Genomic DNA, 144,179 nt, shown 5'->3' with positions numbered 1-144,179 from the left:
AAATGCTGGTTTTAGGCAGCACTAAAGGGTTTGGAGTATTTGTTGCAGTGTGTAATACAGTGTAGCCTAGCTTGTTTTACACCATCCCAGCAGGGCAAAGGACTCGGGGCTGAGACAAAATCATTAGGGGCTAAAGCCCCGAAAGCCCGGGACTGGTGACTTCAATGCAGAGTGAAGTAGATCCAATTTACAATAACTGTTCTGTAAAAAGTAACATTTATTAGACATAAAAATACCTAGTGTTGGACATTCTTTTTACAGTGTAGAGCATGGTGCTTGCAACGCCGGGATAGTGGGTTCGACCCATACTTAAAATGTATGCACGCATGACTGTAAGTCGCTTTGGATAAAAGCGTCCGCTAAATGGCATATACTGAGTATACAAAACATTAAGAGTATCTGCTCTACAACCTAAAATGTTTTATAATAATAATAATACAAAATAATACCTGCTCTTTCCATGACATATCCAGGTGAAAGCTATGATCCCTTATTGATGTCACTTGTTAAATCCACCTCAATCAGTGTAGATGAATGGGAGGAGACAGGTTAAAGGAGGATTTTTAAGCCTTGAGACATGGCTTGTGTATGTGTGCCATTCAGCGGATTAACGCGCAAGACAAAACATTGAAGTGCCTTTGAATGGGGGTATAGAATTAGGTGCCAGGCCACATATTCTAAGTCAGAACCGTCCAGAGTAGTGATGCTAGTTGGGCGAGCGGGTGCGGGCAGCAGTCGGTTGAAGAGCATGCATTTAGTTTTACTAGCATTTAAAAGCAGTTGGAGGCCACGGAAGGAGTGTTGTATGGTATTGAAGCACGTTTGGAGGTTTGTTAACACAGTGTCCAAAGAAGGGCCAGATGTATAAAGAATGGTGTCGTCTGCGTAGAGGTGGATCAGAGCAAGAGTGACATCATTGATATATACAGAGAAAAGAGTCAGCCTGAGAATTGAAACCTGTGGCACCCCCATAGAGACTGTCGAGGTCCGGACAACAGGCCCTCCAATTTGACACACTGAACTCTGTCTGAGAAGTAGTTGGTGAACCAGGCGAGGCAGTCATTTGAGAAACCAAGGCTATTGAGTCTGCCGATAAGAATGCGGTGATTGACAGAGTTGAAAGCCTTGGCCAGGTCGATGAAGACGGCTGCACAGTAATGTATTTTATCAGTGGCGGTTATGATATCGTTTAGGACCTTGAGCGTGGCTGAGGTGCACCCATGACCAGCTCGGAAACCAGATTGCATACTGGAGAAGGTATGGTGGGATTCTAAATAGTTGGTGATCTGTTTGTTAACTTGGCTTTCGAAGATTTTAGAAAGGCAGGGCAGGATGGATATAGGTCTATAATGTAGTGATCTGCAACATATCATTGGCTAAACGAACATGCATGATACTCCCGATGAAAAAGAAAAATTGTATTTTCAATGACATCAGCATATCATCCTTCAGGTGCACGTGCTGCATACCTTTTCCCTTCGAATAATGTTTTTCGGCTCCTTTATTTTGTCTTCTCCCTGTTTCCAATGGTTACCTCTTTTTCTCATTTCATTGCTCTGGACTGTCTGGCCTATATAAGCTTGGGAGCGCAGCTGAGACTTTTATTGGTCCTGCTCACTTAGGGGGCTGTCAGTGGTGATGGGTGGGGAGTCTGGTGTTTGATCAGATCACACTCCGATCACATTGACTGTCTCTGTCAGTCAGTCTGTCTGTCTGACTGAACGTTTAAAGTAGGCCCAAGGCTGGGAGGCAGCACAGCACAGCTCCTCTTATAGCTAGTCAGCCAGCCAGCCAACCAGGCATAGCGTTGCAGAGCAGTGTTGGTAACGTAGCAGAGCAGTGTTGGTCCGATAGTAAATTTGGCCTTGTGGCCTAAACAGAATGGCGTACGGCCAGAGGACCCCATGCTCTGATGGAAGGCTGCCTGGCTGGCTGACTCACTGGAGGATCTCTAACACAAACTGGGGATCTCTCTCTTTCTCTGTGTCCATGATAACGGCCAAAGCAAGCAGACCCATATTAGTAATAGTCAAAGCATCCCTCTCGAATTTCATGACTTCCTGAATAGTGCTGTACACCCAATCCTGTACTCCTGATCACAATGTACCTCTGAAAGATTATAGTGTGAGTCATTACTCACTTCTAATTTAGTAGAATTACTGTTTTGTACAAACACGTCTGCCAAAAACCCTTTCATTACACAAAAATTGTCTGTAGTGTACTGACCATTGACTATGAATTATCCAACTTAATTGTATGATTCATATATTTTAATATATTTTTCTGGTAAATGATGAGAGTCCCATTACAATTATGAATAATAATCCCATTATGCAATATTCTAGGGCATTGTGTTACTCAGACACCTGAGAACTAATAAAGCTCTCTCAGCTAGTACATGAAGGAGGTCAATCTAACTCGACCAAAAACAATGGAATTGCCATGGAAACACTTGGTGGAAAGGGCCATGGGGGAAAGAATCCGAGTCGCCTCAATGCTCCCCAGCAAAATTAGCCTTCATTTAAGCTACTGTCTACATATGTATTTCACTCCATGTTGAGGTAAAAATCAGAGCATAATGCTTGTATAGATGTCATCGTTACCAATCACCTGCATTACAGTTAAAGAAAGACTTTGACTACCACCACTAATTTCTGTATGCTAGCTATGCTAACCATCTCATATGAACGGGAGTTAGCATATGGCGGTCACTTTTTCTTAACCTGAAAAGGAAAAACTTCTACATGTTATGTAGCGAAACAGCCAAATATTTCCAAATTGGACTTAAGTAACGACATTGTGGGCCCGTTACAATACATAAATCATAACGGATTTGACAAATATCCACTTTGTTAGAGCAGATTTGTTGAATGTGCACCAATCTGCTCAATGGAACATCTGCGTTCCATTGACTCCTTTACCGCATCTATGACGTTCTGAGAACCATATGTTTTTTAGAGCTTGATGATAGCGTTGTTGTCCTATGGTTATTTTGCATACATCCTTCCCACAACTTTCTGAGAATGGTGCAGGATAATTACTTGGCTTTGGAACTTTCTCAGCACATTTAAGGAACTTGGTGAAAAACAATATATATATAATAAACTGGTTTGACATTGCAAATGTCCTCAAATAGTTCAGAGAATGTGAAGAAACAACGTTCTTCTGTGGGAATTTCAGTACTTCAGCATAACATTTCCTACAGGTTTCCTCATGGTTCTAATTAAAGTCATGTTCTGAAATTGTTCCAAGAACATTAAGAAACAATTTTCTTTGGGAATTTCAGTACTTCAGCATAACATTTCCTACAGGTTTCCTCATGGTTCTAATTAAAGTCATGTTCTGAAATTGTTCCAAGAACATTAAGAAACAATTTTCTTTGTGAATTTCAGTACTTCAGCTTAACGTTTCCTAAAGGCTTCCTTATGGTTCTATTTAAAGTCATGGTTTCAAATTGTTCTGAGAATGTTAAAACTTTCCACAAAAACACAAGAAAAGTTTAGTAACATTCAGAGAATGTTATTTAAAAACATATACATTCCGCTCTCAGCATCAACAAAACTCTCTCTTTTCTCAAGTGTGTTCAGGTGTGTTGGCCGTGCCCACTAATTGGCCACACCTGATCTTAATGAGTACTAGTTTCCTTTGAAATGGGGTCTGTTTGAATAGACAAAAATGAACAACTTTGTATGCATAAGAAACATGACATGCTTGCTCCATCCTAGTGGCGCAGTGGACTAATTCTGTGGTTAGAGACAGAAGAGTATACCATGTAAGTTTGAATCTCACTGATGCCGTGTCAGAATGAAATATTAATGTGTTTGCATAATTAATGCTTTTCTGTGCTTGAACTTCAAAAAAGTTAACGCATAATAAGCTAGTAGTGTTTTCAAAAGTCTTAATGAAACATAAAGTGAAACGTTACCGGAACTTTACTTCTGTTCTCAGAACGTTTAAAACATGTTACGTTTTACCGGTCAGGAAATATATGGCTTCATTCCCACAACCAATGTGAAACAAAAAACATACGTTCCCACAACTTCCAAGGAACCAAATGTGCTAGCTGGGCTGCCTTTCAAACTAGCATATTTGACATATATGGGAAACATGGTTTACAGATAGTGTTTTAAATGTGCGTGTGTGTAAGCCTAGGGAAGGTGGGTCAGACAGAATAGGAAAACACAACAGGTGTTGTGCTCTGAACTTGACAGCCAAGTAAAATAATCACTATTGTACCAACAAATCACCTCTGCCTGTTCTAACAGTTCTGTTCAAAACATACAGCACAGTATATCATGGCTTTTTTTGGCACTATTGGTGTATTGGCTGATGCAATGGCCCTAGAACAATGAATCTAGCTGGGCCCTGCTGAGTATCTGCCAAAGACAGTCATCATCAGAGTAAAAAAAAAACACCACAATGAAATAATCCCCATTTTTCTTTATTAAGGCACAAAGAAATGGGACATTTTGTGAAGGGGAAAGTCACTGTTAAATGTCTGAGCACTTTCTACAAAAGACAGCTACTTGAGTCTCCACCAAAAAGTAGTTAACTCTTGTGAATAGAGAAGGAAATTAGGGAGAGTGGGGCGGAGACCGTTCTGCCTTTATGGGTTTCTAGTCTGGAAACAGGAAAAGACATCACCTTGTCATAGTGCACAGGGCTGTGAGTGGGGCTGTGAGCACTGAGTAGGTCTGGAGCTGAAACCACCACACCAGGAGAGAGAGAGAGGGCTACCTTCAGGGGAAGTCATAAGGACTAGTTCTGACCCAACTCTGAATCACGCAAGAAGCCTTCAATTATTCTGTATTTCCCCCATTGTTAATCCGATCTGGGGGAGAGAGCGATAATTAGCTGGCCGTGCGGGGCCTAAGTGAAAACAGAAGGGGAAATACTGTACGGATCCATAGCTATTTCTCCTATCCTAATCCAAGCTATTGTGGAAAGGAAAGCCAGTGGGGGGGAAGGGAAGGGAACAGGGAGGTGAATGAAACTGAAGACATCTGCTGAAACCTGGACGGACCCTCAGTCAGTCATACCGGTGAAATACTTCAATGATGGCGCGCTAATCTGGACCACATGGGTGCGAGAGGGAGATTTTATAGATGGGTAGGCAAACATGACAGACTCAAGGGATACTATGAGCAGTAAGTGCTTGATGTCTACCTTTTTAGTACCGTGTTCCACGACATAAATGGAACTGGAATCAGCTAGTGTGGGGTTGGGAGTTGGACTGTAACACCATGACTGTCACCATCACTCCGTGGCCCAGCTCCAGCTCATCTTGGCCTGCATACAGGAACACAAGTGGCACCCAAGGGGCACCCTTGTTCATTGTACTGTATTTGCTGTGTTGCACAGAGATGTTGGCAGCACTTGAGCTCCTTAAACCCCATCAAACTTAACCATGAAACCAGAAACATCTTACATATTCATCCTGTCATGGACCTCTTCCAGTGCTGTAAGTTCACATTACAGAGCCCATTCCCTTGCATTACCTATACAGCGTGCAGCAACTTTGAAGGGATATGTTTGCAGAGGAAAAGCTGGAAGGGTGCAACAATGTCAACGGGATGTCTCTTAGTCCCTGGTTGTTTTTCATGCTTTGAGAACTGTGAGAACAGTACAGTAGGAGGCGGTCGTTAAAGCTCTTATCATGGGCTCTAGAAAGAGGAATGGGTCAATAAAACAACAGAATAAACTGTGCTGAGGAAGCAGCTCAGACCCATAAAACATCTCAGACCCTGTGACCTGAGCAGGGAGGACGTGTCCGCTGGTTAACAGTTTGCTCCTGATGACAACGACATCTCCAAACAAATCGTCAGTATTGTAGTAATCCCAGTCCGCAACAATCTGTCTGTCGGCTGAAACACACCACTTTCTCCTTGTAATCGGTATAACAAACTTCTAGAATGGATGCGGCAGACATGTAACTGAGCCGTCCCAGGGGATGATAGAAATTTCCTCCCAGCTAAGGAATGGCCAGGGAAAGACCCAGTCTGCTGAAGAGAAAATTACCTTCTCCACTGGGAGTCTCTGGTGTCTCATGAAGTCCTCACCTATCAGTTAACACTAATATAACGTTACCTACTTCTGAAGGCCAGTGGAACATTTACACAAATAGTATTATTGCAGAAGGATGCACGCCGGTGTCCCTTTTTTGATGAAGGGAAAAATAGTTGCCTCCATTAACGATTTGCCTCCATTCATTCTGATTGGTCAAGGGACCTTCAACACAAACATTCTATCGACAACTGGTATTAGAAGTACAGTTACACAAATTGAAATTCCACTACTCTTAAATGCATAGGAATGCTGGGGAAATTGAGAGTGAAAAGTGATGGATTTTGATGGATGGAGGAAGGTAGAGTGAAAACTGATGCTCCACTGTGGAATAGTTTCTGTTTCTCTCCTCAGCTGGTAGCTGGTGCTAGCTGAGGGTCTGCAGTATCGATAAATTATTAACTACCACACCAGAACATGTCTGCCCCATCAGGCATTGGAGATATGGCAAAACAGATCTTTATAGTATGCAGTCCATGAATGTATTGTAGCGACCCTGGTTTATAAGTGCTGATATCGACTCTACCACTTGAGCATCCAACATCTTAAGGATCCAACCCTTTTTTTCAATTTTCGCCTAAAATGACATACCCAAATCTAACTACCTGTAGCTCAGGACCTGAAGCAAGGATATGCATATTCTTGATACCATTTCAATGGAAACACTTTGAAGTTTGTGGAAATGTGAAATCAGTGTAGGAGAATAAAACACATTAGATCTGGTAAAAGATAATACAAAGGAAAAAAACGTTTTTTCCTTCTTTTTTTGAACCATCCTCTTTGAAATGTAAGAGAAAGGCCATAAAGTATTATTCCAGCCCAGGCGCAATTTAGATTTTGGCCACTAGATGGCAGCAGTGTATGTGAAAAGTTTTAGACTGATCCAATGAACCATTGCATATCTGTTCAAAATGTTGTATTAAGACTGCCCAAATATGCCTAATTTGTTAATTTATACATTTTCAAGTTCATAATTGTGACGTGTACTCCATCTCCGGCCTCTAGGTCTCCAGGCTGCTCATTATGGCGCACAACTGTCACCATCGTCACGCGCACCTGCGCGTCGTCAGACTCACCTGGACTCCATCACTTCCCTGATTACGTTCCCTATATGTGACTCCCTTTGGTTCCATCCCACGGCGTCATTGTTTCTGTTTCATGTCTGTGCGTTGTTCGTGTTTTCTTAATTTGTATTATGTTACGTTTATTTATTAAAACACTCACTCCCTGAACTTGCTTCCCGACTCTCAGCTCACTCGTTACAATAATTGTGCACTCTCCTCAAACAATAGCATGGCATTCTTTCACTGTAATAGCTAATGTAACTTGGACAGAGCAGTTAGATTAACAAGAATGTCCTGGGATTCTTTTTTTTAACAACCTCATGCTAATCACATTAGCCTACGTTAACTACGGGATTGGGGGGACACCGATCCCGTAGAGGTTAAATATTTTTTCCACGTTGACAGTCGATATCCGTGTACTGCAGAGATAGCCTGCAGAGTTCTGTCCTACTATCCAGGTCTGTACCAAAGCAATTTGAACTTCTACTTTTAAAAATCCACCACTCTAAAAACAAGTCTCTCACCGTTGCCGCCTGCTATAGAACACCCTCTGCCCCCAGCTGTGCTCTGGACACCATATGTGAACTGATTGCCCCCCATCTATCTTCAGAGCTCGTGCTGCTAGGTGACCTAAACCGGGACATGCTTAACACCCCAGCCATCCTACAATCTAAGCTTGATGCCCTCAATCTCACACAAATTATCAATGAACCTACCAGGTACCACCCCAAAGCCGTAAACACGGTCACCCTCATAGATATCATCCTAACCAACTTGCCCTCTAAATACACCTCTGCTGTTTTCAACCAAGATCTCAGCAATCACTGCCTCATTGCCTGCATCCGTAATGGGTCAGCGGTCAAACGACCTCCACGCATCACTGTCAAACGCTCCCTGAAACACTTCAGCGACAGGCCTTTCTAATCGACCTGGCCCGGGTATCCTTGAAGGATATTGACCTCATCTCGTCAGTAGAGGATGCCTGGTTATTTTTTTAAATGCCTTCCTCACCATCTTAAATAAGCATGCCCCATTCAAGAAATTTAGAACCAGGAACAGATATAGCCCTTGGTTCTCTCCAGACCTGACTGCCCTTAACCAACACAAAAACATATTGTGGCGTTCTGCATTAGCATCAAACAGCCCCCGTGATATGCAACTCTTCAGGGAAGTTAGAAACCAATATAAACCATGCTTTCTACCTGGCTACCCTACCGCGGTCAACAGCACTGCACCCCCCACAGCAACTCGCCCAAGCCTTCCCCATTTCTCCTTCTCCCAAATCCAGTCAGCTGATGTTCTGAAAGAGCTGCAAAATCTGGACCCTTACAAATCAGCCGTGCTAGACAATCTGGACACTTTTTTTCTAGAATTATCTGCCGAAATTGTTGCATCCCCAATTACTAGCCTGTTCAACCTCTCTTTCATGTCGTCTGAGATTCCCAAAGATTGGGAAGCAGCTGCGGTCATCCACCTCTTCAAAGGGGGGGGGGACACTCTTGACCCAAACTGCTACAGACCTATATCTATCCTACCTTGCATTTCTAAGGTCTTTGAAAGTCAAGTCAACAAACAGATTACTGACCATTTCGAATTCCACCGCACCTTCTCCGCTATGCTATCTGGTTTCAGAGCTGGTCATGGGTGCACCTCAGCCACGCTCAAGGTCCTAAACGATATCTTAACCACCATCGATAAGAAACAATACTGTGCAGCCGTATTCATCGACCTGGCCAAGGCTTTCGACTCTGTCAATCACCACATCCTCATCGGCAGACTCAATAGACTTGGTTTCTCAAATGATTGCCTCGCCTGGTTCACCAACTACTTCTCTGATAGAGTTCAGTGTGTCAAATCGGAGGGCCTGTTGTCCGGACCTGTGGCAGTCTCTATGGGGGTGCCACAGGTTTCAATTCTTGGGCCGACTCTTTTCTCTGTATGCATCAATGATGTTGCTCTTGCTGCTGGTGAGTCTCTGATCCACCTCTACGCAGATGACACCATTCTGTATACTTCTGGCCCTTCTTTGGACACTGTGTTAACAACCCTCCAGACGAGCTTCAATGCCATACAACTCTCCTTCCGTGGCCTCCAACTGCTCTTAAATACAAGTAAAACTAAATGCATGCTCTTCAACCGATCACTGCCTGCACCTGCCCGCCCGTCCAGCATCACTACACTGGATGGTTCTGACTTAGAATATGTGGACAACTACAAATACCTAGGTGTCTGGTTAGACTGTAAACTCTCCTTCCAGACTCACATCAAACATCTCCAATCCAAAGTTAAATCTAGAATTGGCTTCCTATTTCGCAACAAAGCATCCTTCACTCATGCTGCCAAACATACCCTCGTAAAACTGACCATCCTACCGATCCTCGACTCCGGCGATGTCATTTACAAAATAGCCTCCAATACCCTACTCAATAAATTGGATGCAGTCTATCACAGTGCCATCTGTTTTGTCACCAAAGAACCATATACTACCCACCACTGCGACCTGTACGCTCTCGTTGGCTGGCCCTCACTTCATACTCGTCGCCAAACCCACTGGCTCCAGGTCATCTACAAGACCCTGCTAGGTAAAGTCCCCCCTAATCTCAGCTCGCTGGTCACCATAGCAGCACCCACCTGTAGCATGGGCTCCAGCAGGTATATCTCACTGGTCACCCCCAAAGCCAATTCCTCCTTCGGCCGCCTCTCCTTCCAGTTCTCTGCTGCCAATGACTGGAACGAACTACAAAAATCTCTGAAACTGGAAACACTTATCTCCCTCACTAGCTTTAAGCACCAGCTGTCAGAGCAGCTCACAGATCACTGCACCTGTACATAGCCCATCTATAATTTAGCCCAAACAACTACCTCTTCCCCTACTGTATTTAATTATTTTGCTCCTTTGCACCCCATTATTTCTATTTCTACTTTGCACTTTCTTCCACTGCAAATCTACCATTCCAGTGTTTTACCTCGCCACCATGGCCTTTTTTTGCCTTTACCTCCCTTATCTCACCTCATTTGCTCACATTGTATATAGACTTATTATTCTACTGTATTATTGACTGTATGTTTGTTTTACTCCATGTGTAACTCTGTGTTGTTGTATGTGTCAAACTGCTTTGCTTTATCTTGGCCAGGTCGCAATTGTAAATGAGAACTTGTTCTCAACATGCCTACCTGGTTAAATAAAGGTGAAATAAATAAATAAATAAATAAAAATATACCAGGGTAGCTACAGTATATTACTGCTATTCATCAAATCACATGCACAACTGGCTTTCAATTGCTTATCATACCCTAAGTATTGAATTTCATGTCACTTACAAGGAACTGTGGCCAGTCTCTCACGTCTATACTTTAGGAAACAATACCTGTGGTCACTTATGCCCAGAGATGTGGACTCAAGTCATTTGAGACTTGACTTGGCAAAAAGAAAAACACTTGCCACTCAACCTAAGCTTCTATGACTTGTGACTTAACTTGGAATTGAGCTATATTACTCAAGAGACTTGATTTGTCATCTCGCACACAATGTAGGCTTATCTGTTTTTCAGTGCCGATTTGAGCACGTAAATCTTGGTGGTGCAAACTCCCCATTTTTTTTTTTTTTAGCTGCATGCCAGCAAAGCCACAACACAACACTAAACAATACATGAATTGCACTATAACGGTGACAAACAGTGCCCACAAACTGTTAGAGCCTACATAAAGCTGCCCCAACCGCAGAGTCCTAACAGCAGTCCCAACACCTTACACCTGCTACACCTGGCTATCAGCGCAGTCTGGCAGCAAAACAGTTCATTCAGCCTCATTTACTGCCTTTTAAAAAAGTTGATAGTTGATATGGCTGACTTGTGTAAACAAATGTGGTTTCTACTGATAATTGATATGTACAAACTATGGCATAAGTGGACTACGAGTGGATGAAAGGCAATTAGTATTTTCGATTAGGACATTATTGAGCGAGCTAGGACGGACGTAGTCAATATAACTATTTGTTTAGCACTTTTGAAACAACGACAGAATTCAGAACATCTTACAATTTTCTCCCTGTACACCAGGTCAGAACCGTAGGATAAATAAAGGGGTCATATAAGCAGACAATGTAAGCTCTTACAATATTCAATGATTACATTTCTCTAAAACAGGCTATAGGCTACATGTGCACCACCAAGTCAGAACAGTAGACAAAATTATGAAAAGTGGAAAAGTGACCAAAGGCACATACTGTAGGCTACTAACAGCTTACTGCACAACATACACTTAGTATTACTTTCTTAGCTACAGACAGTATACTTATCTCCCTGGTATATTACATAATTTATGCAGCAGCATACAATACATTTTGGACACCTTGTTGTGATGTGCTCACTTGAACAGGAAGGTGGCGTGGCAGTCCTTCATGGGCACATTTTGTCATCAAACTTTGTCATCAAAGTCTGGCATTCTCTGGATTTATGGTGCTTTTAAGACAACTGGTAACTCGGAAAAAACAAGGTTGAATCATGATGATGTCAGTGATGTAGAAAGAGTCCAGAGTTCCTGACTTGCAATTCCAAGTTGGATGACCGTGAGCCGCTGATTCCTTCCAAACCACTCATTGTTGAATTTGCGATTTCCAACTTGTTGTGGAATGTTTATGTCCAATGGCCGATGAGCACCGATACATTTTATCTATAATTTCTCTTCACTATTTCTCTTCATATGACAAGGATTGAAAAGGATTTGCCAGAAGATGGTCAACTTGATTCATGATGATGACTTCTAGTTTGCTAGCTAAGATTTTGAAAGTATGATGTTGACAATCCAATCAAAGCTACTGTAGATATAATGGGACTTGATGTCATTTTGTCTGTGGCTAATGACCTTGAGCCTTCTTGGATGGGCACATCTAATGTAACTCTATGGTAGCACCCAAGGGGTGTCCCCATGAGTGACAGAACACTGAGCCAATCACAGCACAACGAGAGAACATTACCAACCCCTGTGATCCGTATTTTCCGCTGGCTGTCCCATCACCACAGAAAGCACTGAGCTAGGCTGAAACACCTGCATTTTGGAGCTGCTTTACTCAAGAAAGCAAAAAAAAGACCATGTTTGTATGCGGCTTTATTAACTCAATGATTTTATTTATTTTTTACATTGTTTGCAAACTGATATGTGACACGTATTAATGCCAAAATAACATGCAAAACAGGCACACAAAAAAAGACATGTGGGGCTTCAAGCAGGTGGGGCTCTGCCCTGAATGCCGGGTCGCCACTGTTGTTTTTTTTATTTCGGAGTGCTGCAGGTTCTATGCGTTCTGTGTCTTGACCAATCAGATTCACGGAAATCACAGGTTGTGCAGGCTGGGCACAATGCATGTCACCTAGCAAAGCGATCTGCTCCACTGTCCTCCGGTATTTATTTAGCAAATGTGATAACACATCACTCCGTAAAGACACAAGCAAGAACTCTTCACAGAAATTTTGCAGCAGCCTACACTTAAACTGTATAGGAAGAAAAAGGGCCAGCCCGCTCATTAGGCAGGATTAGGTGGCCGCCTGTGGCGGCAGATTGACGATGGCAGCATTTTCTGAGCTAAACCATCTCCAACAACAACACCTAAAACCTCACAGAATTCTCCCCCAAAACAATGACAATTTCTCAGGTAGCCTAGTGATTAAGAGAGTTGGGCCAGTAACCAAAGGTTGATGGTTTGAATCCCAGAGCCGACTAGGTGAAAAAGCTTTTGGTGTGCCCTTGAGCAAGACACATAATCCTAATTGCTCCTGTAAATCACTCTGGATAAGAGTGTCTGCTAAATGACTAAAATGTACATCTGGTCTCATTGCCCATATAAAAAGCTTTTTACATCTAATGAATCGCTGTCAGACCCTATAGAGTTAGGAAAACCTCCGGGCCCCAGGGATTATTTTTTTTTTGCCCCACAACTCTGGTTGTTGATCACTGCTAGACAACCCAAAAATATTTGAGTTTGGTTTCAAGGACTACCGTATGTGGTAGTGGGGGAAAAAAAGGATGCAGTTTATAAAACATGTGGGTCCAAAATCACTGAATCATTGCAATTGCAATGAAATTGGCATAAAACACTGACTTGAGGACTCGAAACCTCGAAATTAGGGACGTGTGGCTTGACTCATTTTTTTACATTTACATTTTAGTCATTTAGCAGACGCTCTTATCCAGAGCGACTTACAGTAGTGAATGCATACATTTCATTTTTTTTATTTCATACATTTGTTTTTTTTCTTCGTACTTGGCCCCCCGTGGGAATCGAACCCACAACCCTGGCGTTGCAAACACCATGCTCTACCAACTGAGCTACAGGGAAGGCCGTATGAGCTGGGGAACTTGAGACTTGCCCATTATTACTTGGGACTTGACTCGAGACTCGAAGGTTGAGACTTGCTTAGGACTTGCAAAATTGTAACTTGGTCCCATCTCTGCTAATGTCAAATGCTAAATTTAACAGCAAGGCAATTGCACAGTTACTAAAGCCTTGCTGTAGACACTGATGCATTGTCTGCTTTTATGTGCCTTGTCAAACCATTTCTGCCACCCAACCCCACATGGTCTGACACTGTTTTGTCAATGTAATTACTGACAGCATGCCTGATCTCCATAGTTTACATGCTTGCCCGTTCGGGCTAAGCCCAGTAACGGCTACAAAATGTCAGTGACTCAGTGTGAAAGGAGGTTTGAGTGCTGCCACTTCAACAAACTCTGAGCGGTTGTTTTGGGCCATGAACAGGGCCCGGCAAGTACAGAACGTGACATATCATTTGAATGCTACAACCATTATGTTTTTGGAAATTGAACTCAAATCTTACTGCTGGCACTGTCATAAGACTCTCCCCCCCACCGCCATAAATCAGGCGCTATAGTCATATAGAGTATGCAATGTCGGTCAAGTTACCAAAAGTGATAAGTATTCAACCCCCTTAGTCAATACATGTTAGAATCACCTTTGGCAGCGATTACAGCTGTGAGTCTTTCTGGGTAAATCTCTAAGAGCGTCCACACCTGGATTGTGCAACACTTGCCCATTATTCTTTTCAAAATTCTTCAAGCTCTGTCAAATTGGTTGTTGATCACTGCTAGACATTCATTTTCAGGTCTTACCATAAATTTTCAAGCAGATATAAGTCAAGACTGTAACTCAGCCACTCGGGGACATTCACTGCTGGGTGGATTCGTCTCCCAGTGTCTGTTGGAAAGCAGACTGAACCAGGTTTTCCTCTAGGATTTTTCCTGTGCTTAGCTGCACTAAGTATCTTTTCATCCTGAGAAACTCTGCAGTCCTTAACGACGACAAGTATACCCATAATAATGAAGTTGAGTTGTGTTGGACATAATGCTTTGTTTTCAGGATATAAAGTAATTTTCTTTGCAATTTTTTTGCAGTTTTACTTTAGTGTCTTATTGCAAACAGGATGCATTTTTTTTAAATATTTTCTATTCTGTACAGGTTTCCTTGTTTTCACTCTGTCAATTAGGTTAGTATTGGGGAGTAACTACAATGTTGTTGATTCATCCTCAGTTTTCTACTATCACAGCCAAACTCTGTGACTGTTTTAAAGTCACCATTGGCCTCATGGTGAAATCCCTGAGTGTTTTCCTTCCTCTCCGGCAAATGAATTTACCCATCTACCAATAGGTGCCCTTCTTTGCGAGGCATTGGAAAACCTCCCTGCTCTTTATGGTTGAATCTGTGTTTGTAATTCACTGCTCAACTGAGGGACCTTACAGATAGTTGTATGTGTGGGATACAGAGAAGAGGTAGTCATTCAAAAATCATGTTAAGCCCTATTATTGCACACAGTGAGTCCCTGCAACTTATTATGTAACTTGTTCATTTGAAGATTTTTTTGTTTTGTAAAACATACAGTAATTCCACTTGGACATTATGTGTAGGCCAGTAGGCCCATAGGCCAGTGACACAACATCTCTATTTAATCCCTTTAAAATTCAGGCTGTAACCCAACAACATGTGTAAAAAGTCAAGGGGTGTGAATACACAGTATATCATTCCTGTAAAACGAAAAATGAAGGCATGACACATTGCACAAGCCCTGAGCTTTTAAAATGGCTGTCTTCCAATGGGAATTTGCATATGTTTAGAGTGCCACCATAAGGTCTTAATAAAAAAACTAAAAACATTTTGGAAGAGTATTTGGTGACTTATTTTATTTCGAACCAAAACTTTCAAATATCTTATTCCCCGACATGGGGACAATTGGGGGAACCCAATGACTGTCTATCAGCTGTCTTCTCTGGGTAAATGTTGCAGAACGTTACAACTTCTATCGAGTGCCACAAACTTTCCTTTATCACTCCTGTTGAAACCAATATGTGGAGAGATGATTAGACCATTTTGTTTAGCTCCACTGTTAAACTTAGGAAGAAATGTTTTATCGACTTTGCCATGGCTAGACAGTAGACACTCAATCCGCTTTTCCCCTAATATGATATGAGGCCCTTTTCAATCAATCCCAGGAAATGTCAGAAACAACACTTATGACGCAATGTCTGGCTATTTAAGGTAATATTCAGTTGGTTTACTTTTGGTATCATAAACATTTTTTTGCAGAGTACATGAATCCAAACAGACATGCGGAAGAAGACAAATGTTTGTAATTTATTTCGGAAACCTGGTCAAATACCCTAGAGCTGAAATATGTCCTGGCCTTCATTAGTTACAGTTAGTAACAGGCTTAAGGTCTGAATCCAATGTATCAACATTCATTTCAGGAGAAAATGCATTACAACACATGACACTCACACATGTAGAGCCAAATACAACACTACAGGATATACGGTACTACACCGTATATAATATACTGCCACTATGTTTGTTAATTAAAAAAAATATCTTAACAATTTCTTCACCAACAGCAATTCTTCAATCAAACCGAAATGTTAATTTGCTGTAAACATAACAATGGACCACTTTAGATGTCATGAAGTTATTGTTTATGTGCAATAAATAGCATGACTAGTTTATATTTGATCCTCTTTGATCTCAGCGTGAAGACTGGTGCTGTATTCGGAGGCTGCACGGCATACAGAGTCTCACGTGTACAGTTCTCTGGCTTACATTAAAGCAAACGTGCTGAAATGTTCTCAATCACCCTCAAATGCAAAACAGGACCATCACTTCTGTGGCGCTCCATGTGTTGCCCATACACATTACTACAGTAGGAGACAAGGTTTCTGAGGGAGGGGACATAACAGTTCTTTGAGAAATGGTTTCTCTCAAGGGGTTATCACATTAGGCTGTAGCATGGGACCTGCACAGTGTACACTAACCAAAACAGATATCTGTGAAGATCATCAATGATAAAAACGGGGATTATTAAAGTCCATAATCATCCCTTTGGAATATCCCACCCACACATGATATGTTATACAACATGGTCATATTGTGAGTGTCATATTATTTATTTATTATGAGGACAACTTTGTTCACACATACAGCTCATATAAACAGCCATATAAGTATAATCTATGGAACCACACATACCAGCCATCGCACCATAATATCTATTATGAAATGCATGCTGGGAACTGCATGAGACATACTACCTTGTATTTTGGGAAATTCCCTAAGGTGGGACACACTGGTAGACAGTATAACATCCCATCTCTGCCACATAATAGGATTCCACATAACTGGCTACTTTATGGCAGTGAGTGAAAGACCAAATGGTGGAACCTAACCTTGATATATGTTCCGTAACCTAAAACCTACATATGTTCAATGGGGACGTTTGGTGACGATGTCAGTGTAAAAACTGTAAGGGTTATGAGGGTGTTCGTGCCTTCAAGCCGTGCTCTCACCATAAAATAGTGACTGGCTCGCATTACCTCTAGGACAAGAGGAATTTAAGCATGAAAAGGCCCTAGAATGACTAGCAAGGGACACATGTAACTGTTTTCTACACATGTTCACATTGGCAGTAGAGTACATGTTCTTAGAAAAACAATGTGAGGTCTCATTTGACAATCATGTCTATTATCTAATTAATTCACAGTTTGCTAATCAAAATATATGCATATCACATTCTATTTTGGAGATACAAAATACAGATAATTTTATACCAAAAACAAACACAATTCCACTCCTCTCATTCACTCCATGTGAGCATGTTTATTGCATCCTAAATCTTGAAATCTTATTTACATCCACCCACGTCTTCATCTGGGAAAACTCACTATTTCTTTGGCAAAGAATGAATGAAAACACCACACAACATTCTTCATCATGACCAGTCCTCGCTTTCCATTGAACAACAGCAGGTGTTTCTAATCAGCCGGCCCATAAGCCCCACACTGCCTCCCCCTCACCCAGACAAACACTCATGGGAGCTTTGTAATCATGGTTCTCTTCCTCTGTTGGGGGTTTCCCCCTGCTTACCACATCCCAATGGTCCCAGGACATGATGACCAACAGTCTACCAGCTGCTCAGAACTAGATGCCTATCATGGAGAACTGAGAAAGGATTTTGACACAAGACAATAGTATTCTGTAAAAAAGATTTGTCACATATTTCGTAAACAACAGATGCAGACTAACAGTGAAATGCTTACTTGCGTGCCCTTCTCAACAATGCAGAGAGAAAGAAAATAGAGAAATAATAGAAAAGTAATAACACAGGGAATGAATACCCAGTGAGTAACGATAACTTGGCTATATACAATGGGTTGCAGTCGATGTGCAGTGATACAAGGTAATTGAGGTAGATATGTACATACACTGAATACCTTCCTAATATTGAGTTGCACCCTATTTTGTCCTTTGAACAGCCTCAATTCGTGGGCATGGACTCCACGGGATGCTGGCCCATGTTGACTCCAATGCTTCCCACAGTTGTGTCAAGTTGGCTGGATGTCCTTTGGGTGGTGGACCATTCTTGATACACACAGGAAACTGTTGAGAGTGAAAAACCCAGCACTCAAACTGGTACACATAGCACCTACCCCGTTCAAAGGCACTTACATATTTTGTCTTGCCGATTCACCTTTTGAATGGCACACATGCACAATCCATGCCTCAGTTGTCTCAAGGCTTAAAAATCCTTCTTTAACCTGTCTCCTCCCACTCATCTACACTGATTGAAGTGACATCAATAAGAGATCATAGCTTTCAGCTGAATTCACCTGGTCAGTCTATGTCATGTAAAGACCAGGTGTTCCTAATGTTTTGTACACAGTAGGTATGGATTAAGTGACTAGGCAACAGGATAGATCATAAACAGTAGCAGCAGCGTGTGTGATGTGTCAAAAGAGTGCAAAAAGGGTCAATGCAGATAGTCCGGTGTAAGGGCCGACGCCGGACAGGAGAAGCAGGTAAGGGGAGTCAGACATTTATTCGGGAACAGACAAGGAAACAAGACCGGAACAGCGTCAGACCACTGGTAACACGGACAAGAGACAATTAATCCCGAAGCAGGGAACAGAGCTTGGGGACAGACAGATATAGGGAAGGTAATGACACAAGTAATTGAGTCCAATGATCGCTGATGCGCGTGACAGGGGGAAGGCAGGTGTGCGTACTGATGGTGCTTGAGTGCGTAATGCTGGGGATCCTGGCGCCCCCGAGCGCAAGGGGGAAGAAGAGCGGGAGCAGGCGTGAGAGTCCGGGTAGCTATTGGTTAACTATTTAATTAACTATTTAGCAATCTTATGGCTTGGGGGTAAGCTGTTCAGGGTGTGTTGGTTCAAGACTGTAGTCCTCATTGTGCTCTAGAGAGAGGCATTTTAACTCATTTGGCCAGACATAAACTTTCCAGGGCCCCTCACCACCACACACACTAAGCTCAGCTAAATGAGCACAGTTTGAAATGACCAACTGAAATGTTCTCCCTTAGTCCCAGAATGGTGCCAGTGCAAATATTACAGTAACTTGCAAAAGTATTCATCCCCCTTGGCGTTTTTCCTATTTTGTTGCATTGCAACCTGTAATTTAAATGGATTTTTATTTGGATTTCATGCAATGGACATACACAAAATAGTTCAAATTGGTGAAGTGAAATGAAAAAAATTACTTGTTTAAAAAAATTGAAAATAAATTCTAAACGTAAAAGTGGTGCGTGCATATGTATTCACCCCCTTTGCTATGAAGCCCCCAAATCAGATCTGGTGCGACCAATTACCTTCAGAGGTCACATAATTAGTTAAATAAAGTCCTCCTGTGTGCAATCTAAGGGTCAAATGATCTGTCACATGATCTCAGTATATATACGCCTGTTCTGAAAGGCCCCAGAGTGTGCAACGCCACTAAGCAAGGGGCACCACGGAGCAAGCGGCACCATGAAGACCAAGGAGCTCTCCAAACAAGTCATGGACAAAGTTGTGGAATAAGTACAGATCAGGGTTGGGTTATAAAAAATATCTGAAACTTTGAACATCCCACGGAGCACCGTTAAATCCATTATTAAAAAATGGAAAGAATATGGCACCACAACAAACCTGCCAAGAGAGGGCCGCCCACCAAAAGGGCCGCCCTCAAGGACCAGGCAAGGAGGGCATTAACAAGAGAGGCAACAAAGAGAACAAAGATAACCCTGAAGGAGCTGCAAAGCTCCACAGCGGAGATTGGAGTATCTGTCCATAGGACCACTTTAAGCCATACACTCCACAGAGCTGGGCATTACAGAAGAGTGAACAGAAAAAAGCCATTGCTTAAAGAACAAAATAAGTAAACACGTTTGGTGTTTGCCAAAAGGCATGTGGGAGACTTCCCAAACATATGGAAGAAGGTACACTGGTCAGATGAGACTAAAATTGAGCTTTTTTTTCATCGGCAGGGACTGGGAAACTGGTCAGAATTGAAGGAATGATGGATGGTGCTAAATACAGGGAAATTCTTGATGGAAACCTGTTCCAGAGATTTGAGACTGGGACGGAGGTTCAACTTCCAGCAGGACAATGACCCTAAGCATACTGCTAAAGCAACACTTGAGTGGTTTAAGGGGAAACATTTAAATGTCTTGGAATGGCCTAGTCAAAGCCCAGACCTCAATCCAATTGAGAATCTGTGGTATGACTTAAAGATTGCTATACACCAGTCGAACCCATCCAACTTGAAGGAGCTGGATCAGTTTTGCCTTGAAGAATGGGCAAAAATCCCAGTGGCTAGATGTGCCAAGCTTATAGAGACATACCCCAAGAGACTTGTAGCTGTAATTGTTGCAAAAGGTGGCTCTACAAAGTATTTACTTTTTATGCATGCTCAAGTTTTCAGTTTTGTTGTCTTATTTCTTGTTTCACAATAAAACATATTTTGCATCTTCAAAGTGGTAGGCATGTTGTGTAAATCAAATTATACAAACCCTACAAAAAAAAATTGATTTTAATTCCAGGTTGTAAGGCAACAAACTAGGAAAAATGTTAAGGGGGTGAATACTTTCGCAAGCCACTGTAAAAGCTTCCCTCAGACCAAACTAACTTTCCTGGAGATTTTCTTGCATTTTTCCACATGCTCCATGAATCATATTTTTTACTTGGATCAAGGTGATTTGAATAGGAATGTGTATTTTCTAATATATTTCATTGTCTTGTTCACATCGAGAAGAATGACTTTCAGGATGGAAATCTATGGTATTTATTCCTCAAAATAATACATCCATGAAGAGGCTTCCATTCTCTTTTCAGTGTTTTGCTCTCATTAGACACAGCCTTCATCTCTGACACAGGCTGGTGACTTAGATGGCCATGGCATATGGTTGACATAATTTTCATGCTAATCAAACCATTCAGTGACCACTCGTGCCCTGTGGATGGGGGCATTGTCATCTGACGGGGGCACAGCCATGGTAGCCAAAATAATGGCCTGCCTAGCATTTTTATACATGACCCAAAGCATGATGGGATGTTAATAGCTTATTTAACTCAGGAACCAGAACTGTGTGGAAGCACCTGCTATCAATATACTTTGTATCTCTCATTTACTCAAGTGTTTCCATTATTTCAGCAGTTACCTGTATATCAAGAAGTCACCTCAGTGGTCCGGCCTTGTTAAAATGTCACACACATTCAGATCAGTGGCGGGCGGTGCCATTTAAGATGAGGGAGTACGAAATATTTTTTGGGAGTTACAGCATATTGGTTGACTGTCATTCATATTCATTCACCCAGTTTAATGCAACATCGATCGGTTTTAGCTACTAAACTAAAAGAACGATGAGCGGATAAGAGGCATTCCGTAGTTTGGATTAAGACATTAATGAGCAAACTAAGACGGATGTAGTCAATATAACTACAGTTGAAGTTGGAAGTTTACATACACTTAGGTTGGAGTCATTAAAACTTGTTTTTCAACCACTCCACAAATTTCTTGTTAACAAACTATCATTTTGGCAAGTTGGTTAGGACATCTACTTTGTGCATGACGTAAGTATTTTTTCTAACAATTGTTTACAGACAGATTATTTAACTTAAAATTCACTGTATCACAATTCCAGTGGGTCAGAAGTGTACATACACTAAGTTGACTGTGCCTTTAAACAGCTTGGAAAATTCCAGAAAATGTTGTCATGGCTTTAGAAGCTTCTGATAGACTAATTGACATCATTTGAGTCAATTGGAGGTGTATCTGTGGATGTATTTCAAGGCCTACCTTCAAACTCAGTGCCTCTTTGCTTGACATCATAGGAAAATCTAAAGAAATCAGCCAAGACCTCAGAAAAAGAATTGTAGACCTCCAAAAGTCTGGTTCATCCTTGGGAGCAATTTCCAAATGCCTGAAGGTACCACGTTCATCTGTACAAACAATAGTACGCAAGAATAAACACCATGGGACCACACAGCCGTCATACCGCTCAGGAAGGAGACGCATTCTATCTCCTAGAGATGAACGTACTTTGGTGTGAAAAGTGCAAATCAATCCCAGAACAACAGAAAAGGACCTTGTGAAGATGCTGGAGGAAACAGGTACAAAAGTATCTATATCCATAGTAAAACGAGTCCTATATCGACATAACCTGAAAGGCCGCTCAGCAAGGAAGAAGCCACTGCTCCAAAAGCGCCCAAAAAAGCCAGACTACGGTTTGCAACTGCACATGGGGACAAAGATCATACTTTTTGGAGAAATGTCCTATGGTCTGATGAAACAAAAAATAGAACTGTGCTTTGCTGCAGGAGGGACTGGTGCACTTCACAAAATAGACTGCATCAGTCAGGAAGTTAAAGCTTGGTCGCAAATGGGTCTTCCAAATGGAAAATGACCCCAAGCATACTGCCAAAGTTGTGGCAAAATGGCTTAAGGACAACAAAGTCAAGGTATTGGAGTGGCCATCACAAAGTCCTGACCTCAATGCTATAGAACATTTGTGGGCAGAACTGAAAAAGCGTGTGCGAGCAAGGAGGCCTGCAAACCTGACTCAGTTACACCAGCTCTGTCAGGAGGAATGGGACAAAATTCACCCAACTTATTGTGGGAAGCTTGTGGAATGCTACCGTTCAAAGGTTTGGGGTCACTTAGAAATGTCCTTGTTTTTGAAAGAAAAAAAAAAGACCATTAAAATTGATCAGAAATGCAGTGTAGACATTGTTAATGTTGCAAATGACTATTGTAGCTGGAAACGGCAGATATTTTATGGAATATCTACATTGGTGTACAGAGGCCCATTATCAACAACCATCACTCCTGTGTTCCAAAGGCACATTGTGTTAGCTAATCCAGGTTTATCATTTTAAAAGGCTAATTGATCATTAGAAAACACTTATGAAAATATGTTAGCACAGCTGAAAACTGTTGTTCTGTTTAAAGAAGCAATACATCTGGCCTTTTTTAGACTAGTTGAGTATCTGGAGAATCAGCATTTGTGGGTTCAATTACAGGCTCAAAATATCCAGAAACAAAAACCTTTCTTCTGAAACTCATCAGTCTATTCTTGTTCTGAGAATGAAGGCTATTCTATGCGAGAAGTTGCCAAGAAACTGAAGATCTCGTACAACGCTGTGTAATACTCCCTTCATAGAACAGCGCAAACTGGCTCTAACCAGAATAGAAAAAGGAGTGGGAGGCCCCAGTGCACAACTGAGCAAGAGGACAAGTACATTAGAGTGTCTAGTTTGAGAAACAGACGCCTCACAGGACCTCAACTGGCAGCTTCATTAAATAGTACCCGCAAAACACCAGTCTCAACGTCAACAGTGAAGAGGCGACTCCGGGATGCTGGAGTTGCAAAGAAAAAGCCATATCTCAGACTGGCCAATAAAAAGAAAAGATGGGCAAAAGAACACAGACACAGGACAGAGGAACTCTGCTTGAAAAATATGAAGAGTGTATTCAGGACAAAGTTCATTTCTTTGTCACATTTTTTGCAGTTTTACTTTAGTGCCTTATTTCAAACAAGATGCATGTTTTTTATTCTGTCGGCTTCCTTCTTTTCACTTTGTAGGTTAGTATTGTGGAGTAACTACAATGTTGTTGATCTATGTTCAGTTTTCTCCTATCACAGCCATTAAACTCTGTAACTCTTTTATAGTCACCATTGGCCTTATGGTAGTGGTTTCCCTCCACTCTGGAAACTGAGTTAGGAAGGACACCTGTATCTTTCTAGTGACTGGGTGTATTGATACACCATCCAACGTGTAATTAATAACTTTACCATGCTCAAAGAGATATTCAATGTCTGCTTTTAATTTTATTTACCCGTCTACCAATAGGTGCCCTTCTTTGTTAGATATTGGAAAACCTGGTCTTTGTGGTTGAATCTGTGTTTGAAATTCACTGCTCGACTGAGGGACCATACCAGTGGCGATTTTAGCAAGTAAATCTTGGTGGGGCAAACTCCCCAAAAATGTTTGGGATGCATGCCAGTAAGCCACTACACAACACAACACAACACTAAACAATACATTAATTGCACTATAATGGTGACAAACGAGCGCACAAACTGTTAGGGCCTACATAAAACTGTCCCAACAGCAGAGCTTTCTTTTCATTACAATGGAGTGAATCCTTACCACCGCTACACCTGGCTATCAGCGGAGCCTTGTCTGGCAGCGAAACAGTTCATTCAGCCTCATTTACTCCCTTTGAAAAAAACATAGCTGATATGGCTGATTTGCTTAAACAAATGTGGTTTCTACTGACAAATGAGATGTACAAACTATGGCATAATGGGACGACGAGAGGATAAGTGGCTGTCACGACTCCTGCCGAGGGTGACTCCACTCCCTGTTCGGGTGGCGCTCGGCGGTCGTCGTCACCGGCCTACTAGCTGCCACCGATCCCTTTTTCCTTTTCTGTTGGTTTTGTCTTTATTGGTTTCACCTGTGTCTCATTAGTGTTTAGTTAGGTATTTAAGCCCGTTTCCCCACCTGTTCTGTGTGCGGGCTTATTTCTGTTGTTCACTGTGTTTTGTGTAGTGGTACGTGTTTTTGGATCGTGTGTTTTTGGATTACACCCTGTCGTTGTTTCTTGGGTGTATATTATTTTGACGGTGCATTTCATTAAAGCCCGATTGCAAACACTCCTGTTTCCTGCGCCTGACTCCACACCCACTACAGTAAGCATCACAGAAGCCCGCACCATCAAGTATGGAGTCAGCAGGAGCAGCCGCCACCCCTCTCCCCTCTATGGAGGAACGGGTCCTCCACCACACCACCGTACTCCATCGAATCGGGTCGGCGATGGACCAAATTATGGAAAGGATGGACCGATGGGAGAGGAGTGGTCTCCTCTCTTCGCCTCCGACTCACCAGAGGAGTCCACCTACACCGCTCCCTCCTACGTCTGGTTCTGGAGCATTACGTATTGCGCTCCCGAGGGAGTATGATGGAGCAGCAGCGGGATGCCAGGGGTTTCTGCTGCAGATTGACTTGTACCTGGCTACCGTGAGGCCGACTCCCTCGGGATAGGAGAGTGTCGGCCTCCTCGTCTCCTGCCTAACGGGGCGAGCTTTGGGATGGGCCAACGCTGTCTGGAACAGCCCCAACTCAGCGACAGAGAATTACCCTGAGTTCACCCGCCGTTTCCGGGCCGTATTCGATCACCCTCCAGAAGGCCGGGTGGCGGGTGAGCGACTGTTTCATCTCAGGCAGGAGACGAGGAGCGCGCAAGACTTCGCTCTGGAGTTCCGGACCTTGGCTGCGGGGTCCGAGTGGAACAACAGGGCCCTAATGGATCATTACCAGTGCAGCCTCCTGGAGGACTTCTGCAGGGAGCTAGCGTGTCGGGACACTGCACTCTCCTTGGATGAACTGATTGACATGTCAATCCGACGGGACAATCTGCTGGCTGCCCGCGGGCGTTCAGAAGGGGTCCTGTCAGTTCCACCTCCTAGCCCTCCCACGCCCATTCCCATGGAGCTGGGAGTGGCTGCATCTAAGGGAACCGGAGGAGGGCGCTCCTCCTGCACCAATTGTGGTCGCCAAGGACACACGGTCGACCGGTGCTGGGGGGGTCCCTCTGGGAGTCGAGAAGGCAGGCAGAACACTCCTCGTTCACCCCATGGTGAGTCAGCACCAAACTCACCCAGAACCCTCTTTTGGTCATATGTTTGTTTAGATTTTTTTTCTTGATTTTTTCCCTTGTTCCCAGCATAAGGCGCTAGTCGATTCAGGCGCAGCGGGGAACTTTATGGATCGCGGACTCGCCCTTAAGCTGGGAGTTCCACTAGTACCGTTAGATTCCCCCTTTCCCGTGCACTCCCTAGATAGCCGGCCATTAGGGTCAGGGCTGGTCAGGGAGACTACGGTGCCACTGGACATGGTAACGCAGGGGAATCATAAGGAGCGAATTAGTTTCTTCCTTATCGATTCGCCTGCATTTCCAGTGGTGCTGGGAGTGCCATGGCTGGCCAGTCACAATCCCAAGATTTTGTGGAAACAGGGGGTTCTCCAGGGGTGGTCAGAGGAGTGTTCGGGTAGGTGTCTGGGAGTTTCCATCGGTGCCACGTCGGTGGAGAGTCCAGACCAGGTTTCCACTGTGCGCATTCACCCTGAGTATGCCGATTTGGCTCTCGCCTTCTGTAAGAAGAAGGCGACTAAATTTCCACCTCGGGGGTGGTGATGGAGTGTGACCACGTTAAGGCCGTGCGTAATTGGCCAACTCCAGCCACGGTGAAGGAACTGCAGCGGTTTTTGGGTTTTGCCAATTACTACCGGAGGTTTATTCGGGGTTTTGGCCAAGTGGCGGCGCCCATTACCTCACTGCTGAAGGGGGGACCGGTGCGTTTGCGTTGGTCGACAGAGGCGGACAGGGATTTCACCCAGTTGAAGGCACTGTTCACTGATGCGCCTGTGTTGGCGCACCCGGACCCTTCCTTACCATTCATAGTAGAGGTGGACGCGTCCGAGGCTGGGGTGGGTGCCGTGCTATCTCAGCGCTCAGGTACGCCACCGAAACTCCGCCCCTGTGCTTTCTTTTGTAGGAAGCTCAGTCCGGCAGAGCGTAACTATGATGTGGGGGACCGGGAGCTGTTGGCTGTGGTCAAGGCTCTGACCGTGCGGAGACACTGGCTTGAGGGGGCTAGACACCCTTTTCTCATCTGGACTGACCACCGGAACCTGGAGTATATCCGGGCAGCTAGGAGACTGAACCCGCGTCAGGCACGGTGGGCCATGTTCTTCACCCGGTTCCAGTTCACTATTTCGTATAGACCAGGTTCCATGAACACTAAGGCCGATGCACTGTCCCGTCTTTATGACACTGAGGATCGACCCATCGATCCTACTCCCATCCTTCCAGCCTCTAAGCTGGTCGCACCGGTGGTATGGGAGGTGGACGCGGACATCGAGCGGGCGCTACAGTTGGAGCCTCCGCCTTCCAACTGTCCAGCAGGCCGTAAGTACGTGCCGCTTGGTGTCCGTGATCAATTGATTCGATGGGCTCATACGTTACCCTCGTCGGGTCATCCTGGGGTGGCGAGGACAGTGCTAGGCCTTAGGGGGAAGTACTGGTGGCCCACCTTGGCTAAGGACGTGAGGTTTTATGTCTCTTCCTGTTCGGTGTGCGCCCAGAGTAAGGCTCCTAGGCACCTTCCTAGAGGGAAGTTACAACCCCTCCCCGTTCCACAGAGGCCGTGGTCCCACCTGTCGGTGGACTTTCTCACCGATCTTCCCCCATCTCAGGGGAATACCACGGTCCTGGTAGTTGTGGATCGGTTCTCTAAGTCCTGCCGTCTCCTCCCATTACCCGGTCTCCCTACGGCCCTACAGACTGCGCAAGCTCTATTCACCCATGTTTTCCGGCACTACGGGGTGCCGGAGGACATCGTTTCTGATCGGGGTCCCCAGTTCACGTCCCATGTATGGAGGGCATTTATGGAGCGCCTGGGGGTCTCGGTCAGCTTGACCTCCGGTTATCACCCCAAGAGCAATGGGCAGGTGGAGAGAGTTAACCAGGAGGTGGGTAGGTTTCTGCGGTCGTACTGCCAGGACCGGCCAGGGGAGTGGTCCAGGTACATACCTTGGGCCGAACTGGCCCAAAACTCACTCCGCCACTCCTCCACTAACATTTCACCATTTCAGTGTGTGTTAGGCTACCAGCCGGTCCTGGCACCGTGGCATCAGAGCCAGACCGAGGCTCCTGTGGTGGAGGATTGGGTGCAGCGCTCCAAGGAGACCTGGAGGGCTGTCCAGGAGGCCCTTAAAGAAGCAGGGGGACGACAGAAGAGGAGCGCTGACCGCCACTGCAGTGAGGCCCCCGTATTCCAACCAGGGGACAGGGTCTGGCTCTCGACCCGAAACCTGCCCCTTCGCCTGCCCTGCCGGAAGCTGGGTCCGCAGCGTGTAGGGCCCTTCAAAGTCCTGAGGAGGATAAACGAGGTGTGTTACCGATTACAACTCCCTTCATATTATCGTATTAACCCCTCGTTTCATGTGTCTCTCCTCAGGCCGGTGGTAGCTGGTCCCTTACAAGACGATGAGGTGCCGGAGGTCCCCTCGCCCCCTCTGGACATCGAGGGGTCCCCGGCGTATACAGTACGTGCCATTCTGGACTCTAGACGCCGGGTGAGGGGCCTGCAGTACCTCGTGGACTGGGAGGGGTACGGTCCGGAGGAGAGGTGCTAGGTGCCGGTGGGGGACATACTGGACCCAACACTATTGAGGGATTTCCATCGCCTCCACCCGGATCGCCCTGCGCCTCGCCCTCCGGGTCGTCCCCGAGGCCGGTGTCGGCGCACTGCGGGAGCCACGCGTCAGGGGGGGGATACTGTCACGACTCCTGCCGAGGGTGACTCCTCTCCCTGTTCGGGTGGCGCTCGGCGGTCATCGTCACCGGCCTACTAGCTGCCACCGATCCCTTTTTCCTTTTCTGTTGGTTTTGTCTTTATTGGTTTCACGTGTGTCTCATTAGTGTTTAGTTAGGTATTTAAGCCCGTTTCCCCACCTGTTCTGTGTGCGGGCTTATTTCTGTTGTTCACTGTGTTTTGTGTAGTGGTACGTGTTTTTGGATCGTGTGTTTTTGGATTACACCCTGTTGTTGTTTCTTGGGTGTATATTATTTTGACGGTGCATTTCATTAAAGCCTGATAGCAAACACTGCTGTTTCCTGCGCCTGACTCCACACCCACTACAGTAAGCATCACAGAGGCAATCCTTAATTTTGATTAAGACATTAATGAGCGAGCTAGGACCGACATAGTCAATATAACTATTTGTTCAGCACTTTTGAAATGTACAGCGACATAATTCAGAACATGGGCCGTTCTTATAGTATTCTCCCTCTAAACCAAGTCAGAACCGTAGGATAAATAAAGGGGGCATATAAGTAGACAATTAAATCTTACAATATTCAATGATTACATTTCTCTACAACAGGCTTTAGGCTACTTGTACACCACCAATTCAGAACAGCAGGCAAAATTATGATGGGGAAAGTGACCACATTATTAGGGTGAGGCACATGGGCTACTAACAGCTTACTACTCAACATATTACTTTCTTAGCTACAGAATACATGTCTCCTTGGCATATTACATAATTTATGCAGCAGCATACAACACATTCTTTGGACTGACCTTGTTGTGGTGTGCTCACTTGAACAGGAAGGTGGCACAGCAGTCCTTCTTGTGGGCAAAATGTTGTCATCAAAGTCTGGCATACTCTGGATTTATGGTGCTTTCAAGACAACTGGGAAATCAGGTCGAATCATGATGTCAGAAGTCATGCTGGATTGACAGCATGTCAATGTATTCAACCTATTTTGCCCATGGCATGTAAATGTTTATCCTTTTAAGCTTGGTAAAGAGACCCTTAAACCCAGACTTGGACCACACACCCACTCCAGTGAATAGCAGACTAGTGATTGCTTTGCAGCACTTGCAGATAGCCACTGATTCCTTTCAAACCACTCATTGTTGGGTCTATACATGCCCAATTCCCCCTGAAATAACAAAATATTACGTTTTACAGTCAAAACCTGTCACGCCCTGATCTGTTTCACCTGTCCTTGTGATTGTCTCCACCCCCCTCCAGGTGTCACCTATCTTCCCTAATACCCTCAGTGTATTTATACCTGTGTTCTCTGTTTGCCTGTTGCCAGTTCATCTAGTCTTGCTAAGTCAACCAGCGTTTTTCCAAGCTTCTGTTTTTCCTAGTCTCTCTTTTCTAGTCCTCCCAGTTCTGACCTTTTGCCTGCCCTGACACTGAGCACGCCTGCCTGCCTATTCTGCCTGCCCCTGACCTCGAGCCTGCCGCCCTGTACCGTTTGGACTCTGACCTGGTTAGGAACTCTTGCTTGTCCTCGACCTGCCTCTTGCCTGCCCCTCATTGTTCAATAAATATCAGAGACTCGAACCATCTGCCTCCGGTGTCTGCATCTGGGTCTCGCCTTCTGTCGTAAAAAAAACACTGATTTAAACATATCTAAAGGCTAATAGGTAATGGTAAAATCATCTGTAAGATCATCTTGATCAAGTATATCCATAACCCAACTCAACTTCAATCTACTGAAGAATTAATCTGCTATGATTAAATACATATAATAAATTAGAGCAACTGTATTTTCCAAATGTGACCGCTAATAACACAAGCATCATGGATTCAATGTATTAAAAATGGAGGCACATATGTAAAATAGTAATAATAATAATGTCAACAATCTGTTGAGCATAGACTTCTGCACTTGATTTTATTTAGGCCTACTTTAATTAATGTAACATTTCCTTGAGTGTCCTGAAAGCCATCTGCCAAACAAAATGTATATAATTTATTATTAACACATCAAATGGGCTAAGTAAGAAGTTGGGATGAAATTAGCATGTTTTAATGGAACCTGATGGACCATGCCAAAAACATTCAGGGGCGGACTGGCCGTCTGGCATTTCCCACAATTGCCATCTCCACTGGTCCATTTCTGGCCCAGTGGGCCTGTCTAATTCTCCACTGGCTTCCAGTCGAAGCTCGCATCCGCTACAAGACCATGGTGCTTGCCTACGGAGCTGTTAGGGGAACGGCACCTCCGTACCTTCAGGCTCTGATCAGGCCCTACACCCAAACAAGGGCACTCCGTTCATCCACCTCTGGCCTGCTCGCCTCCCTACCTCTGAGGAAGCACAGTTCCCGCTCAGCCCAGTCAAAACTGTTCGCTGCTCTGGCACCCCAATGGTGGAACAAGCTCCCTCACGACGCCAGGACAGCGGAGTCAATCACCACCTTCCGGAGACACCTGAAACCCCACCTCTTCAAGGAATACCTGGGTTAGGATAAGGTAATCCTTCTAACCCCCCCCCTTAAAAGATTTAGATGCACTATTGTAAAGTGGTTGTTCCACTGGATATTATAGGTGAATGCACCAATTTGTAAGTCGCTCTGGATAAGAGCGTCTGCTAAATGGCTAAAATGTAAAATGTAAATGTAATTTAGTTTTTTTTGCGCAGAATTGTCATTATCTGGCTAATAATGAGGGGCTCAAGGAAAATAATGAGCCAGTGTGAGGGCTTGAAGGAAAAGAATGGGCCGGTGTGGGGGCCTCAAGGAAAATAATGGGCCTGTGTGTTAGCAATGTCAGGGACGATTGTTTTTATCCCAGTCCGCCCCTGCAAACATTGGAGATGACTTGTAGTAATAAAATATTTCACAGCTGCCTGGCGGTATTTGGAGGCTCCAACAAAAGCATAATAAACATATAAACGTGTTAACATTTTGGATAACAAGGAGAACTATTGAAATGGATGGGGTTTGACTATTACATATTTTGAAGAATAACTAAGATGCTGACCATTTACGCCAAGGACTTGATGGTTTATGAGTTCTTAAAATGTATAGAGTTCTTAAAATGTATGTTGTTCATGTAGTGCAAAACCTGAATTATGAACAATCATTTGAAATCTGACCTCTCCTAAAAATAGCCGCTGATACCTGCAACAGCCAACCATCCAAGACAATTCACCTCAAAAACTCCCCAGACACAACACTGGACAAATAGCAAAACATGTAGGAAGACTTTCACTTCAGGGAAAACACACTTAGACAAAATCAGACGTTTGTATCACAAATAAAAACAGTTCCTCTATGGGAAAGAAGAATCTAAACAGCGGCTGGCTCAGTATAAGCCATCTGCACAGCTGTGTCTCTCAGACTCCATGTGGTGCTTCCTGCTGGAGCGGGAGCTGTTAACGCCTAGATGGAGAACACAGGGAGACTCCTCTCCTCCTTTACCTGCAGGAGCAAGACGGGTGTACACAAGAGAGTAAAACACTCTAAAGACTTAAGACTGAGAGAATTAACAGACTACTAGACTAATGAGGTACACTTTTATGACAAAGGTAAATTAAAATCAGTTGTCAATTCCGAGGCTTCCTGTAAGTGTAATCTGTGTTACTAAGCCTCCCAGCATGGCTAAACAACACTTGACATTACAGATGATCTATACTCAGATACTATTACTGGATTATAGTGACTATTACATGGGAAACTAAATGTAGGAAATGATAATTCAACTACTTGGAACTACTGTTATCTGCATACTGTACTACCATATATTGTACACTGTACAGTATTCTCATGTTTTTCTTTTCCAGTGTCTGGGACATGGGAGGGACAGTTAATGACAGGAGCAGATGAGGACAAGCTTTAATTCATGACTGCGGACCTGACTGCTTCACTTTAATGAGTCAGTCGGAGAGCTCTTGGCCTTCCTCCTTATACTCATTCAATTGGTGTTGCTGCTCTCCTGTTGGTTTTGGAACCTCAGTGGAAAACTAGTGTCTGAATGCTGAATGCTTGACCTTTGAGGACAACCCCCTTCTAGTTCTGAAAGACCACTTCATTCCTTCCTGAACTGTTGCTTGGCAGATTATGAATTAAAGACTTTCTGCACCATTTTCAGTTAAGTCAAGCAATTTGTGTGTTTTTAGTGGTTCTGACCATTTTGTTTTACATCGAAAACTTTCCAGAAACAGTATTTGTGTCGAGATGAACGGTACACATGGAAAAGGTTACGACATCAGGAACGCATCGGATGTAAGGCTGCATAAAGAATGCAATTGTAAGGAGATTTTACACAAAGCAGTAACCTCAGTATAAGTGGATGAGGAATTCCGATTCAGTAACTTCATTCTGGTTCCTCCATTCCAAAGGTATCAAGTGAATTGAATAAGTGCTTCCATTGTCCTCCTCTGGAAAAATGGTGTTCTGTAGTGCCTCCACATTAAACAATAGTAGAAAGATTGAATCCTTTCAATATCCAATATTTGATGCATTACTGGGTATTTCTTCACAATTCCACAGTCTTGAAACTCACAAAAGAGAAATATAATGTGTTTTAAAATAAATGCCAAACCAAATTCTTGAAATAAAACTAACGTATTCAGTATCTAAATTGTAGAGGAAAACTAACATGAGTTAGATATGCTGTAGTTTACAGAGTGTTTTTGGACTATGAAATTATAAATGGCACGGTTCAATACAAAAGACAGATTTGATATAAAACCTTCATAAATGTGGAGCCTGTCAGTCTATCCCAAAGCAAAACACAAACACAGTCTGATACTTGGAGCTGCTGTCTGTGTGGTAAGGTAACAAGGATACAGAAAACGATGTATTGATATCCACATAGTGATCAAGACCAAAAGCAGAGTTGACTAAGGCATATAACGTAATATGGGTGCTACAAATGGACAGAAGTAACTACAGACTTCTTAATACAGTCATTCAGAGAGCAATGATGATATTAAGGTGGTTAACCCCAACCACACATCTTTGACAAGAGCAGTGTTCATAATATTCCAACTTACAACAAAACAATCAAGAGTTCTCCACTTCTAACCTGTTGTGGTTCTTTTAAAATGACCCTAAGTGTGTGCATTTTACCCTACAACAACCGTAACACATTACAGTATAACATCAAAAGGCACTGACCGTTAACACGGTTTCATGAAAATATAAAGATTTTCCACATGTACAGTGCCTTGCGAAAGTATTCGGCCCCCTTGAACTTTTCGACCTTTTGCCACATTTCAGGCTTCAAACATAAAGATATAAAACTATATATTTTTGTGAAGAATCAACAACAAGTGGGACACAATTATGAAGTGGAACGAAATTTATTGGATATTTCAAACTTTTTTAACAAATAAAAAACTGAAAAATTGGCCGTGCAAAATTATTCAGCCCCTTTACTTTCAGTGCAGCAAACTCTCTCCAGAAGTTCAGTGAGGATCTCTGAATGATCCAATGTTGACCTAAATGACTAATGATGATAAATAGAATCCACCTGTGTGTAATCAAGTCTCCGTATAAATGCACCTGCTCTGTGATAGTCTCAGAGGTCCGTTTAAAGCGCAGAGAGCATCATGAAGAACAAGGAACACACCAGGCAGGTCCGAGATACTGTTGTGGAGAAGTTTAAAGCCGGATTTGGATACAAAAAGATTTCCCAAGCTTTAAACATCCCAAGGAGCACTGTGCAAGCGATAATATTGAAATGGAAGGAGTATCAGACCACTGCAAATCTACGAAGACCCGGCCGTCCCTCTAAACTTTCAGCTCATACAAGGAGAAGACTGATCAGAGATGCAGCCAAGAGGCCCATGATCACTCTGGATGAACTGCAGAGATCTACAGCTGAGGTGGGAGACTCTGTCCATAGGACAACAATCAGTCGTATACTGCACAAATCTGGCCTTTATGGAAGAGTGGCAAGAAGAAAGCCATTTCTTAAAGATATCCATAAAAAGTGTCGTTTAACGTTTGCCACTAGCCACCTGGGAGACACACCAAACATGTGGAAGAAGGTGCTCTGGTCAGATGAAACCAAAATCGAACTTTTTGGCAACAATGCAAAACGTTATGTTTGGCGTAAAAGCAACACAGCTCATCACCCTGAACACAACATCCCCACTGTCAAACATGGTGGTGGCAGCATCATGGTTTGGGCCTGCTTTTCTTCAGCAGGGGCAGGGAAGATGGTTAAAATTGATGGGAAGATGGATGGAGCCAAATACAGGACCATTCTGGAAGAAAACCTGATGGAGTCTGCAAAAGACCTGAGACTGGGACGGAGATTTGTCTTCCAACAAGACAATGATCCAAAACATAAAGCAAAATCTACAATGGAATGGTTCACAAATTAACATATCCAGGTGTTAGAATGGCCAAGTCAAAGTCCAGACCTGAATCCAATCGAGAATCTGTGGAAAGAACTGAAAACTGCTGTTCACAAACGCTCTCCATCCAACCTCACTGAGCTCGAGCTGTTTTGCAAGGAGGAATGGGCAAAAATGTCAGTCTCTCGATGTGCAAAACTGATAGAGACATACCCCAAGCGACTTACAGCTGTAATCGCAGCAAAAGGTGGCGCTACAAAGTATTAACTTAAGGGGGCTGAATAATTTTGCACGCCCAATTTTTCAGTTTTTTATTTGTTAAAAAAGTTTGAAATATCCAATAAATTTCCTTCCACTTCATGATTGTGTCTCACTTGTTGTTGATTCTTCACAAAAAATTACAGTTTTATATCTTTATGTTTGAAGCCTGAAATGTGGCAAAAGGTCGAAAAGTTCAAGGGGGCCGAATACTTTCGCAAGGCACTGTATGTTCTCATGTTCGTTTTTATGAGTAATTTCCTTTTCTGAGCCTTAATTCAAACAATTCCTCATACTAGCCCTTTCATTGACCTCTTAAAATTAGAGTTTGCTTCTCAATCACTTTTAATGAATTTTTCAATACTTGGTACATTTCGCTCATGGACTGTCGAATGTCCATGCATGTTCCAATTATTTTAGCCTGCTTTGGCTTAAAATTATGTCTGCTGCTTTATGCAATGACTCACTATAAATCTGACCATTTGATTAATAGCTTAGAATTAATTGTAAATTGTTAAACAAAGATACAAAGACAACTTCTCAAGCGTTCTTTAAACTTATACTCAGCTCTGTGGTTCGATTGTAAATCAGAAACTTGTGGGAACCACTGTGGTTATGGTTCCCTCTCTTTGAACCTCCATACACACCGACAGACAGGGTTCTTTGACTTGCCAATGTGTCTGACATTATGTCTCCACTAGGATCTGTCCTCAGGGGGTCGATGTGAATTTAGTACTGTCATATCACACCAGGGAGAAAAGCCTTTGAAACATGCAAAGGCTGGCATCTTAGTGATGATATTATTCTTGTAAGAGGGCACATCAAAGCAGTGTGGTAGACTGTTTAGAATAAAATGTAATATCAAGTTACTTATTCAATAGAAAGTTAATCTAACCACATACTGTACCTATCAGTCCTCATATGGTTGTCCTCTGTGAAAAAGAAAAGAAGGAAAGGTCACCCAGTCAGATCTTCGGGAGTCAAGCGTCAATTTGTGTTGAGTGTTATGAGTCAAATCAAAGACAATTTTCCATCATATGTACATGTTGTTGGACAATAAGCTTTTTGAATGGAATTTAAAAGCGCAACGAGGACAATAGATTTTCTTTTAAGGAATTATATTTTCTGAACATAAACAGTCCATGTCATTGGGAAGCACGGCAGACATGTCATCCCATCCGGCAGAACAAATACAGTATAATCAATTAAATCTGTGTTGTAGTCTACAGAGAAAATTTGACATATTTGCAGGTTTGAGCCATATGGGGCTTGTACATTGTCTGACAATGAGGGAGACAACTGGAAATGAATTAGGGAGCCAGTAAAGATCTCTCACAACCAGAGTCTCTGAGACATAACTCACTTTAAACACTTGCCACAAATTGATCACAGAGGCACGTTGGGTAATGGCGAATTCTGACAAACAAAAAGACAGTAACCAGACATGGTGACTAGTACCAGGATGTTGCCACAACTGAGTTGGACTTATTTGTGTATAGACAATCAAATTTCCTGATTTAGGGCTATGGTTGGTTATGATGGTTGTATAAAGAATAATGAAATAGCCATTGTTTAGTCTACTGTTAGTAGTCATGACTCAGAAATGCTGAGGGGTCAGGCTTTGAAGTGCATGGAATGTGGTGTTTTTTATAGATTGTTTTACGTATCTCCATAGTATACTCCCTTCCTAATCAGAACAGTAGTACACATCGGCTTCAAAGAGCAGTTGGTTTTGACACAAATCTGTATGTTTATACTGCGGTTGACATCTTAAAAGCAGAGAGGATTGGTTTTTACTGCACTTAAACAATATCTTATAAAAAAAAGGTATTTTAGTTTCACTATTCTGATTCTCATATTTCCTTTGATAGCTAAAGATCAAAACCCCTAAAGGGTTAGGCTACGTACATTAGTGGATATGGTTTTCTCAAATTGTTCATGGCTAACACATATCATCTGGTCACAAAACCCTACCTGCAGGCAGTTTAGCACTCACTGTTATATGCAGGGCTCTATCAAATAAAAAGCTTGTATCGAATTTATTTGAAGATCCAAGAAGCAAATAAAATGTTTTTAATAAGCCGTTTTACAGCCGTTAATGTTTGCATCCAGGCGGAGAGTGTGAAAACACTTGGATCCTTTGACTGCTGAGAATCGAGTGTTTTTAACAGTTTCCCATGTCTGCTGGGGTAGCAGTATTGACCTCCAAATGCCTCTTCTCCCACTCTTTCTCCAGGCCTTTCTTCTATAGAACTCCCCATGTAAGGTATTTTCTCTTCATCATGATAAATATAAATAATCTCAGTTGTTACTTACATCACAGTTCTGACCTTATTCAGGCACTCACATGGAGTTAGTTTCTTTGGATAGGGATCTGCAGGAATTTGCCAGGTGCTCTTTGAGCCAAAAATTCCTAGGGGTAACAGTCAGATCACTATCAAATAGTTATTATTAAGCTACACGTAAATCAATATCTGATCATTAAACTCATCAACCATTGCTGTACTCTGAAAGAGCCTCTGTTTTTAGTTAAGAGAAAATTATGTAATCTTGCATTCTGAACATTCTAATCTTTAGACATCCCCCTTTGGTGGACTCCCATGTTGCATTTCACAGAGTGTTTTTCTTAGTGAACCATGTTTGAAGTTTTTAACCTGAACCTTATGTCCATGCCAATATAATAAAGGCTTTTAAACGTTCCACAATATAAAGAGTGCCTGGGAAATGTTTTGAAAACTGAAGTAAGCTCTAATAACTCCAAAGAGCACCTTGTTTAAACACACACCCAAGCACTGCTCATAACTTTGCTTTCAATTCTAAGTGTCTTTGATGGGTACATCCCTGTTCCAAGTCTGCATGTTTTGTTTTAGTTTTTTTTAGGGGGTAGATCAGCTTTAATATTGCAGATAGATTATAGCTTCAATCAATATAATTGTCTTCGTCATTTCCAATCCGCCAAATATATTTTTTGTAAATAAATATATTTAAATACACTACAGGTCAACATTTTTAGAACACCTGCTCATTTAAAGGTTTTTCTTTATTTTTACTATTTTCTACATTGTAGAATAATAGTGAAGACATCAAAACTATGAAATAACACATATGGAATCATGCAGTAACCAAAAAAGTGTTAAACAAATCAAAACATATTTTATATTTGAGATTCTTCAAATACCCACCCTTTGCCTTGATGACAGTTTTGCACACTCCTGGCATTCTCTCAACCAGCTTCATGAGGTAACCATCTGGAATGCATTTCAATTAACAGGCGTGCCTTCTTAAAATTTAATTTGTGGAATTTCTTTCCTTCTTAATGAGTTTGAGCCAATCAGTTGTGTTGTGACAAGGTGGGGGCGGTATACAGAAGATAGCCCTATTTGGTAAAAGACCAAGTCCATATTATGGCAAGAACAGCTCAAATAAGCAAAGAGAAATGACAGTCCATCATTACTTTAAGACATAAAGGTCAGTCAATCTGGAAAATGTCAAGAACTTTGAAAGTTTCTTCAAGTGCAGTCGCAAAAACCATCAAGCGCTATGATGAAACTATCTCTCATGAAGACCGCCACAGGAAAGGAAGACCCAGAGTTACCTCTGCTGCCGAGGATAAGTTAGAGTTACCAGCCTCAGAAATTGCAGCCCAAATAAATGCTTCACAGAGTTCATTTAAAGTACTCCAAAGCTTTTTTCCATCAGACTTTATAGCATTTAGCTTAGTTTCATAATCCAGCCAGACTTATTAGCCACTCCTTTTGCTTCATTTCTCTCAACCACAAATGTTTTAAATTCCTCATCAATCCATGGCGCCGTAACAGTTCTAACAGTCATTTTCTTAATAGGGGCATGTTTATCAATAACTGGGAAGAAACAATTTCATAAAGGCATCAAGTGCAGCCACTGTACGCTCCTCATTACACACATCTCACCAATACATATGTTTTTACATCTTGAACATAGGAATCATTACAAAACGTTTGGTATGATTTCTTATAAACTATTTTCGGCCTGGCCTTGGGAACTTTTCTGGATATAGCCACTATATTATGGTCACTACATTTTCTACTCATGTGGTACGGTATGATATGCCTGTTCTTGTACAGTATGTGTGCCAATCTTAAGAGTGCAGTTAATATTGTACAGTTGTGGACCTTCTCCTTCAATTGCATGTTCCATGTGATCTCGTCATACTAAGTGTTCCTGTATCTATAAGCCTATGTGTAGCTATAACCTATTAATACTCTACTAAGTACATTTTGGGAGGGATTGGCATCTGCCATGTTATCATACTGTATCTAATGTTTGCAGCTACAGTGCACACCACAGACATGAGACTGAAACAAAATATACATTTTCAGTAGTTTTATTGAAAAATGCCTCTTCTGTTTCAGAAATAAATAAGAAAATAAGGCTGTGGAATTCACGATGTGCAGTTAAAACATGACAAAAGCAATTCTATGTCCATAGTCTTGCAAACAAATTACAACTGCATTTGGTATTGATACAAAACAACAACTATATATTTATTTTTTTCCTTTTTTTCTTTACTAAATATACAACACAGACATGCAATTCCACCTTTGGTAAAAATCAGCTGTGAGTAGGTATTATAAAAACAGACACACATTCGGTCTAAAGTAACTAATTGAAAGCCGGATTTACCAGTCGATGAGAACCTTTCATGGAGCTGGAACCAGTAACCCTCTTTCTGATGAGGAGGGTGGCAAACTATGTGATTTCAATAGAACAGACCGCTTGACATTGTGACATTTACAATTAATTATGAGGGACAGGGGTAATGTGGATGGGTACAGAAACATACATACAGTGGCAAGAAAAAGTATGTGAACTCTTTGGAATTATCTGGATTTCTGCATAAATTGGTCAAAGAATTTGTTTTGATCGTCATCTAAGTCACAACAACAAACGCAGTCTGCTTTAACTATTAACAGACAAGTTATTGTATTTTTCTTGTCTATATTGAATACATCATTTAAACATTCACAGTGTAGGTTGGAAAAAGTATGTGAACCCCTAGGCTAACCACTTCCAGAAGCTAATTGGAATCAGGAGTCAGCTAACCTGGAGTACAATCATCGAGACAAGATTGGAGATGTTGGTTAGAGCTGCCCTGCCCTATAAAAAACACTCCATTTTTTTTTGTTTGCTATTCACGAAAAGCTGATGTGAACCATGCCTCGAACAAAAGAGATCTCAGAAGACCCACGATTAAGAATTGTTGACTTGCATAAAGCTGGAAAGGGTTACACAAGTATCTCTAAAAGCCTTGATGTTCATCAGTCCACGGTAAGACAAATTGTCTATAAAAGTTCAGCACTGTTGCTACTCTCCCTAGGAGTGGCTTTCCTGCAAAGATGACTGCTAGAGCACAGCGCAGAATGCTCAATGAGGTTAAGAAGAATCTTAGTGTCAGCTAAAGACTTAAAGAAATCCAAAAAAGGCATGGTTTGGGACTGCTTTGCTGCATCAGGGCCTGGACAGCTTGCTATCATCAACAGAAAAATGAATTCCCAGGTTTATCAAGACATTTTTCAGGAAAATGTAGGGCTATCTGTTTGCCAATTGAACCTCAGCAGAAGTTGGGTGATGCAACAGGACAACGACCCAAAACACAGAAGTAAATCAACAACAGAATGGCTTCAACAGAAGAAAATATGCCTTCTGGAGTGGCTCAGTCAGAGTCCTGACCTCAACCCAATTGAGATGCTGTGGCATGACCTCAAAAGAGCAGTTCACACCAGACATCCCAAGAATATTGCTGATCTGAAACAGTTTTGTAAAGAGGAATGGTCCAAAATTCCTCCTGACCGTTGTGCAGGTCTGATCCGCAACTACAGAAAACTTTGGTTGAGGTTATTACTGCCAAAGGAGGGTCCACCAAGGGTTCACATCCTTTTCCACCCTGCGCTGTGAATGTCGATTCGCTGTGTTCAATAAAGACATGAAAGCGTATAATTGTTTGTGTGTTATTAGTTTAAGCAGACTGTGTTTGTCTGTTGTTGTGACTTAGATTAAGATCAGACCAATTTATGCAGAAATCCAGTTAATTCCAAAGGGTTCACATACTTTTTCTTGCCACTGTATACTTCCCCTAATGTATTTGCTGACTTTGACATGATTAGTGCATTAAACATTGGACTCTAATAAACACTTAATGCAGTTATATTACAAGCAGAGACACTTAAGGGAACAGTTAGCAAGCACACAGATTTGTAATGAAATAATGTCTAGATTCTTTATATTTTTCACTTAATATTCCTAAATTTAGCTTGTTTATGTGTAGAGATATGTACAATAAAGCTAGGGGTATCAAACCCATAGATTTTATTATCTGAATTTCACTAATACTCGCTCATGTAAAAATGTAGATAAATTCAATATAACAATTCTTTTTTTATTTTTGTTTATTGTGATATCCTCTCTGCATCATCTCTTGATAGTGACCTCTTTCCTCTCTGGTTTCGTGAGTAACCAGGCGACTGTATAGCCTCAGATTCGTCTTCCGATTCTTCCTCGAGTATAGGGACTATGTAGGTTTCAGGATCGAGCTCGTAGCCGGTGGCTAGAAATATTTGTTTGGCCAATCAAACAGGACTTTAGTTGGCAGTCTGAGACTTGACATGCACAATGTACAACCTAAACTTTCGACTAGCTCCTAAATATGAATAATCAACCAAGGTATTCACTGTATGGACCTAAGAACTGTTATTTATCTGTTAAATTCTCGGTTTCTAAGAATGTTAGTGATTCCATGCACTCTAGCACTTAATGTTATTGACAACTATCAACCATGTTGAACACATACCCCAAATAAAGATAAATACCAATACAAGTAATATGGGATGGAATTTGCATCAAAACACTAAGACGACACTGCCACTAGTGTCTAGCTCTTGCCTATATCCCTTTGCTAGTCCTAAAACCCACTGAGGTATTAGAAAACAAATGTTCTACAGCAAAGGAACTAATATGATGTATATATGTTTTTTGTTTTAAATGAAGAAAATGGCAAGAAAATAACATTTAGCATAGATTAGGCAAACATACAAAGAACATCATTATTAAATGTACAAATGGCACATGCTTCAGTTTGGATTGGCGTACAAGCTGTGTAAGTCACTCAGGCATCATAATAAAACCGAGGGTTATGCTGGAAGTAAGTCAGTAAGAAGCGGGTTAAAAGGCACGAGCTCAATACAGATGTCAACTGATTTTAGTGGATTGTGTGGTTCAAACATCATTTACAAGGCACAATTAGTTTATTTACAGATATCACGTCTCCATGTTAACACTGTTGTTCTTTTGTTATGAGATCCAATTTATTAGTAGGGTTTTTTTGAGTGGTTTTTTTACATGCTCCTCCCTGCGCAGAGAAGCCCTCTCTCTCTCGGTTTGCTGGGGTTTTTGCTCAAGATGCAAACAGGCCAGTAGGGTTGCCATCTCTGCAGCTTGTCTGATAGAAGCTGTGAAGTGGTGTTAGTGCCAGTCCACTCCTTTCTTTCTCGTTTTGGGTTTTTAACGTTGTTCATCAGTTATGTCCATGATGGTTATCCTTACGGGGTCATTAGCCAGTGAGCTAACATCTCAGTAACAGGACTTCAAAGTGTAAGGCGGCTTAGAAAGTTTACTAGGACCGACCTGAAAACAGTTCAAACAGGGGGTTAGATCTCTCTGTTGGAGAAAGTTATTTGCCATTTCTATTTGTTTTACATGCTATTATGAATATTAACTCTATGACAAACATATTGAGACCTTGGAAGTAAAGGGTTTATAATGTTGTGAAAAGCCTGTTGTGGCTGCTAAGATAAATCCACTATACCATTTGCATAAAGTTTGTTGGATCAAAAGGAACTGGATACTTATACTGAATATCAACATTGCCCTTTTGTTAAAAACCCTTGAAATCCAAGGTCTCCATATATTGAACCAGAGCAGAAAGTTAGCTGTTGAGTACAGTATCTCTCTGTAAGTTGTAAATAAATTAGTGTGCATACGTTACATTCGTACATTCACTATGTATTCAGCTATCCTGCCATGCGGATAGAGATTCAGTCAGTCGTGGACATACCTGGGTAGCCTTGTCCATTGTAAGGAATGCCAACACACTGGGAGGAATCACAGTAGCCAGGGGGCCCGGGTGGTCCCCTCACTCCTGAGGTTCCCTGGCGACCAGGAGGGCCACGAGGCCCAGCAGAGCCCGTAGCACCTGTGGGGCCAGTCCGAGCCTCACCTGGTGGCCCTGGGAATAGATAAAGAAAGGTAGGGTGTGGGAATTAAATAACAAATACTCAGACTCAGAGCGAAACCCACACTGACATTACCCTTAAATCGCAACTGGAAGTGGAGGGGGGGAAATTGGTTTATACCACTGTAATTTAGATATTTAGACAGCTCAATTAAAAGTCTGAAAAAAAGCAAGCCAGTCAGACTGTGGAGTTACCCCCTGCCCCAGTCTGTCTAGACAGTACAAACCAAGGATGGAATGTCCCCCCCCCCCCCCCCCCACTCTCTCTCGCTCTCTTAAGTGAGCACATGTGTTGTCAATGAATGGGCCACCAAAGCAATGCTCATTGTACAAAAATCTGATTCTCCCACTCAGCAATGAGTAATCATCGCTAGCTACCTTCCTCCTTCTGCTGCTAGGTTGTGTCTCACTTCATTCACAGAAACAGACTTGGCAGTGTTCGACTGAAGGGGAAAAGTAGACATCAATGACTGGCCTGATATCTCCACTAGCCCGTGATAGGAAAGCTTCTGGGGACTCAGGGCCTTCACATGCTGAATTTCAATTAAAGGGGAATGCTATGTTAAAGGGGCCTCCATGAAGACAGAATAATATCAACATTGAATAAGACGGCTATTAGAGACTAATCCTCAGCCATTTCTAGAATGGGTTTGGGATCACTGGTGAATGATTAGAGGTAGGAGTAAGATTGTTTTGATTATAGAAAATTGCAGCTATAATGCATCAGCACATGTTAAATCCTTCATTCAGAAATAGACCTAGGCCCTCAGACATATGATGTATTATACTGTATGTTGATCTTGCATCATCAGACTTGTGGTATGTTGATCAAGAGGAACTTTAATTCCCATGGCAAACGTGTGAACACATCTGTGCGGACCGATCCCATGAAGAAGAAACATACATTCTCTCTAGAAAGGAGAATATGTTTGCTGGAAATACATTTGATCGTTTGCTAAGAATTTATGAAGCACAGCAGCCCAAACGAAGGTTCTTGAGACAAAGCTTGGCAAATCTTGGCCTGCCCCTCAGGTCTGTCATTTAGAATGCACTGGGAGGAGTTCTAAAGGTCACAAAGAGACGTCCAAGTACAGGATGTAGAACAAAATGGCTGCCATGGTGAAACTAGGTCAGAACTGTAGATCAGGAAGTAATGAATGGGAACATATTGTCTCCCACGGTTGAAAACGACCGTTTAGAGTAAATATGTGGTAATATTCTTAGGTTCCATGCCTTGTTGTTAAGGTACATGAGCTGAATTACAGAGTCAGGGGCTTGCATTAATGGTCCCTGTTTTCTAGTGAGATGGGGGGGGACCTTGGAAGAGGCATAGCTGTGCAATAGGTTATTGTACTTGAGAAGTGATGTCCGAGGTCTTACCAGGCGGACCACTGAGTCCTCTCTGTCCTCTCTGTCCTGTTCCAGGGGATCCTCTCTCGCCCTTCTCTCCTGGCGTCCCTGCAACAACACAATCAGACCCAGAGAACGGGTTATTAGCAATGACAAAAGGTCCCATTGTACAGTACAATGTACCTGTATCTGTAACAGAAAATAACTGCTCTTGAAACCACAAATGAGCATGTTTGAGGATGGAGGAAATTGTAGCATAGATCAGATTTACTGTAGGAAGTGAAGCATGATGGCAGATGACCCTCAGGTCTTAGCATGATGTCAGGTTCCAACTTCAACCCTATATGTTCAGACTACTGTAGATGGGGGTTATGCACAATCGCTTGCAATCAAAACTGCCGTTTGATCTTTGAGCTCGTCATTATTTAATTATACCATCATTGTAAAAATTTCAATGCTACTCCAGATGATTTGCTATGAGGTTACATGGGATGAACAAGAGCACAGACTGTGTCCTACATGTAAGCCATAACTTGAAGTTCTGCATCTCTGTAGGACTTGTAATTGACTTTCTAGCCATCCAAAAACAGACAGGAAGTAATACAACAGGCAAACAAAAAACAACACATATCACACTCACCTCTCTCTCCTTGGTTTCCAGGTAAGCCGGCGTTTCCAGGGAAACCGTTTCGGCCAGTCTGTCCAGGTTCTCCAGGGGGACCTGTGTTGCCGGCAGGACCAGGGGGGCCGGCAGGGCCCGGGTTGTTGCTACGGTAACCAGTGGGGATCTGGTTGATCATATTATCAATTCTGCTCATTTGACCTGAGAGGAATGAATAAAGATATGATGTCAGACAATGAATCCAGTCTGTGTTTGTGTACCCAACCAATGCTGGCTTATGACGTTCTAAACGGCCACTCACTGTTCACAAGCTGTTCACAAACTTGTCTGGCAATGGAGCGCATCAGATTTTGAGATGCAAAGTCTCCCTGGAAAACACACACATTTTGGTGAGACAAGGTAATGCTACTCTGAAAAGTAATAAAGTGTCCAAAGATACAGTACTGTACATACCCTCTCTCCCTTTTCTCCCTTTATTCCAGCCAATCCCTGTGAAAGAGAGGAAACATTGATTTTCTCAATAACAGGAATGGCATTCATTTGCATGAGATTTGCAACGTTTTCCAACTGAATCGAATGCAATCAGGGGTAAATGTTCCGAATAAGGTCATCCAGTCAGAACCAGAGTAAAATCCAAGACACAATGCAATCAACTGTTGTAATTTCCATTGTTTGTAACCAAACCATCCCTTCATGCTTCCACAAATGAAGTTTAGAACTTAATTTCAAGAGTGGGAGGAAATTCTGCACTATTTTGGCACATCTTGGCCATTGCCTCCTTGAAGACCCATGCAAATCACCATATGACCACTTGTATGTGTACATACTGGGTTTCCTGTGTCTCCTGGTTTTCCTTGGTTGCCTGTGTTTCCTGTGTTTCCTGGAGATCCTGGACTTCCCTGGATGATGGACAGATAACAGCGTCATTGTTACATCCACTTACCAAAGTTACCAAGGAGTAAATACAAGAACAACAACCACTCCCGGTCTCTGTTAAATAACATGTTGTATAATACGGTCCAGCCTTATATTGTGATGTATATCCACAGTCAAGGCACCATACAGTATACTGTGCCAAGAACACTAAAGTGGGTGGAAACACTCCCAACAGGGATAGGATGCTTAATGGTCCTCAGATCAGTCCTTATGGTAAAGTAGGCCCTCTTCCTATTGGAATGGTGTGGCCATTCATTAACTGGAGGCAGGCCTCCACCACAGTATAGGGAATGAGATGCATGCTTTATCGTCAATACTTACTGACGGACTGAGTTTGTCTGTGTTTTGACCACATGCTGCAGGCTAACTAACAGGCTGACTATCAGGCATTAAAAGACACTACCAGGAGGTTTAACTTCTCTTGACTGAAATCCAGTACTCACCATCGGTCCCGTTGGGCCTCTAGGTCCCGAGGGTCCTTCCTTCCCTGGTGGTCCCTGGGGAAAGAAGATGGGCAATCACAAACAGGCAACAATAAAAGTTACACTTCATAAAAAATAAGTTGGCATTAAGTTTTAGTTGCAGTCATTAAGTTGTTGGTATAAAGTTGTTGTTTCAAAGTTATGTTGTCGTTCCAAGAGATGAGTATATAAAGATTTAGTGAAATAAACCAGGACCTCTCTAATCTCCCTAGCGACCCATCTCTGTAGTGTATTTTACTGCACCAGTCCAACGGAGCCAAACTACGTCATCTGACAAGGGTAGTAACATCATTAACATGCAACAGAATACTATGAGCACACAACATTTTAACTGCACACGTTGAGTTAAGTAGGTGATCACATGCTTAAGTGGGTGCTGGCTAGATTAATGGCCTTTCAACAGGGTGTGTACACTAAGCAGCTCTGTGTAGAGGTGCAGATCTTACCCTCACTCCACCTGGTCCAATAGGACCCATAGGACCAGCAGCACCAGCAGGACCCTGCAGGAACACAACACACTCAATCAAACTGTGATAACCAGTAATAACACACACACACACACATCGGACTTGTCCCAAATGGCCCATAATTGCATTTTCATATTGCCAGCAATTATAGGTACTCGTTTTCTCTCTGTTTCTCTCTAGGTTCCCTGTGATTTAGTGAGAGCATGATGCACTTTGCTGATGCATCTTAGTGCCAGTACCTTAGGATACGTGTATTGGCTGTTGAAATGCATGTTGTTAACAGGAGCTTTTGACAGACAAGGCTGCTATAGCCATAATCATAACGCAATGAGAAATTCTCAACTAAATGCTTCTTTAGTATTATTATCTTCGCAGGGTAATTGTTAGGGTTCAGGGGAGTCTCGTATTCCCAAAGTAAAGTCGTCCTTGATGGAATGCGAAATGACTACGTAAATGATGCTCATTATTGACGTTACAGAATACTCCCTCCGATCGTTGGAATCAAGGGGTCTCAGATCATTCAGCACTGGAGTTCTCAGTTTGTAAAGTCCCTGGCCATGCTGGATGTTGTGTGGAGGACCAGTTCCAAAGAATTATCACAGTATGTTGTGGTCCCCTTCTAAGATGTGCAAGGAGTCCATCTATGAGAAGATGAAGGATATCTTCCAAGAAAACTCTTGATCTTTAGTCCCATTGTCTCCAGAAATCGCTCTTTGGGCTTTTGATGCAATGTAGGCTCCAAATACACTTTGAGAACATGATCATGTGGTCATTGGCAACCTGGCAACTCATCCAATGCTGAGGTTGTTTGTCTTCTCAACATATTCTTTCCCAGCTATTTATATCCAATTAGTGGTACCCAAGTAGCGCCACGAATAGTCTGCAAATACCTATTTTTGGCCTTGACTACAGGGTTTAGAGTAAGTGCAGTTGCAGAACTGTAGTGGAATTTATTTTAAATGTTTTACATTTCTTTATTTAACTGGGAAAGTCAGTTAAGAACAAATTCTTATTTACAATGACGGCCTACACGAACATGTACAGTTCATGTCAATCCTCCACTCCCATTGGCAAGACCATTCTGTCCCATAATATCTTAACTGGTGGCCGTCCACTGAGTGTCAAACAGCAGGTTGATTGGAGAGTATATCCCACTCTGGGGACTGTATGGTCTACCTCCTACTTTGAAAGTGGTTGCAGCATTGCCATGTGGACAGATTCCAGGCTCCAGTAGCACTGCTTCTCTCAGCGAATCGCCTCCGGTTTCCTGTTCCAAACCACAACTAATGAAAAAGAGAGCTGTACTCACTTTCAGCCCAGTCAGGCCTGAGTCTCCGGGATCTCCCTTTGGTCCGGGGCGTCCCTGAGAAGACAAAGAGAAGGAGAGGATTAGAACTATGAGTACAAAGGGAAGTCCAACCCTGAACAACTACAGGGATCTGGTGTTTCTCTTTGTCATGTAATCTGTAACTGAGAGTGAATTTACGCCCAGCTTTAGGAGAATTTCCAGGAGGAAGAACTTTCTAGAATAAATAGGATCTTAACACTCGGTGACTGTGTGTGTAAATCATAAGTCAGGGAGGACGTCCTACAGTCCCCACACACTGTGAATCCTACAGAACACTCCAGATGAAGGATAGCTGCAGTGACGGCTGCAATTGTATTTTTATGTTCACTAAACATAAACCCCTAAGACACGGGTTTTCCTCGTAATCTAAGGGGGTGTTACTTACAGGTTCTCCTGGCAGAGACAAGCCGTTAGGGCCTTGTGGACCTGGAGGTCCGGATTGTCCTGGAAGTCCTTGTTCTCCACGGGGGCCCATTGAACCCTATGGTAGAAGCGGAATGACAAAACCAAACATAGTCCCATTACTTTTAAACTATTCACACCATATCTCACTGTAGACCTCTCCACAGCAGGGCTGAGAGAATGAGAATGAACTGTTTGGTGAGAAACAAGTTCTATTTCTCATCAGACCTCTCGACACTGGCCTCCGTAAATCAAACTGGGGAAAAATACACAGTACAAATCAAGCTAAAGAATATACAGAACATTCAATAAGTGAGTTCAGATGTGAGCAATCTGTTTTGTCTGATGGGGCATGCAAATGGCGGACTGTACTGTTCAGTGGTAACTGCTTTGAGATCCCTACTGCATTGTGCTGAACTCTGCTTTACTGTAAATTAGTTGGGCCTTGGACTGTAGCCGAGTTAGCTCAGTTGGATATGGCTTGATTCAATGTTTGATTGCGGCTCGGACCACACAACACCATAATATCCAATGACTCAGACTCATTAATCGCTCTGGATCCAAGTGTGTGTTAAATGGCTTGATAATGATCCAAAATCTTGACTTACAGTTGGGCCTGAGTCTCCTCTTTCTCCTCTGGGTCCTTTAGTACCTGGTCCACCCTGGGAAAGTCAAGACAGAATGAAAGACAGAGTCAGAGACGGAGAATCAGAGCCATCCCCACAACAGGAGCTGCTTCCAGACCTAAACCTCAAGCCTTCAGGAATCCCCACAGGGGCGTAGTGAGGTTGCAAAGTGAAGCATACATATTCCAGACTCCTCTTCAAGGTTTTTCCTGTTATTTTTTTTCTTCAGATGGGCATTTATCTTTTGACACATCTCTAAGCCTGATAGCCCACACCTCATCGCACGCCATTCATCTCATTCCCCTCTCTTTCGTTTTCCATGGGAAAAAACACGGATACTCACATGAGGGATGTCCCCACTCTAATATCCACATGCTTAAACTTTAGAGCAGGGCAACAATTATGAAGAAAAAATAATACCTCTGTAACACTATTCCTATATGTCCACATCATCATAGTGGAGACAGAGTGGTATCATCATCATCATCATTATATGAGAGAGTAGACAGAGAGCTTTGCCGCCAGGCGAGGACAGACTGAAGTAGAGAGAACCCTGCACCAAGACAAGGCGAAATGGAGGGATGGAGGTATGGTTAATGTCTTTACCGAGGGGCCGGGTGGCCCCGGAGGGCCAACACTGTCCTGTGCACATGTGCACGCGTGTGGAAGAGCCGGGCACTTGAGCTCATCTCTCTGCAATACAGAAAGGAAGGAGAGGGGGAGGGAATGGAAGATAATGAGAATGTAAAAAATACTTTACTAAAATACAATATTAATAGTATGACCCATTGGGCATCTCTTGACATCTGTGGGCCTTTCTGGTAACCCACAAAATACAGATAAGTGCAGATAGGAGTATCTGTATTGAAAATGAGTGCCACTGCTCTGACAACCCAAACCATAAAATGGTGCCTTGAAGTTTTCCTTAAGGAAACCCATTAGAAAAGCTGATAAAGTTTTTAGAAAACTGGGGTGCATACTGAAATATGACTGCTGCCCTAATGGAGTGCATGGCCTACACACAAATACTCTTTGACAACTGAAACCCAACTGTTTTGTGGAAGGAAATATGTGACATCTTACACAACACAGCCTTCTTTGCAATGATATATGAATATATCATGCAAATTACACAGAGAGGGAGAGATGGGTAATTGGCTACAGTCAAGTAAGTAAGTGCACATGTATCTGGTAATAAACATATCACAGATGAGTACAATGATTCATCTGTTCACCACATGATCAAAAGGACCAGTTGTTTGGGTGGGACTGGAATTGTAAAACTGTACTGAGATTAGTCCAATTAAAGAGGAATACAATGGTCTATTCAGGCCTGCCAATGCAATCATTTCATTTTAAACTTTTTCCCAGCTAGGCTTCAGACAAAGTCTATACAGCACATGCACACTTTAGAAATAACATGTAACCTCTGACACATGCATGGTAAAATATAATGACGCTCTTAACTTATAGTACGTGCTAGAGGGCGAGTCAAAGTGCCAAGGCTTGATGGTACTGTACAGGTATGAGGCCTTACTAGAGGGCCGTCCACAGCGAAGCTGCTCTTACCGTGGCCGGGAGGTCACAACATTTGTCTCTGCTGGTCCAGCTCAAGCTGCACACAATATCAAACATCTGGAGCTGGAACTGTACAACAGAACAGAGAGAGGAGAACAAGAGAGATCAGAACACAGATGGGCGTTACACATGGCTTCCATTGAGCTCCAGCGTTGAGGACTCAGAAACAACACGGCTCCAGACGCAGGCCAGCACCCACAGAGAGCTGGAACACAGGTAAGATGAGTGGGAGAGAGAGCAGCGTCTTTCATTCCTCCAGCAATGACTGTGAGTTGTAGTTCTTACTTGAGCATCAGCAGATGAGGAGCTAGGTGTAAAACCTGGGCACTTTGCACTTCACACTTAACACCAATAGCTTGTGTGTGAGTGACGGATGCATTTCCTTAGGGGTTTTCCAGTTTGAACATTTTCCACTCACCGTTGCCGACTCCCTTTTTGATCCACCTGACTTAGCCATCTTTCCCAGCACCTCATAGCCGTCTGTGGAGATGTTGTTGGCCTCCTTGATGGGTTTCTCTGCCACCTCCTGGCAGTCCACGTTCAGTTTGACCCTCTCGGGAGAAACACTGATGTGAAGCTGTAGCAGGAGGAGGAGGAGGAAGAGGAAGAGGATTATTAGTCAAGACCACTCTAATCTCAATATGAACTACGACAGCAACAACAACGGGTGGCAGGTAGTCTAGCGGTTAGAGCGTTGGGCCAGTAACCAAAAAAACGCTAGTTTGAATCCCCGAGCCGACAAGGTGAAAAATCAGTCAATGTGCCCTTGAGCAAGGCACTTAACCCTAATTGCTCCAGGTCACCTTGATAATGGCAGACCCTAGCCGTGACCCTTTACTCTCAGAGGGCGTCTCAGGGGTAGTTGGGATATGTAAAAAAAAAAAACATTTCCAAAGTGAAGTAGGCCAAATATAAGCACCCACCATATTATTATTATTATTTTATTACAATGTTTGGACATCCAGGCTTGCGAAAGATACTGAGAGCATCCAGAGTTTTTGACATGCCATTTCCGTATTAAAAAAGAGCCTCTCTCTACAATGGAAAGACCTAATAAGCAACATTATTCGATAGTCTCGTAACATAAACTACATTTTTTTATTTGATTTGATACTAAGAACCCAGTTGAACCCATGTGGAGTCGAAACACCTAAAGTCTAACTGATGTTTATTAAGATGCTGCACTGTATTTCACTAAATCACCACTATTAACATGATTTGTTATTCAGTCCTCCTTATAATTAAGTTATTATATATATATTTTATTTCACCTTTATTTAACCAGGTAGGCCAGTTGAGAACAAGTTCTCATTTACAACTGCGACCTGGCCAAGATAAAGCAAAGCTGTGCGACAAAAAACAACAACACAGAGTTACACGTGGGACAAACAAAAGTACAGTCAATAACACAATAGAAAAATCTATATACAGTGTGTGCAAATGGAGAAAGGAGGTAAGGCAATAGCTTAGAATCACGTAAGAACATTCTGGTTTTAGGTCCCTTGGAAGAAAGTTGATATCAGAACATTAAAAAAATCTAAAAGATAAAACAAGCTCATGGCTATATATGAAACAACACGCACTGTCAGAATATGGGCCTTTGAAATGATGTTGTTTGTGGTAACCCATCAAAAGTGCTACACTTTACATACTTTCCTGTGCAGTTGCATTTTTTTTAAACAGTCTGACAAGCTTTCACCCTGACAGAGAGAGCAGGCTAACATTACTGTCCTATAGAGCAATAACAACCGCACTTGGCAACCACTCACAAAATTACAGTGGACTTTCTTGGCAAGAGAACAGACTATCTGGCCAACCACAGGAGAGTGGTCTGATACCTCGGGATCCTGGCATGGACATATATACTATGATGCACTTGTGGGATAACCAAAAATAACGCTCAATGATGTACTGCAAGTGCAAAGAATGCGAACTTATACATTACTGGAAAATATTACTGGAAAATTAGTATTCACCATAAAACGGTCAGTGTTTTCTCTCATCATTTGAAAGCAAACTAGAATTCCATCAACTGAAAAGGGCTGATGTTGGTGAACAGGAAGCTTATTCAATTGGAACCCAATCATTGAATCGCACAATGGCTCATTCTCTAACAAAGGCCTGAGACAACTCTCACACTGACACAGACGATTAACATCTTCTGAATGGATCAAAAACCACAGGAGTCAAGACAGACCAGACCTCCACTTCCACCGTGACCAGCCAAGTCACAATTACACTCAATTAATCCTCCCTTCCTCTGCCCATAGCTCTTCTGGACATTGACACATCTGGAACACTTTCTCTTTCTCAGCACTCCATTCACACTAGTATGGATTCTCCCATTGGTATACTGTAGACACCATAATGTAGGCTATATCGGAGCTAGGTGTCCAGTCCACAGACATAGTACAGTAACAGCTCATATAGTCATATATTGGCTTCTCTTGCCTTATTTCCCCCTGATTCCCCTGACATACGTTCATGATTTCTATCGGACTCCATTTTCTTAGTATTGGCTGTCTTCACGGCTCCTCCTTTTTCTCCCTCCTGAGCCCTGATGGCCATGAAATCACAATTCATGTCCAGCCTTGCTACCTAAGATAGGATTCCTTAATTAGATTGACATATCTCTCTCACTTACCTGAAATGTTTTGATGCAGCGCTAAATTGCATTCACAGATCTCAGCTTTTTTCAGGAAGACACAAAATCCTAGTTTAGGTATACTACTGCCACCATATCATTCCAGACATCTACGCTCCCATGTCCAGTCCTGGAGGACAATGGAATATTCCCATCCAGGCTTCTGAAGGAGCTTGCTTAGCCTTGGCTGTAAAGTCACCATTTCATTTCCGAGTGGCTTCCTCTGGGGCTGAAATGGTTGTATACGTCATTAAATCTGCTTGGCTACCTCACGGAATGGAAGGCTTTTAAAAGAAGGCATCAGAGAAAACACTGTAATAACGAGAGTACAAAGAGGGCAGTCAGGGCTATGGCAGAGTATCAGTTAGAGATTGACCAAAGACCAACGTTTTAAACAACTTGGGTTCTTTGGAGCATTCTCTTCTCCCACTAATTCTCAATTAGTGCATGCAAATACTGGCAAAACCTAACTACCCATTCCCTGAATGGAAAGTTTGAGAGAGTTTGGATCCTCTCAGAGAATAATAGCTGCATTTGTGAAGCTTTAAGTATGGGGAAACTGCAGAGTGGGTGGACTGAATACATCTAGCTATGACAAAAACCACTAAAAACGTTCATATTTCCACTTGATCGCAACAAAATGCAAAACCTCCAATGGCACCAATGATACATACAATATATGAGTTGATGAAATACCGTTTACCCTGCTATTGAACTATATGAAGTAGCTACACCCTACACATTTTACTACACTTGGCAAACATCAGGACTATAGTTCAAATGAGAGCATGGGTCAGACTAGAAATAAAGATGAGGGTTGGTTTGGATTATTGTCTCATATTTTCCCATGGACATGTCTAATCTTAGAATTAACAATTCATTTTGTGAGTGAAATAGTCGAGAGGAGGGGAAAACCTCAAATGTATTATGAGTCTCATAACAATCTATTCTGAGTTCATATCAAAAGATATGAAGTGCTCTGAGGTAGGGCACACTATACATGCTAAGGGCTACATTTGAGCATTTGGGTAACAGCTGTATTTAAGTCCAGCTGTCTTTTCTGACTTCACTAGTCAGATAGGTTCTAGCGCCACACGCTGAGGTCACTCCAAACCACCCATGGATGAACCATTGGGAAACCACAATACACACAAAAACACCAGTCAGTAACTACAGTACACACATGCACCAGTCCAGCAATTAATCTGGTAGGTAGACCGCTGTAGATTCCTTTACCCTCAGCGCAGTAACCACAGCACCACATACTAGCCACTCAGAACACTCAGACTGCAGGCACCACCACAGCAATAGAAAAGAAACACAGACACATAGGCTGGTACCCAACTAGAGCTCTGATGATGTCATTGTGCTGATGTCACTGACGTCATCGGATATAGCCCTGACCCAACATTTTCCAGGGTCCCATTCATAACACTGTCCTGTAATTAGCTTTGCTGCTTAGTGGTCTGACTGAAACTAGATTTATTTTAGGTTCTATGGGCAAACCATTCTCCCTCATAACTTGAATGTGTTCAGAGTGGACTCATTGACCTTAGGAAGTACATTTGATGTCAGATCAGAGTAGACTACACTAGAGGGTCCTCGTGATTTTAGAGGACCCTCAGAAACATGGATTCACTTGAAACATTCTTCAAGTCCATTGGAAACAGTAACATCTACATCTTAGATGTATCTTACATCTTGAAACGTTCATAAAATAATATGAAAATATACTGACGTTCATCGTTTAAATCCTTCTCATCTTATGATAGCTGAGCATAACAGAGGATGTTTTACATTGTGCCCTGCTTTGAGTTGGGCCTAGTGTTTGATGTCCCATGTGAGCTCCTCTGCTCCTGCTGTGACATTGCGGTACCCAGAATGTGGCAGAAACACTCTATATGACGGTTTTAAAACTTGGCATTGTGACAAAATCATTCTAGAGAAACAAGGGCTTTTGTTTCTGAGCTGAGCATAACAGAGGATGTTTTACATTGTGCCCTGCTTTGAGTTGGGCCTAGTGTTTGATGTCCCATGTGAGCTCCTCTGCTCCTGCTGTGACATTGCCGTACCCAGAATGTGGCAGAAACACTTTATATGACGGTTTTAAAACTCGGCATTGTGACAAAATCATTCTAGAGAAAGAAGGGCTTTTAAAATCAATTATGGCATTGTCTGTAGTGTTATTTCAACAGGGTTGAAAAGCCTTGAGTGGCTAATGACTGAAGGTATGTTCTCAATAACCCCCACTCAGACTTGGCATTGTAATCCCACCATAGGAAAGTAATAGGGCGGCAATGGGAATCCACAGTCAGAGGCAGGAAGATGTGAAGTATAGGAGATGCAATATATCGCCAAATATCTCCATTCATGTTTACAGATGTTTGTAAGTCTCTTTGGGCTTGTTGAATTTGTTGGTCGATTACATCAGTTTATTCCCCCGGCTGCAAACATGGCGTGTGATAATACTTTGAGAGGATTTTCTCTGACTTTTAGAAACCATCTGTTGAAGCAGGAAATTAATGTTATTAACAGATCATTTGATTCAAGCAGCAAATACTCTTGAAAATACTTCATAGGGCACACGCAGCTAGCTTTCTGTTTTGCGTGGTAAAAGTACGACCTGGTCTTTTTCCCAATGTATCAGGTTTTATTTATTGTAAACGAGGTAAACCACAACAAACACTGATCCAATAACAGCCCATTTCCTCAGAATGTTCAGGAATTCCCACCTGACCGCCGCCAGGACAATGGCCAATCAGCACACTGTAAGCCTCCATCGCTAGGCTAACTGGTTGCACATTGTGCAAGGTGACCATGGGTCACCAAAGTCTCCTCCAACCTTTGGAAAGATATTTATAGTCCTTCCAAACCATTCATCAAAATAACTGCCTAAAGTCTCCGAAAACAAAGCTAAACGCCAGATTGTAAAAAGGCCTGAACTCCACTTTGGCACCGAATCCATATCGCATTCAGTGTCGTGAGAGGTAGGTAACCAGATCCTAGCTAGACCTTAGTCTTGGCATTGATTATCACCTCGGTAGGTGAACTCAATGAGGCAAAACACTAATCCACAGAAACGTCAACTATGAACAGACATGACCGCTCATAAAGACTGGTAACAGACAAATACATCTATCATAGGTGGTGACCATATCAAGGGTACACATCCCAGACAGGAATAATCTCCCCTGAACATTAATCTAAACATTTTACCACAGAAATCCATTATTCATGTGAAAAGGCTTCTTTGGACCCTGGTGTTTTGGAAGTAATTATCCCAAATGATTGTAGATTATTGCTGATCTGTATGTCCTCAGGAAATTCAACCAGAAAAATAAGCCAAGATATGTGATTCCTTTGCCAAGCCTTAATGTCATTCAAGTGAAATGGTGTTTACCTTGTGGAAGCTTCCGTGGAAAACTCTCTTCACTTGATCCTCATTAAACGTGGCTCTCTGGATCTCCCCTCTGGTGTCCTTGTTGTAGAACGTGATTGTTTTGCTGGAAGCTGAAAAGAGGGAACGATGGTTTCAGATGGCCCCCATACATTACAGGGAGAAGTCACGCAACACACATGGAAACAGACACAGAGAGTGAGCTACAGGGGATATAGCCCTCACAAGTAAACACTTATGAACAACTAAACACTTAGGTAACTAGCGAATACTTAGGTACAGTACTTGATCACAAACTTAGGCACACAAGGGAACACTTATGGACTTGGAAATACACACAGAGCGTAAAAGTCAGTGTCAAACCAAAACACTTTCCTATGAGAGTGAACTTGATACAGCCATGTCTGGGGGTTGATGTTTTTGCATTCAGAGGTCTGAATCTCCTTTGTCCTGCATTTACCAAGAGAGGATCAATGGACCGTAGCGACCTACAGGTCATTACACTGGTCTAAGTTTCTAAACACTGTTATCTGATGCAGTAAGGAGGGGAATCAGACCACAGCTGTTGGGCAGCCACAGCTTACCCCATAAGAGAAACAAAGCATGGCGGGGTCTTACGGTTGACGGTGACCCCAACCTCAGGGTTGTTGTTGCTGTCAGCAATCTGCCAGATATCAAATGCCTGGTTGGGGGTGTCGGGGAGGAGACGGAAGAGCAGGATTATGGTGTAGGATGGAGGAAGACCCTCTGGGTGGATCTCCCTGGCAGGAACAAAAATACAGGATACAGGTGTCATGGAAGACATCTTTCATGGAGCTAAAGGATTCTACTTTTGTAAGATGGTCAACTTCATAGACACCAGCCTTGAGAATATCTGATCACCACTTTACTCACTGGGCACAGATGTCAATTCAAAAGTCTATTCCACGTTGATTCAACGTAATTTCATTGAAATGACATGGAAACGTTGATTCAACCAGTGTGTGCCCAGTGGGTATAGATCATCAGATAATTATAAATCTTTGAGCAACATCAGAGAGTTCACAAAAACCTGTTTGGATTAAGATGGCAAATCGTAACCTATACAACCTTTGGCCAGGATGAAACACTAGATTCTTTGTAACTCCTGGAAGACCAAAGACACAGAGCAACAATGCTGGCACCTTAAAAACCACACCATAAACCAAAAAGACACACAATATCCACCCTGTCACGTTGGCCACACAACCTGAAAATGGTTGCCAGTTTTACCCCAGCCTTGAAAAATTACTGACATATTGAAATATTTTTCTGTCCCTACTTTACGGCTGGAAGTGTTTTCACATGTGCACATTGAGTCAATGGCTAACCCACGCACAAACACAAATCCTTATGGACAAATTAACAAAGCATGCTCGTGCCTTAGAGGTTAGAACAGAATTCTTGAGCAGGTCAGCAATTGCTTGAAGACATTTTAATGGGCTCAATAAAGACCTGGGCTTTTGACCTGTGGCTGCTTTGGTGCTCCCTCCATGACATATGTGGGAGAGGGCCCTGCCCTGGGAGCTTTACACTCCGAACAAAATTATTTTCTCTTACTAACACTTCATATTCAACAAGCTGCAACAACAAACAGAACTGGCAAGGGGCACTGTAGATGCTGGATGGGCGCTGGGGGGACCGCAGACTGCTGAGCCTTTGAAGGTCATTAAAAATGATTACACAGGCCAGCATTATAGTACGCAGGAGAGGAGCAGGCCGCGCACGAAGGAAACAGGCTGCAAGCACGCACACACACACTTACTTTGTGGGCGCAGAGAGGAATGCGTCCTTGTGAAGCCTGTAGGTTATAAAACTGTTGAAGGAGCCAGATTCCATGGACACGCCATTCATGGCAGCAAAGGTCCTGTCTGTGATGTTGAAGCCCTCAAGCATTCTGAAGCCTGGAGAATACACATCAGGTCAATACACAATCATGAGAAAATACAAGTCAATACAAAGGAAGATTCTGTACAGTACTGACTGGCCCGTAGGTGTTATCAGTATCTGTCAGTTTATTCTGAATATATACTTACCAGGTGAAGTAAACCCGTTGATGTAGATCAAAGGACAAGCTGAAGAGGGAGAAATGAAACAACATGACGAGCTGTAAAAGGCTAGAGGACAAAAGACAGCAAACGTCAATCTGGTTTAACTTGTGTCTTAAGGTACTGCGTCATGCCGATGCTAATCTTACTGGATGTGGCCGTTTCACAGATGAATGTGATGAGGTTGTCCTGGATCTTGGCGAACGCGTCAAAGTCATCCACAACAAAGACGTGTCTTTCACTTGGTTTGCTGCCGATGTTCCTCAACTCTGCCATGTCCACATCGGCCACACCGACCACAAACACGCTGTAACCTGGAGTGAGATGAGTACAAAGACAACCTTTGGAATCCATACGCCATAGCCTAGTCAAACCTTAGTGGCTGTTCACATCTATTTCACAGTAGCTGATTAGATCTGCCAGTACAGCACTCCAATTTGAAAAAAAACGAAAACCCCCCAAAAGAGGTAAACAATGCTATACCTCAAAACAAGTTACAAAGCTAGCTACACTAAAATGACGTTTAAAGTCAACTAAGGTTTACTAAACCTTGACTGAAAATATCCAGTTTCTGACTTCTATAAGGACAAATCCCAACTTTGAACACTTACCCGAGTGTATCAGGTTGGAGGCACTCTTCTGGACCTCGTCTTGGGAGCGACCATCGGTGACGACCACCAGAACCTTAGGCACGTGCTTCCTCATGCCGTTGTCTGAGGTGAACACCTTCTCGCCAACGTGCTTCAGAGCAGCACCTGTACACAGAGGGGTCGGACATCAGTCTCAACCTTTAACTATGGACTCATTCAACTCCACTAGCATGATGAAGACACTATGATGACATTGTCGCTGAGTGAATGTATATCGACTTTTCTATTAACTCAACATTATGCATTGAGGGTTAAGGATGTCAGTCAGTCACATTGAGACTGGCAGCCAGTCAGAGTGGTCTGTGGGCGTACCTGTTTTGGTGTTTCCTCCCATGTAGCGGACGAGCTGCAGCGCAGCCAAGGTCCTTCCCTTGTCTTGGTAAGTGTTCAGTTTGAACTCTGTCTTGGCACTGTCACTGTATTGCACAAAAGACACCTGTTTCCAGAAGAAGAGAGAGAGAGAGAGAGAGAGAGAGAGAGAGAGAGAGAGAGAGAAAGAGAGAACATAAAGCATTGACGTGAATCCACTCTAAAAAAGGAAAGGAGAAGAGAATATGCTGTAAACAACCAGAGACTCATCACTTTCGTTTTGAAGCGTTATATCTCAGAGGATAGTCTGCGTGGCTATGTACCTGCATGCCACCAGGGTGGATTACGTCGAAGGCGCCGATCATGCTGAAGACAAACTGGATCACTTTATTGAAGCTCTCGTCTCCAATACTCCAGGAGCCATCAATCAGGAACACCAGGTCAGCCTTGGCTCCCCTGCACACTGTGGAACACACAGAGCAAAGTCAATGGACATGTCAGGCAAGAGACATATAAAGAGTTTCTTCTCTGTGTTAGCTTCACGTCACTCCACAGCCTGCTGACTTGAAACTTCCTTACCGTCCAAAGCAGGGGGGATGGTGGCAGGTGGAGGTGGGGTAGGGGGCTCAGTTGGGGCCTCTGTGGGCTTGATCACTGTAACAAAGACCAGAACATAAACAGTCAAACCATGTGGGCTTTACTAGCATGCCATGTTAGACCCCTGCAAAGACACAGGTGTTTTCTTACACCCTGAGTGTGGTGGGGGGGGTATACATGCGTGTGAACACAATGGAAGTGATATGTTACAGGACTGATGGTTAGTGGGGTTTCTTACGCGTCCTCTCCTTGACGCTGACTCCAGGCCCCTCCAGGTTCGGGGTCTGTGTGTACACTGTGGCGTTGTAGAGGGCGTCAGGAGTCAGGCCGTCCCAGCAGTAATGGCTCTCAGACCCAGTAATGGTGGTCTCCTGAGCTCCCTTGTTAGAGGCTGCAGGGAAGAGGAAAGAGTTACCCACATCGGTAGTGGATCAGCTGATTTATCCCCATACACACTAAACGTATTCCCTCAAAGGGGTTACAGCCAGTGGTACTGTAGCGCTTGGACTGAGGCAGCAGTGGGCTTACACAGTGATTTCTGTTATTCAACAGATACCCTTTCAAATAAACAAGAATTCACTTAATGTGGCAAAGTGCACTGCTTCCATCTATAATGGCTACCATACTGTAAACAGACTTAAATATTCCAACATTTCTTCCCATCTTTTTTCCTCTTACAGAACTCTAGCATCGGAGAGTTAATGAGAAACAGATGAATCAGTGGGCATAAATAAAATACAATTATCTAACATTCTTAAGTCATTTTATCAACTACACCTTTGTGATAGGTTGGTAACTTTGGCTACATATCTGATCGACAGTAGACATTCTGAAATAAATATAAAACAAGAGCTAATGTATAGAAACAATCCTCTCCCATTGGGATCAATGTTATGAATGGGCTCCCAGCAGAGGAGGTTGGAGGGAGGAGCTACAGGAGGACGGGCTTATTGTAATGGCTGGGACGGAATAATGGAACGGTATCCAACACATAAACATATGGAAACCACGTTTGACTTTGTTCCATTTATTCCATACCAGCCATTACAATAAGCCTGTCCTCCTATAGCTCCTCCCACCAGCCTTGTCTGACTCCCAGCCAGGAATAGTACTTACAGTCGAAGGGATTCAGTTTGAGTCTGTAGGAAGTGGCAGCCCTATGCGGGGTCCATCTCATGCAGAAGGTGTCATAACCAACATTGTAGGTGGTTAGATCAGTGATGTTCAGGTACACTGTGAAAGACAGGAACAGTCAATTAATCAACTAACCAATCAATCAACCATTTGATCAACCAAAACAATCAAACAACCAATCAATCACTTACGTGTGGTTCCTTGTCCAATGAGAGGTCCGCTAAGGCCAGCGTCATACTGGGCCAACACCTTGAGGTCATAGGTGGTTCCTGACTGCAGGTTGTGCAGCTGGTAGGTGGTCACATCTCCAACGAAAGTCTCCATGGTCTGATCAGTACCTGCAAGCACAGACAGGGACACTCCAGGTCAATAACAGCAGGCAAGCAATCACATCTTCAAAAGATATGTGACTTTCTTTAGCAGGATAGGCATATTAAGCAAGTCAAGTGATTTGTCGTCAGACAATGTTCTTTCACGGCTGAATAGAATAGAACAGTAGCTATCTGACCTGCAGGTGAGTAGACCAGTTTGTAGCCCACCACTCTGGAGGGGGCAGGGTCCCAGGATACTCTGAAGCGAGTGTACCACTCATCTGACACTCTCAGGTTCTGAGGCCCCAGCATGCCAACTGTGGGGAAGGAAACACAGACATCCAAAACATATTAACAACATATTTAAACGCTTTTAACATGAATATCATAGCCATGCGATCCTAAGCTATGTATTTGCTTTGATGTGGTGTAATTTGTTAGGGGAAATGAGACTGGGTATTGGGCAGCTCCCGTATGAGATCTCCCATTGGAGGACAGCCAGTTCACGTCTCTGGCACCAACAGGCAGACTGAGCTGAAGCCAAGTCATGCAGTTTCTATTGTTTCTCAGATCTAGGATAATAATCAGTGGCTGAGTTTATACAACTCCTCTACTGGGAATTCTTTCTCTCCATTAACTTTGTGTGTGTGTGTGTGGTGTGTGGTGTGTGTGTGTGTGTGTGTGTGTGTGTGTGTGTGTGTGTGTGGGTGTGTGTGTGTGTGTGTGTGTGTGTGTGTGTGTGTGTGTACGTGTGTGTGTGTGTGTGTGTGTGTGTGTGTGTGTGTGTGTGTGTGTGTGTGTGCATGCGTGCGACTATGACTTCCAGTATGTAATAACTGTGTGTTTGTGGAGCGCCGTGTGGGTCTGTTATTCTATCATGTTGCGTAGAGGACCAAGCATACAATGTGCTAGCATACCTGTGTGTCCGTCTCCATCCAGATCTCCTCCTGGTCCGTCGAGGTAGATGGCCTGCACGTTGATCTTATAGGGAGTGTCTGGATCCAGGTTGGGCAGGATGACAGTATTTCTGTTCCCAGGAACCATAGTCTACAGGACATACAGGCAGGACACTGCGTGACTATTTGAAACTACAGGTACTTCAAACAGTGGATAAATAAGGACTTCTGGCCAGACGTGCCTTGGGCCACATACAACTTTGGTGGTGTTTGATGAGAATTTCATTAGACAAATCAGCAATATGGGTGCTTACGTGCTCCTCAATGGGGTCTCCAGTGGTGGGGGCGTAGGTGATCTTGTACTGCTGCACTGGACCTTCAGCATGTTCCCATGCCACAGTCAGAGAGCTGGTGGTGGCATCATACACACGCATGTTCCTTGGGCCACTGCGGGGAACTGGGACCGGGATAATAAGGAAGTTAGCACGATAGCAAGCGAATAGGTGAACGTGGATAAAGGCCACAGGATGTTATGTATGATTTAGTGGATCTTACGTGTTTTGCCCTTGTCTTCGGCCGGAGGTCCTTCTCCGTCAGTATAGATGGCGACCACTCCCACGTTGTAGGACGTGTCTGGGACCAGCTGCTCTAGCAGGGTGGTGGTGGATGTCCCAGGAACCAGGATCTGAATAGGGAGAGAGAGGACAGAGACACAGGAGTCAATGCTGAAGGACTGGGCCCAATGGGAGGATGAAGCAAACAGCAGGCCTTACAGGGGGATGGATTCAATCAAACTACTACCCTCATACCCACGTTTGATTCCGAAAACTAGACAAAACACTGATCAAGACTAGAATGAACAGTAATATCAAGGAGATCTGTAGAAGAACAGTGATCAGTTAGGCTAGCCTACACTGCAACATCCAGATCAGGGAGGAGTACTTCCTGTTTTAAAATGTGTCAGCTGTATGGGGAAAACAACAAGCATGCCATTATGCTGTTATGACCCGCATGGTCCTAGCAGCTATGACCCTCCCAGCCTGACAGCTGTTTAATGTGACAACCCTGACAGCTCGTCCTCACCTCACTCAACAACCTCTTGTGTTGTCACTGCTCAGTGCTCACTGAAAGGGGGAACAAAAGTATGCTTTGATGTCAATGATGTAGGACCCATCCAGACAGTCAGGGAAATAACACACTGAGTAACTAACGTAATGTGCTGATAGTTGCTTACTGCCTGGCTCTTATGACCTATCTGACTGCGTGTGTCAGTCGTCTGCGTGTGTCTGTGTTTGTTCACCCATACTGGATACCAGACCCCACTTGTCTGTGTCTTGCCAACATGATCTCAAAGGGAAACTAGTCTCTTCTCATCTACCTGCCATGTCCTAGTCACCTAGAGTCACATACTATACATACAGGAGCCCTGTCCACAGCCATCTGGTTTCACTCTCACTTCTGACCCAAAGCACCATTGCATCATGCTCAATGTGTGATTTTTCTATCTCTCTGCTTCACATGACTGTTTTTGACGAGCGTCATCAAACCCTTACTTCGGTCTCTGCTCTGGGTTTAATAGCAACATATTCCTCTCAAGAGGTAAACCCAATATTACAAAGCTGCTTTCCTAATCTGGTTAAGCATACACCAAATCTCCCAGTGTTCAATTTGATGGTAGGTCGTGACACTGGCCACATGCTGACGTGGAAAGCTGGCTCTGGCACTGGAAAAGCCCAGCCCTGAGTCCATCATAATATTCCCCAAGAAACAAAATGTGATGACTTTATTTAAAAAAAACGAGAGCACCTCTAGCTATCAATAAAATGGAACAACATCACCCTTCAAAGAACAAATGTTCTTTGACTTTAAATAAAAACAGGGTCTCAGTGTCTCAATGCTTCTCACAGATGTGGCTGTTTGCGCGGTGTCAAGTAACGCTCTATTAGTTGTTTGTGGGGCTTCACCATACATACTTTATAACTCCAGAGAGGTGGGCACAGCCATGCCAGATAAGGAGGGAAAAAGCCCAGATGGGGTTTCCTGTTTGAATTAATGAACATCTCACCTTAAACCAGTTCTAGACTGTTAAATAAAACTGCCACCAGAGAGCGAGTCCATGTGGAGCACAGACAGAGAGAGCTTTCTTTTACTAACAGTAAGTCAGGGGCGAGGTTGAGCTTGATGTTGTTCCGTTCTGTTCCTTCCCAAAGAGCTCTAGTGCTGCAAATGAAATGAAGCGTTGGACTCGGCCACCCTTGCACACACCCCAAGTCCCTGGACTCTAACATTTGACCTCTGACCTGGGGCGGGATCAATCAGAGGCCCTGTGGGTCTCCTTGGTGGTGACTCACCGACTCGGAGGGCTTGGTGCCACTCAGGGGGGCGTAGACAACCCTGTACTGCACGACCTCGCCAGAGGCGGGCTCCCAGCGTACGTTCAGGGTGTTAGTGGTGGGGCCGAAGACTTGGATGTTCCTCACTGGAATACGCTCCACTATAGAGAGAGACACAGAGATGGAGGGACGGATAGAGGGACAGGGGAGAGGAGGAAAATAAGAGAGTTGGGTTGAGAACAGTAGCTGAAAACATCAATTAGAGAGTCTGACTAAAGATTTATTGGTGCCTGAATGAGACACTAGGGAATGTTTGCCTTGAAGCCATCAAAGCTTTCACCGGGCCTGTGTACAATACATACTAGTTGACTCAGCCATTAAAACTGCAGCAAAATACAACATAGTTGGCCAGTCTTCAATACCACACAGACTCTGCTCAAAACATACATCAGCTTTACACTGTACACCTTCAGTAAACACCACTATAGTACCTACAGTAGCTAACGGTTCATCAGAAGAAGAGGAGAGAAGGTCTGTTGCCCTCTGAAAATTGCCTTTAAAACTAAAGCAGATGTTTCCAGTCTTTGTACCACTCAGCAATGTACCCTCATAAAGACAGAGTGGGAAGTACATGGCGAGCTTCTTTACTTAGAGACCAGACAGTATTGGCCAGAGACAAAGAATGAAAGGACTTCACCCTGAAAGCACATCATCAATGGGTAGTCTACTTTCCGGCTACCCGGATAAGTGCTCTACTTTCGGCTACCCGGATTAGTGCTCTACTTTCCGGCTACCCGGATAAAGCACTAAATAAACTTCAGTTAGTGCTAAATACGGCTGCTAGAATCCTGACTAGAACCAAAACATTTGATCATATTACTCCAGTGCTAGCCTCCCTACACTGGCTTCCTGTTAAGGCAAGGGCTGATTTCAAGGTTTTACTGCTAACCTACAAAGCATTACATGGGCTTGCTCCTACCTATCTTTCCGATTTGGTCCTGCCGTACATACCTACACGTACGCTACGGTCACAAGACGCAGGCCTCCTAATTGTCCCTAGAATTTCTAAGCAAACGGCTGAAGGTAGGGCTTTCTCCTATAGAGCTCCATTTTTATGGAATGGTCTGCCTACCAATGTGAGAGACGCAGACTCAGTCTCAACCTTTAAGTCTTTACTGAAGACTTATCTCTTCAGTAGGTCCTATGATTAAGTATAGTCTGGCCCAGGAGTGTGAAGATGAACGGAAAGGCTGGAGCAACGAACCGCCCTTGCTGTCTCTGCCTTGCCGGTTCCCCTCTTTCCACTGGGATTCTCTGCCTCTAACCCTTTTACAGGGGCTGAGTCACTGGCTTACTGGTGTTCTTCCATGCCGTCCATGGGAGGAGTGCGTCACTTGAGTGGGTTGAGTCACTGACGTGGTCTTCCTGTCTGGGTTGGCGCCCCCCCCCTTGGGTTGTGCCATGGCGGAGATCGTTGTGGGCTATACTCGGCCTTGTCTTAGGACGGTAAGTTGATGGTTGGAGACATCCCTCTAGTGGTGTGGGGGCTGTGCTTTGGCAAAGTGGGTGGGGTTATATCCTGCCTGTTTGGCCCTGTCCGGGGGTATCATCGGATGGGGCCACAGTGTCTTCTGATCCCTCCTGTCTCAGCCTCCAGTATTTATGCTGCAGTAGTTTATGTGTCGGGGGGCTAGGGTCAGTCTGTTACATCTGGAGTATTTCTCTTGTCTTATCCGGTGTCCTGTGTGAATTTAAATATGCTCTCTCTAATTCTCTCTTTCTCTCTTTCTCTCTTTCTGTCTTTCTCTCGGAGGACCTGAGCCCTAGGACCATGCCTCAGGACTACCTGGTATGATGACTCCTTGCTGTCCCCAGTCCACCTGGCCGTGCTGCTGCTCCAGTTTCAACTGTTCTGCCTGTGGCTATGGAACCCTGACCTGTTCACCGGACGTGCTTGTTGCACCCTCGACAACTACTATGATTATTATTATTTGACCATGCTGGTCATTTATGAACATTTTAACATTTTAACATCTTGACCATGTTCTGTTATAATATCCACCCTGCACAGCCAGAAGAGGACTGGCCACCCCTCATAGCCTGGTTCCTCTATAGGTTTCTTCCTAGGTTTTTGGCCTTTCTAGGGAGTTTTTCCTAGGGAGTTTTTCCTAGCCACCGTGCTTCTTTCACATGCTTTGCTTGCTGTTTGGGGTTTTAGGCTGGGTTTCGGTACAGCACTTTGAGATATCAGCTGATGTACGAAGGGCTATATAAATAAATTTGATTTGATTTGATTTAGTCCATGTCGATAGCCTCTGTCAGAGCAATACATCAATCGCTGAAATTGAACGAGATGACCCAAGGCCACGGTAAAATGTATCTGTTAAGTTTGATTAATAGCATTTGTCAGACTGCCTGAAGAGACATAGATTCCACTGAGAATGAAGAATGCGGATGTAGAGTCCCACACTTCTGATAGAGATCAAAAGCTTCAACGCTATCATTGCTCGGTGACCTCTGGGGTACGTTCTGATGGGGGGGTTAATAAGGGTTCCAGTAACAGTAATGACATAAATATAACCAGACTGCTGAGTTGAATGTCGAAAAAAGACGTCATGCCACCCCCCCCCCCCCCCCCCCCCCGGGCTACCACCACCACAACCAGGCATTACACCCCATAAACGGACCCCATTACCGTAAGGCTGGAGACACCACTACTGTTGCCAATGCAGAGGAATTCCTTTGCTGTGCAATCAGACCACTAAAGACTGAGTCACACTGAGGGGAGGCCTCATAATTGTGGGAGAAAGTGTTCAAATCTGAAAGGAAAACGGCTAATAAACTAAATATAGTGTCTACAGTGAATCCCTCTATCAAGCATTGAAGTGGATATTTCAGCTGTAAACAGATGAGAAGCAAACCATGTTAGATATTTTTGGCATTTCCTTCGGATATAAAAGGGGTTATTTTACGAGGAAAATTCAGGTACAATAAGACTGGGACATATTTTGGGCACATCCAAGAGTTTACTGGCATAAGGAGTAAGGAAGCCAATACAAGGCCCGGGGGTGTATGCTCTACAGATAAGCCAGCTCTCAAAGAACGACGAAACAAAATCCCAACTCGTAATCTGATTTTGTAGCCTTAGCATACTGTACAATCTTCTCCTCAGGAAATTCTGAACTAATAATGGTGGAAATATAATCATCCTGTATTGAACACCGGTTCTTCATTACATCCCAGAGTGACCATGGTATAGCATGACAATTACCATGAGAAAATGGTTGTTGAAGCTGTACTACAGAACATTAACCATCCTCACAGTACGTGGACTCACGTGTCTTGCCATTCTCAGACATGCGTTTGCCCTCTCCAGGGGGGTAGACAGGGACCACAGTGACGGTGTAGAGGGTGTCAGACATCAGGTTCTTCAGCACAGTGCTGGTGGTAGTACCAGAGACCTGGGACTGTGAATACACATATCCACACAACAGTCATACTAGCTACACAGAGCTGATCTGACATAAAACGTCTGGTAAAGGAACAGTATTTCTGCATGCGTGTTTGACTGTCTGAGTGAATATGCCAAGTATCAGTGTAGTATGCGTTTAGCATTAGATCATGGATTTGATAACGGATGTGTGTGCATTCCATGGTGAAATTCAGTAGTGATTGGTTAGTGGTGGCTCAACCTACCACATCCTCAGCTCCTCCAGCAGCAGGTACATAATAGATCTTGTACTGGCGGACGTTGCCCTCGGCAGCCTCCCATTGGACGTTCAGGGTGCTGGTGGTGGGGTCAGTGACCTGGAGGTTCCTCACTCCTCCCAGAGGCTCTGGAGAGAGAGAAGGGAGGCCATCGGATTCATACTATGTGGAATGAGAACCCTGAGGTTCTCATGTTCAAATGCATGTGGAGGTACAGACATGGCATATGGTAGGTGTGAATATATGTTTTACTGCATCAAATGTAACCCAGGTTCCCTGAGGGCGGGAAGGTGCAGCTGAGAGGCCAAAAGGGAACATGATGTAATCACGAAGGCCTTCGACAGGCCACAGCAAGGTCACTCACTTGTCTTTCCGATGCCAGAGATGTCCTTGCTCTCCCCGCTGCCGTAGATGGCTGCAACGGTGATGGAGTAGGGAGTGTCAGGGGTCAGCTTGGGAAGAAGCACCGTGTTCTTCTTCCCTCCGATCTGCGTCTGTTGGGGGATGAAGACAGATTAAAATTACTGTTCTCACCTGGTCAATGATTGCACTAAGGGCCTAAGGGCTGACTCATTTTTAAACTATTGGATCAACCATGAAGGGTTCTTATATTCCCTTCAGATTACAAATGCATCAAATCATTTCTTCAGCGTGGCCTCAGAAGACATGAACAGGAAAAAATAGATTTATTTTCTCATTAGATGTGGATGCCTCTGATTCTATCTTCTCTCCCTTGACAGTTTTCTGTCAGTGTCAGCAACTTGATCGAAAGAATTCGGGTTGAGCAATCGCAGACTGTCAACATTTTTGTCCGAGGATGCAGCGAGCATTTTTGCACTTTGTTGTTGTAAGAGCCAAGGTAAATCTATTCTACATTTTACATTTTACATTTTACTCATTCATTTTAGTCATATTCTCCAGTGGGATGTGTTGTCTTAGAGGTATGAGTGGTGAATTTAGTGCATAGTTTTTTTTTCTTTACCAGGGAGACACTGTATTGAAAGGAACACTTCTGGATTGCATCGCCTCACAGAGACGGCTGACTCAGTAAACTCTGTGTGTGTGCGTGAGTGTGGGTTTTCAAGTTATGCTTTGTGTTGCCTGGGGAAAACGCTTATCAGCAGGCAATGGGAAACTGTATGATGGAAGTCATGTTATTTGGCACCAAGACAATTTTCCTTGTACACAAGCATGGAGCGTGTGTCTCCCATTTCCTACACAGACCTGTTGTCACAAATTAAACAAAGCGCGGCCTACTGAGCTCGCCATATTTGTTGAAAAGCTGTCAGTGAACCAGAAACACTTGGCTGAGCGTGGCTCATTAGCTTCCAGCTTTTCAACAATGCCTCAACGTTTAGCGTGTGACATCATCGCAGAAACCGGTGGACGGATGGCCGCTGGACAGAACTAGGTTTCCCCTCCTCTAATTAAAAAATGGAAAACATTCCATCTCGCATTGCAATGGAAACTCTGAATGGACAAATAACTCGCATTACGCTATCTACCCCTGAACTCCAACATGGTAGACCTATCATACATTACAGACAAGTCTGATAAGAGAGAGAAAACATCTAAAACTGCCTCCACCCATTTACTGTATCTCTTTCTCTTTGTGTGCCTTTACATCACACAAACGCTAAGTGCCTAAACATCTGGCCTGATGAAAGAAGCCTGTCTGACTAAACTACTATCCAGCTCTAGAGTGGAGCAGCATCAAGGCCAGACAGCATTGTGTAACCCTGTAACAGTCTGAGGTCAACGACCCCTGGTACCACACTCCCGTCCTGTTACATAAACACACACACACGCAGACACACACACACACACACACACACACATCCACCCACCCACAACCCGGCTGAGCCCAGTCATTCCATCTCTCCCCCCTCCTCCACCTCTCCCACTTTCCTCACTGATAACACACACTCCCCTGAGGCTCTGGTCAATGTCCCTGACCCACATGTGCTCCTAAAATGTACCCTGTCATCTTGATGTTTTACTGGGGGGATTTCGGTGGAAGACTCTCAAAGGTTTATATGATCTTTCTATCACACAAACAAGGTGATTGTGTGTCGTGCTACAAGGCCTCCATGGACATGATCCTTTTCCGTTCATCATCCAGAGGATGGTTAGAATTAAACAATGACGTTAGCACTATGAAAGGCTTGGGACTTGGAACTGTGATGCTTAAGCTGAGCCATGTGGCTACTGGCTGGTTCTTACCGACTGGGTCTTGCCTCCGGCGGTGGGGACGTATGTGATCTTGTAGTTCTGGACACGACCAGGGGCGTGGTCCCACTTGACGGTCAGAGTGGTGGTGGTGGCATTGAACACCTGCAGGTTCTGGGGAGGGCCTGTGGGTGCTGGGAACGAACACAACAACATAAACAACCACTTAAACACACATTCAACCAACACAGATCATCTTCACATTTTACCTTCTGGATTGTGATCACCTGTGTAAAATTCGCTGAACAAAATGGAATGTATTTGATTCAAATGCATGCTCTCTCTGAGTGCTGTATGGGTTTTGCTTGATTGCAACAAACAAACTTACCAGGGGTGATGATGACCTTGGACACTGGCAAGAGAAACAGAAATATAATGAGCTCTTATTAGTAAATCTGATCAGGCATTGATGGGAATCAACAACTATGTATCTTGATTGATGTATTGTGATGGCATTAGATTAGATGATGGACTTGTCTTACATGTTCTCTGGCTGCCAAGCAGGTCTTCACTCTCAGACTCGTCGGGGTAGATGGCGGTGACGGACACGTCGTACAGAGTGTCTGGCTCTAGGTTCTCCAACACATTACTGGTCTCATCACTGTTCAGGATGGCCTGGGAGACACAACACAATGGGCCTTAAGGAGCTAGAACACCAGTAAGACTTTAAACTACCCAAAGCCATCAAATGCTTTGTGCTTGTAAGGGTTTGTTGACATTTGTTGCCTAATGTTTTGCCTCATTCGACAGGTATTAAAAGATGAGAACCAGTAATGCTAGTGCTCTTACATATTGGAAATTGGTTTCTCCCTTCTTGGTCCAGCCGATACGGTAGAGGGCCACATCAGGGGCCCCATAGTCCCAGTGGGCTCTGAAGCTGGTCTGGGTCACCTCAGAGAAACGCAGGTTCTTAGGAGCAGGAACAACATCTAGACAGAAGAAAGGGAAAATGATATTGGTGAGATTGCCATGCCATCAATAATGTTTTTCCTGGTCAGGCCTTACCTAGTGTATAGTAGTGAGTAGGACTTCCATGGAGTGTAACCCCAGTGTGTTAACCCTGTACTAAGCTGTGTAACTGTACTGTACCTGTGATGGCTGTGTTGAGCATGGGGTTGCCAGCTCCCTCGTCATAGATGGGTGTAACAGCAAGGTCATACTCAGTCTGAGAGATGAGGTTGTCCAGAGCTTTGGCGGTCACACCTCCTCCCACTTCAAGCTGCAGACCAAGAAAACATCCTTGTTAAAATCAAGCTTCTTTGTGTCACAGATATTAGGTTTTAAAGCGTGCAGCTGAATGACTACTTTTTTTGTTGTAAATGAAGGGTTAAGGTTAGTAATAATGAGTAATAATGTTGTCATCAAGGTCACGTTGAATGGCTTCCAAAGTCTCATTCTGGTCTCAATGATGAATTCCAAAGAATCTGTGAGAGAACTCTGGGCGACCTTGTAAACATCCGGCGAGACAGTCTGTAAACTTCACTTCCTTCACAGGAAATCTTTAAATCCCCAGCACATCCAGAGGTGGAGAGGGATAAACAATGAACAAAACATATATTCTGTCAAAGTAGAAGCAGTAGTATGTTTTTGTTTCTTCAAAATGCACCGTTAACTTCTCCATTGCTTTTCATGCCAAAGGAATCCAGTGGTGTAAAGTACTTAAATAAAAATACATTAAAGTACAACTTTTTGGGGGCATCTGTACTTTGCTTTACTATTTATATTTTTTACATCATTACTTCACTGCATTGGTAAAGAAAATGATGTACTTTTTAATCTATACATTGACACCCAAAAGTACTCATTACATTTTGAATGCTTAGCAGGATAGAAAATGGTCCAATTCGCACTCTTATCAAGAGAACATCCCTGGTCATCCCTACTGCCTCTGATCTGGCAGACTCACTAAACACAAATGCTTTGTTTTTAAATTATGTCTGAGTGTTGGAGTGTGACCCTGGCTATCCGTAAATAAAAATTAAAATGTTTTAAATTGTGCCGTCTGGTTTGCTTAATGTAAGGAATTTTAAATTATTCATACTTTTACTTTTTATACTTAAGTATATTTAATACCAAATACTTTGACTTTTACTCAAGTAGTATTTTACTGACTTTCACTTTTACTTGAGTCATTTTCTATTAAGATATCTTTAGTTTTACTCAAGTATGAGAATTGAGTACTTTTTCCACCACTGCTGGAATTTCATGATCAAGCCATTCCTAATGTTCCTTAGTCCGAAATCTCTGTCTTTCTTTTGGCTTATTGTTTTTGCATTCAGAGTTTTTCGGGGAGAAACTTCTTTGCGAGGGGCTCTGGATCATAAATCCACAGCAAACGTTCTTTCTTGGATGCAGAAGAAGAGCCCTTCCTGTTTTCTCACTGTCAGGAACAGCGCTGGAGCTGCTAATCCAGGCCTGCGTCATCATCCATCAGCTAGCCCAGACCGCTGCCACTTTCTGGGCATGAGGTTAGCCACCGCTCCCCTCCCCTCCACCGCATCACAATCAGACGCGTGGATGTGTTTTTCATCTCTTAAGTCCAATGGAGGAACATGTGATTTGCGTACCTCCATGTGATTTATACCCCAGGATGCAAGGCAGGGACCTGCTCTCCCCATCTCCTGCCGATAGTGGTGTGATCATTCCACCAGGTACCCGGTCTAATAGCAAAGCCCCAGAGGTCCCCGGCATACCCCTCTCACCAGCTGCCTTTCCCATTATGCTGTCTAATGTCATACCTCAAATGATCTGTAAAAAGTATCAATATCAATCTGCTAGCTCTCTATCCAGGATCACTATCATGGCTTATTATGGCATAAACAGAGAACGGGCTAAGCACAGGAGCTGGTTTCTGCTGTCACCAGTAGGTGGGCTAGCTAGGCCTATACCTGGATTTGATATACCTCAGCCCCAGGGGGAGTATCTATCTAGGGTGCAGAGTATTGCTTTCACTACCGTCTGTATCCAACAGATGTATTGTGACCATTGAGTCTCACCTCTTTGGCTTCTCCCTCGTCAGGCTTGTAGGTGATGATGTATTTGAGGACGGCTCCAGGTGCCGCGTCCCAGTTCATCTTCAGGGCGCTGTGGGTAACGTCTCTGACCCTCAGCTCTCCAGCAGGGGGCATGGGCACTATGGAGGGGACAGAGGGACCAATTTAATCACTTTAGTTCCATAAACTTGGGAGTGAGGAGCCCTGGTTTACTCTGTAGGAGTAAGGACCTGTCGTCCTTCACCGTCCATGAAGCACAGAGAGTAAAACATGAACATGAATGTGAATGTAGAGGAATTCTTCACTACACGTACGTGTGACTCCTTGCTCGGTGAGGGGGTCGCTGGCTGACTCTCCATGCAGGGCGAAGATGGACAGAGTGTAAGCCGTGTTGGGGATCAGCTGCACCAGCTGGACATCAGTCGTGTCCTCTCCAACTCTTATCTGCAAGAGGGGGGACCATAACGGAACAAATCTTAGTTTACAAGGCTTACTGTCATTCAGACAGGCAGTTTAGATGAACAGATTAAATATCTGCGGTGGTGTACAGTGGGCTGAAACAATCTAAGTGTTGCCAATACTACAGACGATCTTACCCTCTGGATTTGACTCCTCCGGGACTAATATCCTGCCACAGTGAGCTAATAATCCTCACATCCCTCTGAGTCTCAATAATTGTGTGTTTTGTTGACTCCGCTCACTTTGTGACTCATCACTGCTCTGTGACATCTGCATGCTGTCAGGAGACATTGGCAGGAGACCGGTGTATTTGGTCATTGGCAGCATCTGTCTGTGTGTGTGTGTGTGTGTGTGTGTGTGTGTGTGTGTGTGTGTGTGTGTGTAGTGGAGACTTTGACTGTGTCTGTTCCACAGCTGGTCTGGCCTGGAGTCCCTTTCTCTGTCTCCTCTGTCTCCTCTGTCTCCTCTCTCTCTCTCTCTCTCTCTCTCTCTCTCTCTCTCTCTCTCTCTCTCTCTCTCTCTCTCTCTCTCTCTCTCTCTCTCTCTCTCTCTCTCTCTCTCTCTCTCTCTCTCTCTCTCTCTCTCTCTCTCTCTCTCTCTCTCTCCTCTCTCTCTCTCTCTCTCTCTCTCTCTCTCTCTCTCTCTCTCTCTCTCTCTCTCTCTCTCTCTCTCTCTCTCTCTCTCTCTCTCCTCTCTCTCTCTCCTCTCTCTCTCTCTCTCTCTCTCTCTCTCTCTCTCTCTCTCTCTCTCTCTCTCTCTCTGGCCCGGCCTTCTCACCTCTTTATCCACAGAGGGCTCGGTGGCATTGATGGCACTGTAGAGCAGCATGTAGCCCGTGGCGCCCACTGCCTCCTCCCACTTCACCCTCATCGTGGTGGGACGCTCCTCGTAGATGGTCATCTTCCTCACCGCGCTGAGGGGCACTGGACAGGGAAACAGGGAGAGGTGAACACTGTTAGATTCTAAACACACATGCACACAAACACACACGCGCACACAATACCATCCAAAACAGCATGTTCGCAGTGAGACGCAGCCATGCAGATTTCATGTGGTGAGAACTAAACAATGAGTTATTTTATGGCCGCTTTTATGGAGAAATGACTTGCTTCATAAAATCACACTATTCTAGAGGACAAATAAAGTTAAGCTGAAGAACAATGTTAAAGAAACACTTAATTCTCGCTGCAGAGAGTGAATGGACGCATATACATATATATATATTTGTTATTGCAATGATGCTGTCTTTAAGCCTATCATAAACAAAACAGTTTTGTTCTTTCTTTAATGTTGAACACAGGAACCACACAAGCATCACAGGAACAGGGTGTGCTAAATATACTGGAAGAATGTTTGTTTTACAGTCCCAAAGATGTCCATTAGTTGATCCCACAGGGATTACGTTTGGGACACAGGTATGTTGAAGCACAGTAATGGACAGGTACAGTACAGTGCAGGGTTTCTCAAACTCAGTCCTGGGACTGTTTTTTGTCCGAGCACTATACAGCTAATTCAAATAATCAAAACTTAATGATGAGTTGGTTATTTGAATCAGCTGTGTAGTGCTTGTGGTGGGGGGGGGGGGGGGGGGGGGATGGGGGTATAGAGGATCAAAGGAGAACACAGAAAAACAGATCAGGACTCACAGGTGGTTTCAGTCCCCTTCAGCGGGTCGCTGCTCTCCTCTCCGATGACAGAGTAGACGTTGACCAGATACTCAGTCAGAGGGTTCAGGTTGGGCAGCATGGCTGTGGTCACTGAGCCATCAACAAACATCTACAACCAGACAACAAGAGTGCACATGAACCAGGCGAACACAGCAGGAGTATGGAGAATGACTTGGAATGTCTATTTTGCGTAACCCATTCACTGCATTGGACAGGTTTGTTTCTGTTGGCGGACAAACAAGACAAACAATACAACAAACTACAGCTATAAGTGTTTCCTGTGTTGATGCGTCTGGTTTCAATTGAACCACAAATTAAGTTGTAGAACTCTGACCAAAGTCTACCGGTTTCAACCCAGTGTGCGTTTCTATTTATAAGAGTCAAACACAAAAACAACTCAGATCACATACTAGACCACTGCCTCACCAAACCATGAGAGCTGGACTAAAACCCTTTTTAAATGAAATTGGAGTCCAAGGAGTAGGAAGTGGATCTAGCAGCTAGCCTACCCCATTCTAGTACACTGGAGCCAATACCCTGCAGTCAAAGTTAGGTGTGGGGTAAGGATGAATTCTAATGTAATTACTTTAATCTTTATTCAGCCAAGTAAGTCACAGAACATAGGCTTTACTACAACTTGCTTCCATCCTCAGGCCCAGGGTTGGAGTGATAGAGGGGTTTGGGAGGCTGATAGAGGGGGATTGGCAGAGGAGTTTGGGGTTGGTCGTGGTTACCGGTCGACGGTGGACGTCAGGGGTACTAACCTTCTGAGGGCGTCCAGACAAGGTCATGTACTCCACACGGTACTTCTCCACCGGACCTTCAGGGCCTGTCCAGCTGGCACGGAACGAGTAGTGGGTCACCTCCGAGGTCACCAGGTCAGTGGGCGCATCGGGACCACCACCTTTCAGGGAAAAGATGGGGGTCAAATCAACCCTAAGCATAGGATCTCATTGCATCTTTCGCAGATGTGGAAACAGCTCCCTAGCAGAAAATCCAGGAGACAGACATATAGACAGTCTAAGCCTTTCCTAAAAAATGTATCCTACATAGTATTCAGTTACAGCTTTTGAATGTGATTAAGGAGCAGACTATTTCTCATTTTAGAGAGGAAAAAATTAACTATCGGTGAGGAAAAGAGGGCTTTAGATTCTAAATTATTTCCAGTGGTTGGCTGGTCTTCAAGCTCCTTGTGTTGTCTCCCCTGGTGCACCAGACATGCTACTCTACTGAGGGTCTCCCCTAGCCATGACCTAAACCCTGTTTACATAACTACAGTCTCACACAACACAGCTGGCTGCAGAGATCATCACCCGTATTCACAAGAGTCTCAAAGTAAGAGTGCTGATCTAGGCTCAGTTTAGCTTTTTAGATCATAATGATTAAGATTACATGGACAGATCCTAGATCAGAACTCCTACTCTAAAATGGTTTGAGAATATGGGCCCAGCCCCCCCCCCCACCTTATTCATTATGATTTTAAATGCAAAACTGATCCTAGATCAGCACTTTTATTCTGAGACACTGTGAATATGAGCCTTGAAGTCATTAGTAATAAGACTGAGGGATACCCTACATAGCCTATTTAGACTGACATCCTTAACTGTCACGGCAGGGAATGTACAGTAATGCCGGCCTGAATGTACCTGGTCCCTTGACGCTGTTACAGAGGTTGTTGGTCAGGTCGTCCACTATGTCCAGCAGGAAGGAGAAGTCAGCCACGTTGTACATGTGGATCTCATCCGGGTCGGTGGCGATGGACCTCAGCTCATTCTCATCAGCGTTCTTCACACCTAGGAGGAGTCAAACAGGGACATCAAGTCAGCGATCCCCTCAGAGCAGGTTGAGGATACATTACAGATATTTAATGAGGAAGATAATTGGAGTATGGCAAAGGTGTGTAAGGAATTATTCTGGGGCAACTTGAGCATTCACACTGTACTTCAAGATGACAAAGATAACTGCTATTATTCGAGTTGAGATAGATACAAAGAGCTTCAGATGTCCTACCTAGTCAAAATAGAGCAAAGGTCAAACTGCCTAGTGACGATGGCTGAGACTCACCAATGGCATACAGCTCAATGCCCTGGTCACGCAGGTTCTGGGAGTTGGCAATGATGTCATCCTGAGACTTGCCATCAGTGACCAGCACTCCGATCTTACGAGCATTGGGTCTCATCCCAACATTTTCCTTGAAATTGTTCTGGAGGATGTAGTTTAAAGCGAGACCTGCAACGAGGGCAGAAACAATTATTCACACTGATTATATGGTTTAATCATTTCTCGGAGGCCTTTCCAACAAGGCAGCTAAAGAGCAAGGAGATTGTGATAAAATACATTGTGAGTCTATTAGAAACAACTCAGTTTTATTCGCGTAATGGAGCATGCAATTCAGTTTCCTTCACCTTCTGGCTATCACACAAACAGCTCAACCGCCAACAACCAAAGCAGAGGCACAGTTCTCATTTTGAAGTTTATGAACTGTAACTTCTTTCAGTAGCCGTCTAAATAGCCAATAGAAGCTTGAACATGATAGACCTTTAAATGTGACTAACGGTATACAGCAGTCTCTGAATGGAGGTTGTGGTTGTAGATTGAGTACAGTACCAGTGAGGGTGTTGCCTCCTTTGTAGGGCAGGTTGGCTACAGCCTCCAGCAGGGAAGCCCTGGTCCTGTGGGCGTTCAGGTGCCACTCAGTCTTGGGGTCACCACTGTACTGGGCCAGACCTAAGAGAAACACACGGAGCCTCTGTCAGATCAGATGCCTTGTATAACCCTCCAACATGATCATGCCAAGAAAATGACTAAAGAGTGGAGACACAATAGTGTTATTTGCAGTAGGTTGCAGGAATGCGCATGTCCTGTGAGACTTCAGGCACACTGAGGTTTAACCTACCAATCTGGACCCTGTCAGGGCTGATGTCGAAGACTCCCACCATGCGAGAGATGAAGGAGCGGATGGTCTTAAAGTTCAGACGACCGATACTCCAAGAGCCATCAACCAGCAGGACTATATCAGCCCGGGCTTTGGTCTTACACACCACATCTGAGAGGTCAGAGGTTACAGGTCAGAGAGACAGTACAGAACAGTGATGGGGCACTAGTTATTAAAATGCTGTTTCAGGTATAACACAGCTGGAGTTATGAGGGCAGAGGTGTTCAAAATGCATGAGTGAGAAGGGAAGTGAAGGAGTAGGAAAGGAAAGAGGTCATTGACATGACATTGTTGACATGGATTCACAGAACATCACACAGAATTCCCAAACACATCTGTATCTGTCTCTTTACAAGCAAGCAGTAAAAACACTTTCTATTCCATTTTCAGGGTTACGAGCCATTTTCATCATCACACATTTCATTTCCAGGTGTCAATATAATGGTTGTCTTCTTTTCTTCTGAGACGATCTCTCGCTCTCTGTGTCTGAGGAGTGTTCTTCTCTGGCCACTCCTCAGCCTCTCCCGGGGAACAACAAAAAGAAGCCGTCCTGATGTGATATAAACGAGGGTCTCCTTGGTGAGAGTTACTGTGCATTCCTCACTGGCACAGCTCTCGCTGTGTTCCGGACACCTGCATGATGAGAAGAAGGACTCGTCCGCAGTCCGTTAAGACCGCAGGTGCGGCAGCAACGCACAGATTAAGCAATCTGCCACTGTCACATGTTTGATTTACAGACTTCTCTTTCCCTCCCCATGCAACCCACAGATAAACAGATGTCCAGCGGAGTGTGAGGGTTCTAGAGTGGCTGAACCGTGTGCCGTTCAGACTACAGTCTGTTTTAGTGAGTCGCAATAAAGAAAATGATCTAAGGCTATCGGACAGAGACAAGAGGGGAAGATTTATTGGCCACGCCAGATGTTTGACCTTTGACTGCAGTATGCATTTCGCCAAGTAAATAAATTCACGTCCAGTCCCTGTTAATGGCACTATAAATTCAACGTTAGGTTTACAACTTGTGCATTGCAGCACATACATATCTGTCACTCAAGAGAAGGTTATCTTTTATTTACAGGAAGAAGAAAAAAACTTTCAAAGTGGAAACCAGGAGACAAAAATGTTCATGACTGTCTCTTGTAAATTATCTTCAAAGGAGAGGGAGGATGATGTACAGATTACTTTAGGCTCTTTTAGTGCACCTAATCCCCTCTCCTCTCTTACTCTCAGTCCTCCTTCAGGATCGGGATGGGGGATTAAATTGAGGAGTACTGGGTGAGGAGAAGGGGGTAATGGGGTGGAGAAGGGGTTTTCTGCCTCCTCTATTAAATTATATTATTGTGGGTGACTGACTGACAGGGTCTTGTCACTGAATCTGTTCTCTATTAGAGGAGGCCTTCCAGGCAGCTGAGGGTCAGGACTGGCCTCTGGAGCCTTCCTTAAAACACATAACATTTTCCTCTCTCTCTTTCCTCTCCTAACACTCACTGCCCTGTGTCGTGCCGCGCGCTCACACCCGTGAGGTTGTAAAACATTTATAATTGCAAACAGATTAGATTTTTTTATGTCAATTCTGCTGCTCTTAGCTGCTGCTGGATCCAGAAAAAGAAAAAGGAACCCAAAGTGACGAAATGATGAAAAAGCAAGCAGCCAACAGATGGAATAGTAGTTACATCTGTTATTTGGTGAGACAATTAGCTTTGAGGAAAGGCATTTAGGGCAACTCATCTGTTTTTATGGGGAGAGGGATTAGAACGGATTTTCCTAACGAAAAATGGACAGTGTGATATATATCCCACACTTTGGTTATGGCCGCAGAAGTAACAACATGTATATGATAATAATATATGTACTGTATAAGTTCTTAAGTATGATGAGGGAGATTAAAAAAGGAATTTAAAATCATATTGGTCATTACCCACTGGGCATACACTGGTTGAATCAACATTGTTTCAATGTAATTTGTCAACGTATTGTGACGTGGAATTAACGTTGAAAATACATTGGGTTCGAAATGATGGGGTCCTTTGTTGAGCAAATCAGATGTCAATGTAACCAACATAACCCCAAACTCACTCTAAATATACACCGAGTGTACAAAACAAAGCTCTTTCCATGACATAGACTGACCAGGTGAATCCAGGTGAACGCTATGATCCCTTACTGATATAGCCTGTTAAATGCACTTCAATCAGTATAGATGAAGGGGAGGAGACAGGTAAAAAGCCTTGAGATAATTGAGACATGGATTGTATACAGTATGCGTGCCATTAAGAGGATGAATGGGCAAGGCAAAAAATGGAAGTGCCTTTGAATGGGGAATGGTAGTAGGTGCAAGGCGCACCAGTTTGAGTGTGTTAAGAACTGCAACGCTGCTGGGTTTTTCACGCTCAACAGCTTCCTGTATGTATCAAGAATGGTACACCACCCAAAGGACATCTAGCCAACTTGACACAACTGTGGGAAGCATTGAAGTCAACATGGGCCAGCATCCCTGTGGAACGCTTTCGACACCTTGTAGAGTCCTTGCCCCGACGAATTGAGGCTCTTCTGACTGCAAACGTGGGTGCAACTCAATTTTAGGAAGGTGTTCCTGATGTTTTGTACACTCAGTGTACTTTTACATACAGCTTGTGTAAGAAAAGTTAGAGGAGTTACTTTAAACTAGTCAATGTTATTTAGGTAGTCTACACAAACGAGTATGGAGCTGACCGGTGTCTTAATGTGTTGACATGATAGTTCAGTTGAATTGAACACAGCTCGTTTCCAAAGCTTAGCAGGGTACATAGAGGTAGGCATCTGGATGGTAGACTTGTTCGCAGTGAAGTGCATTACCCTTCATAAACCAGTAGGAGTCACTGTTAAGCAAAACTGTAGCGTTGAATCAAACACACCATTTTACTATCAACATTGAAACAAGGCCAAATAAAATGTCTAACCAACTATAAAATTCTACAGAATTTCAACCACCCAATATACAGTATGTTGAATATAGGATGAATTTTTTGGGGACATTTCTATGAGGAATTTTCAACTCAATTTCAACGTAAACATTGATGATTATGTTGAAATTAGATTGATGTTAAAACCTGTTAGTCAGGTTGAGTCAATGTATTTAAGTTGAAGGTGAGCCTTAATTTCAATGTTTACAATGCTGGTTGATTACTTTTTTTAAATCCAATGTATTTTCCACTTCACAAAACATTGACACATTTCGGTGAAACAACGTTGATTCAACCAGTGTGTGCCCAGTGGGTAGGGCTGTTGAGTTCTTTGAGGAAAATGTGTTGTTTCACTTTTGCCTCTATAAAATGGATCACAGCTTGTTTATACGATTCCTACAGACTAATATTCACCTTATGCATGACCTTTTACTTTTCAACATGGCTGCCGTGCCTGTTAAATGGCTGGGCATAAGGTGAATACAGTACTTTACAGTGTCGTCTCTTGTGTAAAAAGTGCTGTGTGGCTGGTGTTGCTGGCTATATGATTAATCATGTAGGAGGAGTTTGAGAGGAGGCATTACCTCCATCATACAGTGGTGGTTCAGGGGCGTCAGAGAGAGTGGTCTTCTCCTCACCAGCCAATGGCTGGCTCTCTCCCCCCTCGAACATCCCAAACACACTCACTGTGTACTTGGTACCAGCCCTGTGAGAAAAAACCTAAATCAGTTACACTTCATTCATCTCGACAAGTTTGTCAGTTTGTCTGAGAGAAATGACTGACAACAAACTGGCGAACTAATGAAAAAGCAGCATAGTTCAAACTATCTTTGCAAGGCAATACAGTAACTGTGACAAACCATCTGATATACTGTGCATTCGGAAAGTATTCAGACTCCTTCACTTTTTTCACATTTTGTTACATTTACAGCCTTATTCTAAAATGGATTAAATAAAAACAATTCCTCAGCAATCTACACACAATACCCCATAATGACAATGTAAAAACTGATTTTTAGAAAAACAGAATTATACCTTATTTACATAAGTATTCAGACCCTTTGCAATGAGACTCGAAATTGAGCTCAGGTTCATCCTGTTTCCATTGATCATCCTTGAAATGTTTCTACAACTTGATTGGAGTCCACGTGAGGTAAATTCAATTGATTGAACATGATTTGGAAAGGCACACACCTGTCTATACAAGGTCCCACAGTTGATAGTGCATGTCAGAGCAAAAACCAAGCCATGAGGTCGAAGGAATTGTTCGTAGAGCTCCGAGACAGGATTGTGTCAAGGCACAGATCTGGGGAAGGGTGCCAAAATTGAAGGTCCCCAAGAACACAGTGGCCTCCGTCATTCTTCAATGGAAGAAGTTTGGAACCACCAAGACACTTCCTAGAGCTGGCCGCCCAGTCAAACTGAGCAATCAGGCGAGAAGGGCCTTGGTCAGGGAGGTGACCAATAACCCGATGGTCACTCTGACAGAGCTCTAGAGTTTCTTTGTGGAGATGGGAGAACCTTCCAGAAGGACAACCACCTCTGCAGCACTCCACCAAACAGGCCTTTATGGTAGAGTGACCAGAAGGAAGCCACTCCCCAGTAAAAGGCACATGACAGCCTGCTTGGAGTTTGCCAAAAGGCACCTAAAGGACTCTCAGACCATGAGAAACAAGATTTTGAGAGGATCTGCAGAGAAGAATGGGAGAAACTCACCAAATACAGGTGGGCCAAGGTTGTAGCGTCATACCCAAGAAGACTGTAATCGCTGGCAAAGGTGCTTCAACAAAGAACTGAGTAAAGGGTCTGAATACTCATGTAAATGTGATATTTCAGTGTTCTATTTTTTATAAATTAACAAAAATTTGCAAAACCGGTTTCAATTAATTCATTTTGGAATAAGGCTGTAACCTAACAAAATTTGGAAAAAGTCAAGGGGTCTGAATACTTTCCGAATGCACTGTACTTTACATTCCAAAGATAGAGCTACCTGAGCTCCTCCAGAACCACAGTGTTGTCATAGGGTCCGACCAGCAGCTCTCCCAGGTCTATATCATTTCCAAAGGGGTGGAAAGTGACTTTGTAGCCCTTGACTTCCCCTGGAGCGGGGTCCCAGGTCACTCTGAAACTGGTCCTAGCAGGCTCAGAGGTCTGCAAGTTTCTAGGGGCTTTGTACGGTGACACTGGAACAGAGAACATGAAGATTTGATATAAGCAGATGACTATATAAGCAAATGACTATAAAGTGGAAGTAAAATTAGGCTAAACTTCAGGCTAAACATTAGATTATTACAGGTAAAATGCTAGTTCTTAGCGGCCTCTGGAGACCCATTTTCTCCTGGCCTATCGTAGATTTAGTAGTTGAGGATGATTGATGATGAGTACATGATACAAGTCTGCATAACCCTCCAGCCACTAGCTACTGCACAGGACTCCCCTAAGCTAAAGCAAGCAGCACAGAGCACAGTTCAGTTGTGGTTAATGATAGACCAACGTACGTGTGGTTCCTACTCCTTGCCTTGCTTTTCCTTCTCCCTGCTTGTACACAGGCAGCACTGTGATGTTGTAGGTGGTCATGGGCGTTAAGCGTCTCAGGATGGTGTTGGTGGTACCACCAGGCACCTTGGCGGCCAGCTGTCGCCCTCCCGACGTTGGCTTGTACGTCACCCGGTAGTTGACAACGTTTCCAGGTGCAGGCTGCCAAGTCACCTTCATGCTCTTCTCCGTCTCCTCTGAAACCACCACAACTTTTCCGGCTGCAGACACTGGGAGCACAAAAGAAAGAAAATTAAACACCAATGCTTGATGGATTGATAACAGTATCATGGTGTGTTTGAGTTTGAGCAGAGAGCAGAATTGAAATGCATGCCAAATTGCTGTCTACATTTCCAAACAGTACAAAGCCATAACTGCTTGTGGGCAATCTAAACATTGACATGCTTGGTTAGCTCTGAGATTTTTACTGAGGTATCGGTTCAGTTTTCATACGCTTGTGAACACAGATCCTCCCAAACATTGTTTTATATCCCAGTCAGAACATACACTGACCAGACCCACTGTGCAGATTTCCATACTATGACCCCAGTATGTTTTTGGTGCAGGAAGGACAAGTGTGAATTGTCAAAACCCTTAACGAGCAGGAAAATATTCAGACAGCTAGACTTCAGAGGGAGGAGTTTTATGGATGGAAAAAAAGCAGCCTGTCCAAGTTTTCAGTGTGTGGCTCAACCCAAATGGACCTGTCCTGTTAGCACAGACAGAGAGAGGGCTTGTGGTTCTGGTGGAGGAACCAGCAGGGGGAAGTGACCACGGATATAAACCATACAAGCCTCTGGAGGTGCCTGAAGGTTGTTTTTGGTGTAAATTGCACATGTCCCGCTTGCCAGAATCAATAAGCAAAACGATGGAGCGACACAGTTTTCCATTAGCACATTTTGTCTCGCTAAGCAGCGGATAAATTCCCCAATCGGGGCAAGTTTCCGTCAATGTGCTTTTCTCATTTCAGTGGGTCGCTGTATTGCAAGGAGAGGGGAAGCACTCTCTACTCCTGTGTCTCTCTGAATCCACAACCTCCCCTGATAACTGGTAGCAGGTGTGGCGTATTGCGTCATGGCCATATACTATATAATACACATGTCGTCACCCTGATTACAAAAGCATTTCAGTGGCCTTTTAGATGGACCAGGTGACTGCCAGAAGCAGTGACGTTATCTGCAAGCTCAAAGAATGAGCCGTAACTGTCACCGTATCTCACTTTTTCCACATCACGCCCAAGAATGGGGCTCAAGTTTGGGCCTTCAAAACCCTTGTTTCCTGCATAACTCTAAAGCCTGCGTCACTCCTTTTGAAGGCTGATAGGAGTGAAGTAATTTAATAATGTTTTTTTCTTAGCATGTCTAGGTTCTATTTGTGGATTATACAGGCTATGAAAGCTATACGTTCATGGTTTATTTACAGAAATAAGGTCTGTACCCAAATCCAATCTCTTGAAGCCCGAAGCTATCTTGCTATCGCTCTTAATTGTCATGAGACAAATATGACCCACTCTGGACCTTGTCTTCATTCCTGGTGTTCTACATAGGCACATTCCAGTTATATATATTCACACACCTTTTCCACATTTTGTTGTGTTATAGGCTGAACTTAAAATTAATTAACACAATTCAGATGTTTCTGTCACTGGCCTACACACAATACACCATAATGTCAAATGTCATTTTACAAATGAATTACAAATGAAAACCTGAAATGTCTTGAGTCAATAAGTATTCAACGCCTTTGTTATGGCAAGCCTAAATAAGTTCAGGAGTAAAAATGTGCTTAACAAGTCACATAATAAGTTGAATGGACTCACTATGTGTGCAATAAGAGTTTAACATGATTTTTGAATGACTACCTCATCTCTGTACCCCACACATACAATTATCTGTAAGGTCCCTCAGTCGAGCAGTACATTTCAAACACAGATTCAACCACAAAGACCAGGGGGGTTTTCCAATGCCTGGCAAAGTTATGAATTACACGTTGGATGGTGTATCAATACACCCAGTCACTACAAAGATACAGGTGTCCTTCCTAACTCAGTTGCCGAAGAGAAGGGAAACCACTCAGGGATTTCACCATGAGGCCAATGGTGACTTTAAAACAGTTACAGAGTTTAATGGCAGTGATAAGAGGAAACTGAGGATAGATCTACAACATTATAGTTACTCCACAATACTAACGTAATTGACAGAGTGAAAAGAAGGAAGCTTGTACAGAATACAAATAGTCCAAAACATGCATCCTGTTTGCAATAAGGCACTAACGTAATACTGCAAAAAATGTGGCAAAGAAATGAACTTTTTGTCCTGAAAACAAAGAAGTGTTGTTATGTTTGGGGCAAATCCAATACAACACATTACTGAGTACCACTCTCCATATTTTCAAGCATAATGGTGGCTGCATCATGTTATGGTTGTCCAGCAATGATGAACAACCAATTTGACAGAGCTTGAAAAATGTTTTAAGAATAATGCGCAAATGTTGCCCAATCCAGGTGTGGAAAGCACTTAGAGACTGACCCAGAAAGACTCATAGCTATAATCGCTGCCAAAGGTGCTTCTACAAAGTATTGACTCAGGGGTGTGAATACTTATGTAAATTAGATATTTCTGTATTTAAATTGTAATACATTTGCACAAATTTCTAAAAACATGTTCTCACTGTCGTTATGGGGTATTGTGTGTAGATGTGTTAGAGAACAAAATTATATTTAATAAATTTTGAATTCAGGCTGTAACAACAAAATGTGGAATAAGTCAAGGGTTATGAACACTTTCTGAAGGCACTGTAGATATAACTCTCTGCGGTCATGGAGTATTTTTATATCCTTTCCCAGCTCTGAGTTAACCCAGGGACGAGAAATCCGGAAATGCATCTTCTCAGGAAGAAAGAGAGAGGGAGAGCTACAGAGGCAGGGAGAGAGAGTAGAGAGAGAGAGAGAGCACGAGAGAGAGAGAGAGAGCGAGAGACCGAGAGAGAGAGAAGGGGAGAGACAGAGAGAGAGAGACATAGAGAGAGGTCCCACAGTAAGTGTGTGTATGGTGGAAACATTAGGGTGTGACTTACTATCTGTGGTCTCAGCACCAACGAGCGGCTCTCCCTCTCCCCTGCCGTAGGCTGCGTACACAGAGACCTGGTAGCGCGTCTCCGGAGTGAGCCCCTCAAGCACAGTGGTCGTTACGTCCCCGGGGACGGACTTCTCCCCTGTCTCCTCCGTGTACAGCGACTTCCACTTCAACCGGTATGAGCGCACGTTACCGAGCGCCGCCGTCCAAGAGACAGCGAAGCTGTTGTCTGTGACATCTTTGGTGACAAGGTCTTTAGGGGAGCCAAGGACTGTGAAGGGAAAGGGACAGAGTTAAAACCTTAGGAAGCTGGGATACATCATCTCACATATCAGTGTTAGTACATAGAGTCTTTGACAAGTGGACCACAGCAGAGTTTGTGTCAAGGGTGCTAGTTGATGTGGTTGTTTGTCTGCATGTGGGTGCTGATGATTTCAAGGCAGACAGATGCAGTCTGGGGGACTGTGTTCTATTGAGCAGGAGAAATGAGCTGGTATAGCGATAAACCACCAACAATCATTGATCTGTTTCTGTTTAACCCCTCGGGGTGTTTTTAAAACCAGTGATTTACCTTGTTCATAATCTGAGGGTTTGGAAAAAGCTCTGCAAAACCAATCACCCGATTCCAGCCCTCAGCTCAGAGCGTCTAGCAGCACTTTCATTTTCCATCGAAACAGAAGAAACTTGATCCATTAAAGTGTATTTGCTACAATCACAGATGTTGCTCTCTCTCGCTCTCTGTCTCTCTACATCTCTCTCTTTCCTGAGAGACTATTGGGGTGGGTGGGAAGTAGCAGACGCTGAGTTACGGGAGAAGGATTTGCGGTGGCGTTAGCTGAGTCAGCTGTCTGCCAACAGATCTTTGGCTGTTTTGGGCGCCCCTACTGAGATGGGCTCTCTCAACACAGCCTGGCTGCGCAGACAAGTTTCACTCACCACAGGGAGAAAGACCACCTCACATCTCTCTCCCACACAACCTCAGGGCAGGACAGGAGAGGACAGAGCTGTGGCTGTAACCTGCACACAGCCTGGACCTAACACTGCTAATGAGGGAACAGCTAGAGATATCAAATCAGATATCAGGTAGTTAATGTGTGCCAGTAAAGAGACACCTCAGTGACTGGTTTGGCTGTGAAGCTAGCATGATTCTATGTGTTATCAAACGTCATCAATCTAAATGAATAATCCAGGGTTCACTATTCAACCCTTATTCACCAACGAGGCAGTGTGGGTTGCAGAGAGAGAAAGAGCTGCTCCAGATATGAGGAGTAATGAATTCAACAAGGAATGAACGGAGAATTACAGATTTTGGAGGGCCTGTCCAGGATAATGTGCTGTGGCCCCTGTAGATGCCAAGTCCCCTCTATCCAGGGTGCAGCGAGCTGCTGTCAAGCGCTGAGGAATGAAGCCACTGACTTTCCCGGCTGTGCTGCTGCACAAGAGGGACCGGGTCACACAATACTCACTTCTGCAGACAATGGCCCACTTTTCCCTCAGTACTTTGAGAACAGCACAGTCACAGGGCCCTGTCTGACCAAGCACTAAAGCACACACATGAAACACATGGAACACAGACGTAGACAGCTAGCTGGCGCCATTTTGAGTTCATCATCAAAGTTGAATCAGTTGGAATTAGCTAAGCTTGCATTTGAAACCAACAATTGCAAGCCGAACTTAGATTTGTAACTACATAATTGGGCCTGGCCTCTGTGTAGCGAACCAAAGAAAAGCATTAAGGAAGAACTGAGGAAGGAGCCATCAACCAAGGATGACTTAGAGCACATATTCATCAGCAAATTGGCTAAACAGTTGTCATCGTAATCTCCTTAATCTCCAATAAGGAAACAGATCTGACAAACACAATGGGTCTTCACTATATCACTGAGACACAGAGCCTAATCTGTATACTTCACTAACTGAAGTATAGGAGTAGTAAAGCCAGGGGTTTCCTGTAACCAAGGCATGTTTGTTGATGTACCTAAACTTCAAATTGACTGCCAAAAGGCTTGTGAGTTTGTGCTTGAATTGGAATGTGTCAAGAGGATGAGTCAGGTGCTAGGAAACGTACACCATGTGTGCTACCTGCTATGAGGCTGAGCATTCATAAAAAGCTCACCCTCTCCGCTCACGTGGACACAAACTCCGGTCTTGTCAATGTAACATAATAGCATGCATTGACTGCATTCATACAGTACATGATTTATTGCCCGACAAACAGACTACAGACTGTTCTATTTCTTGAGCACACAGGTAAAGAAGAAACGCCACTGGAAATTGAGAAATTCACTTAAATGTACAGATCAACAGTTTAGTTCAGTTTGATTTGAGAACAGCTCTTTCCTGATTGCTGGTCTAAAGAGGATCCATCAAACCCACTATTCCTCCAAAGTGCCATTTTAGGCCTGGCACACCCATTTACAGTTCATTCATGTAACTGCCCTGGAGCCCTGGTCCACCTAGAATTTGTCTAGGCCAGACCATGGTAAAGACACAGGGTTCACCTGCGTGTGAAGGATGCCCTGCTCTGCCCTTTCGCCTCAAAGGACCTTCAGTCTGGAGGAAAACAGCCACAACTGGCTCCACTGTGACACTGAGCCTGGCAAATCACCGCTCCGCCAAGAGCCCAGTTTCCAAAGGGATAGTCATGAAAGGAAATCAACTCAAATGGCTAGGAATTCACCTGGTTTCACGCCACACTCTGTGGCCCATGAAATGCTTACTACTTGCAAATGCTTACTACAGTGAGGGAAAAAAGTATTTGATCCCCTGCTGATTTTGTACGTTTGCCCACTGACAAAGAAATGATCAGTCTATAATTTTAATGGTAGGTTTATTTGAACAGTGAGAGACCGAATAACAACAACAAAAAATCCAGAAAAACGCATGTCAAAAATGTTATAAATTGATTTGCATTTTAATGAGGGAAATAAGTACAGTGGGGAGAACAAGTATTTGATACACTGCCGATTTTGCAGGTTTTCCTACTTACAACGCATGTAGAGGTCTGTAATTTTTATCATAGGTACACTTCAACTGTGAGAGACTGAATCTAAAACAAAAATCCAGAAAATCACATTGTATGATTTTGAAGTAATTAATTTGCATTTTATTGAGAGTCTTTCCACATTTTGTTACATTACAGCCTTATTCTAAAATTGATTAAATCGTTTTTCTTCACTATCAATCTACACACAATACCCCATAATGACAAAGCAAAAACAGGTTATTAGACATTTTTGCTAATTTCACATTTAAATATCACATTTATATAAGTATTCAGACCCTTTACTCAGTACTTTGTTGAAGCACCTTTGGCAGCGATTACAGCCTTGAGTCTTCATTGGTATGACACTACAAGCTTGGCACACCTGTATTTGGGGAGTTTCTCCCATTCTTCTCCACAGATCCTCTCAAGCTCTGTCAGATTGGATGGGGAGTGTTGCTGCACAGCTATTTTCAGGTCTCTCCAGATATGTTCGATCGGGTTCAAGTCAGGCCTCTGGCTGGGTCACTCAAGGACATTCAGAGACTTGTCCCGAAGCCACTCCTGCGTTGTCTTGGTTGTGTGCTTAGGGTCGTTGTCCTGTTGGAAGGTGAACTCAGGTGAACCTTCCAACAGGACAACGAGGTTTTCATCAAGGATCTCACTGTACTTTTCTCCATTCATCTTTCCCTCGATCCTGACTAGTCTCCCAGTCCCTTCCTCTGAAAAACATCCCCACAGCATGATGCTGCCACATTCATTTGATGAAATCTTCGTTTCATCAAACCGGAGAATCTTGTTTCTCATGTTCGGAGTGTCCTTAAGGTGCCTTTTGGAAAACTCCAAGCGGGCTGTCATGTGCCTTTACTGGAAGATTCTCCCATCTCCACAGATAATCTCTGGAGCTCTGTCAGAGTGACCATCGAGTTCTTGGTCACCTCCCTGACCAAGGCCAGGAAGCTCCCACGATTGCTCAGTTTGGCCAGCCACCTCTAGGAATGGTCTTGGTGGTTCCAAACTTCATCCATTTAAGAATGATGAAGGCCACTGTGTTCTTGCGGACCTTCAATGCTGCTGAAATGTTTTGGTACCCTTCCCCAGATCTGTATGGACAATTCCTTCGACCTCATGGCTTAGTTTTTGCTCGTACATGCACTGTCAACTGTGGGACCTTAAATAGACAGGTGTGTGCCTTTCCCAAATCATGTCCAATCAATTGAATTTACCACAAGTGGATTCCAATCCATTTTAGAAACATCTCAAGGATGATCAATGGAAACAGGATGCACCTGAGCTCAATTTCGAGGCTCATAGCAAAGGGTCTGAATACTTGTGTAAATACGTTATTTAAAAAAATATTATTTTTTAATAAATTTGGAAAAGTTTCTAAAAACCTGTTTTCACTTTGTCATTATGGGGTTTTGTGTGTAGATTGATGAGGAAAATGGTTTAATTTAATCCATTTTAGAATAAGGCTGTAATGTAACAAAATGTTGAAAATGTAAAGGGGTTTGAATACTTTTCGAACGCACTGTATGTGAATTTGTCCCAATAATTTTGGTCCCATAAAATGGGAGGACTATGTACAAAAGCTGCTGTATTTTCTAAACGGTTCACCCAATATGGATGAAAATACCCTAAAATTAAACCTGACATTCTGCACTTTAACCTCATTGTTTCACTTCACATTCAACGTTCTGGAGTACAGAGCCAAAACAAAAAAAGTGTCACTCTCCCAATACTTTTGGAGCTCACTGTATATAGTGCAATTTCTCAAGCAATTTCTCAAGCAATAATTTAGCTAGGACTGTCTGGGAGTTGTCTGAGTGGGGACAGGAAAATGTTTAACTTGCTGTTATTGGTAGAGAGGTTTGGAACTCTCTTTCTTCTTGGACTATGAACTAATTTAGCACCTGGGGATGTCACCAAGCAGGCCAAAACATCCCACTTCAACAGGCTGAAATTTCAGGCAGTCTTTTCAAACAGCTCTTACACTAAAAGGGCATGTTTTCAATAATTTTATAGAAAACATATTTTTGCCGTCCGACCCAAAACATAAGTAAAAGTTTACAGTTGAAGTCGGAAGTTTACATACACCTTAGCCAGCTCAGTTTTTCACAATTCCTGTCATTTAATCCTAGTAAAAATTCCCTGTTTTAGGTCAGTTAGGATCACCACTTTATTTTAAGAACGTGAAATGTCAGAATAATAGTAGAGAGAATTATTTCTTTCAGCTTTTATTTCTTTCATCACATTCCCAGTGGGTCAGAAGTTTACATACACTCAATTTGTATTTGGTAGCATTGCCTTTAAATTGTTTAACTTGGGTCAAACTTTTCGGGTAGCCTTCCACAAGCTTCCCACAATAAGTTGGGTGAATGTTGACACATTCCTCCTGACAGAGCTGGTGTAACTGAGTCAGGTTTGTAGACCTCCTTGCTCGCACACACTTTTTCAGTTCTGCCCACATATTTTCTATAGGATTGAGGTCAGGGCTTTGTGATGGCCACTCCAATATCTTGACTTTGTTGTCCTTAAGCCATTTTGCCACAACTTTGGAAGTATGCTTGGGGTCATTGTCCATTTGGAAGCTCCATTTGCGACCGAGCTTTAACTTCCTGACTGATGTCTTGAGATGTTGCTTCAATATATCCGCATAATTGTCTTTCCTCATGATGCCATCTATTTTGTGAAGTACACCAGTCCCTCCTGCAGCAAAGCACCCCCACAACATGATGCTGCCACCCCCGTGCTTCACGGTTGGGATGGTGTTCTTCAGCTTGCAAGCCTCCCCCTTTTTCCTTCAAACATAACGATGGTCATTATGGCCAAACAGTTATATTTTTGTTTCATCAGACCAAAGGACATTTCTCCAAAAAGTACGATCTTTGTCCCCATGTGCAGTTGTAAACCGTAGTCTGGCTTTTTTATGGCGCTTTTGGAGCAGTGGCTTCTTCCTTGCTGAGTGGACTTTCAGGTTATGTCCATATAGGACTCGTTTTACTGTGGATATAAATACTTTTGTACCTGTTTCCTCCAGCATCTTCACAAGGTCCTTTGCTGTTGTTCTGGGATTGATTTGCACTTTTTGCACCAAAGTACGTTCATCTCTAGGAGACAGAACGCATCTCCTTCCTGAGCGTATGATGGCTGCATGTTTATGGTGTTTATGGTGTTTATACTTGCGTACTATTGTTTGTACAGATGAACGTTGTACCCTCAGGCGTTTGGAAATTGCTCCCAAGGATGAACCAGACTTGTGGAGGTCTACAATTTTTTGTCTCAGGTTTTGGCTGATTTCTTTAGATTTTCCCATGATGTCAAGCAAAGAGGCACTGAGTTTGAAGGTAGGCCTTGAAATACATCCACAGGTACACCTCCAATTGGCTCAAATGATGTCAATTAGCCTATCAGAAGCTTCTAAAGCCATGACATCATTTTCTGGAATTTTCCAAGCTGTTTAAAGGCACAGTCAACTTAGTGTATGTAAACTTCTGACCCACTGGAATTGTGATACAGTGAATTATAATGAAATAGTCTGTCTGTAAACCATTTTTGGAAAAATGACTTGTCATACACAAAGTAGATGTCCTAACCGATTTGCCAAAACTATAGTTTGTTAACAAGAAATGTGTGGAGTGGTTGAAAAACGAGTTTTAATGACTCCAACCTAAGTGTATGTAAACCTCCGACTTCAACTGTATTCTTTGTTCTTCAAACTGGGCTTCGCTTCGTGTGGTGTGGGTTCTATCTGCTTTTTCTCTCCCCATGCTCTTTGGGCCCCTCACTGGCCTGGGAGGAAGTGGGCAGTCAGTTATCTGCTGGAGGAACCAGCCAGTACTCGACCGCTCACAGCTTTGAAGTACAGTACCTCCTAGGTAAAACCTAACACATGTTGAGAAAGACTCCCCGCTTTAATACATATTCTCACCATATTGTTTTCTAAAGGCTCACATTTCAAATCTCAGCAATTACTCAGCTCCACTTTACATGATTCGGGGCCCATTAATCAAGCCAACCTTTATTGGTCAGGAATCAGGATATGGTAGGCTCAACATACAGTAAGCTTGTCACAGGGGGCGCTATTGTCTTCATCAGCTGTTAGCATTCTCTACCATACAGCCTGACTGTGTCTCCGGGTTCTCCAGGTCCGCCTACATAGGCTAACTCACACAGTGGATGACTGGAAGTCTGTGGCCCCCTAAATAATGAGATCAGTGTTGGCCTGTTTTTCTGACGTCAAGCTGTGCTGCTGTAACCAGACCAAATGCTTTGTCATGGAGCACAGAGAGGAGCCCAGACACTGGTTCTATTCTGGTGGGAGGCTAAGGCTAATGAGTCAGCATAACTGACCATGTCATGGAATCTCAGCATCTGACTTCTGACCTTCTGACCATTCCCAGGCTGGAGATCCAGAGGTGGACACGAGGTCAGTTTTGTTGTCAAAGAAGGGGGAGAAGGTAGCCTCAGGCAGGAGAGTCCCATGGAGAAAGAATGAATGTGCACCATTCAGCATGTGAACTGAAAATAGCTACATGATACTTCATAGCAGGACACCTCTCCATTGTCCTCCAGTGCAGGAGAAGGCTTCTGATATTTCCTTGTGTAGAAGCCATTTGATCTGCTAGACATGTCATTTAGGTAGGAGGTGACATTGAGAGACAAGGACTCCACAGCTTGGTCATGATGAATGATATAAGCTTTGATGTGTCGAGGGCTCAAACTGCTTTTGAGAGGAGAGACCATTTGTGACCGACCGGCTCAAATCGGTCTTATGTAAAAAAAAAAAAATGAAATTGTGTTTTTTACATTGGATAAAAGTAGAGACTCAGAGCTACAAAATGGTATATCATACACTACAGTTGAGGAACAATGGGAAAGTAGTTTTGCTTTGAAAGTTGATAAACTCACTTTTGAGAAAATGGCCTTTGAATGTTTTGGTACTACTACTTTGTCTACACCCATTCAGCATCGTTCACACCATCTTAAACTTTAGCCCCACCCATCTCTTTAAGGGTTGATCCGAGCGTTCTGTAGTGACCTGCTGCTAAATCTTTTTTCCTCTCTGCCCTCAATTCATTTCCATTCGAATGATCTTTAATTCGTCCAGTGACAAGGACTATATATCTCTAGTCCAAACATTACATACTACTGAGCCCAAAACCAAACTGAAACATGGCACATACAGCCTCCTGAGTGCCTGACCCCAGTCCTAGTTGAGCCTCCCCTCCCCAGAGCTTTCTCTCCTAGACCACCCTCAGGATGGAACTCCACTAATGTCATAAAGCTATCCAGAGACCTGTGATTGGGCTGCCATGAGCAGAATGGATTGTGGGGGCGTGTAAGTTCTGGCTTGTAGGATACAGGGGTCTTTGTGGTTGTTGGGCGCCCTGGGAACCAAGCTAGCGTGACCCGGACCGTAACCTCCTGCTGCCATGGCCTGAAGGTTTTCCTCTAGGCAGAGCTGCCTACTGAAAAGCCTATATAGCACTAACAGATGTCCCTCACACTAATTCACTACATGTCAGTCCTGAATAATGGTCAGTTTTCTAACACTATCCCCTAGGGTTAGAGAGAGGGGAATAGTCTTCAAAGGGTTTGGTAAATGTTGGCTAATGTTGCTCAATTAGATTCTTGAAGACGTAGGCCTACGTATGCATCAAAGTCTATGGTTGAGGATCTTAGTTAGCAGAATAGCAGAGGTAGCCGTCTCTGCTCAGCAGCATTGCTAATACAAATAGTTTACGAATCGTTAAAGTGATATCGAAGAATTGTTAAACAACTCCCCATTTGCCAAATAAAATAATCTTGAATAAATAATCTTGAATAATCTTGAATAATCTTGAATAAAACTGCATGAGCTAGCCTAGCATGGCATGTGTTGGCTGTTCCCGGAGATTTTTTAGGTTTACGAGAGTACCCCCACTCATTTCCATCTCTTCCAGCTTCATGGGCGGTAAAGCAGAACTAACCTACAGTTTGTCTGTGCCACAGGAATGACATAAAGCTCCACATTCCAGCTTTTTCACAGTTTCCCTTATACACTGAGTCAGAGAAAAGGGATCCTGACATATCTAGGAAGGATTTCTAGGGCAGTAGGATTTCCTAAAGACTTTCACATCATACTCCGAAAACAAAGAACATTAAAAAAAGACAATTTTCCCTTTACAAAAAATGGAAGGTTAAGAAACAGAGGCATACACAATTACTGGCACTATACTTCTTTCAGTCTTTAAAGTGGAGCAGGACACAATGCAGTACACAGAGATGGCCAGTATAGACACTCACTTTGAAGATGGCCTCAAGCTATTTTTCACACTCTTGCTCACATCAGCTGTCAAAGAAACACAACCCCATTCTTCAAAGCAGCCAAAGAGCAGACAGTCATAATAAAGACAGACACAAGAAAGTTGTTCCTGTACCTTCCAGGGTGGTGCCTGTACCCAGGAGGGGGTCTCCCAGCCCAGAGGTGTAGCGGGCACTGACAAACAGCTCATATTCAGTAGCAGGCTGGAGGTTCTTCAGCAGGGCCACGGTGGTGTCTCCCTTCACAGCGATTTCCTTCCTCTCCCCGGTGCCGTCGGCTGGTTTGAAGGCCACACGGTACTGGAGGACGTTCCCGGGAGCGGCCCGCCATGACACCATCATGCTGGACACGGTCTCGTTGAAGACATGGAGATCACGGGGAGAACCACGGACTGAGGGGGAAAAGACATAGGGGTCAACCAATTACTGCATCTTCACTTATGTACTGTATAGTAAAAAACTGCATTAGCTACAGGTAAGGAATTTAAATGTTAGCAGCCATGCTGGCTAACTTACTGACCTTCCTTGGTGGTTCCGTCCACCTGCATCTCGTCTCCCAGGCCGGGGGTGTACTCTGCAGACACAGACACGCGGTAGGTGGTGATAGGGAACAGCTCCTGGAGCACGATGGTGGTGTCAGGTCCGTTGGTCTGGGCCTCCAGCCTCTCTCCTCCCCCCGTCAAGGGGACATAGGACAACCGGTACCTCACCACGGGCCCTGGCGCCGCCAGCCACGACACCCGGAAGCTGTCCGTGGTCTCTTCAGACACACTAAGTCCCCGCACAGTCCCTTGCTCTGGAATGGAGAATGTTTAGGTTTTGTTTAGAAGTAGCTTGTCAATATAACTTTTTAAGAATAAATATTCTGGATAACCTATTGAATGATTTTGCATCTAAAGGAGGCAACTTGAAAAGCCATGAAAGTTTCTTGTGAAAAAAACTAAAGCACTAAAACTTAAATCTCTTCACTTGCTTATGCTGTGAAACCCCTGAACGTGTACGCTTTCAACCCCTTACCTTCCAGAGTGGTCTCCTCCCCCGACAGAGGGAAACTGTCTCCTTTGTCGTACTGGGCGAACACGTTCACCTCGTAGGTGGTGAGGGGAGTGAGGTGTGGCAAGATTGTGCTGGTGGTGTCGGCTGGCACAGCCAGGGAGATGTAATCCTCAGTGATGTCCTCGGCCTTACGGAAACGCACCAGGTAGGACATGACGTTGGTGGCATCGGTGGCCCAGGTGGCACGGAAGCTTCTAGACGTCACCTCAGAGAACACCAGGTCCCTGGGTGCAATCAGACCTGACGAGTGGGATAAAACACAATTAAATGGCTGGTTTGTGTTTTGTCCTCATAGACAATGTCATCATAATGGCTTTTGATAACATCAAGCAGAGCTGTATATCTCATTCCTTCAGAAAAGCTGGAATGGAACCAATTATTTGAACTCATTCAACTTTGTTCACAGTTCCATCTCTGAACATGCATAGGAAACACTCCTCGTATGCTAGCAGTATGCATTCAGTCAACAGGGTTGCAACACATTCATATTACAAACCCCTGGACATTGCCAATGCCTAAATGTTCTGTATTCTTGTGACAGGGGGATCATTACCAATATGTGCAGCAGAGAAACTCATGTCATGCTACCATGGTGTTGAAAACCATCCACAGTCCCGCTGACTTTCAGAGACAGGTGGCCTTTGAATTAGCAGGACAATTAGGTCAGAATAAAAGTATCCAGTCAGTTACTATAGTGTTTAAAAACAGTAAACGATAACAAATGGTGTAACAGGCTCCCCTGAGATGCAGGCGTATGGTTCTGTGGTATTTTGGAGGCAGCGTGATCAGTCAGGGAAAGTTAAAACAATGAATATGTCTCGCTTGTGTCTGCCTGAAACAGACCCAAGGCATTGGAAATAAGAAATGAAGATAATTACTCAGCCTTTTTGTGTTGTGCAGATGTAGTTACATCATGACATCACTATTTCAGTAGCACAGCTCAGTTTGACCTGCTGTACCACATAGCAAATAACTGATTACAATAGACTGTCTGGAGTTTGAGGTCATTTAGCGGCTGCCACTAAAGTTAACCAGAATGTATGGTTATATAGCTATAGTTACAGGCACATGTACGGACCATGGTAAGCATGCTCAACTTCAAACTGGGGTATGTGTTATGAGTAGGCCTAGGAGTTGACCACATGCCCAGACCAAGAAAACCCTGGCCTTTTGTTATAAGGGTATGTTAAATGGCTACTCACTCCTCTTCTTGATGTTGAGGAGCTCCTGTTCGATCCTCAGGCAGATGGACTGGGTGAGCTCCTTGGAGATCCTCTGGAAAGCATCAAAGTCCTCCACAGTGTACACGTGGGTGGCCGCCGGGGTGTTAGCAATGGCTTCCAACTCGGACCTCACAGCGTCCTTCACACCCACAGCAAAGATCTCCACGTCTATATTCCTCAGGTTGGTGGCAGCGTCCTTGAAGGAGTCAGAGGACTTCCCGTCAGTGATGAGGACCATGACACGCGGGACACTGTCGCGAGACCCTCGGGTGGGGATAAAGATCTTCTCTCTGACGTAGTTCATGGCCTTGCCCGTGTTGGTGGAGCCTCCTCGGTAGGGGAACGTCCGGACTGCCTTGACCACTGAAGCAATGTCATTATAAGTGTTCAGGGCAAACTCTGTGTGGGGGTCTCTGCTGTACTGGACTAAGCTGAGCCGGATCTTGTCGAGCGCGACGTCGAAGGAGTTGACCAGGACCTCCAGGAAAGCTCTGACCTTGGCAAAGTTTTGTAATCCGATACTGTAGGAGCCATCAACCAGCAGGACCACGTCAGCCTGTACGTCCACTCCAAGAGAGCATTCTGGGGAGGGAAGGACATTAGATACCTTCTGTATATGGTCTACATCGTGATTTTTAAAAGTTTTTATAGCAACAATGTAATGTTTCAGTGAGTGAGTGAGTGAGGGACTGGATCGCTGATATGCTGTTACAGAGCTTTATCTCACCCAATGACACCTTGACTGGCTGAGTCTTCTCCATGGCCAGGACAGCATCGCTGGGGGTCAGACCCTTCAGGGCGAACAGGCTGATCTCGTACTCGGTCTCTGGGGACAGGTCCCGGATGTTGACAGTGGTCTGGGTGGGCCCCACGTATACAACCTGGCGCTTCATCCCAGCCATCATGGGCATCAGGGTCAGCTTGTAGCCCGTGATCTCCCCTAGAGAGGCATCCCACGTCACCCTCATGGACTTTGAGGAGATCTCAAGCACCTGGAGGTTAGAGGCCGGTTCCACCACTAGAGACACAACAAATAAACACTGTTGAGGTTGGAATGTACTGTAGTATGGTTGGGAAACACTTTAACAATACATTTACAGTTACATAGTTGTTGTCGATTCGTTACACTGACCGCCTATAGACAATGCACTTGAAATAAGTGAAGATTTAAATCAAACAACGGAAATGTGATGTAATGCATCATCTATAATGTCTTACCATCATCTCCGCTCACTAGAGAGTTGAGCTGGTCTTCCACACCGGAGCACACCTGAACGATGAGCTTCTGCTGCACTGCCTTGATCATATCAAAGTTAGGTACGTTGTAGACATGTGTGCTGTGGGGAGTTGAGGCCATTTCCTTCAGTTCATCCTCATCTGCTCCTTTGATGCCTAAATGGTGAAAAACATCTCAGAAGTTAGCCTGAGAAATGGAGTAGTGTGGAAATCAGCCATTACGGAATCTCCAGAATTTCCAGGCATTCAAAAACTAAAAGCATTATAGAGATGTTCTCAAGAGAGAGTAGCATTCAGCAGTAAAACACACAGTACCTAAGGCAAATACTTCCACTCCAATGTTCCTGAGTCGTTTAGCGTACTCTTCCACTGGGTCCTGGGATTTTCCATCTGTGAGGATCATGGCTATCTTTGGAAAGCCTTTCCTGGCGCCGGCCGCCTCCGTAAATATGTTTTTCAGAAGGTAGTCCAAGGCGTCCCCTAGACACAGAATGTAACATATCAAACCTTTAAGAAAATAGAGTTTCTTAAAACATTTTTGCTTATTATAACATTTACTGTCTGTGGGCGAAAGCCTACCTTGAGAACAAGCGTGTAACCAAAACATGTACCTCAATCAACGGAAGACTTGCACCAATGTTCTAGTTACACACACAGATCTCAAGTTAGGATTCAGTCCAGCAAGAATTTACAAAAATATCAGCAGTACTGCATATCCATGCTGTCTAGTCCCACCTATCATGTATACCTGTCATGGTGTTTCCTCCCTTGTAGGGCAGGGTGTTGATGGCTCTGAGCAGCTCTCCTCGTTTGGAGTGGCGGTTGAGGAGGAACTCAGTGCGGGTGTCTGTGCTGTACTGGACCACAGCCACCCTGGTCTTATCCTCTCCGATGTCGAAGGCCCCAGCCACAGCACTGATGAAGCTGCGGATGTGCTTGAAGTTTTCCCTGCCAACACTCCAGGAGCCATCCACCAGGAAGACCAGGTCTGCTATGGCACTGACTGAACACTCTGGAGGGGTGGAGAGGGGGATGGGGTAGAGCAGGAACACAATCAACTGTCTGGACACAATCTGGCAGAACTCTAATGAATACTGTATATCTGACAGACTGTCTCTGACAGATGGTATTTCAACAGACATGATGACAAAAAATTGTTTTTATAGACCAAATAATCACTAAAACTTTCAGCGGCATTGTTTGGTTTTATGTTTTCAAACCCCCATGATTTTTCTGGGTTTATCATGAATAGTTCATTTTCTCTGGAACATCCAAGATGATTGGCCGGACTTCTATGAATGTCTCAAATCTTAGCTCTCGTAGGTCCACTTGACTGAATATCCTTCCATGCTTCTCACATCTTGTTATTATGGAGTTTGAAGATTTCTTGACAAAACATCAAATATCAAGTACTATGGATTTATCTGGCCAATTAGGTCAATTGTGAAAGAGTGTTATGAGCGTTCCACCATAAATAGCTTCTAGGAGCAAAGGTTTTTGGACCATCAGGAACTTTGGGTTCAATTTCCACCCAAAGCGTACATGGTGAGGGAAAAAGTGAGCATGTCTCCCTGTCAATCCACAGACTGAACTCACAGAAAGAGGCACAGAACTCCAGTAAACTGACTTCTGGTCAGAGCAGTAATCCTTTCCACTTCTTCCAACATTTAAAAAGACGGAAATGCACAGAGCTGGCACAACAGTGACGTCATCCCTCTCCTTGGATTATACGCATAACAGAAACCTCTCATTCTTAGATTTTGATGTGAAGACTGTTTTCAATCACAAACTAATTCTCAGCCACTGTCGGAAACCCCTGTTTGCTCAAATATTAACAACTCAGCAGTACAGATGGGGTATTTGAGTCTGAGGAAATTATTCCAGGGAACAATATTATGATTAGAATGGAAAAACACAAACATATGGACTTGTAAGATCATAAAGCTATGTGGACAGGCAATGGGCATAGCGCAGATTGGTTGACATTGACGTAAACATACTTACTGATTGCATCTGAAATCTGCGGCCTCCTTTCTGTTTCACTTGTGTTACTGGACTGAACTGAAACAAAAAATAATTTGGACTGTTATCATGACGTCCTGTGTGCCATGTGCCATGTATGGGGAATAAATCCAAGACATTCAACAAATCATCAAGCCTCTTCAATGGGATACCAATCACATACATATAAACATATTTGTACTGGTTAATCAGCGATAAACAGAGTGTGATTCAAGTTTTAAAAACAGATTTATTTGATTCTAATGACGCTAGAAGCTATCAGACAAGATGGAGGTTTGAAACCATGTAATGGGTCCTTTGTTCCTTAAAACAGAAGAATCTAATCTGAGATGAAACCGTTTTCATATCAGTCCATATCAGCCTTTTGAGAAAGCCATCGGATTTTCCCAAAGTTATGTTTAACCTTGTAACAGCATCAGAATCTTGAACACTTACTAGTGAGCTGCCCAAAGATGGGTATACTCTCCTCTGTGCCATCATAGGAGTTGATGGACACTGAGTAGTCCAGATCAGGAGTTAAGTCTGTAATAGACGTCTTTGTAGCAGTGGCTGGGAGGTTTAACTCTCTGGCTGGTTCATCTGGGATATAGAGAATGGGTTGCCATTAGAATTGGTGTAAATGATCATTCGGGTTGTCAAGAAAAGCTATAACTAGTCAGGCAAACATCAATGAACTAATGAGATCAATAAACACAAACCTGTATCCGATACAACTTGTATTTTGTAGCCCTGTATCCTATGCGATGGTTTACTCCATGACATTTGCACTGTGTTCTCATTTAGAATTGTAAATTTCAAGTCTGAGGGGGGCTCCACTGCAAACAAAAGAGGAACTGATGTTAACTTACATACATGAATAACAAAACGTGTGTATGAGTTTAAAAATGTTGATCAAGTATTTCAGCAAGACATTTTATATCAAGCATTCACATTTAGCCCAACGATAAACACTTCATGAATGAAGTTGAGACGTTCATTGTTGAGGGAGACAAGAAGAACCGACATCCATGGTAAAAGTGACAAAAAAGAAACACACAACAACATTTAAAAAGTGTGAGTAGCCATTTTGGAAAACAAAATGGCATTTGTTTGAATTGCACAACCAGGTAACCCTAGTCAGCAACTCAAGCACCGGAAGTCTGGAGTACACAACATTAATACAGACCAACTCCACACAAAACTCCCCTGAGTGCAAACATTGAGTGACCCATCCAGTACATGCTGAGTGCAGTCCTTACCACGCATGCCCAACCAACCAGCACCAACACGTTGACTTGAACAACACATAAGTACAGCAACATTTTCCTTCCAACGTTATTGATTATACAATGGAGTCAAGATTGCCAGGTAATGTTGAGGGTGGCATTTGCTGAATTTAACACCCAATGTTATATATATACTCTAAAGTTGGATGTTTTGCTAGAGCAGTTCAGACAGCTGTTTGATTACTTTTTTTACTGAGGAATGTGTTTCGTTTTTCATGATGGTGTTTTGCAAGTTACTTATCTTAAATTATTTGTAAATATTGTATGCTTTTATTGCATTGGAATTGTAAATATTGTGAATTTGTATGATTGTGTGCGGGGCACCCTTGTAAAAGAGGCCTCAATGGGATTTCCCTGTTTAAATAAATAAAAATACAGAGTATATATACCTATTTTGACAAAATGAAGTGTTTATGTATGTATATATATATATATATATATATATATATATATATAGAGAGAGAGAGAGAGAGAGAGAGAGAGAGAGAGAGAGAGAGAGAGAGAGAGAGAGAGAGATTCTAGCACAAGTCATTGGCATAGATCCATTGCAAACCTTGCAAAAAGAATACACAATGTGTCACAGGAGACTGTTGTGTATGTTCTTTTCATTGGCAGAGTGCACAAGATGGCGTGAGGTGAAGGCACACTGCGTACACAGTCAAAATGAAGAGAGAGTTAAGATACAGAGGAAAAATAATGTACACATTCAAAATAAACAAACAAAAACTGTGACAGATGCAATCCGACAACACGCGTATCCACATTGAGCAGGTTGCCACGGTACCATGCATGTGTACATGAGAAAGTTGTTCAGAACAACTTGACAAATTGGGTGAAAGTGTTTCCATGTACACGAGGGACCACACATAGAGACAATAAATGTATTTTAAAATGATATTCTTCCTCACTGGGGTTTCACATGCAACCTATTTAGATCAGAGGGTTGGGTGACCTTTCATCTTTATGTGAGTGCAGTTAAAGGAGAGTGTAAACAAAGTGTTTAAAAAGTACTATTTTTTGTTTTGGACAGACAAACTTGTACTTAAGGGTAAACAGCATAACAACATTTAACTGCGTAGAATATAAGAAAGTCTTAATATCTATGAAGTGCTGTATGAGTTTCTATTCATCCTGTAGCCTATGGCTGTATATGTACTTCTCATAGGCTACATACTATAGTCCAGGATGATGATGAGGATGTGATAAAGACATACATACAAAGGCTGGTCTTTCAGACCATGTCAGCGAGTGGACGGCATGCAAGCTGCTGAGGAGGGGAATTGGGATGGGATGCAAGAATATCACTGTAAAATACCTGCTGAGAAAAGCCACAGCTCAGGACACACTGAATGTACAGGCAGACAACATCTAGGACCTGAGCCAAGCTGGTATTGGTACACGGTAAAGGAGGATCACCAACCTGCCACATCAATTTAGGGGGCCCGGGTAAGTTGCCCTCCTCTCCAACAAAGTCTCTCGAACAAGAATCAATAAACCCACTTGGGGGTTGGGAGGGACAGTGGGGAGGAAAGTTGGGTAGGGAGATTGTCTTCACTCACAAGAGCAAAGAGCTGTGTCACATCGCTCAAGGTGTTTGATCATCGTTGTACAAAAAAAGTCGCAAGCCAGTTGGAATCATTCATGACAGAGTTGTTAATTTACACATTTTCTTTTCAGTCTTCTCATGTTGCGTTTTAATGTCATTTTCTAAAACAAGATATTGAAAAAAATACATTGACGATATAAAATAATCATAATAAACATTAGCAGATATCTTTTCAGTCTCGTTCCCTCTGCCAGGTGCGGATGCACATCACAGCACCCTGCCTGACCAGAGGCCTTACCCATGGCCAGACTTTGGCTACTGTCAGTAACCTCAGTCTGCGGCCAGTCAGCCATTCATCCTGGCCTGCTCTACTGCCAGGCCAGCCAGTCAGAGAAAGAGCTCTGACTCTCCCAAAAAGGCAGAACAGATGCCAAAGTAATTCCGCAACATGTGCTGACATTAAACATTTCTGCATATTAACTTTCTATATGGATTGCAACTCAGCGTTTTTGAGAATGTCCGTAAGAAGGCTAAAAAGGCTCTTTGTCTTTGCCCTGTCTGAGGATTAATTAGCGATTCTCATATTACATCTTTTCATTCCGTTAGTGAAGATAAATGGGAGTTGACATTGGACTCCACCAAAAAAGCTTTCAGGGAAAAAAAGGGAACAATTGAATGCTCCAGTTTTTGAACATCAAGGATATTGAAACTATGATGTCACATTTCTACAAATGATCATGACCACTAATTTTGTTTGGATATTGAAATATGAGAAACAATAAAATCTAGAACAGCTACTGTAACGTCAATGTAACAACATAATTACAGAGGGAAATAGCTAAACCATGAAATAATTTTAGTTTAACTTTACTTAATTTTTGTTTGAGAAAACATAATTGGAAAGATAATTTAAAAAATCCTATCCAATTTTTAAAGGACTGACTATTGGGTCCTGGATTCTTCTACCAAACAATAACGTCAATAAGACGAAGGTAACACATTGTTACCTGGCCTTGTGAAGACACTGACATCAATGTAAGAGTCAGATCCAACTGTTACAGTTGACATGAGTCACTGTTTTCTCATTGGTAAAGTTGTAAACATTTCCAGAATTTGGGATATGACATTTAAAAAACCAAATTGAGAATATATATATATATATATACCAAGATGAACTAAATGTCAAATAAATTAATCAAATTGTAATTATCTTGAAATAACTTCTAGAATGGGACTCCTAGAATGGGACTCCTAGAATGGGGAATCATATTACATCACAGAGAAAGGGAAGAGGTGTAGACAGAAGCGTCACGCCCAGGGGCATGTTCCCTCTCAGATTTGTCCTGTTTAAAAAACATAAATTAATAAATGAATTACTAAACTTAATAAAGATTTACCATCTAGTGGCCAAAAGGCAGTTTTAGCATGGGCAGCGCCATTGAGAGCTTCCACCATTTTAATGTAGTCAACTGGGTGGGACTTCCAACTTTATTGGCTGATCCCTCTTGATGACCCTGCTGGAGTCATGTCCAACCGGGTAATTAGGAGGAATCACCCAATCATTTAGAAAAAAATTGGCAACTTCAAAATGAAGATTGCCTCAATGGCACTGCCCATACACTATAATTTACATTTTAGTCATTTAGCAGACGCTCTTATCCAGAGCGACTTACAGTAGCGAATACATTACATACATTTTTATTTTTTTTCGTACTGGTCCACCGTGGGAATCGAACCCACAACCCTGGCGTTACAAACACCATGCTCTACCAACTGAGCCACAGGGGACTATATAGATAACTTTTCTCTATCATTCTCTATAGATGGGTTAGCTGACAACGTCACGAAAGCAATGCGGTGGCTTCCTTTCGGCCTGAAGTCTGCAAGTTGTTGTGATTCTGGATGGCCAGATAGCTACCAACAATGACAAGAAACTGCCATGTGGGGAATCGTGACTTGTTTCAGATAGTTTCATCTTGTTCTTGATGTCATGTCTTGTTTTGAGGTGTTTTGACTGATTTCATGTCAACGCTAATATGGCAAAAGAAATCGCTAGCTAGCTAACCAACAACTGTAACGATGTATTTCAGAGACAAGTGCTCATTGTGCAAATTAATTTTTGTTTTCAACAAACATTGGAGACTAAATATAGTTTACATGTCAACAATCTAAGCCAACCCAGTCTGTTTTGCCCCATGGTTGCGCGAGCATCGGTTTTGCTGATAAACAACCAACCTGTCCATTGTTTCAATGGAAGTCTGAACTAAGTAGACCAGACACAGCTGCTATTGCATTAGTGTCTACGGGACAGCACCCCCTTAAGTAGATCGGAACTGACCATGTTTTTCAATGGTAAACGGCCTGAGTAAGAGTATACTATCCACCATATTTGTTGTAGACCAGAGTGACACGCTGCACGCACATACACTACATGACCAAAAGTATGTGGACACCTTCTCGTCGAACATCTCATTCCAAAATCATGGGCATTAATATGGAGTAGGTCCCCCCTCTGCTGCTAGAACAGACTCCACTCTTCTGGGAAGGCTTTACACTAGATCATTAGTGAGGTTGGGCATTGATGTTTGGCGATTAGGCCTGGCTTGCAGCTGTTGTTCCAATTCATCCCAAAGGTCTTCGACTGGGTTGAGGTCAAGGCTTTGTACAGGCCAGTCAATTTCTTGGAAACACAGAAATATTCTGGAATGTCATTGTATGCTGTAATGGTAAGGGAACTAAGGGGTCTAGCCCGAACCACGAAAAACAGCCCTGGATAATTATTCCTCCTCCACCAAACTTTACAGTTGGCACTATGCATTGGGGCAGGTAGTGTTTTCCTGGCATCCGCTAAACGCAGATTTGTCCGTCAGAATGCCAGATGGTGAAGCGTGATTCATCACTCCAGAGAAGGCGTTTCCCCTACTCCAGAGTCCAATGGGGGCAAGCTTTACACCATACCAGCCGACGCTTGGCATTGCACATGGTGATCTTAGGCTTGTGAGTGGCTGCTCGGCCATGGAAACCCATTTCATGAAGCTCCCGATGAACAGTTATTGTGCTGACATTGCTTCCAGAGTCAGTTTGGAACTCGGTAGTGAGTGTTGCAACCGAGGACAGATGATTTTTACGTCTTAAGCGCGTCAGCACTCGGCAGTCCTCTTCTGTGAGCTTGTGTGGCCTACCACTTTGCGGCTGAGCCGTTCTTGCTCCTAGATGTTTCCACTTCACAATAACAGCACTTACAGTTGACCGGGGCAGCTCTAGCAGGGCAGACATTTGACGAACTGACTTGTTGGAAAGGTGGCATCCTATGACGGTGCCATGTTAAAAGTTACTGAGCTCTTCCGTAATGCCATTCTACCGCCATTGTGTGTCTATGGAGATATCATGGCTGTATGCTCGATTTTATACATGTCAGCAACGGGTGTGGCTGAAATAGCGGAATCCACTAATTTGAAGGGGTGTCCACATACCGTTGTATATATAGTGTAGTTTGATTTTATTTTAGCTGCCGTGAATGTGATGGGCAGAACTCGCAGGAGGTATGTTTGTAAATTAATTTGATAAAGATATTAATAGCCTATTGATTCCCTCTTGATTAATAAATAAAACTAAAATGTTTTGTTGTTTCTCTGTAATTCCAGCCAGCTAGCTAGCAATTTTATCAAGTTGGCTTTAGCCAAGTTGGTAGCCCATCTATAAATGGGCAACCAATCTCCCAACCTCATAACGAGCTACCAAGAAGCCATTTCAGGCTATCAATCAAGTTTGAGCAAGCTTGTCTAGCTAGCCTAACTATCTTAGCTGGCAATGTTGCTAGACATTAAAAAAGCAAGCAATTACTAAATGTACTGAATAAGATTCATATTCTATTATTTTACCCATATTTTAGCAAAGATGCAGGCTGGGGCTGTGGAAATGTAACCACTGAAATTAATAGATAGAGCTATGCATGCAAAGATTGACAGATATCTAGATTGTTATTTTGAAAACTCTAATGACAAATAAATACACAATTGAATAAAAATGTTTTAATTATTGGGTAATGATACTATATACCCATGTGGCAGTTGTACTAAAGGCATACAAGTTTACATACAAGTTTATTAAAATGACACTTGAACAGGTGAAGGCAGTATGCTTAGAAAACTATGTAGAAAATATAGGTTTATTCATTTCTCTTCTTTACATAAAATTTGGCATAATGATTATGTCTCTTGATTCCAGGAAAAAGCTGTTTGAAAAATTCTAAATTCTCCAGACCACCCCCTACAACATGTACTTTGTGCCCTCAGATTTTTGGGGTGCATGGTGCCCCTGGGTGCAGGGCAAGTCAAATCAAGTAAAATACACACAACTGGGTATCATTGTTTTAATCATACTGTACAATGCATTATGGTTGTTTCCATGTGATGGTTCTCGCACAATAAATACCATAAATCCTAAATCCGGTAGGTTTATATCAAACAACTAGAGAGAGAGAGAGAAAGAGAGAGCGAGAGAGAGAGAAAGAGAGAGCGAGCCAGAGTTGGGGGGGTATTTGAAAAGGGCAGGAGGGAGGCACATTTACCTTGCGCTTCAACCGAGGCGAATAACACTGCAACGAAAGCCGACACGGCCAATGACAGCCTTATCTTCATTTTTAGACGTTATGGGTCAGCAGCAGCACATTAATGAATCTGAGGAGAGAGTTGCGTTCAAACCCATTAGGTTAAGCTTTGAGAAGAGAATGGGCAAAAAGTCACGAGCCTTTGAAAGGGAATATATAAAATTAACGTGACTGAAGAGGCAAAATTTGGTTCAAAGGAGTGAAAAGTAACGACCTAATTTTTGTCACCTCATGCATGCACCGTTGTCTTTTACATTTTTTTCATTTAACCTCTAAGCAAGTCAGTTAATAACACATTCTTATTTACAATGACGGTCTCAAGAATTATCATAACTTAATTATCATAACTCTATTAACTATTCGTTAATAACCATTAGTTAAAAAATAACAATTTCACATAGTTTTAGTAAATAATTGTATCATAATTCGACCTGTCGTATAGGCTCGACGGTTGAGAATTTCGTCAAATGCAAACCTGCCTCGAATATCAGAAATAGGCTACTGGTCCTACAGGTTGTGCACCCCGCCTAGTGGCACATGAGCTCAAATAGGCCTACTGAAACTGTAAGGACATTTCATTCAGTTATCCCATTTAGCTCCCAAGACCCTTAGAAGTGGCCCTTATATATCCTATCATGAATGTCAACGTAATATACATCAGGCCCATAGATAACTTAAAAACCAATGTAGCATAAATAACTTTTGCCAAAACAATGTGCCTATTAGCAAATTACAAATGATCAACTAATTTATTTGTTACTTTGGCTAGGCTATTCTAATTCAATGTTCATACTCTAATAGAGTGTACTTATTGATTCCACACAGAGGTGCCGTCATAATCCAACATACATGTTCCTTTATGGGAAAAATACAGGCTGAAGAACTAACCAAGCACAAAAAAAATCTTTCACCTGTCTGGCAGTTATTCACAGAAAAAGAATAAATCAGTCCTTTCATTAGAAAAAGCTCATAAATATAGCACATACAGCTAAGCACAATGTTTTATTAATTGAAAACCATTTATTTTGTATAAATCATATTATTTCTAACCCACAGCAGGATAGAAGAAAATAAAACATGTTGCTCACCTGGTCAATGTTAACAGAAAAAAATCCTAAAATGTAGGTGCACCCGCCTTGAAGACTCCCCCTTCTAGAAACTGATGGAGAACTTTCAGGAGCTCTGGATGGACACTTCTCTCTAGCTGGCTACTGGAAGATCCAACAGCATGTGTCCCAGAAAGAAAGTCTCTTTCCAAGTGGGAAGAATCTTTCCACAATCTGCTACTTAATAGGGGGCTGTTCCCAACTCTCATTTTACAATAAGCTCTTACGAAACTCCACTGGTAAACCTCGCAATGGTTTGATATATGAAACATCCCCCAAAGTGGGAATGCACTTCTGGAAACTGCATTATTTTCTGAATTCATTTGGCACATTGATCTTATGAGTTACAAGTGCCTAATGGGCAACCCTAAGGAACATAACATGTAGGCTATATATATATATATACATATATATATATATATATATATATACACATAGATACATATATATATACATATACAGTATCAGTAAAAAGCTTGGACACCTACACAATCAAGGGTTTTTATTTATTACTATTTTCTACATTGTAGAATAATAGTGAAGACATCAAAACTATGAAATAACACATGGAATCATGTAGTAATGAAAAAAGTGTCAAACAAATCGAAATATATTTTATATTTGAGATTCTTCAAAGTTGTCACTTTGCCTTGATGACAGCTTTGCACACTCTTGGCATTCTCTCAACCAGCTTCATGAGGTAGGCGCCTGGAATGCATTTCAATTAACAGGTGTGCGTTGTTAAAAGTTAATTTGTGGAATTTCTTTCCTTCTTAATGCATTTGAGCCAATCAATTGTGTTGTGACAAGGTAGGGTTGGTATACAGAAGATAGCCCTATTTTGTAAAAGACCAAGTCCATATTATGGCAAGACCAGCTCAAATAAGCAAAGAGAAATGACAGTCCATCATTACTTTAAGACATGTAGGTCAGTCAATGCGGAACATTTCAAGAACTTTGAAAGTTTCTTCAAGTGCAGTCGCAAAAACCATCAAGCGCTATGATGAAACTGTCTCTCATGAAGACCGCCACAGGAAAGGAAGACCCAGAGTTACCTCTACTGCAAGAGGATAAGTTCATTAGAGTTACCAGCCTCAGAAAATTGCAGACCAAATAAATGCTTCACAAAGTTCAAGTAACGGACACCAACTGTTCAGAGGAGACTGCATGAATCAGGCCTTCATGGTCGAATTGCTGCAAAGAAACTGCTACTAAAGGACACCAATAAGAAGAAAACACTTGCTTGGGCCAAGAAACACGAGCAATGGAAATTAGACCAGTGGACATCTGTCCTTTGATCTGACGAGTCTAAATTTGAGATTTTTGGTTCCAACCGCAGTGTCTTTGTGAGACGCAGAGTAGGTGAAAGTATGATCTCCGCATGTGTGGTTCCCACCGTGAAGCATGGAGGAGGTGTGATGGTGCTTTGCTGGTGACACCGTCAGTGATTGATTTAGAATTCAAGGCACACTTCACCAGGATGTCTACCACAGCATTCTGCAGCAATATGCCATCCCATCTGGTTTGCGCTTAGTGGGACTATCAACAGTGAAGAGGCGACTCCGAGATGCTGGCCTTCTAGGCAGAGTTCCTCTGTCCAGCGTCTGTTATTTTGCCCATCTTAATCTTTTCTTTTTATTGGCCAGTCTGGGATATGGCCTTTTCTTTGCAACTCTGCCTAGAAGGCCAGCATCCCGGAGTCGCCTCTTCACTGTTGACGTTGAGACTGGTATTTTGCGGGTACTATTTAATGAAGCTGCCAATTGAGGACTTGTGAGGTGTCTGTTTCTCAAACTAGACACTAATGTACTTGTCCTCTTGCTCAGTTGTGCACTGGGGCCTCCCACTCTTTATATTCTGGTTAGCGCTGTTCTGTTAAGGGAGTAGTACACAGCTTTGTACGAGATCTTCAGTTTCTTGGCGATTTCTCGCATGGAATAGCCTTCATTTCTCAGAACAAGAATAGACATGAGTTTCAGAAGAAAGTAATTTGTTTCTGGCCATTTTGAGCCTGTCATCGAACCCACAAATGCTGATGCTCCAGATACTCAACTAGTCTAAAGAAGACCAGTTTCATTGCTTCTTTAACCAGAACAGTATTCATAACATAATTGCAAAAGGGTTTTCTAATGATCAATTAGCCTTTTAAAATTATAAACTTGGATTAGCTAACACAACGTGTCATTGGAACACAGGAGTGATGGTTGCTGGGCCGCTGTACGCCTATGTAGATATTCCATAAAGAAATCTGCTGTTTCCAGCTACAATAGTCATTTACAACATTAACAATGTCTACACTGTATTTCTGATCAATTTGATGTTATTTTAAACAGACTTTAAGTGGATTTTCTTGTGGATCTCGAGATGCGCTCACTCAGGCAACTTTTACACATTGAAAATTGTAGTAAACCAAGTTGAGCCACTGATGTTAAAACACTAACAGTCCTACATTTAATGAAAATTACAAACAATAAAATACATAACATATTTAGTACCATTTCACTTGATTAAGTAATTACAGGTCAGGTAGGCCATGTGAACAGCCTTGAACAGTTTGGGTATTATTGAGGCAGTGTTGCCTTTCATTATAAACGTTTTGAATGGATCTTCATGGAGTAGAAATGGTCAGTCCAGTTTCTTAAAACCAATCTAGAATATGTCACTCATTTCATGGTCAGTGAGGCCCTCTAGTGTTTAAAAGCAGGACATACATATAGGACAGCACATTGAAAGTCATTCACGTGCAGAAGTGACCACTAGGCTATAGGCCCAGGGGTTTTTATCCCATAGAAGGGTTAATTTATTGGTTCATGTGTACAATCACAGCTAAAAACATTGTCATATACAAAGCTTTATATATATATATTTTTTTTTAAAGCTGTTTGTTTATGACAACATCAGATGAATTGAGATTTTAAAATGAAGACGTACACATGGATATGACTTTGTATTGTAGTCGTTTTATTTTCTATGGTACATTAATTGTACAATCAATAAATATTGATCCCAGGCATGAAACATATTGGCATTATTGACAGGACAAATAATCTCCCAGATCATACATCTGCACAACAGAGAACATTAATGTAGGGATGGACATGGACAAGGGCACTCATGCCTTTTTGGGCATTGCTGCATTGAGGAGTTCATACACGACAAATCCACTTCCTGTGAAGAGATAGGAAAGATTTTGAAAATAACAGGCAAACTGTTTGTGGTTAGACTTGAAATGTGAGACATGACTCTAGTCAAGATTACTTGATCAACTGCCGTAAAGATGCCATTAACACTTACAATCAAGGAGGGTTATATCAGGGCTGTACAATTTCACATACCCAATTTCAGGTTAATGCACTTACCAAAGACTGTAAGGGCCATTGTTAGCCTGTACAGAATAGCATCCTTGGCTCCTCCCTTCAGATGGACTGGAATCCCGTTATCTGCCTGCGCAAAGAGGAAAGAATCATCCGGCATTCAGAAAACTGACAAGCCCTTTAGGACAACGTAAATGAACCAAAAGCTAAATGATTCTGCCTGGGTACAGGTCTGTTGGTGGTGGCAGTAGTAGTATGTTAAATAGCACCACCTGAATACGTTTGTTGATGCATTTCATTCACCAGCACGGCACTATAATTAGACCTGGCAAATATTCAGTGAGACGTCCAGTGCCTTGCAAAAGTATTCATCCCCCTTGGCGTTTTTTCTATTTTGTTGCGTTACAACCTGTAATTTAAATTGATTTTTATTTGGATTTCATGGAATGGACATACACAAAATAGTCCAAATTGGTGAAGTGAAATGAAAAAAATAACTTGTTTCAAAAAATTCAAAAAAATGTATAACGGAAAAGTGGTGCGTGCATATGTATTCACCCCCTTTGCTATGAAGCCCCCAAATAAGATCTGGTGCAACCAATTACCTTCAGAAATCACATAGTTAAATAAAGTCCAGCTGTGTGCAATCTAAGTGTCACATGATCTGTCACATGATCTCAGTATATATATATATACACACACACAACTGTTCTGAAAGGCCCCAGAGACTGCAACACTACTAAGCAAGGGGCACCACCAAGCACCATGAAGAACAAGGAGCTCTCCAAACAGGTCAGGAACAAAGTTGTGGAGAAGTACAGATCAGGGTTGGGTTATAAAAAAATATCAGAAACTTTGAACATCCCATGGAGCACAATTAAATCCCGTATTAAAAAAATGGAAAGAATATGGCACCACAACAAACCTGCCAATAGAGGCAGCCCACCAAGCCTCACGGACCAGGCAAGGAGGGCATTAATCAGAGGCAACAAAGAGACCAAAGATAGCCATGAAGAAGCTGCAAAGCTCCATAGGGGAGATTGGAGTATCTGTCCATAGGACCACTTTAAGCCGTGCACTCCACAGAGCTGGGCTTTACGGAAGAGTAGCCAGAAAAAGTCATTGCTTAAAGAAAAAGAATAAGCAAAACACATTTGGTGTTCGCCTTAAGGGCCATCAAGGAAAACACTAAGTCTGGCGCAAACCCAACACCTCTCATCCTCCCGAGAACACCATCCCCACAGTGAAGCATGGTGGTGGCAGCATCATGCTGTGGGGATGTTTTTCCTCGGCAGGGACTGGGAAACTGGTCAGAATTGAAGGATGGTGCTAAATACAGGGAAATTCTTGATGGAAACCTGTTCCAGAGATTTGAGACTGGGATGGAGGTTCACCTTCCAGCAGGACAATGACGCTAAGCATACTGCTAAAGCAACACTCGAGTGGTTTAAGGAGAAACATTTAAATGTCTTGGAATGGCCTAGTCAAAGCCCAGACCTCAATCCAATTGAGAATCTATGGTATGACTTCAAGATTGCTATACACCAGCAGAACCCATCCAACTTACTTGAAGGAGCTGGAGCAGTTTTGCCTTGAAGAATGGGCAAAAATCCCAGTGGCTAGATGTGCCAAGCTTATAGACACATACCCCAAGAGACTTGCAGCTGTAATTGCTGCAAAAGGTGGCTCTACAAAGTATTTACTTTGGGGGGGGTGAATAGTTTTTTGGTCTTATTTCTTGTTTGTTTCACAATAAAAAACATTTTCCATCTTCAAAGTGGTAGGCATGTTGTGTAAATCAAATGATACAACCCCCCCCCAAAAAAACTATTTTAATTCCAGGTTGTGAGGCAACAAAATAGGAAAAATACCAAGGGGGTGAATACTTTCGCAAGCCACTGTATATAACCCCAATTAAAACAACTAAAAGGGTTTTAACAAGGCTACTTCTTGGAGAGCAAGTGCTGCTTGAGAGATGTTATAGCCGAACCTAATACAAATGGAAACACTTACCATAAACATATGCCCTTAAAAGGGTCAGGAATTTCTTAGGCTAAAATGCATTTCAACAACAAATTGCAGAGAAGCAGTCATTGCTTTAGCTCTATGATTTTAAGGCAGAGTGAGTGCCAGCTGTGGACACCATAGAGGTTAGACAAGAATCAGCAAAGCATTGGATATCATAAGTCTGATTTTGCGTTGGCTGATGCCTGTTTACATATCATACTGCATGCAAAAATGTGTTAGTCCAGCCCAAACTATGAGTGAACCCTATGAGCAAACACATACTTATCTTTCAGGCTACAAAGGGGGGAAATAAGATTCTGTTTCCAGAACCTGGGAATAAAGTGCAAACTTTAACCTTAGCATTACTGTACCATTACTGGTCAAACAAGATTCAACACAAATATTGACTGTCAAATTAGGTAAATAAAACTAAACCAGGATAGAATTGTTAACTTCTAAAAACAGTATTTCAGCTTTGGTAGACAGGTGTTCAGTTCCACATTTCTACTGCTCTACAGGGGAACTTTCAGCTGCATCGTCACCCGTTTGCCTCGACCCAGGCCTTACCTGGAACAGCTTCTGCTTCTCTTTGACCATGTTGTCCACCTGTCTGCGGGCACTACTGGAGATAGTCCGCCTGGACAGCTGCTGAAGACCCTGAAAAAACAGGTGATCAGGAAAAGATACATGAAAATGTTTGTCAATGATTACTGAAGTAATATGTGGACCAACTAGTAACCTATAGCTACTTCTTCTGCTAGATACAGTAGATGAGCCCTGCTTAAAGGATGTATAGTCCTAGACATGTTGTTGTTTAGGGTGGAGTTATGGGTTAATTTGTATATATTCATTTATTTTGTTTCAAAACATTTTGAAACGTTGACCCCAATGTCACACATTGTCCCCATTACTTATAGAAAGACCCATTAACATTACGAATCAGGTAGAAAAAGCCAGTGAAATACTAGCTCAACAACTACATCGATCTGCTGCATCGCATACAATTGCACAAATAAATGACAGTAATGGTATGGCCACCTGTGATAATGAAATAAACCGAGTATTCAAAAATGCATTTTAATTTATATCAGAATCTATTGGAAACACTCCCTTAATTGAATCATTCTAAAAAATATATATATATAAACTCATTACACACTCTTGATTCTCAAGATAGCTCTTTGACAAGTGTCTCTCTAAGTGTCAACGAAAAAAAGCTATTAAATCAACAAAAACGTATAAGTCACCTGGACCTGACGGGTTCGCATCTGACTTATACAACAACAAAAAAATGGAATTACCGCTTTGCAACGTTATGAAAATGTGGATTTGGCTGCAATTTAATTTCCTTTGGTAAAAGTATTGTATGCTTTACCATGTGCTTCAGTAAGAATGAATGGCCACAAATCACAATATTTACTCACTAAAACATGGAACTTGGCAAGGGTGCCCACTTTTGGGGCTCCTATTTGCCATTGCGATAGAACCTCTAGCTATCACAATCCGGGCCAATGAAAATATTAGTGGAGTGAAAAGAGAGGACAGAACAGGCAGTGTATGTGCAGAAGACTTGCTTTTATACATTTCAGAACCGGTTGCTTCCATTCCACTGGTCCTTAACATTTTTACTCAATCTCAGGATACAAACTAAATTATAGCAAAAGTTAACTGTACCGAATTACAAAGACTACTCTGTCTAATACTACTCTTAAAACATCCCATTTAAAATTGTTACAGATCATTTTAGATGCTTAGGAATTACTGTTAAGCCATCCTCGTCACTCTTGAAGGAAAATCTCATGCGGCAATTGGAAATGACTAAGAAAGACCTGATACAATGGTCAACCCTACCAATATCAGTTATGGGTCGAATACATTTTTGAAAAATGAACGTCCTACTGAAATTCCTACATTTTTCCGGTGTATCCCAATTGCTATACCCAAAACTATTTTTAAGGTGCTGGACACAATGAGCTCAGAGTTCATATGAAATAATAAAAAGCCACGAATCCGCAAAGCCATACTGCAAAACCCAAAAGAACTAGGGGGTTTGGGGCTCCCTCATTTTCAGAAATAATATGGACCTAAAACAATTTGTAATATGTTTTGGATTCATCCTCATGACTAACTCCAGAGTGGACAATCGTAGAATCCAAATCCTGTACGGCCACATCGTTAAGAGCTATCGTATGCTCTCCCCTTGCAACTGCCTTCGGAAAGAATTACCTGGTCAGACAAACTCTGAAGATATTGAATAACCTAACATGCTGACCACACCGGCCGCGTTGTGTGGTATGGGCAGGCATAAGCTACGGACAACAAACACAACTGCATTAGCCATTTGAATGCACAGAAATACCGTGACGAGATCCTGAGGCCCATCTTTTTAAAGGTATATGTGACCAACAGATGCATATCTGTATTCCCAGTCGTGAAATCCATAGATTAGGGGCTAATGAATATATACTGCTCAAAAAAATAAAGGGAACACTTAAACAACATAATGTAACTCCAAGTCAATCACACTTCTGTGAAATCAAACTGTCCACTTAGGAAGCAACACTGATTGACAATAAATTTCACATGCTGTTGTGCAAATGGAATAGACAACAGGTGGAACTTATAGGCAATAAGCAAGACACCCCCAATAAAGGAGTGGTTGTGCAGGTGGTGACCACAGACCACTTCTCAGTTCCTATGCTTACTGGCTGATGTTTTGGTCACTTTTGAATGCTGGCGGTGCTTTCACTCTAGTGGTAGCATGAAACGGAGTCTACAACCCACACAAGTGGCTCAGGTAATGCAGCTCATCCAGGATGGCACATCAATGCGAGCTGTGGCAAGAAGGTTTGCTGTGTCTGTCAGCGTAGTGTCCACAGCATGGAGGTGCTACCAGGAGACAGGCCAGTACATCAGGAGACGTGGAGAAGGCCGTAGGAGGGCAACAACCCAGCAGCAGGACCGCTACCTCCGCCTTTGTGCAAGGAGGAGCAGGAGGAGCACTGCCAGAGCCCTGCAAAATGACCTCCAGCAGGCCACAAATGTGCATGTGTCTGCTCAAACGGTCAGAAACAGACTCCATGAGGGTGGTATGAGGGCCCGACGTCCACAGGTGGGGGTTGTGCTTACAGCCCAACACCGTGCAGGACGTTTGGCATTTGTCAGAGAACACCAAGATTGGCAAATTCGCCACTGGCGCCCTGTGCTCTTCACAGATGAAAGCAGGTTCACACTGAGCACGTGACAGACGTGACAGAGTCTGGAGACGCCGTGGAGAACGTTCTGCTGCCTGCAACATCCTCCAGCATGACCGGTTTGGCGGTGGGTCAGTCATGGTGTGGGGTGGCATTAGCCCTCCATGTGCTCGCCAGAGGTAGCCTGACTGCCATTAGGTACCGAGATGAGATCCTCAGACCCCTTGTGAGACCATATGCTGGTGCAGTTGGCCCTGGGTTCCTCCTAATGCAAGACAATGCTAGACCTCATGTGGCTGGAGTGTGTCAGCAGTTCCTGCAAGAGGAAGGCATTGATGCTATGGACTGGCCCGCCCGTTCCCCAGACCTGAATCCAACTGAGCACATCTGGGACATCATGTCTCGCTCCATCCACCAACGCCATGTTGCACCACAGACTGTCCAGGAGTTGGCGGATGCTTTAGTCCAGGTCTGGGAGGAGATCCCTCAGGAGACCATCCGCCACCTCATCAGGAGCATGCCCAGTCGTTGTAGGAAGGTCATACAGGCACGTGGAGGCCACACACACTACTGAGCCTCATTTTGACTTGTTTTAAGGACATTACATCCAAGTTGGATCAGCCTGTAGTGTGGTTTTCCACTTTAATTTTGAGTGTGTCTCCAAATCCAGACCTCCATGGTTTGATAAATTGGATTTCCATTGATTATTTTTGTGTGATTATGTTGTCAGCACATTCAACTATGTAAAGAAAAAAGTATTTAATAAGATTATTTCTTTCATTCAGATCTAGGATGTGTTGTTTAAGTGTTCCCTTTATTTTTTTGAGCAGTGTATTTCAATTGACTGATTTCCTCATATGATCTTTGAAATTGTTGCATGTTGCATTTATATTTTTGTTCAGTATAGTTGGTTCAGAGTTCATTTTGATATTTCAACCTGCGTGTCCTGATCGCATCTAGTGTGGATGGACAAAAATCACCATCCATGTACCCGGCGTAGTCAGCATGTAAGGCTGAACTTAGAGATTCTCCCCTACTCCCCTTTAGTTTGTAACAATCTATTTCCACCATCCCCTGCAGACCAAATTATATATGGAGACAAAATGATGTGAAATTACTATGACCTCTACAAAGGTGTTACATTTGTTGGTCCTGCTCACACTGCCCTACCCTGTGCTTTGACCTCTTTCTCCCCTCTCTCTCCAGATGAAATCTCGCGTCTTGTGACGGCCGGCCGCCCAACAACCTGCCCACTTGACCCTATCCCCTCCTCTCTTCTCCAGACCATTTCCGGAGACCTTCTCCCCTTCCTCACCTCGCTCATCAACTCATCCTTGACCGCTGGCTACGTCCCTTCCGTCTTCAAGAGAGCGAGAGTTGCACCCCTTCTGAAAAAACCTACACTCGATCCCTCCGATGTCAACAACTACAGACCAGTATCCCTTCTTTCTTTTCTCTCCAAAACTCTTGAACGTGCCGTCCTTGGCCAGCTCTCCTGCTATCTCTCGCAGAATGACCTTCTTGATCCTAATCAGTCAGGTTTCAAGACTGGGCATTCAACTGAGACTGCTCTTCTCTGTGTCACGGAGGCTCTCCGCACTGCTAAAGCTAACTCTCTCTCCTCTGCTCTCATCCTTCTAGACCTATCTGCTGCCTTTGATACTTTGAAACATCAGATCCTCCTCACCACCCTCTCCGAGTTGGGCATCTCCGGCGCGGCCCACGCTTGGATTGCGTCCTACCTGACAGGTCGCTCCTACCAGGTGGCGTGGCGAGAATCTGTCTCCGCACCATGCGCTCTCACCACTGGTGTCCCCCAGGGCTCTGTTCTAGGCCCTCTCCTATTCTCGCTATACACCAAGTCACTTGGCTCTGTCATATCCTCACATGGTCTCTCCTATCATTGCTATGCAGACGACACACAATTAATCTTCTCCTTTCCCTCTTCTGATAACCAGGCGGCGAATCGCATCTCTGCATGTCTGTCAGACATATCAGTGTGGATGACGGATCACCAGCTCAAGCTGAACCTCGGCAAGACAGAGCTGCTCTTCCTCCCGGGGAAGGACTGCCCGTTCCATGATCTCGCCATCACGGTTGACAACTCCCTTGTGTCCTCCTCCCAGAGTGCTAAGAACCTTGGCGTGATCCTGGACAACACCCTGTCGTTCTCCACTAACATCAAGGCGGTGACCCGATCCTGTAGGTTCATGCTCTACAACATTCGCAGAGTACGACCCTGCCTCACACAGGAAGCGGCGCAGGTCCTAATCCAGGCACTTGTCATCTCCCGTCTGGATTACTGCAACTCGCTGTTGGCTGGGCTCCCTGCCTGTGCCATTAAACCCCTACAACTCATCCAGAACGCCGCAGCCCGTCTGGTGTTCAACCTTCCCAAGTTCTCTCACGTCACCCCGGTCCTCCGCTCTCTCCACTGGCTTCCAGTTGAAGCTCGCATCCGCTACAAGACCATGGTGATTGCCTACGGAGCTGTGAAGGGAACGGCACCTCCATACCTTCAGGCTCTGATCAGGCCCTACACCCAAACAAGGGCACTGCGTTCATCCACCACTGGCCTGCTGGCCCCCCTACCTCTGAGGAAGCACAGTTCCCGCTCAGCCCAGTCAAAACTGTTCGCTGCCCTGGCACCCCAATGGTGGAACAAGCTCCCTCACGACGCCAGGACAGCGGAGTCAATCACCACCTTCCGGAGACACCTGAAACCCCACCTCTTTAAGGAATACCTAGGATAGGATAAAGTAATCCTTCTAACCCCCCCCCCCCCCCCCTTAAAAGATTTAGATGCACTATTGTAAAGTGGTTGTTCCACTGGATATCATAAGGTGAATGCACCATTTTGTAAGTCGCTCTGGATAAGAGCGTCTGCTAAATGACTTAAATGTAAATTTGCACAGTGGTGGAAAAATTGCTCAATTAAAAGTAATTGCTCAAGTTTACTTTGACTTTTGATACTTAGGTACAAGTATAACTCATTTCACCCTATATTAAGCAAACCAAACGGCACCATTCATTTATATATTTTTTTACGGATAGCCAGGGGCACACTCCATAACTCAGACATAATTTACAAACAAAGCATTTGTATTTAGTGAGACCACCAGATCAGAGGCAGTAGGGAGGACCAGGAATGTTGTCTTGATAAATGTGTGAATTGGATAATTTTCCTGTCAAAATGTAACGAGTACTTTTGGGTATCAGGGAAAATGTATGGAGTAAAAAAAAAAAGATATAGATGTACTATTGTAAAGTGGTTGTTCCACTGGATATCATAAGCTGAATGCACCAATTTGTAAGTCGCTCTGGATAAGAGCGACACATACACATATATATATATATATATATACACATATACATACATATACATATATATACATATACATATATATACATATACATACACACACACACACACATATATACACACACATATAGTCCTTTCCTGTTTCAGCATGACAATGCCCCCGTGCCCAAAGAGAGGTCCATACACAGAAGATTTGTCGAGACGGGTGTGGAAGAACTTGACTGGCCTGCACAGAGCCCTGACCTCACCCCCATCAAACACCTTTGGGATGAATTGGAACGCCGACTGCGTGCCCGACCTCAATAATGTTGGTGTCTGAATGGAAGCAAGTCCCCGCAGCAATGTGGGGGACCAACTCCATATTAATGCCCATGATTATGGAATGAGATTCGACGAGCGTTTTGTTTCTTTTGTCCATGCAATTTATATGACAACCTCAATATGAGGATATAAAGAATAGAAAATCATTGAGTAACATTGGGGTGGATGGGGAGGGAGCGTGGGTGAGCGGGATTTGGACTTATGGTGTAAAGAAATTAGAAAAAGATCTATTGCTGGCATTTTAGATACTAATGCTCTGCCAGAAGTGACTATCCTGTTTTTCTCCCCCCTTTCATTTCTTGAATGCTATGCCATCTTGGAACACAGTTCCCAAGCCCAGTTCTGGTCTTTTGACCAATAAGAAAAGTTCTGAAAAAGATCTGGTGTGGATGGGGCCCGATTGGTGGAAGGTATGTCAGAATTGGGGTACCTATGTATCTAACTATTTATGTGGATATTGTACATTATCATAAACTGCATACATATCAATGATTGTACCTTTGAATGACCTTGTGATCAAATAAAATGTATTGTTAAAAAAAACAAGGAAATGTGACTATTCTCATGTTGTGACTTTTAGTAACCCTACGCGACCTCTACACTTGCTCTCACTGTTTTACACTTCTGTAAATACTTGTTCACTGTAGCTGAGATTAAGGGGCACGCTTTTACTAGGTCGACCTGATTGATTTGCTACTAACGTTAAGTAGCAAGCTAACTAACAATAAAATACTGTATAAAACAACACTGCTAGTTAGGTGTTTAGATCAGAAGTCTATCTTGATTTTATCAAGCAATTTAAAAAATAACCGGTGATAGCTAGCATTAGCAGGCTAAGAATGCTAGCTAGTTAGCCAACTACCCTGATTTAACTAGCTAGGCTAGCTAGTTAATAATTGAGGAGACGTCAGGTAATTGCAGTTGCCATGAAAAGTCCGAACAAATAATATTGAACACTTACCATAAGTTGCTTGTACATTTTGGCAAATGTGTTTATTTCGAGGTGAGTGCACAAGGACACTTTGAAAACCTAGCTACTGCTTCCGGTGATATCCCAAAATTCTTTGCGGCGAGAAAATTGCTACATTTCCGGTCATGTTCAATGGCTGCTCATTGGTTGGTGTGTGAAGGCTGGACTCCGATCTTTATTCGATAGCACAAGTCTAGCAAACATGTTACATTAAGTGACAATGGGCGAGTTCGTTTTGCATGGTCCGGTGCCCCGGGTGGCGGAGTTTGTATATTTTAGACCATCCATTGGTCCTGAGGTGAAATCTCACCTTCCCTGGGCACCGGGACATGCAAAACGAATTCACTTATTGACACCCACCTGGAATACTGATCTGTCAGAGATCAATATTGGGTCCATCATGTGTCTGTGAATTTGTGTGTTCTACGTGCAGATGTAGAGAAACCTGGCCTGACATTCAGTAGGCTGCTGGCTGGCAGTAACATCTAAAATGTGTAAATTGTGAGAGCAGCTGTGTGTGTGGGAAATTACACTTTGTTTAGGGCAAGACCAAGGACTGGACCTTACCAATGGTGTTAAAGGCAATTAAATGTAAGGGAAACAAAAACAAATCAATAACTTACAAATACCATTTATTTTATTAACTTCTGAAATATCAGTAAATTATCCAACACCATAAAGAATAAAAAGGCAGAATTAGCTTTGAAAGAAAGATAACAACCAAATGAAAAAAGTAAGAACTGCATAACAAATGTGACACTTGTAAAATGCATAGCATTTGGTCAACATTGAAATTCTATATTTGTTTTGAAATAGATTTTCATCCTAGAGACAAGGTCAGTAGCATTGGTACATAAAACCTTCAAATAAAAATGTTTTTGATTATACATTGAACTATTAGACTTTGACAAACAAATTGGTGAGAGTCAATACAATCTGTATGTGAACATTTGGTAAAATCTATGACTGCCTTTATCCCTTAAAATACTGGCCCTCATTACAAACAAAGCAGAGCAACATGGCTATGAGCTTTTGTTCCCCATTCCACATTTAAGCCTCAGAGGTATGTAAATTAAATACATTAGTACGTTCACCAGCAGGACATTTTACATAATATGAGTGTGGAACTTAGTTAAAAACATAAACATCCTTCAGTATCAAGAAATTTATGACAAGCATTGCTCAAATAATATACATGTTCTCCTTTGAGACAACATATGGATAAATAGAAATACACAATGTACTTAAGGTACACAGACAACAATTTCAGCAGTCATGTCATACAAAGACACAGTATCCTAAGCTCCCAGAGCCTTCTTGTGTCTCATCCCATTAGTTTACAGGGTGTCACTCACTCTACAACACACACCGTGGGCCTATTTGGGAGGGCACAATGTTAGAAATATATTTTGTAGAACAGACTCTTTTGTCTCAGAATCAGCAATTGTGTCAGTTCTACACAAAATATATCTATCTAGAATGTGCTAATGTATCAACCTTCTGAACAAACACCAGACTGCAGCCTTCCCCTGGAGGTGGGGAGGAGTGAGCTAACATTACAACACAAAACACAAACATTTAAAACAAACAAAGACCAGTGCATCCAGGCTAAATCAGCAAGCAGTCCAGAGCAGAGCAGGGCCAGACCAGTGGTGGCTAGACCCAGGCATGCAGAGGGAGGAGGAGGTACGGTCTCCATACTAGGAAGACCTTTAGCTGGGAATGTCTGCACTGTGGTTACGGTTGCCATATTTGTGGTGGATGATGAGGAGGACGATGCCCAGGAAGAAGCAGACTGAGCCCACGGTGATGTAAGCGATGCCCAGGAAGGGGTTCTTGCCGCCCATCCAGGAGATGGTACTCAGGATCATACGCTTTCTGCCCTCGAAGCTCCGCACGGGATAATCTGAGTTCATATGGTTAAAGGAAAAGACATCTGGAATGATACAGATGTGTCAGTGAATGTTTTGTATCATGTGAACTGTAAAACAAAATATATATATATATACATTTTTTTAAACAATACAGATCAACTACAGTGAACATTGTCAAAGATGGAGTTGGACATAGGTTGACAATTGTAATTATAACTAAATGGAGTAAGTGTATAACTGAACAAACTCATGTCTCTATGCCTTCTCTGTGCAATGTTCTCTCAATACAAACCTATATGCCTGCCATGAACCTCCATGTTGTGATTTACTGCGATCTTTCTCAAAAGGATACTGTAGGTGACCTCTAGGATGTACTGTCCTAGGGGCAGAGTCGGGGTCATGTTGGGCTTCTTATGGATGATGCGGTACAGCTTGCGGAAGGTGGGCAGAGCAGCTGTCCTCATCCACACAATGAAATCCTCATTGATGAAGCCATTGTTGTCAGGGTCTGAAGGGTCCAGCTCATAGACAGACTTCCTCCAGTTGACAGGTTTGCTAGTGCCTGAAGGAGGAAAAAGGCCTTGTTAGTCATGATAATTTCATTACTACTAGGCAGTTGTGCCATTTTGCATGGTTTGCAAATCACCTTGGAAAACTACAGTGAGGTTGTCATTTCCACCAGGGTTCCTAAACTTCACATGCTTGTCTGTCCACCATGCAATACCCTTCTTCACCAGAGGAATCGCAGTTCTGGAGCCATTGGGGTCAATGTAATACAGCTCCAGAGTGTCTGATGAGAAACACAGTACCACATGGTAATCAACAGCAAGACAGGTCTCTTAAGTAGTAGACCAACAGTGATGTGCTACATGGTAAACTAAAGCAAAACCACTTCAACCTACAAAAAAATAAATAATAATAAAAAAAAAAATTCAAAAAAAAAATAAAAAATCAGACAAGACTCCATATACAAGGGTTGGCCCAAATTGGCAGACACGTATCTAAATAGCATTGTAAGTAAGTAAGTAAGTACAGGAAAATATGCTAAGATTGTGGTTGAGCATTAGTGTGTAGTATTGTTACTTGACTCCTGTGCTGGAAATGGGACAACCATTTGCTAAGAGAAAATGTATCCCTCTGGTCTTACCATTGAAGAGGCTGTTGGCGATTGCACCGCATGGAGCGATAGGCTTTTCGTCACTGGTGCGGTACGGCTCACATTCCTTGCTGGGGCTCTGTAAAGAGTGTCAAGATGTTTAAGTGCAGTTGCAGGTTGTTGAAATCAAACAATTACACATTACATTGAATGGATGTAGGCCTATGTTCTATCTACTAAGAGCACCTGTAAACATACCTTCAGAGAAGCTTTGTCTCCGTTCAACTGGCTGTCATCTCTGGACTTCACATAGCGTCTGTGATTCTGATAGAAGTTTGACAATCCATAGTACATGAACACGTTGCTCTAGAGGGGAAGAATTGCAGATTAAGGACCAATGAATTAGTTTAGTTATTCATCGGATGAGAGAGTAGGCCTTCATAAGACAATGCAACAACGTTGCAACCCTAAGATGAAAGAGCAGGGGGTTGGGTGAGTCTAAAGGAATTCCTGCAATCAATAACATCCTCCTATAAAAGCTATGTGTGTGTGAAATAACTTTCAGGACAATGTTTTAAAATAGTAATGATCGATTCTGAGGAAAGAGCCTGACCATTAAAAGGAAAAAAAACAAAACACCCATTACTTTCATTTACAGTGTGAAATAACACTGAACTATATTTTTGTGAACAAATGTTTCATTTTGGAGTTGGGGAAATATATATATAAAACTTTTTTATTAAAAAAAAAATAAAAAAATCTGTGGAAATCTGTTGCAGCTCAAGTCGACTACAACATCCACAATGCAATGCTCTCTCTATGGGCTGGCTGGCTAGCAAGCAAACATAGCTACACACAATAATACCAAAGACAATATAAGCATGTAACAAAGCTAGTTAGCTGTAAAAAAAAAAAAATGAAAATCACCTAAACAAACTGCACTATCAATTTAGGTGTTTACAATCTCACCATGTTCAACCTGCAGATTGATGTGCCTAACAGAGGAGTGCATTCTGAGCGATTCTGGGACAAGGAGCGCTCCCCTTTTAAAGAGTGAAAAGGAGTCTATTGGGCGCTAGCTCTAAAACGCAACATTACAAATATTTCCCAAGATATGAGATAATTAACTTGCCATCTGTAATATTGTATAGCTTTGCAATCGTGACTTTTCTCGACATACAGTGCCTTCAGAAAGTATTCAGACCTCTTGACCTTGTCCACATTTTGTTAGGTTACAGCCTTATTATAAAAGTATTCCCCCTCCCCCTCAATCTACACACAACGCCTCATAACAACAAAGCAAAAACAGGTTAAGAAATTTGTGCTAAATTATATTTTTAAAAACGAACGAAACATTACATTTACACAAGAATTCAGACCCTTTACTCAGTACCTTGTTGAAGCACCTTCTTGGGTATGACCGTACAAGCTTGGCACACCTGTACTTGGGGAGTTTCTCCCATTTTTCTCTGCAGATTCTCTCAAGCTCTACCAGGTTGGATGGGGAGCACAGCTGCACAGCTATTTTCTGGTCGGGTTCAAGTCCGGGCTCTGGCTGGGCCACTCAAGGACATTCAGAGACTTGTCCCAAAGTCACTCCTGCGTTGTCTTGGCTGTGTGCTTAGGGTCGTTGTCCTGTTGGAAGGTGAACCTTGGCCCCAGTCTGAGGTCCTGAGTGCTCTGGAGCAGGTTTTAAAATCAAGGACCTCATCTTTGCCTTGATCCTGACTAGTCTCCCAGTCCCTGCCGCTGAAAAACATCCCCACAGCATGATGGTGCCACCACACTTCACCATATGGATGGTGCCAGGTTTCCTCAAGACGTGATGCTTGGAATTCAGGCCAAAGAGTTTAATCTTGGTTTCACCTCCCTGACCAAGGCCCTTCTCCCCCGATTGCTCAGTTTGGCCGGGAGGCCAGCTCTAAGAAGAGTCTTGGTGGTTCAAAACTTCTTCCATTTAAGAATGGAGGAGGCTATTGTGTTCTTGGGGACTTTTAATGCCGAGTACATTTTTTGGTACACTTCCCCAAATCTTTGCCTCGACACAATCCTGTCTGAGCTCTACGGACAAGTCCTTCGACCTCATGGCTTGGTCTTTGCTCTGACATGCACTGTCAACTGTGAGACCTTATATAGACAGGTGTGTGCCTTCCCAAATCATGTCCAATAAATTGAATTTACCACAGGTGGACTCCAATGAAGTTGCAGAAATGTTTCAAGGGTGATCAATGGAAAACAGGATGCACCTGAGCTCAATTTCAAGTCTCATAGCAAAGGGCCTGAATACTTTTGTAAATAAGGCATCTGTTTTTTCTTTTTAAAACATTTCTAAAAACCTGTTTTCGTTTTGTCATTATGGGGTATTGTGTGTACCACTGTAGATTGCTGATAAGTTTTTTGTTATTTAATTCATTTTAGGTTAAGGCTGTAACATAACAAAATGTGGATAAAGTCAAGGGGCCTGAATACTTCCCTAAGGCACTTTGTGAAGGGATTGCGTGAGGATTATCTTAGCAACCATGTGATACATAATGACAACGTGAACGCGACTGGTTGACAGTGCTGGGTGGGGCGTTATATGTTCATTCATTGGATTCCTTCATTCATATCTCCCTTCTATAATATCTTTGGCAATGGCACCATGCAATTCACCATGGACTAAAGAGGCAGATAATAGGAAAAATGTGCTAGAACCTCCGTTAAATGACCCATTTCTCAAGGTAGGAATATTGCAAAAACACGATCGATAGGCTCACTCAAGAGAAGACATCCTCCCGAGTTATAACATCAGCCAGTATTGAAATCTGACATGTATTATACACGTTTTTGTCATCTAAAAGTCATATTCCTATTAACTTCCAGTGTAGTGAGTAACTTTATCACGGTGCTACGTCATACCGGGCGGTTTACTGCCTGCTTCAACGCCAATAACTCAGACACACATGAAATGACCCAGGGAATCGACAGAATATTGCTGAGAGACGCACAAAAACAATATAACATTCAAAATGGGTGAACCTTTCAAGTATTTCTAAACAGAGACGATAAAGTGTAACTAATGGACAATAAATGTTAGTTGCCCAGTCTCTGAGCGTTAGAGATGTCAACGATGATGAGTATGGAATCCCTGATTCAAACTCCCATTAGACAGCTCTGCAAGCATTATAAATGTGAAAATACATTCGTTACTCACCAAATATGGCGTTTCACTGAGCAACCATCTTAAATTTACTCCCATTATGCCCGGAATGTACATCTCAAAAAGGTCTAAATAAAAAAAAAATGACAACCAACTGAGAAAATGCCTCTTCGGCACCTCCAATGTATTGGGCTGCTGTTGACTTCCGACCTGTACGTGGAAGTAATGAGTGATTTAAAATTGGAGATACCAAATAGGATTTTTTTTCAGTTGACTGTACATTTTTATGTCTCTTTTTTAGAAGTACCCATACTGGCCGTAACGGGAGTAAATTATGATAGTTTCTCAGCTATCCATATTTGCTGAGTAATGGGAATATTTTGACAATGTTTGGAGAGCTGTCGAATGGGAGTTTGAGTAGGAGCTTCCTAGGCGTTAAAGGTCCAGTGCAGCCATTTTTATCTCAATACCAAACAATTCCTGGGTAACAATTAAGTTCATTACTGTGATTGTTTTCAATTAAAATGGTCAAAAAGAAAAATAGATTCTTAGCAAAGAGCAATTTCTCAAGCAATCCTTTTTCTAGGACTGTCGGAGTGGTTTGAGTGGGGAGGGGAAAACTGAAAAGTAGTTATTGCCAGAGAGGTTTAGAACTCTTATTGGTCTATTAACTATTTATAATTTGTATTTGTTGTTTACACTGTTTGAAATGGTCGGAAAAAAGATTAAAATCACACATACTGTAATAAGCACGCAGAGCTTGCTGCTCCTACCCTCCATGTCATTATTATCATTAGTAGGCCAACATCCATTAATACAATTCAAGTCCCTAAAAATAGAAATCAACTTGGCAAGACTATTGTCCTGCTAATAGCCCATCATGGGTAGATGGGCTTCTTTTGTATCCCAATGTATTGAATGAATGTATGAATTACAGTCATTTACCATTCTCATTCTCGGAGTGGAAACGTTGACAGCGTTCACAACCTGCTACACTTATGAAAAACAAATGTTTGAAAACAGGTTGTTTTCAAAATGCCTCCAGCTCACATTGTAGAGACAGAAATTTGAGGATTTTTGTTGGGTGAATTATAATAAATGTACATATTTGTAGGGTTTGTTGCATTTCTCATTGATATAAAAATAAGTTTTGATCACCAATTAGCTATGAGGGTTTTTGGGTGGCTATTATCAATTTAATGGCTCAAGTCGAGAACTGAAATATACTATTGAATTAGATTTAAATGAACCATTTCAAAATGCATACAGTTGAAGTCGGAAGTTTAAATACATCTCAGCTAAATACATTTAAACTTTTTTTCACATTTTACTGACATTTAATCCTAGTAAAAATTCCCTGTTTTAAGTCAGTTAGGATGACCACTTTATTTTAAGAACGTGGCTTTAGATACTTCTAATTGACTCAAATGATGGCAATTGGCCTATTGGAGGTGTACCTGTGGATGTATTTCAAGGCCTACCTTCAAACTCAGTGCCTCTTTGCTTGACATCATGGGAAAAATCAAAAGAAAAATCAGCCAAGGCCTCAGAAAAACAATTGTAGACCTCCACAAGTCTGGTTCATCCTTGGGAGCAATTTCCAAACGCCTGAAGGTACCACGTTCATCTGTACAAACAATAGTACGCAAGTATAAACACCATGGGACCACGCAGCTGTCATACCGCTCAGGAAGGAGACGCGTTCTGTCTCCTAGAGATGAACGTACTTTGGTGTGAAAAGTGCAAATCAATCCCAGAACAACAGCAAAGGACCTTGTGAAGATGCTGGAGAAAACAGGTACAAAAGTATCTATATCCACAGTAAAACGAGTCCTATAATCGACATAACCTGAAAGGCCGTTCAGCAAGGAAGAATCCACTGCTCCAAAAGCGCCATAAAAAAGCCAGACTACGGTTTGCAACTGCACATGGGGACAAAGATCGTACTTTTTGGAGAAATGTCCTCTGGTCTGATGAAACAAAAATAGAACTGTTGGGCCATAATGACCATCGTTATGTTTGGAGGAAAAAAGGGGGAGGCTTGCAAGCCGAAGAACACCATCCCAACTGTGAAGCACGGGGGTGGCAGCATCATGTTGTGGGGGTGCTTTTCTGCAGGAGGGACTGGTGCACTTCACAAAATAGATTGCATCATGAGGAAAGACTATTATGTGGATATATTGAAGCAACATCAGTCAGGAAGTTAAAGCTTGGTCGCAAATAGGTCTTCCAAATGGACAATGACCCAAGCATACTTCCAAAGTTGTGGCAAAATGGCCTAAAGACAACAAAGTCAAGGTATTGGAGTGGCCATCACAAAGCCCTGACCTCAATCCTATAGAAAATGTGTGAGCAGAACTGAAAAAGCATGTGCGAGCAAGGAGGCCTACAAACCTGACTCAGTTACACCAGCTCTGTCAGGAGGAATGGGCCAAAATTCTCCCAACTTATTGTGGGAAGCTTGTGGAAGGCTACCATAAACGTTTGACCCAAGTTAAACAATTTAAAGGCAATGCACCCAAATACTAATTGAGTGTATGTAAACTTCTGACGCACTGGGAATGTGATGAAATAAATAAAAGCTGAAATAATTCTCTGTACTATTATAGTGACATTTCACATTCTTAAAATAAAGTAGTGATCCTAACTGACCTAAAACAGGGAATTTTTACTAGGATTAAATGTCAGGAATTGTGAAAAACTGAGTTTAAATTATTTCGCTATGGTGTATGTAAACTTACGACTTCTACTGTATATAAATCATTTCCTATAATGTGGATTATAATAAATTTACATTTGATGAATCTTTCATTAGGGCAAAGCAGGTCTGTGATATTGATACATTTCCAACTTTAGTCTTGGACCAGGTGAACTGTTGTGTCCACATTTGGTCTGATAATTGCCCCATAATCTCCAAAGAGTTCTTCAATTGCTACTTCTATATCTACCTATCTATAAATAATTAATTACTTCAAGCATTTTACTTATAACTTTAAAAATAAATGAAGGGGGCCTTGAATAATTAAACAATAAATTAACCGCAGCATGAGTCTTGTGTTCATACTGTATTTCACAACGGGTGTTTGGAGTTGCCTATACTGTACGCCATTGAGCAAAAATAGGCTTACTCCTTATTTATTTAGGCTACACTATTCCACAGCCTAATTGTAGCCTAACCAATATCCTAAAGGAAATTCAGTGAAAATAAAAATCTGACATTGACATCAAGGGTGGATGGCTTCTTTTCGATCGACCAAGATTTTATTTTGGTCGGGGACAGCCCTAAACTCAACATCTCAAATGGCGAGACGGATTCGCTACCACAAGGACAGACTTTATTAGTGTGTTTGTCACTTTGACATCTGCTGATGTAAAAAGGGCTTTATAAATACATTTGATTGATGATGTGTGTCGGGAGCATGTAGTCCGGCATTGCCCACATTTTTATATACATATATTTTAATGTAAAAATAATGTTTAGAATGTAAAATAATGTCAATACATTGTGTAGGCTTATTAAAAGATGCATTACTCTAAAAGTGGTAACGCATACTTTCTTGTTGCATACATTTGGGGGGGGGGGGGGGGGTACCTTCTACTGTGAGCTAACGCACTTCTGTACATCCCGCTGTAACGTACAATTGACCTTATTTTAGCGCCCCAAAAAACATAATACTTTCAGGCCAACTGTAATATGAATACCATTGTAAAGCACAATTTGTACCCTTTACAGCAAAATCAATGACGAGACCTTCATGCTGCCCGTCTCTGCATGATTGAAGAAGGCAATGAGCTCTGTAGGGTCTTTAAAATGGCGGGTGGGGAAGTGAAACCTTCTGCGCGATAGGGAAAGAGGGAGATAAGCCATGTGGGGAAACTGCTTTTTTCCACCCGATCTGTCCAACCTATCACCTCTAAAATGTAAATAAAACACTATAAAGAGTTTATATAATGTGTCATTACATACCTATTTGAATCAGGTTTTTGGGGCGGCGCTAAAGTTATTTTCAGAAGTAATAACTGTTGCAGCTTTTTGAGAGTCAGGATAGCTTGCAGTGATGACGCAAAAAATGAATGCATTCAGTTGTACAAGTGACTAGGTATCCCCCCACACCCACACCCTGTCCCTTTCTTATTTTTAAACTGTTGGAGGCTGTACAACACAGAATGAGTTGCTTTACGTGTGCTGTACGTTATGTCATGACACGTCACAATTTAACGTACAGCGTCAGAGGGGTCAGTTTTTTCAACTTTTCGCCAAAACTATCGGGCCATTACCATGTCGATTAATGCTTGAATAGAAACGTAGTTCACCCCCCTGATTTTTATGCCAACACAGTTGCTACAGTCCCATTAGTTTTCATTGCAGCCTCGTTTGAATGCCGCGTTTGCACAAATTTGTACGGAATGTGGTTAGTCTTGCCATACTCCTGCATGGCAAGCGGTACCGGAGCGCCAAGTCTAGGACCAAAAGCCTTCTCAACAGTTTTTACGCCAAGCCATAAGAATCCTGAACAAGTAATCAAATAGCTGCCCGGACTATTTGCATTGTCCCGCCCCCCCAAGCCCTCTTTTACGCTGCTGCTACTCTCACTTTAACCATACCTAAAAGTACATACTACCTCAATTAGCCCGACTAACCGGTGCCTGTCTATAGCCCTCCTACTGTTATTTTTCACTGTCTTTTTGCTGTTGTTTTTATTTCTTTACTTATCTATTGTTCACCTAATACCTATTTCTTACTTTAAAAAAATGAAAAAATTACATTTAAAAAAAATCACACTGTTGGTTAGGGCCTGTAAGTAAGCATTTCACTGTAAGGTCTACACCGGTTGTATTTGGCGCATGTGACAAATAAACTTTGATTTGATCCGCAAACACTAACATCAATTATTGAATGATTAGCCTTCACTTTTAACTGTGATTATACAGTAGTTTGGGGACCGTGCAGGTTCTGCTAAGCTTACCTCAAATGGTTGATCCAGAGAGAAGGGGACAGAGCAGGTACATGGCTTTGTGCTGTTCCAGCTGTAGCTTTGAGAGCAGTTATAGCACGGACTTGACATGTCAACACCAGTGTAATCGATCTGTAAAGTATGGAGATGATCAATGACACTTATGTGTATATAAATAAGTGTTATACACTAAATACAGACAAGAACTGAAAGATAGCTACCCAAACAGAGATAACACATACATACACAATCAATTGGCTACTTCCTGTTTTGTTGGCTTGCTAGTTAACGTTACCTCTAACTCTTTGATGTTGTTTGATGTCACGAATAGGCCAATGCCGATTGGGATAAAGATGAGACCAATGACAAAAAAAGCAGGAAGAACAGTGCCCGCTGTCAAAATAGGTTGCCAAGCGGGCAGTCTTTGTTGTTTGAATGCAGTGTTGTCCGGCTTTTTATTTTTCACAGTTCCTGCTCCTCCATGGGCAATAGCAGCAGGCTGCTGCCCGTCCTCTTCCTTAGCGTTGTAGTTAGACGCCATCATGGCTGCAGTTCTCGTCGAGCAAAATAATCCACACTGTCAACAATAGTGACAGCTGGCTATGTCGCGAGAAAGCGGATTGATTGATTCCCTTAGAAACGAAAGTTATCTTCTCTATAATGTTAGGTAACATTAAATGTAATCATATAAAAAATACAAATTGCTTTGGATTTGCTTTGGAGAGGATTTCGATCTACTGCGAAAGTAGGCAGCTAAGGATGAGACGGAATCAGGAAGCTCTTAAACCAATGGTGTTGCACGTGATCAGTTGAGGAGCACTCCCCTTTTATGCAAAAAAAATAAAAAGACACTCACTATCCCATGAGGCCATATAAATTAATCAGAAAAATGTTTTCCCTGTGTAAGGCAGAGGTTCGAAACTCTGAAGTCATTCTAACAGAAAATGTTCAATGATTGTATAAATCCTATACAACAGTGTAATCAATAATTTTGAATTTATCACTTTATTGTGTCACTCAGTGTTGCAGGACATATCATATGAACTGTCCCCCTCCATCTTTGGAGGATACATGCACTCAAAGACTTGACCTAACTAAAGCTAGGCTACTCATGATGATGTATACATTACTATTATTATGATTATTACTATTATGATTATCCTCATAGGATTGCAGTGATGCAGTACATGCAGGGGCTAACTGGGACCAGAAATCGCCTCTGGCATATCTAATCCATTTTTTTCCCTTGAGGCCCATTTTATTCCTTGAAGCCCCCATTATTAGTCAGATAATTATCCTTTTGCAAAAAATAAACAAATTAGACAGGCCCACTGGGAGAAAAATGGACGAGCCAAGATGGTCAGTCTGCTCCCGAATACATGTAATCTCAATTAAATGTATATGATGTGCCTAATCAGACTTCCCTGAAGTCCCTCTGGGAGAAATTACATTATTCTATTCTATTTTCTTGCATTCCATTCTATTTACCCATGTTCACTGACTGTAATTTGTGACGTAAAGTGGCCTAATATGATTGTGGGGTTATACATATTGTTAAATACTTGATTCTGATTGGCTGAAAATACATTTTAGAGTTTAAATTATAAATAAGGGTTTCCTTTGATATCATCAGTATGATTCACTTTACAGAGCGTGTGTCTGAGGTAAATGGCCCTGAGCTTTTATCTGCCCAACGGTATCTTCGCCCCGGATTGGATATGACTTTTGTGTATGCGTGTGCAAGCATATGGGTTAAGCTATAATTACTACTTTTAATGTTTTAGTTCAAAAGGCTCAGTCAAAACAACAAACTTTTGCAATCACTTGACTTGAGTAACTTGAGTTGAACGAAATTGCAACTTTACATTCCGACCTGGACAGGTGGCCTTGCAACACGGGAATGTACATTTACCCAGACACTGACTCATGCAATGCATTATACATAGCCTAATGATATCTATGCATATTACTGGCTCATTCTAATATAGCCCAGGGTCTCATAGTCCAAAATCAGCTTTGGCCATTGGAATGATCATTGACTGAACATTACAAATTACCATGACAATAATACATCACAATAGTTATTATTTTTATATGTTTTCCAGGCCCAAAACATATTGTAGCCTGGAGGCTTGTCTTTTCTGATGTAGCAGTCATTCCATTGCTGACCCAGATAGGATGTGTATCACATAAAGGATTAGCTTAATCTAGAATCATGGATACCTTTCCTGTATTTAGTCAGTCACCAGATTATTTACTTACCGCAGAAGGACCCCTGAGATTGCAATATCTGGAAGCACTGTCTCATGTAGAATCGTTATTGTTCTTTCTCTGAAATGTTTACTTGACTGTTTCATTAAGGCCAGCGCATCACAATCTGAAACTATTAGGCAAACTTGGGACAATTTTGTTCAAAATAACAGGGGACAATATTTGCATGGCGGTAAGCACTCAAAAAGGACAAGAAAGAGGATTTTGACACCCAACATCTCAGATAATTGTTATGAAATTTCTGTTGTTAGAAACTGCTAAGATTAGCATTCCTGCAACATTCTTTTGTTGAAATATAATTTGATCTCTGAGAAATTAAGCTATTTGATTGCACCCAAATCTGGCCATTTTAATTTATGGGATTCATATAATATTCAATAAATATAGTACCTAACATCTGATTTGGATCAGACTTTTTTCGAACAATGTGTAATGTGGTCTGAGTGTAGCTTGTGTAGAGGAGTTAGGCGCAGGACAGCAGATATGAGTAAATAAACGTAATTTACTCAAAATAGGCAAATACAATACACTAACGCAAGCCCACATAACGGACCGTAAAACATACAAACAATCACTCACAAAAAAACATGGGGGAACAGAGGGTTAAATAATGAACAAGTAATTGGGGAAGTGAAACCAGGTGTGTAAAACAAAGACAAAACAAATGGAAAATGAAAAGTGGATTGGCGATGGCTAGAAGGCCGGTGACGTCGACCGCCGAACGCCATCCGAACAAGGAGAGGGACCAACTTCGGCGGAAGTCGTGACACAATGAGTTAGACATCAGGAATCCAAAGAAATGTTCAAAAGCCACCCACAGACCCTTCAGACCCCACGCCAATCACACCCCAACAACAACTATATAGTTTCAGTTTTATATGTCTGAAAAGTAGTATGGCTCAGGGTATTGTTTCTTCAACCTATGCAATGTATGTGTTCAGATAAATTAGTCATTGAAGTTGTTGGGTTTATGTCCCATTCTACATCCTGATATTACCACTAGATGGCGCTGTTCCAGATGATTTAGTCTATGGACAAGGAATGAGAGAAATCCATGTGTTGGTTTTTTTGTCCACTGTTTCAAATGAAAACTTTTTAGCATTTGCGGCACAAAGCGGAATAAGTGGAATGGTATCAAATACAGTACATCAAACATGGTTTCCATGTGTTTGATGCCATTCCATTCGCTTCGTTCCAGCCATTATTATGTGCCGTACTTCCCTCAACAGCCTCCACTGATAAAAATTAATTTTGTAACTCAATGATATTACTTATAGATGATTTGGATATGAAGCACGGAAATGCTAATATAGGTACCATTGATTTGCATTGGATTTGTGCAGCAAATGCTAAAAAGTTAGCATTTGAAACAGTGGACAACAAAACCAATGCATGGATTTCTGTCATACCTTGTCCCAGGGGCGTAACTTTGGTTTTAGAAGTGGTGGGGATAGAATTATTATTATTATTTATTTAAAACATTTAGGGGCTGCTATATTGCAGATAGATGGTGGCTTCAATCAATGTAATTGTCTGCATCATTTCCAATCCCCCATATATTTCTTTGTAAATATATATTTAAAAATATGTATTTTCCTTTTCCCCTAATACCATCTCTCCCCTAATTGGAGTAAACTAATGGACAATAACACTTACATATAGATTTGACAGCCATAGTATATTTTACAATAGTTATCTTTTGTTTGTTTTTAGTCCCATTCAGCTCCACTCAACCCCTCCAATCTTTCTCTGAACACCATCCAGTTTTGATTTCTATTTGCCATATATTTTTCAACTGTGCTGTGATGTTTCACAGAAGTTCTAAACCTCTCTATTCTCATAGATTCTACATATTGTAAATTCAAAATAATTGTTTTTGCTCAGAGACTATTATATTATTGATCGATTGACTATGACTTTTTAATTCACCTAGCAGTGCTATTTGCAGAGGTGGACATAATTTGGAAGGGGGTCTGGGGTCCTCCCATTTTTGGGGGCATCTAAAGCACATTTCCTGCATTTCTACACAATTTAATATGACCCATGGCCCTTCTAGCCATCTATATTTAGAACAACAAAAAGTAAGCAATAATGCCCACAGTCATCAAGCTAGGTAAGAGATGATTAAATATGTTAAATGATTGATAAGACTGAAAACAACGACTCCCGGTCGGAATATTAGCACTTTTTTACGAGAAAAATCGCATAAAAATTGATTTTAAACAGCGTTTGACATGCTTCGAAGTACGGTAATGGAATATTTTGAATTCTTTTGTCATGAAACGCGTCGGGCGCGTAACCCTTCGTCACCCTCCGGATAGTGTCTTGAACGCACAACAAAACGCCGCTATTTGGATATAACTATGGATTATTTTGAACCAAATCAACATTTGTTATTGAAGTAGAAGTCCCGGGAGTGCATTCTGACGAAGAACAGCAAAGGTAATCCAATTTTTCTTATAGTAAATCTGAGTTTGGTGAGGGTCAAACTTGGTGGGTGTCAAAATAGCTAGCCTGTGATGGCGAGCTATCTACTCAGAATATTGCAAAATGTGCTTTCACCGAAAAGCTATTTTAAAATCGGACACCTCGATTGCATAAAGGAGTTCTGTATCTATAATTCTTAAAATAATTGTTATGCTTTTTGTGAACGTTTATCGTGAGTAATTTAGTAAATTCACCGGAAGTGTTCGGTGGGAATGCTAGTTCTGAACGTCACATGCTAATGTAAAAAGCTGGTTTTTGATATAAATATGAACTTGATTGAACAAAACATGCATGTATTGTATAACATAATGTCCTAGGCGTGTCATCTGATGAAGATCATCAAAGGTTAGTGCTGCATTTAGCTGTGGTTTTGTTTTTTGTGACATTATATGCTAGCTTGAAAAATGGGTGTCTGATTATTTCTGGCTGGGTACTCTGCTGACATAATCTAATGTTTTGCTTTCGCTGTAAAGCCTTCTTGAAATCGGACAGTGTGGTTAGATAAAGGAGAGTCTTGTCTTTAAAATGGTGTAAAATAGTCATATGTTTGAAAAATTGAAGTTTTTGGATTTTTGAGGAATTTGTAATTCGCGCCACGCCTATCATTGGATATTGGAGCAGGTGTTCCGCTAGCGGAACGTCTAGATGTAAGAGGTTCATCCTCTATATCAAATTTCAGCCAGATCGCCCAGCCAACCTGAGCTGCCTTCACGCCAACCCCCACTCGTCTAGTCAATAACTGAACTCTCTCACCAACTTCCTTTCCATTTTTTTTATGTCTCAATGGAAAGGTTTGGAAAACAAAAGTTGAATGAAAACACACATGCATCTACACATTAACACACAGGAACAATACACCCTCCATATAATTCATATTATATGCCTAATAGTACTGTAGAGCACTTTTTACTTGCACACAATATAGCTGGGTCACCCCGTCTCAGCATTAGGATCTTAGTGAAACATTAATTATTGGTTTCAGGTGTGTTAGACCAAGGCCAGAGAGACAACAGTAAAGCAGACCCCCAGGGCTAGGACTGAGAAGCCCAGCAGCTAGGGATTGCCTAAATAGGTATCTCCCCTGATGTGGGCATGTTTTCAATACAGACTCCTTTTGTCGTACAGTATTCCATATAAGGCATCCAGACCTTATGAAAGTAGCACAGTATACCTTTATTCTTATAACAAATCTAGTGATACTGTACATAACTTGACATACATACATAACATAACTTCTTCCATACATTGTGGGAGGATAACCATCCTTCCAATTAATGGCAATGTCACGTCCTGACCAGTATAGGGGTTATTTGTGATTGTAGTTTGTTCAGGACGTGGCAGAGGGTATTTGTTTTATGTGGTTCGGGGTGGTGGTTTGTTTAGAAGGGTGTTTGATTTATTATTTCTGGGTTTTGGGTTATGTTCTATGTTTTTGTATTTCTATGTTCTTTCTAGTGTAGTAATTTCTATGTTAGGTAATTGGGTGTTGGACTCTCAATTGAAGGCAGGTGTTTGTAGTTGCCTTTGATTGAGAGTCCTATATATAGGGATGTGTTTTGTTTGTTAATGGTGGGTAGTTGTTTTTGCATTGCGTTGGTGTAGCCTGCAAAACTGTTTCATGTCGTCGTTTCTTTGTTTATTGTTTTTGGTGTTCACATTTAATAAATTATAATGTTGAGCACGCAACCCGCTGCGCCTTGGTCCTCTCTTCACGAAGACAGCCGTTACAGGCAATGCATTTATTAGCCACTATAAATGCTAGGTTACACAGTTTCTTCTGATAACAGTCACCAGTATCAACATTTCCAAGCAAACAAAATCAGGGAGAAGGGAGAATCTGTAGACATAATGAGATTAAAGAAAATACTCTTTGCCAGAATTCCGCCAGCCTTCACAAGTCCACAACATATGCAAATACAGTGCATTTGAAAAGTATTCAGACCCCTTGACTTTTTCCCCCCAAAATTACGTTATAGCCTTATTCTAAAATTGATTTAATATTGAATCAATCTACACACAATACCCCATAATGACAAAGTAAAAACAAGATTTAAGAAATACCTTATTTACATCAGAATTCAGACCCTTTGCTATGAGACTCGAAATTGAGATCAGGTTCACCCTGTTTCCATTGATCATCCTTGAGATGTTTCTACAACTTGATTGGAGTCCACCTGGGGTAAATTATAATGATTGGACATGATTTGGAAAGGCACACACCTGTCTACATAAGGTCCAACAGTTGACAGTGCATGTTAGACCAAAAATCAAGCCATGAGATCGAAGGAATTGTCTGTAGAACTCTGAGACAGGATTGTGTCGAGGCAGAGAACATAGTGGCCTCCATCATTCTTAAATGGAAGAAGTTTGGAACCATCAAGACTTTTCCTAGAGCTGGCCTCCTTCCAAATTGAGCTATCGGGGGAGAAGGGCCATGGTTAGGGAGGTGACCAAGAACCTGATGGTCACTCTGATAAAGCTCCAGAGTTCCTCTGTGGAGATGGGAGAACCTTCCAAAAGGATAACCATCTCTGCAGCACTCCACCAATCAGGCTTTACGGTAGAGTGGCCAGATGGAAGTCACTCCTCAGTAAAAGGCACATGACAGCCCGCTTGGAGTTTGTCAAAAGTCACCTGAAGACTGCAAACCATGAGAAACAAGATTCTCTGATCTGATGAAACCAAGATTGAACCGCCAGCGGGACACCTGTCGACAACTTCTGGCGAAATTGGAGGCCGCACAATTCAAATAAATAATCATAAAAATTATGCATATTAAACATTCAGGTACATATAAGTGTCTTATCGGTTAAAAGCTTAAAGTCTTGTTCATCTAACTGCATTGTCTAATTTACAATAGGCTTTACAGCGAAAGCATGCCATGCGATTGTTTGATGAAGCGCCCCACATCAAAATATTTTTCAACCAGCACAGGCTTCATAAAATCACAAAGAGCGATTAAATATTCACTTAATTTTGGAAAATCTTCCTCTGATTTGCAATCCAAAGGGTCCCACGTACAACATGCATGGTCGCTTAGTTAGATAAAATCCTTCTTTATATCCCAAAAAGTCAGTTTAGTTGGCGCCATCGATTTGAGTAAACCACTCGTTCAACATGCAGAGAAAGGAATCCAAAAAACAAGTCAAAATATGTTTATTTTTAATCCTCAGGTACCCTAAAATGTAATTAAACTATAATATTTCATACGGAAAAAAGTATGTTCAATAGAAAAGCAAAATAAGCAGGTGCGTGTCCTCTTCGTCGCGCACGCACAGACTGCTTTCCAACTCTGACTCCCAGTACCAAAACTCAAAATTCAAACAAAAGACTGTTGACATCTAGTTGAAGCCATAGGAATTGCAATCTGGGAGCTGGAATTGCATATGCCCCATAGCGTGGGCGTGGGCTTTCAAAAACAAAACATTCCGGTTGGTTTTTCTTTGGATTTACTCCTACCATATCAATTGTGTTATAGTCTCATACATTATTTTAACATTTCTACAAACTTCAAAGTGTTTTCTATCCAATGGTACCAATTATATGCATATCCTGGCTTCTGGGCCTGAGTAACAGGCAGTTTACTTTGGGCACGTCAGTCAGACAGGAAGTGGAGAAAAATAGACCCTAGCCTGAAGAAGCCTGAATGCCAAGCGTCACATCTGGAGGAAACCTGGCACCATCTCTACTGTGAAGCATGGTGGTGGCAGCATCAGCTGTGGGGGTGTCTTCCAGCAGCAGGGACTGGGAGACTAGTCAGGATCGAGGGAAATATTAACAAAGTACAGAGAGATCCTTGATGGAAACCTGCTCGAGCGCTCAGGCCTTCATACTGGGGAAAAGGTTCACCTTCCAACAGGACAATGACCCTAAGCACACAGCCAAGACAATGTAGAATTGGCTTCGGGACAAGTCTCTGAATGTCCTTGAATGGCCCAGTAAGAGCCCGGACTTGAACCCGATCAAACATCTCTGGAGAGACCTGAAAGTTGCTGTGCAGCTACGCTCCCCATCCAACCTGACAGACCTT

General features: G+C 42.7%; 3 protein-coding genes and 1 non-coding gene across 5 annotated transcripts; all 4 read right to left on the bottom strand.

Moving 5' to 3' along the window:
• Positions 1-39,241: 39,241 nt before the first annotated feature.
• On the bottom strand, positions 39,242-111,364 carry LOC106610773 (collagen alpha-1(XII) chain). 2 transcript variants are annotated; one of them, XM_014210332.3, is made up of 66 exons: positions 111,182-111,364; positions 110,055-110,163; positions 103,372-103,488; positions 103,109-103,252; positions 102,656-102,712; positions 101,400-101,663; positions 100,967-101,131; positions 100,634-100,807; positions 100,143-100,433; positions 99,395-99,997; positions 98,154-98,432; positions 97,657-97,932; positions 97,253-97,528; positions 87,849-88,118; positions 84,737-85,003; positions 84,229-84,421; positions 82,823-82,944; positions 79,261-79,410; positions 78,972-79,091; positions 78,429-78,593; positions 78,011-78,157; positions 77,129-77,268; positions 76,344-76,473; positions 75,475-75,620; positions 74,553-74,682; positions 74,242-74,378; positions 72,335-72,464; positions 72,035-72,174; positions 71,728-71,860; positions 71,574-71,597; positions 71,240-71,379; positions 69,381-69,510; positions 69,005-69,144; positions 68,646-68,775; positions 65,327-65,469; positions 63,531-63,660; positions 63,290-63,432; positions 62,997-63,126; positions 62,277-62,396; positions 61,960-62,106; positions 61,751-61,867; positions 60,873-61,025; positions 60,617-60,691; positions 60,361-60,500; positions 60,041-60,164; positions 59,690-59,833; positions 59,228-59,392; positions 59,067-59,105; positions 58,796-58,934; positions 57,631-57,773; positions 57,016-57,125; positions 51,390-51,548; positions 50,963-51,040; positions 50,000-50,086; positions 49,376-49,429; positions 48,751-48,846; positions 48,327-48,380; positions 46,997-47,050; positions 46,512-46,565; positions 45,960-46,031; positions 45,586-45,621; positions 45,434-45,500; positions 45,151-45,333; positions 44,541-44,618; positions 42,984-43,154; positions 39,242-42,553 (listed from the first exon to the last, which is right to left on the bottom strand). In XM_014210332.3, the coding sequence occupies exons 2-66, from the start codon at positions 110,122-110,124 to the stop codon at positions 42,543-42,545; spliced, it is 9,216 nt and encodes a 3,071-aa protein (XP_014065807.3). In that variant the 5' UTR covers positions 110,125-110,163; positions 111,182-111,364; the 3' UTR covers positions 39,242-42,542. The 2 variants fall into 2 exon arrangements, with proteins under 2 accessions (XP_014065807.3, XP_014065808.3); XM_014210333.3 differs by lacking the exons at positions 82,823-82,944; positions 84,229-84,421; positions 84,737-85,003; ... (10 more) ...; positions 103,109-103,252; positions 103,372-103,488 and having other exon boundaries at positions 111,182-111,361.
• On the bottom strand, positions 107,200-107,273 carry trnat-ugu (transfer RNA threonine (anticodon UGU)). Its single transcript has one exon. It is a non-coding gene; the product is annotated as a tRNA-Thr (tRNA).
• A 2,775-nt stretch (positions 111,365-114,139) lies between the features above and the next one.
• On the bottom strand, positions 114,140-124,554 carry LOC106610772 (cytochrome c oxidase subunit 7A2, mitochondrial). Its single transcript, XM_014210331.2, has 4 exons — positions 124,319-124,554; positions 117,088-117,177; positions 114,559-114,643; positions 114,140-114,367 (listed from the first exon to the last, which is right to left on the bottom strand). Exons 1-4 carry the CDS (start codon positions 124,334-124,336, stop codon positions 114,312-114,314), a joined length of 249 nt encoding a protein of 82 aa, XP_014065806.1. The 5' UTR covers positions 124,337-124,554; the 3' UTR covers positions 114,140-114,311.
• A 388-nt stretch (positions 124,555-124,942) lies between these two features.
• On the bottom strand, positions 124,943-136,167 carry LOC106610771 (cell cycle control protein 50A). The gene is made up of 7 exons (XM_014210329.2): positions 135,687-136,167; positions 135,404-135,523; positions 127,556-127,663; positions 127,349-127,436; positions 126,848-126,991; positions 126,554-126,763; positions 124,943-126,233 (listed from the first exon to the last, which is right to left on the bottom strand). The coding sequence occupies exons 1-7, from the start codon at positions 135,933-135,935 to the stop codon at positions 126,040-126,042; spliced, it is 1,113 nt and encodes a 370-aa protein (XP_014065804.1). The 5' UTR covers positions 135,936-136,167; the 3' UTR covers positions 124,943-126,039.
• Between the last annotated feature and the right edge of the window lie 8,012 nt (positions 136,168-144,179).

The sequence above is a fragment of the Salmo salar genome, chromosome 09, assembly GCF_965601325.2.
Source record: "Salmo salar chromosome 09, fSalSal1, whole genome shotgun sequence".
In the NCBI taxonomy this organism is placed as follows: Eukaryota; Metazoa; Chordata; class Actinopteri; order Salmoniformes; family Salmonidae; genus Salmo; species Salmo salar.
This window is presented reverse-complemented; position numbering and strand designations above follow the sequence as displayed.

Excerpts from the sequence above, each read along its gene's own strand:
- LOC106610773 (XM_014210332.3), bottom strand. The coding sequence starts at position 110,124 with ATGAAGATAAGGCTGTCATTGGCCGTGTCGGCTTTCGTTGCAGTGTTA. Across the intron at positions 78,594-78,971 it reads AGGAGGCAACACCCTCACTG|GTCTCGCTTTAAACTACATC; the intron begins GTACTGTACTCA and ends CCCTCGTTGCAG. Across the intron at positions 68,776-69,004 it reads CTGGAGGAGCTGAGGATGTG|TCCCAGGTCTCTGGTACTAC; the intron begins GTAGGTTGAGCC and ends GTGTATTCACAG.
- LOC106610772 (XM_014210331.2), bottom strand. Across the intron at positions 114,644-117,087 it reads AGAAGCAGAAGCTGTTCCAG|GCAGATAACGGGATTCCAGT; the intron begins GTAAGGCCTGGG and ends CTCTTTGCGCAG. Across the intron at positions 114,368-114,558 it reads AATGGCCCTTACAGTCTTTG|GAAGTGGATTTGTCGTGTAT; the intron begins GTAAGTGCATTA and ends ATCTCTTCACAG.
- LOC106610771 (XM_014210329.2), bottom strand. The coding sequence starts at position 135,935 with ATGATGGCGTCTAACTACAACGCTAAGGAAGAGGACGGGCAGCAGCCT. Across the intron at positions 127,664-135,403 it reads CTCTGGATCAACCATTTGAG|AGCAACGTGTTCATGTACTA; the intron begins GTAAGCTTAGCA and ends CTTCCCCTCTAG. Across the intron at positions 126,234-126,553 it reads CATCCTAGAGGTCACCTACA|ATTATCCCGTGCGGAGCTTC; the intron begins GTATCCTTTTGA and ends ATATGAACTCAG.